The sequence below is a fragment of the Maylandia zebra genome, linkage group LG17 (genome assembly GCF_041146795.1).
Source record: "Maylandia zebra isolate NMK-2024a linkage group LG17, Mzebra_GT3a, whole genome shotgun sequence".
In the NCBI taxonomy this organism is placed as follows: domain Eukaryota; kingdom Metazoa; phylum Chordata; class Actinopteri; order Cichliformes; family Cichlidae; genus Maylandia; species Maylandia zebra.
Genome location: NC_135183.1, coordinates 22,164,924 through 22,309,102, shown reverse-complemented (window position 1 = coordinate 22,309,102; position 144,179 = coordinate 22,164,924). Strand labels below are relative to the sequence as shown.

Below are 144,179 nucleotides of genomic sequence, written 5' to 3'. Positions count from 1 at the left end.
CTGATGTGTTAAGGAACTACCAGGAGTTCACTCTGGTCAACATCATCTACCTGGCCCTGAGAGAGTCGTCCACCAGCGAGCAGAGCGCCAGGATGACTGCTATGGACAGCGCCAGCAACAACGCCTGTAAGAATCTGAACTTCCTGCCAAACGTGCAGTCTTTTATTGTTTTCTTCTAGAAGTCAGAGTGCTGCTGATACTATTTCTCATTTTAAAAGATGCACTGATGTTAGAATATTTCTTTAACAGTTATCATCCAACAGCTATGTCGCCTTTGGAAACAACATCTAAATATATAAGCAGTAGCTAGCATAGCAGCTAATATGAGATGTTTCATAACACTGTCATGAGAAAGCTTAAGTGTTTAAAGACCGATAAGGTGGTCATAGCAGTTTATGGAAAGTTACTTATAGCATAAGTGCTGAGTATTTCTGGGTTTAGCATTTCAAATGGGTTTAATTCAAATTAACTTAAAATTATTGGGAAATAGCCTTCATTTACAGTATAACACCAGCATTATCTATAGATGCAAGTAATTAAAGATGCATAACAAAAAGGAACCCAAATAAAATGACAAATTGCATAAGAGGTTCGAAGGGAAATTAAAAATGGTTCATCCATGGTTCATCCAAGCTCAAGCAGGCTTGAGGGACTTCCTTGGTTGCTCTTCCAGTTTCAGCCTGCTAACAAGGGCACTTTTAGGTCTTTAGATTCATGTCATTGCTAAAGGAGTTGTTTTTGTCAAATCAATTAAGTTGACACCTCTTGGATCTTGGTAGACATTGAAATGGGGCATGTTATAGACAAATGTAAGCAGATTTGGTATGTTAATAATTATTAATGGTAACAGAATCCAAAGTCATGATGACTGGGTTTTTATCCCTCAGTTGTAAAAGGCTGATGGGGTATTATCGCAACCCTGCCGGGTGGGTGGGTGGATGGTATAGACACGAAAGTTTGTGAATACGATGACTCAAGAAGGAAGTCGCCTTAGATTTTAAAATTCTTGCATCTACATCAACTAAGGGGTGATGGCTTTTCAAATTGATACCATAGGTGCATCTAATAGGAGGCTGACGGGCAGCAGTGGTGGCTGCCAGTGTTTCTTCTTTAAAATGCTCTTAAAGGCTTCAAACAATGACGAATAGAAAACAAGTTGAGAGGAGTTGGAGGCGATGGGTTTCTATAACTGTAACGTGTTATGATTTAGTTTGTGCTGAGTCATGCTTTTAATCCTTCCACCATAAAGATTTAAATTTGACCGTGACTGATTTTTCTCTCCCTTCGCTTCAGCTGAGATGATTGACAAGCTGACCCTCACCTTCAACCGTACCAGACAGGCCGTCATTACCAAGGAGCTCATTGAGATCATCTCTGGAGCCGCTGCTTTGTAAGTTTTAACCACGTCTTCAATTTTCTCTCCCACTTTTCTATCTTCCTCCATCCATTTACAATTTTTCCTGTGACTCATCCCTTCATTATGATCCTCATTCACTCTAACTTCCCTTCACTCTTAACTTTCTGACCTCGGAAACCCCCCCCCCCCCCCCCCTTTTTTTTTTTTCTCCTCCCAAAAGATTCCCACTTAGCTATGCATGTCTTTAAATTCCCAAAAGCTGTCAGATTCTTTCATGACTAATTCTCCTCTCCGACCTAATCTACTCCTCCTCAACCTCTGCTGAACTCAGGAACTGAGGCTGGTCTTAACAGAGGAGGTAACAGTGGTAGACTGTAATGTAAAGAGCCCCACTGGGCTAGTGTAATGAAAACTAGCTGTGGAAGGGTCCTAAGTTCTAGTAAAGTAGACTAGAAATTTGACCGAGTAGTTTTCAGAGTTGTGGATTTCATTTTTAAATGTTTGAAACTTGTTCCTAACCTTTGCTTTTCTTTTTGCAGATAAACTGGTGGGATCTTCATTTCCATTATCTCTTCAAAGTACTTCAGACATGTTATTGTCCAGAGTCTAATGAACATTTGCGCTTGTATTTGTAAAATATATGGAGAAAATAAAGCTCTTACACAGAACGTCACCCTTTCATCACTTCCTGTATCTGTTTTTCCTCCAAATAAACTCTGATAGATGAGATGAATGTCGACGTGATACTCCAGTGAGATTTATTAAGTGGTTTTATAATGGCTTTGCTGTTTTCATGGAAATGCATTTGCTCAGTGGCTCCAGCTTGGCGTGCTTGTAATTCTTGAGATATTTCTGTACGAATATGCATTTGACCTCAATGCTTCTCTTATTATACCTTATCTTTATCAGCCATGATACGCTATATTGCCAAAAATCACTTGCATGGAAACTGGTGTATAAAAGGCAAGCAGCTAGACATGCAGACTACCACTAAATATTCCACAGTCAATTGTTAGTGAAAAGTGGAAGCAACTTGGCCATGAAGTGGTAGGACCCATAAAGCAGGGTCAGCAGATGCCAAGGCACATGGTGAACTCTGTGCACTAACTTTCTGCAGAAGCAATCGCTGCAGGCCTCCAGACTTCATGTGGCAATCACATTAGCTCAGAAGAACAGAGCTTCATGGAATGGGTTTCCATGACCAAGTAGCTGCATCCAAGCCTTGCATCACTAAGCGCAATGAAATCTGTTTGATGCCACCTCTGGACATGTTCTCTTAATGTTTTAGCATGCTAAGACATTTTGGACATTTTCATGCTCCTAACTTTGTGGGAACAGTTTGAGGTTGGACCCTTTCTGTTCCAACGTAACTGCAACAGTGCACAAAGCAGGTCCCTAAAGAAATGTATGGGTGAGTTTAGTGTCGAAGAGCTTGACTGGTCTGCACAGAGTCCCGACTTTAACTCGATACAACACCTTTTGGCTGAATTGTAGTGGAGACTGTGACCTCGGACTTCTCATCCAACATCACCGTCTGACCTCACAAATGTGTTTCTGGAAGAATGGTCAGAAATTCCCATAAACACTCCTAAACCTTCTGAAATGCCTTCCCAGAAGAGTTGAAGCTGTTATAACTTTAAATCGTGGGCAGACATTAAACCCTATCGATTAAGAATGGGATGTCAGTCATGTTCATAAGTGTGTGTGAAGGCAGATGAGCGAGTTAGTGTCTGAAAGAGTGTTTGAGGTGTTGAGTGGATTCATTCATTCCTCACTCCACTTCACAGTTTGGTGCTTTATGGGAACCAGGCTACGTTTAAAAAGTTGTTGCAACTGAGCTTTAATGAAACAAAGTAAATGTTAAGGGTATATTTCAGCTCTCAAAGCTGTCAGTCTGTCAGTGCCTTTAATTTTGCAGTTGATCAGTGAACATTACAGTTTTTTTTCTTCTTCGTACATGGTCAATAGTGCAAACTTTGCACTAACCAATAAAGTGTACTTATTTCACACAGTGATTTTGTTTGGTGGGCACTCTCATTTAAAAAAAATCTCAACAAACTAACAAAAGTATAAATGACAAACAAATGCCCCGACCTTATCATATGCATAGGTTATTGCTTAGATGGTCCTCAGCCTGTGGATAATCACAGTGTAAATTGGTCGCTTGCTGTTCCTTTAGAGACCACCAGGTGTTGCTCTGTGATCAGAAATGTGAGGTCTTCGAGCCCAACGCAACAACCTGCATTTACTTGTAAAGTGGTGCTTTTGTATGTGTAACAGCAAAATGACATGTAACACCTCCGGTTAGTTCTGCTTAATTAATCCACTGCATTCAGATTTAACCTGTGATGTGAGTCCAGCTGTGTAGGCTAGGTCTTCTGGTTTCTCATGTTAATGTGGGCTAAAGTTAGAGGGCAATAGCTTCTTCCAAATATAGACAGAAAACAGAAGACTCTTGTGGTTTACATTTATTGTTTATGGTTCTGTGGATGCCTGTGTGTGTGTGTGTGTGTGTGTGCTTATATGTCCTGCAGACCTTGTTTGTCTATTGTATTTGTGCTTGTTATTGTTTACTCCTGAGGGTAGCAGGGAGCGATTGCATCTGAACACTGAAATTACAGCGATGCCAGACTCTGATAATCGCAGTCAGAGAGCAGCAGCCTTCTCATCTCCCCCCTCACCGCTGAGGCCCAGTACTCCCACATTACATGGACGTGAGTGACGGTGGGTAAGGGGAACACTGGGAAGTGGGGTTTTTTTTGTGATTTTTTTTTTTTTTTTGCTGGGAAATGTGAGAGTTTTGGATAAATGCTCGATAGTGAAAACAGAGCAGACTGTGTGTGTCTTGTAAAAAAGTAAAAAAATAAATAAAAATTGTGTAGTTGAAAAGTCACTGCAGAAATAGGACGTCCACTATAAAGGGCTTACTGACAGAGATAGTGCACTGAGGTTTGTTTTCCTTTCCGGCAGCAAAGTGTGAAGCCTGAGAAGTTATCTCTGCAGAAATAATTTTCTTTTTTGTCTTGATGATTGCAAGGAAGAGAGTACATCTACCATAATGCAAGCCAAACACTGCGAGGTATTCGACATATCAGTCGTTGGAAGGCTTTAGTCAAAGTAAAAAGTAGGATGTCTTTAAGGTCTCAGTGCTGAGAATTCAAATGATGGAGAAAATGTGTGAAAGAATATTAACTTTAAATATATTACCTTACATGGACGACATGTCAAGCTGAAAAAAAAGTATTTTTTTTCCTCATGTTTTAAAGAGTTTTTTTCCCTTTCACACTATAAGTGTGAATGGCCTATGAATAGCCGTCTATACTTGTGTTAATTTCTGGCACTCACTATCTCATTGTTGTCAAAAGAAAGCTAATGATTTAATTAAAATCTGACACGGTTCCTGTTTTTGATTTTAATTTTTTTTCTTGCCTGCCAAATCGTCATTTATGCATTTTTTCATTTAATAAGATGATAACAATTGTAAGGCTTCTGTTACTTGAGCTCTGAGAATGTGGCCAAGCGTCGGGCTGTGGTGGCAGCGGCCATGTGTGGCCACTTGTTGGCTCAGTCCCTGTATTCAGTCTGTCATCTCCTACTTAGCTGGCTAATCTGTGTCTGATTTGTTCCCATTACTGCTGCGACAAGGTAACACGAGTAGACAGCAAAAATTCAGAATTTCCTAACTTGAAAATGTAGCAGTGCCTCGGTTTTTGGTCCCTCCTTGACACGAGCCAGGCGGGATTTAGTTAAGTTCAGGGTATTCTGATGAAAATCCCTCACTGCCACAGACTGTATATAAAAGATGACCATTAATGAAGTCATGTTCTGGATCCTCGAGCTCAGCTTTTTGGCTTTGAAGCTCTGTTTAGTGACTGAAAGAATGATGTTGCAGATACAACAGGTAGTAATAGGTTTCCTTTGGAGCATGGCTGGGCTCTCCCTTGGAGATAGGGTGAGGAGCTTGGCCATTTGAGGGGCACTCAGAGTAAAGCTGCTCCTCCTTCATATCAACCTGTTCATGTCAACCAGTTCAGATTCAGGCATCTGACTAGGACGCCTTCTGGAGGCCTCCTAGGTAAGGTTTTTCTGTCATGTCCTGCCGGGAGGAGGATGGGGCAGACCCCAGAAAGATTTTATCTCTCAGCTAGCTTTGGAATGACTGGATTTTTCCCTGGATGGGAATGGCAAGAGGGAAATCTGGGCTTCTCTGCTCAGGCAGTTGCCAAATAAGAGAAGGAGAATGGATGGATGGATGGTGTGTTGTATTAAATAAGATTTGAAAGTAGTGTTTGCACATTCTAAAAGTCTTCCTCAACATTCTTCTCACTTGATTTATTTTTTAAATGATTTTCTACTGACTTTATGAGCTCGTTTTTTGTTTTTTTTGGGGGGGGGGGGGGGGTGTCTTTTTTTTGCAAACAGATCAGTCGCTGCCTGCTGGACTTCAGAAAGAAGGCAAGAATCTATTCTTTCTAGATCTGGAGGATATGTCCATTGTCTACTTATTGCACAGGAAAACTAGGTGGACGTGGCTATGGTAAGTACACCCAGTCAACACTGAATCACGTTTTTGTGTTTATTTTATAGCTCAGGTCTTTGACAGGAATGACATATTTACAGTTCACATGTGCGGAAAAGGTGATGCCCAAAACAGCAAAAGTAAGACCCAAGCTACGGCAAATTTTGACACAAAAAATGCTGCCAATCACTAATAAACTCTAATGCTGGAGAACTTCTATCAAAGTACAAAACAACTTCCTGCACTTTCATTCTTCAGTTATTATTTTGCTTAATGAGGGAACTGGCAAAGTGAGTTAATAGGAGGCTGATTCGAGGCTGACGCCATAATGAAGAGGCTCAAGCATCAGTGAAGAAAAAAGAAAATGTGCGTGTCAGCACCTGCATGTATTTCAGCATTAAGGAGTGTGTAAAGGTGTGCGTGTGGAAATGAGTGAAGACATTTGAACATTGTGTTCAGGGGCCTTGCCGCGGCTCTGTATTAGCTTCACCTCGTTATCGTTATCGCCCTCCTCCATTGTGGCATGAGGGGCGGAAAATGATTAGAGGAACAGGTGACAATGGAAGCAGAGATTTCTGCCTTTACCCGGGGCAGTGCCACTGTCAGGTACAGCAGCATTACACTCAAAAGAAAAGAAGAGGGGCGCCGCACAAAAGAGCTCCTTTCTTAGTTTAAAACACTCATGTCTTCTTCAAGAGTGCAGAATGGCTGTTCTGTGGGAGCCAATTGACTTCCTCCATCCCTCCATCCTTCTCACAGGTAAGAGGGATGAGAGCTTTGAAAAGGAAAGACTTTCCACTCCTCCTCCTTTCTTCTTCACTCTCAACTTCTCTTATTATGATCGGAAAGGAAAAGTAAGAGAGATGAAGACAGGAAGCGAGGCTGTTTCCCACGACGTGTGTGTGTGTGTGAGCGACAGATTCTGATGTAGTAACGCCAGGGCATTATCTCATTCACCCCCCTTCTTATCTCAGTACGTTTTCCTCCTTCTTTTTCCCCCCTCTCCCCCCCAGCCTTACACAAAGCTATCTGCTCTGTGGACTTTTCTGACTATTTATGTCGGACAAGGTCAGGATCGTTTAAACCGCTCTGCCTCTCTCAGCCCCTGCAGATGAGATAGCGCAGGAAGGGAGGGAGAAGCGATCGATTCCTGCCGCCACGCAGATTTATTCCCTGTTCCTCCTCCTTCTACTCTCCCCATTCTCCCAATGGGATTCTGTACCAAAAGCCAGGAGGGAGGGTCACCACTGCTGCTTCTCCCGTCCCCAGCCTCATCAGTCTCTTTAACACCAGTGGCATTTAAAATACAGTAGCAGCCGTTAAACTGGCCACTTTTCTCCAGGTCCAAATGAGAGCCTTCCACCCATCAATCTGACTGGATCCGATTTCTGAGGGGGTGTGAATGGTGAGGGCTGTTGGGAGAGAGAGAGAAAGGAAGAGATTTAGACAGGGGAAGTGTCTGTGTGTATCATTCACAGGGGTGTTTTACAAATGAAATGGGGCACTTAGTCCTGTGTGGACGAGGAAACTGGATGCAAATAGTCAGAGGAGTTAGTGTGTGCTCGGGAATGCCGCTGAACATTTAGTTTTAATCAAGGGGTGGATTGCTGTAATTCCAAGCTGGCACATGTCAATCAAATAAGATGTTAAAGTTTCACTCCTAGACCTCAGACTTTAAATATCTCGGGATTCAATACATTTTTGGCATTGATGCAATTTTTTCTCTGTTTTAGTGCAACATATTAATTTTGATTGTTTTGATGGTGAGTTACCCAGTTATCAGCAGTTGAAATGTCTGTTTTTTCTTAGATATAATGGAACTAAGTTGAAGCTACAGTAAATGGTGCTCAGTGAAAGAAACAGAGTCACAGTGGAAGATTATACACAGTAGAAAAGATGGATGTGGGTTCTGCATCTGAAAAGTAAAACTAATGCAAGGCTGCCTTAAACCTGCATTCTTTTTAATAACCTGTGTTGACAAAAAAAGACTTCCAGTCTTTGGAGAAACCTCCCTCTGCCCTCTCCTCAGTAAACACTTTCCTGATGAGTTTATGATCCACATTTATAATGAACAAAATATTGAGTGCATTTTGTAAATTTTAGTCATTATAAGAGTCAGAAGGTGGGTTATCTGCCGATTACTGGTATGAATGTCTGAAAAAAACAATAAGAAACAGACTTCATGAGGGTGGCCCTGTGCCCGCTGACCAGCACTGTGGAGCCTGATTTACATTTACCATAGAATACCAGAATTGGCAGGTCCACCACTGGTGCCCTGTGCCTTTCACAGATGAGAGCAGGTTGACCCTGAGCACATATGATAGATGTGAAAGGGTCTGGAGAAGTCGTGGAGAATGTTATGCTTCCTCTAATATCATTCAGCATGACCGGTTTAGTGTTGGGTCAGTGATGGTCTGGGGAGGCACAAACCTCTACAGGCTGACTGCCATGAGGCGTTGGGATAAAATCCTTAGACCGCTTATCAGTTCCTACGCTGGTGAAGGTCCTTGGTTCCTCCTGGTGCTCGACATCGCCTGGCCTCTTGCAGGAATATGTGAAATATGCAGGCAGTGTCTGTATGATGAAAGAATTGACACTACTGATTGGCTAACCTGAACTAAATCTAATAAATCACTGCTGGGACATTATGTTTAGATCCCCTAGGAAACCATTCATTGTCTCATTAGGAACACAGTCCAACATCACCCAAGCCCGTGGGGGCTGTACAAACTGTTGAGTACCATTCTGAGTTGCTGCAATGAAATTCTGGCAAAATGGACTAGCTTGGCGCATAACTTTTTCACTTTAGTTTCAACTTTACTGGCTTTAGCCAATAGGTTACCTTTCCACCCTTTTGTCTACAAATGGTTAATTCTGGCTCCAAAGAAGCCACCTTGGCACAGGCGAAATGCTAACTTTGAGGCTCAAAATGTGCCACCCCCAAAAAGTCGATGTCATTGTGGGTTTTATATCCAGTCTATGGTGTTGATCACTCTTTTTTTCTTTCACTAAACTAGAGAAGCAGGCTAACATTATAGCTCAACGAAGAGGGTAAGTTACATCCTGCCATGGGTACACAAATGTTTTATTCTGCAGTTTATTTGGGTAGGTAGGTGGAATTTTACTAGACAGAAAAGTTCTAACATTAAAAAGATGCTGGCTTAGATTAATGCGCGATCTGGCCTTTAAAAAAAACAACAACAATGAAGAGATTAAATGGTTTAGCTCTAATTCATTCAAACATTTTGCAGAAACGTTAAAAGTTTTCATGCAAATGTTGGAAAAATTCCAATAATTGCAAGGATTACGTTTTCTTTTTATCTTGTTTGAGCAGAAACTGTCATAATCACTTACACCGCAGGACACAAAACTCTCCTTTGAAAGCCAGGATGACACCGATATCTAACAGTAAAACCTATTCACGAAACTGATCATATCATCTCATTAGATTCAGTTCATGTTGAGGTTTTCTCAAAGACAGCCAGCGTAGCGTGAAGCTATGTGTCGTCGGCTTTGTCTGAGCGAGCGTTTTGTTTGTGAGAACACTTACATATGTCTTCTACATTGTGGGTGTGTATGCGTGTGTGTGTCTGCCACTCATGTCTTGGGTTACTGTGTTTCTGGCTGTATGATAGATGGCTCAGCCCAGCCTCAGAGCCCCCAGCCTGAGCTGCCGGACAGCATGTCACTGCCAGTTTCCGCCAACTGTGTGTGCGTGCATGTGTGTTTGAATATGATGATGTCTACGATTCTGCGTGTGTGTCTGGCCAGTTCCGACCCCCTACTGCAACAGGATAGGTGGGTAAGGATGCCCTGGCAGTGTGTTTGAATCAGTGTGTGTGTAGTGTGAAATGCCCGAGGTCCACATCCTGCTGAGCGTGGCGGCCCCAGCCCTTTCCTGTCCAGACCACACGTCTAACCAAAACCCAATGTGTCCTTATGTGTATCTCAGTGTGTACCAGTCTGTGTGTGTGAGTGTGTTCAGTAAGCTCTTTATTTAGGGTCACAACTACAAAGGATTTCCTTATGACATAAATATTTAATCTGTGAATATGTGACGAATATGTGACGAATGTGTGACGAATGTGTGAAAAAGACATTTTCTTAAGCAAAACTACAACCAACAGTTCAAAACGCCCAATATATCCATTGACTATTTTATGAGGATGATTTAAAAATAAACATAGCTGGGTTAAATATTTGGACATAGACAATTTCTTTTATAACACTGGATAAGCACATTGTCATGATAGATGAATTCTTAAGTGTACAGATACTTTATACTCAGATTCAGCTAAAAGGAGCAAAGGTGGCTCAACAGGATTTAAAGGTAAATAAGTGAAATATTCTGTCTGCAGCGTTTGAGCTGGATTTCATTTGATGAAGACAAAAATATGAAAGGAAGATTCCTATAAAGTTGTCCCCCATATTGAATGTTATACAATAAATGGTCATGACTGGTTGGTATCTGGTTCCTGGAGGCTCAGAAAAAACTAACATTATTAGACAATAAAGCCAAAAATATATATTTAACAATGTAATCATGATGTAAATAATCTTTAATATGGGCCAATGTGATTGGATAGTTTTTTCCTTCTTTTTTTATGTATCCTTTAAGTTTTCTGAACTCTGTTGCTTTTATTTTGAAAGGGGGAAAGTGGTAGGTTAAAAGAAGAGGAAAGACAACAAGGTGAAAAAGTATCTTCTTAGATTTGGTCTCATTAGCACATGTGGCCTTATGTGGGTTGTGTATGTTTAGTGTAAGTGTGTAACCTGGCAAACCTGCTAGCACAGCACATGGTGCATTCCGGTGGTTGTGTTAATCTCATACTTGTGAAGGAAAGCAGTACTGTTAAAGTGTGTTTTGCAGGAAATGAAGCATATATAAGTTCAGTCATGCTTAAATTCAGTGAGTTAAAACTACATTTCACATGTGATTATATCCTGATTATTTTGCTATAAGAGCAACTGTGTGTACCCTCTTGATAATGTAAACTCTCATAGCAGAATTGCCATCTGGTCAGGATGTTAATGTGTGGTAATTTGTTGGTTTTGTTTACTTTCATTGGTGTTATCGTTTGATCTGATCATGTTATCGTTTGATCAGTGTGTTAAGCTTATTTTGTTGAACTATGATTAGAAATTCCACCATCACTCTGCTTCTCTAGCTTTTCATAACTGGCTTACTTCCCAGTGATGTAAATTAAAAAAAATGCCCATGTTTGAGTCACTATTATAACTTTTACATTTAGCAAATACAAACAAAGGAATTCATCCTATGTTATATAGTAGGAACATTTAGTTTTGCATTGTTGAAGCCTGATTCCTGGTTATTACAAATATAATATCACACATTTAATAAACTACCACACATTTCCAGGTAATCATGGCACTTCTTCGAGTTTACTTTTATATGTTATTCATATGGAATTAGATAGAAACAACATACTATTTACACTGTTTCCTTCAAACAAAAACCGCTGGGGGCATAAGCTATGATTAAGTCCAGCAAAAAATGGTAAGAGTATCCTAATATTTATGATATTAATATTATATTATAGTTAGGCAATTGCTTCCACATGTAAGTATATGAACATATTACCTTGTTATTGCTAGCAGGTTATCATATTGTTACCAAAATATACTGTTAGTAGTTCATTTCTGTATTATTACCCCCATTTTTTTATCTCTTATTATCCAGTTACATAAGGTTTAGTGTAATATTGCTCAGCTATAACCACTGTTGATACAGAAACACAAAGCATTTACACGGCACTGCTTTCTGAACACAGACAGAAAAATCACTTAGATGTTACCATGTGCCGCATAACCATAACTGCTCAACCATTTTTGGCGCGACAGTGAACCTGAAAGATAAGAATGATTTTGTACTGGGCGTCCAGTCTTCCTATATGATACGTTTTTTTTTTTTAGCTTGCTGCTTTATGTTTTTATCTGGTGTATGTGTTAGCAGTGTTAGCTAACAGTTTCAACCACTTGCTAAACTTTCAGCTAATAATGCACAACTTGTCTTCTTAACTTTTTTCTAGTATATTTATTTAACAATTTAATTTGTTTATCTAACTTGTGAGGTAATTTTTAAAGGCTAATGGATACTTTTGGCAAACATTTTTGCTACTATTAATTATTAATTATTAACTGTTAGATTAGGCCTAGCTTGGTGAGCTTCCGCAGCATTGTAGTTATGATTATGGTCATTTGTACAGTCTCTATGTATAAAAATGTCGCTGCCTTCTCAATTTTTGACTCAAACCCTTGAATTCAAGCTGAAAGTCTATAATAGAAGTGCATCTCAGCTGATTCAGTTTAAATGTATTGTAGCTAATGCTAAACAAAGACAGAAAAAAGATGTCCAAAGATTTCTGGACCTATATGCAAATCAGCATTTACCATTTCAGCTGGATAACCTCTGTTATTAACAGATCATCAGATTTGTAGTAGAATTATTTTGTGACTTGAATAGTGAAATGTTCCTTGTCCTTTTTCACATCTGCATTAATTCTCAAATGTTTTTTAGGACACTGGAAGAACCAGTTAATGAATGATATGTGTTTATCATTCCAGAATTACATTGTGTGATTGTCTAAAGCTCCAGAACAAGGATTAATGAACTTTGTAGTGATATTTTTTATATTTAAATTCCAGTTCCCAGCTGTAATATTTATGAATCATTGAGAAGTTTCTTTCTTTTAAAGTAATTCCGCAAGACAAGAATAGCTTCTTCCAGGTCTTCTTCTATTTTTGCGCTCCAATGTCTCTTCCTAGTTGTTGATTTCTTTCTTAGAATAGGTTCAGAGATTTCCGCCGATAGCACACAAACAAACGGCACCTAGAGGAGAAGGAAAAACATGTAGTCAAATCCTGCCCCCCTCCTCTTCTCTCCTCTTCTTCCCTATTCTTCCTTCCTCTCTCCAGTGCTGCCAGCAGACAGTGTGTTTCTCAGCGTAGTGGAGATTATAGCTGGGAATGACAAGCACGCTGTCTGATACCATATCCGCTCTGAATTACAGATCAGCCCTTTTTAAATGATAGTTTAAATACTTGCTGCAGGCTGCGAGTTTTCACAGGGTCTTATTTCATTGTTATTATACTAGTACCATATTTTTGTTAGAAAATCAGTGTTGGCGCTTATTTAAATGAGGGAAAGTGGAAGCCGATATACACTCCAGTGTGTTATTTTACTGTGCCACTTTGGAAAATCCCTGCCTATACCCACCCCACTACCCCCCCTCATACTTCTCAGATACACTCGCCACCCTCCCTATTTTATGTGTTCTTGGTGGGAATTAAAAGGGAGCACAGTGAAAAGGACAAAAGAGAAAGGACAAATTGTAATTAGTTTGATTTTTGTGTGTGCGTTTGTGCTTGGCTTGGAGGTTTGTGGAGCCCATTAAGGGTTAGATTGTTAGACTGTTGCTTTGATTAGCTTTCATATAGCGTTAAATGCCAGTGTGTGTGTGTGTGTGTGTGTGTGTGTGTGTGTCGGGGATGCAGGTTGAATTGTTTCACTGTCTTTCATTTTGATCACTGAATTAATGTGTAATAGTGAAAAACTGTCCCCTTATTTTCTTTTTTTTTAATGGAGACAGGCAGGTCAGACTGTAGAGGGAGAGGAGGTGCAGTACTCCTCATGGTGTGCTGGGTGGCGCTCTTGCCCCAGTGTTGCTCCCGCTTCTGGATAAAAGGTCCCTTGGTTTCAGTCGCAGGCTCTGAGCTCTTTGTGCTTTGGCGTTTCATGATGGGATTCTCTGGAGAGCAAAGGATGGAGAACGACACTCCTTCCCCCTCTAACCCTCTCTCTCTCTCCCTCTCTCTCTGTTGGAATACACCCCAACCTTGACATATTGAGAATGAAAACGACGGTTCCACATCCCATGCTCGCTTGTTGACAGCGTTAACGCTCTTTTCATGTGTGTTTTGATAGCTGAAAATGTACCATATTAGAGTGTTAGGAAAAATTATGTTTAGTATGCGTGTTTGTATGTGTTTACCAGGATGTGCGTTGCCTTCACATAACAATTTTTATTTTTAAAACAGAAAAATCTTTTGTTTTGGTGGGCTTCCATGCACTACACTCCCACAAACACACTAATTGAGCTCCTTGTTTGTTTATGGGGTCTGAGAGAAAAGTATGTTAAATAGGCCCAGGGGATAGAAATATAGCCAGTGGGGCTAAAGCAACAACTGTAGCCCTTCCAACCCTTTTCTCACCACTGTAACTGTTCTAACTAGTGCACCAGTTGTCTTTCCTTTTAGCCTCTCGTTCGTGTAAACCTGCAGCCCCTGTGCACGTACACCCTCTGACACTGATTTTGCATTTCAGTCTCATGGTCAGAGTTGTTAAACACATCTGGATTGCCTGATCTGGGTCTGTGAGAGCTAATATAATAAAAATTGTACATGATTAATTTTGGGACCTTTGTACCAAATAAATAAAACAAATGTTATCCAGTGTATCCATTGTAAAAAGAATACAGTGTATTTTACCCTCACACAGTGATACCAAATGAGCTGCAGTTATCAGAGAAATATTTTAGATACTTGTGGGATCCCACGCGCTTGATGTAATGCTTTCACTTTCACTAAGCCAAGAAACTTCAGTTTGTTGTACACGTCCTTAAACTTAGCAAAATAAGTTGTTGTGGCAAAGTAGTTGGACCAACATAATCTAATCTACATTTTAACCCTTAACCTAAATCTTAGCTGCTGCAGCTGCAGCTCAAACCCACCAGTAAAACCACAAAGCTTGCACTGGTCTCTAGTCTTTAGTCACTCAAAACATAAAAAAATAAAAGTATAATCAGCCCACACAAGCTAACACATGAGAATAGCCTCATATTTTTGCTAACATCCTAAAACAAGCGGATATTAATAGCAACAATGCTAATGGATATAGTAACAATGCAGCCATTGAAGCACTATTGCGTGCATTAAAGAGAATTATTACTATGATAACAACGTGCGGTATGCTAACGTGTATAATTGAAAGCATAACATTAACATACATAATTTTAATGAAAACTGCATTATGTAAAGCTTGCACTGGCTGCAAAAACAATTTATATTAGAATGAGTCTTTCACATGGCATCTTTCACTGCATTGTCACATAATATCTGAGGGGTTCGACTCTGACTCAACCAAGTCTGTTTTGAAACCCCTCAGTCTGAGTAGCACAGTGAGCAAGTACCAACAGTGGAAACAAACCCTAACCCTGGCTCCAGCGAAGTCCTGCTCTAATGATGCTCACTTCCCCCTTATTTGTGTGTGTTTGTTTAAATGTTGCTCTGTGCGTTTTCCCAGCACTGTTTATACCATAATTGAAGCTGTGGCTCCTTCCTCCCCTTATGAGAGCGATTACACAGTGTTTGCAAAGGTATTGGAAAATATTTTTTGAGTATCTTCGCTGTATACTTCTGCATGTGTTGACCTAGATTCGTTCAGAGCTAATAATGCGTCATGTGGTCAATGCTTCATTTGTTGAGTGGTTTAATGGTTTCAAAACTGTGGCATGCCTCTTCAAAATGGAATGAGTTCATGAAATTTTCTCAAAGTGCAAGACAGAGTTGAGTGTTGTTTTTTTCCGCGGTAGTAGGCTGCCTGTGTGGGTGAATATATGTGCAGTATGTTAATTTTTGAGTAAAAATGTGCTGATATCTTTACAGTTCAGCCCAAACAAGACAAGGTGGTAAAGTTAAATAGGTGGAAAAACATCAAACGGGTCAAAATTAGTGACCAATATGTGATATTTAACGCCCTTATATGAGTGTGTGTGTACAGCAGTGACTCATCCATTGATTCCATAATACTATGTGACTTGACTTGTGTGAATGCTGAACATCAGCAAACACATTATGGCATCAAATAAGGCAGACTAGCCTTTCCCCTCCGTCTCCTCTCAATCTCATCACACCATTTCAATTTTCCCTTTCCTCCTTCCTGCTCCTCTTATACTCCATCTATCTGCCGCCGTCCTCTCACCTCTCCCTCAACTCCTGCTCTGAGGTTTCATTTCCTTCTCCTAGACTTCATTTTCTCTCCTGTTTCCCTATTTTCCTTTTTTTCTTCCCCCCACCTCTTACACAGATAACAGACGACCCCACATCCACATGCACAAAACACACGCATGCATGAAAATGATTAAAAGCGAGATGTATACAGTACATGAACCGATACTTGGTTTGAACCAGCACATACATGCTGTATTTTTCTGCTGAAGTATGGATCGCCTCGGGGCCTGAAATGAAAACCCATTAAATCGGACATTTTTCACTTTCCCTTGCATATTGTCACAGCTTGGTGAGAGCCTTGAATTTTCTAAAAAAATGTTGTGTTTTTAAGCCCTTTAAGGCAAAAACCCCAAAAACAACCTGTTTTAAGATTTAATAAAATGTTGTTGTTTTTTTCTTTTTTCGGGTTAATCCTGAATATTCCGAGATGTTACCTCCATGCTGAGAAACACAGAAGATCTGTGATCCCTGGCTCCTATAAATGGCTTTGGATAAGACACAGTTGCTGTGCAGATTATGCTTTCCGTGTGTTTTTACCAACTAACTTTAAATAGGTGCTGTAGCTTGAAAATAACCATAAAGATTGAATTCATGTGGTCACAAATGGAAAATAAAAACATACAGAACATAGTATTACCTTTTAGGAGTTTGGCTACCCTCCCAAGGAATATAGGAAAAAAATAAAAGTTTATTTTGAAAGGGCAACAGGAGGAAAAGGACAACGGTTTTTTGCTGGTAGCATCGAGCTAAGGCTAACAATGTGCGTTCATTGGCTAGTTGGTCCACACAGACAGTTAAATGGAGGGATGTCCCCGAATATTTCCAGACACCTGTGGTCACTGACGGATGAAACCAACTTCCTTTGATTGTCTACCACTTGAGGTTTTGTGTGAAATGTCAGACATCTCTCATTTCCTGGGCATCAAATACTGCTGTTTTTTTTTTGTTTTTGTTTTTTTTACCAAAACACCTGATGTCTAGAGATGCATGCAAGGAGGTCTTTGTGGTGTTAAACTGAGTGTGAGAATATTGGGCAAATGCCACCTTTTCAAAGTGTGAAGGAGGCAGGAAGGAAATTAAACACCAGACATTCAAACAGTAGTCTTCTGTTTGTGCACCAATTTAGAGTTTTGCATTTTTACTCAGTGTTGGGTTGGTTACGATTAGCCTTGGCTGTGAGAGCCACGAATGCCAAAAGGCACCTCGAGCGCCTCTCCAGGATGCCCGCAGCTGCATCAAAGTGGCAGTGCCGCATTGTGTCGTAACAGGAACAGGTCAAGGATGGCCATAAAATTAGACTTTCGCATCTTCTTTGTCAGCTTCAGGGAGACACTTTGCTGTCTGTGTAGTTTCTGTAGAGAGGTTACTCATTTCAGTTTTTATGATTTATTTAAATTAAATTTCAGTTTTAGTTACCATTCATAAATTGTAGGTGTATACGTCTGGTTCAAGATGTAAAACCTTTAGAGTGGGAAACAGTCATGTGTCCCCGGTCTCAATGAAAGTGAAACACTTTTACTCTTTTAATTTATTTGATTTATTTACTAATTCATTCTAGTTTTATTTCCCTGGGAGATCTCATTTACAAGAGAGGCCTGGCAATTTTAACAACCTTAAAATGCACTAAATACAACACAAAATCATGTAGAAATACTCAAAACACAACATCTAGGCTAATAAAATCAAAAGCAGTTGTATGTTGACTGTTGTAGATTTCCCACATATGCACTGTTACAATTCGGTGTTGTCAGTGTTTTGTTTTAGGCGTGACGGTTGTGTTTCCTGCTTTACTTTGAAAGTCTGTCTTATCTCAGTGTGTTCAGTTTACGCTTCCTTGTCTCGTCAGTTCTGATGTGCCCCAGCTGTGTTTCCCTCCTGTTGTCCATTCCCTGATTGCTCCCTCTATGTATTTAAGCCCTGTGTTTCAGTTTGTCAGGTTCGCGATCTTCCCCCGGTTGTAAATAGTTTGGTGTTTTGATGTAAATAAATGTCTTATTTTGCTTTGATGTAAATAGTTGTCGATCCTTTCGTTTTGGGATTTTTTTTGTGGAGACCCGTAGTAGTTTTTTTTGTTTTGTTTTGTTTTTCCCTTATTTTTATTTTTTCTGTGTTGCACGCCGGTTGCCTAGGCCGTGGTGTAACATAATGGGGGCTCGTCCGGGATCCGCTGGAGGGTCCGAGGGACCGCTCCAGCCTTCGTCGTCTTCGCTGGAGGGTCCGAGGGACCGCTCCAGCCTTCGTCTACCTTCGCTGGAGGGTCCGAGGGACCGCTCCAGCCTTCGTCCGCCTTCGCTGGAGGGTCCGAGGGACCGCTCGAGCCTTCGTCTGTCTTCGCTGGAGGGTCCGAGGACCGCTTCAGCCGTCCGTCTGTCTTCGCTGGGGGGTCCGAGGACCGCTCCAGCCTCCATCTGTCTTCGCTGGAGGGTCCGAGGGACCGCTCCAGCCTTCGTCCGCCTTCGCTGGAGGGTCCGAGGGACCGCTCCAGCCTTCGTCTGTCTTCGCTGGAGGGTCCGAGGGACCGCTCCAGCCTTCGTCCGCCTTCGCTGGGGGGTCCGAGGGACCGCTCCAGCCTTCGTCAGTCTTCGCTGGGGGGTCCGAGGGACAGCTCCAGCCTTCGTCTGTCTTCGCTGGAGGGTCCGAGGGACCGCTCCAGCCTTCGTCTGTCTTCGATGGAGGGTCTGAGGACCGCTTCAGCCGTCCGTCTGTCTTCGCTGGAGGGTCCGAGGACCGCTCCAGCCTCCGTCTGTCTTCGCTGGAGGGTCCGAGGGACCGCTCCAGCCTTCGTCCGCCTTCGCTGGAGGGTCCGAGGGACCGCTCCAGCCTTCCGTTTCCACTGGAGGATCCAAGGGGCCCGTCCAGCCATCAGCGTCGCCTGCAGAACAGCAGCCGGTGCCATATGCGCTGGTCATGAATCAAACATTTTCTTTGGGGTTACATGTTTTAAATGTTTGATTTTTGGGTGGGGGGAACTGTTACGATTCGGTGTTGTCAGTGTTTTGTTTTAGGCGTGACGGTTGTGTTTCCTGCTTTACTTTGAAAGTCTGTCTTATCTCAGTGTGTTCAGTTCACGCTTCCTTGTCTCGTCAGTTCTGATTTGCCCCAGCTGTGTTTCCCTCCTGTTGTCCATTCCCTGATTGCTCCCTCTATGTATTTAAGCCCTGTGTTTCAGTTTGTCAGGTTCGCGATCTTCCCCCCGGTTGTAAATAGTTTGGTGTTTTGATGTAAATAAATGTCTTATTTTGCTTTGATGTAAATAGTTGTCGATCCTTTCGTTTTGGGATTTTTTTTGTGGAGACCCGTAGTAGTTTTTTTTGTTTTGTTTTGTTTTTCCCTTATTTTTATTTTTTCTGTGTTGCACGCCGGTTGCCTAGGCCGTGGTGTAACATAATGGGGGCTCGTCCGGGATCCGCTGGAGGGTCCGAGGGACCGCTCCAGCCTTCGTCCGCCTTCGCTGGAGGGTCCGAGGGACCGCTCCAGCCTTCGTCTGCCGTCGCTGGAGGGTCCGAGGGACCGCTCCAGCCTTCGTCTGCCTTCGCTGGGGGGTCCGAGGGACCGCTCCAGCCTCCGTCTGTCTTCGCTGGAGGGTCCGAGGGACCGCTCCAGCCTTCGTCCGCCTTCGCTGGAGGGTCCGAGGGACCGCTCCAGCCTTCGTCTGTCTTCGCTGGAGGGTCCGAGGGACCGCTCCAGCCTTCGTTCGCCTTCGCTGGGGGGTCCGAGGGACCGCTCCAGCCTTCGTCAGTCTTCGCTGGGGGGTCCGAGGGACAGCTCCAGCCTTCGTCTGTCTTCGCTGGAGGGTCCGAGGGACCGCTCCAGCCTTCGTCTGTCTTCGCTGGAGGGTCCGAGGACCGCTTCAGCCGTCCGTCTGTCTTCGCTGGAGGGTCCGAGGACCGCTCCAGCCTCCGTCTGTCTTCGCTGGAGGATCCGAGGGACCGCTCCAGCCTTCGTCCGCCTTCGCTGGGGGGTCCGAGGGACCGCTCCAGCCTTCGTCAGTCTTCGCTGGGGGGTCCGAGGGACAGCTCCAGCCTTCGTCTGTCTTCGCTGGAGGGTCCGAGGGACCGCTCCAGCCTTCGTCTGTCTTCGCTGGAGGGTCCGAGGACCGCTTCAGCCGTCCGTCTGTCTTCGCTGGAGGGTCCGAGGACCGCTCCAGCCTCCGTCTGTCTTCGCTGGAGGGTCCGAGGGACCGCTCCAGCCTTCGTCCGCCTTCGCTGGGGGGTCCGAGGGACCGCTCCAGCCTTCGTCAGTCTTCGCTGGGGGGTCCGAGGGACAGCTCCAGCCTTCGTCTGTCTTCGCTGGAGGGTCCGAGGGACCGCTCCAGCCTTCGTCTGTCTTCGATGGAGGGTCTGAGGACCGCTTCAGCCGTCCGTCTGTCTTCGCTGGAGGGTCCGAGGACCGCTCCAGCCTCCGTCTGTCTTCGCTGGAGGGTCCGAGGGACCGCTCCAGCCTTCGTCCGCCTTCGCTGGAGGGTCCGAGGGACCGCTCCAGCCTTCCGTTTCCACTGGAGGATCCAAGGGGCCCGTCCAGCCATCAGCGTTGCCTGCAGAACAGCAGCCGGTGCTGTATGCGCTGGTCATGAATCAAACATTTTCTTTGGGGTTACATGTTTTAAATGTTTGATTTTTGGGTGGGGGGAACTGTTACGATTCGGTGTTGTCAGTGTTTTGTTTTAGGCGTGACGGTTGTGTTTCCTGCTTTACTTTGAAAGTCTGTCTTATCTCAGTGTGTTCAGTTTACGCTTCCTTGTCTCGTCAGTTCTGATTTGCCCCAGCTGTGTTTCCCTCCTGTTGTCCATTCCCTGATTGCTCCCTCTATGTATTTAAGCCCTGTGTTTCAGTTTGTCAGGTTCGCGATCTTCCCCCGGTTGTAAATAGTTTGGTGTTTTGATGTAAATAAATGTCTTAATTAGCTTTGATGTAAATAGTTGTCGATCCTTTCGTTTTGGGATTTTTTTTGTGGAGACCCGTAGTAGTTTTTTTTGTTGTTTTGTTTTTCCCTTATTTTTTCTGTGTTGCACGCCGGTTGCCTAGGCCGTGGTGTAACAGCACACTGTTGTATTAATCAGATAAACATCACACAAAATGACACAAAATCACTGTTTTTGTCTCATTTGTAAGAACACAAGCCTGTATTTTAGCTCCGCAGAACTTCTAGGAAGGTGAATATTCAGAGTGCGTGGCTGCTGATTCCCACACTCATTCACCTTTTCCCACCACCTCCGTGTGTGAAGCCCAAATGAAACAGAGATATTCATGGCTCCTCTCCACGAGCATAAAGACCTGGACCTCCTGCCCTGGTCATTCAATTAGCCACAGTGGCCAGTGTGAGTGTGATTCTGTGTGTGTGTGTGTGAGAGTGCAAACTATTGCCCTGTCTGAGCAGCCAACCTCAACTAAGGGCCAGGCTCAAACACCGGCTTAAAGCTAACCAGGTCACAGCTGATGGTGTGAGAATCAGGGCTGTGCACAGTTTACTGTGTGTGTGTGTGTGTGTGTGTGTGTGTGTGTGTGTGTGTGTGTGTGTGTGAAGGAGAGAATGAGCTGAAATCACCTTTCTATATGTCGGTGAGCATGCAGGTGTGCTTTCTGAAAACAAAACCTGCTACCTGACAGTTTTCCCATGATGTCACTGACAGTTTGCAAGGTGTTAAATGTGTAGTACAACTGGAGAGTGTGTGTGTTTAGTTTATTTTTAATCCGGTTTTATTTTTTCACCTTTTGCTGCGAGCGTACGTGCTGACCCTGCCGACACCATCATGTCTGTCAGCGGTGTGCGCGTCTGTTTTCAGAGGCCGTCAGGCTACGCTGACTCTCTGCTGTATGGTGGTTGAGTAATGAAAGCCCAATAATGTTGTATCACTCTCTCCTAAGGCTGCAACATAAAGGCAAGTTATGACTGTTTAAGCTTCAGCTGCATGGCAGTGTTAATAAGGCATTCACAGGTAGAGTGGAAGTTTATGTTTTTCTGTCGCAATACCTGCTAAGCCCTCGCCGTGATGGCTGTTTGTTTTAGTTCAGCACCAGCCTCTTCGTTGGCATTAGAGTGTAATTTACAGGAAATGTAGGTGTAAGAGGAGGCTGAAATGTGGTGACAAGTCGCTGAACTGCAGTTCCCAAACATTAGACTGGTTTCAAATAGGTCAATAATGAAACAGCTGAATGTGATTTGCCTAATTAAATGCATTATTAATTACTAAATTATCATTAAGGGTTAATTTATGGTAGGATTTTCATCATTACCTAAAAATACCAACAATTTTCCCATTAAAACCTGTAATCAAGAGCCTTTTGTCTTTTTATTATCCAAATTACTTTACTCTGCCAACTTTAATCCTTTAAATTTGTTTCTTTAATGCGCAAAGTTTCCAAGCACCCTTCAGAGACACTTCAGAATGTTACTGTACCCCTGCAACCACACTCAGTTACACTTTGCTTTAACTGGCTGGTAGAAATAACACCTCAGCCCTAAGCTGTGTACGAAATGTTGCACTCAGGTACGTCTCTCATGCCACGTGGATGTTTTAGCACTTTAGAACTCTGCTCATGAACATTTACAAAATTTACAGTGCTCACAGGCTCCATAAGATAGAGACACTGATTCTAACACACAGTAATTGCACCTCAGGCACGTCCCTCGTGAACTGCCACAGTTTCAGCACAACACACGTTGTGGTGATTATGAAACGTTGGATCACACACAATATAAACCCTATTACACCCAGCCAAGAAATAGTACCAGAAATGTTTTTCTGACTCTAGTAGATTTTTTCAATTATTGTGAATTTTTAGAGGTGTAGTGATCATCTACAATAGCACAATCACACATTATCACATCATTGGTTTTTTTTTTTGGTAATTTAAACAGAAATATGAGTAAAAATGCTGACAGGTGGCTTTTCTGACATTTTGACAGAGCCCAGCTGGTATTTCCTCTTGTCTTTACACTAAGCTGAGCTAGCGAAACGGCTGCTGGTAGTGACTTTTTGTACTACAGATATGAGAGTGGTGTGAATTTTCTTATGCAGCACTAATTTTCATAGCGAAACCGCAAATGTTGAACTGTTTAATGATCACTTTTTTTCTTGTGTGATTACTAGTATTTTTCCATTCTTCACATGATTACTTCTGCTGCTTCCTGTGGCTGAGTTAACAGCATGAATGTGAATTAACTATATTATAAAATTAATTATTAATTATGAAACTATGGCCTTGTGTGGAATCCACCTGCCAGAATATAAGTTGGTACATCCAACTTATATTCTAACAACTTAAAATATCGTTAATTACTGTTACTTACTGTTACTTACTGTTACTTACTGTCTTAGAGCAACTGTGACCACATCATTTTCTGTAGGATTAATAAATTATTCTGATTCTTACTCTGATTCAGCATCATTTTAAGTGAGAACAATTTTTGTCTGTAACAAACAATTTGCACGTTTATCAAGTGCTCTTTTTTTTAAAATCCCCGTATAGCCAGAATATCCCAAAGTGGAGGTCACAGATCCATGGTGGACAGCAAAGTTACTGCTGGTTAAATAAGTTGATGGGATTGTTGCAAAGCAAACAAACCCTGCTTTTTAAAAAATTTAAAAACGTTATGATTAAATAGTCACATCTTGCATTTAATTCTTCGTTATCTGAGCTGGAACCTCTATGTAGCAATGCAGAGGCAAAGGTTAAAGGCAGCAGTGGCAAAAGGAAAGCTGTTAATGAAGGATCGACATTAGGTGCGAATGGAAAAACAAAAAACGAGTACTTCATCATGGCCTGCAAAAGATTTCAGAATTGAAACCATAGTATACTTTAATTTGGAAGTCACTATTTCAGATAACCAAATAAAAACGTGATTTAGAGTTTGGAAATTAATTGCACTTGAGTGGCGAAAACTTTGTCAAATGATAACACTTTTATTCATTTTGTATGATATTGTGGTATAAAATTTAAATAATCTAAAGAGTACTTTTAACTACTTTAGCAGGGGAAATACTCTAGTTTAAATTAGGAAAGTATGACTCCCTAATGAAGATGAAGGTACTTTCTCAATATCAGTAAGATTTAAAAATACGTCAAACAAAAGCATGACTCTGTTACGGCGGGGTGCGCCGATGTGAATGGAAACAGGACCCAAAAGCAGATGCTGAAAGGCGGAGTTGCTGGCTGAACAGAAGACGATCCTTTATTTGGATGTTGGCACACGAAAAAGCATGAAGCTATGAAAACTAAGAAAACTGTGAACACTCAGAAAACTAAAGGACTAAGAAACTCAGTGAAAATGCGATGACAAACTATGAACACTGAGTAAACTATGACGAAACACTATGGGGATGCAAACAGACGACCTGACAATGACATGCAAAAAACAGAAGGCTTAAATACACACATGAGGTGATCAGGGGAAGTGGAGACACACATGGGAACACAGCTGAACTTAACGACAGGACAGAAAGGAGTGAAACTGAATACACTGACCGTGAATACAGACTTTCAAAGTAAAACAGGAAACATGGAGATTAAACAAGACACATGAACCGGGGAGACGTAGTACAGGGGAGATGACATAACTGACAGCATGGACTTGACAATATAAGACACGCAGACATAAACACACGAAGGGCAAGGGAGACTTAATACACGGGTAATATGTACAAATGGCTGGACTGCCTTAGTGACCCTAAACAAAGAATAAACATCAAAATAGGCTAAAACACAAAACACTGGGTCGCACGACCCAGGACCATGACAGACTCAGTGCCAATCTGTGGTGACATGCTCTGCTGTGCTTCTGGGCTTCATTTCCCAGACAATATCAAAGAATGTGCCATCGCGTTCATTGGAATTCCTGTTCCTGATGTTTGAGTTTGTCTTTTCACTGTCATCACCCTCATGTTTTTCAGTATATTCCAGAGAAACTGAAAGAAAAATCATAGCTTCATGTGTGGTTTTCCACGTAAAGGGCCCTGTAGAAACACATTATTTCAGTATGAATCTCAACATGTTACAGAGAACTTTGATAAAGAGCATGTATTCATAGTGAAAATTACACCACCCTGTTACTTTTAATGCCCTGATCGAAGTTGTGCGAACTTGAACCCACAAACCAGCTTCCTCTTCCTCAGTGACAGGCATTTCCTACCATCAGAGACCATATAGTGTGTGTTTCTATAGTTTGCCATTTCCAAAGTTGGCGGAGTGTGAAGACATATAATTGCTTCATGAAACCTAACTAGGTGATATGAATAATCTGTCAGTGGAGGAGGCGACCGAGCCTCCATGCCAATCACTGAGGTGTCCCGGAGTAGCGGAGCGTGGCCAAAACCATACCTGTCCATCCGGAAAAAAAATATCTGTCCTTCAGCTTCCTCCTTTTCCCCCAAACCCGTTGTTATCAGACCAAAGGGCTGAGTGAGTGTGAATTCATTGGAGACCCTCTATATGCCACCATGATCAACTCCATATCAGATAGAGGACTAGCCACTGATTGGTGTGTGTTTGTGTGTGTGTTTTCATCACTCTGATACAGAATACAAAATTTTTCACATGACAGCAAAAGGAGAGACAAAACGAGAAGAGGAAGCTGAGAGGAAACAGTTTTGATAAATGCACTGATAAAACACACACTCTCTAAGTGGTGTAACTTGTGGGCAGTTGCTGGGAGAAGAGTAGTGTGGATTTCGGACCAGAAGACTGAAATAAAATGAGAAGTAAAAAGCTATATTTAAATATTATCTGCTAAATAATTAATGCAATCTATTGCAGGCTGGTGGTGGTGCTTTTCTACAATAAATACTTCACTTTGTGTGATGTTTATCTGATTAGTACAACAGTGCGTATACGTGGGAAATCTACAGCAGTCAACACACAATTGCTTTTCATGGCTGTTCAGTTCCTCTAGTAAAGTCGTGAAAAACAAATTTCAAGCTTGTAGAACCACCTCAGCAGGAATAACGTGAAGCAATCATTTCTGAATGACTTTATCACTCTTTCACACCGTTGTAGATTAAGTTTTGTTTAACTCTTCTTTACAAATTAATTCATGCACACCTCTCTTAAGGTCCTGTTGTGTGACCCAGCCTCGCATCTGACTCCAGAAAGTGTGGAATACAGAGGAATTCATGGTCTACTCAGTGACTGCACAGTGCCCAGGTCCTGTGGCTGCAAAACAAGTCAAAATCATTACCCCTCCACCACCGTGCTTGACAGCTGATATGGGACGCTTGTGCTAATAAGCTGTGCCTGGTTTTGACCAAACATGGCACTATGAGTTGCAGAGAAACACCTCCACTTTGGTCTCGTCTGTCCTAATGACATTGTTCCAGGAGTCTTGTGGTTTGTTCAGATGCTATTGTGCATTAAAGACACACTTTGCTGACCTTCAGACATATATGTAAATATAGCAATTGTGAAATTGCTCACTATTTAGCCAACCTCATTGTGAAACTGGATGCCATATTGTTTTTCAGAGGTGAACATGTCTGAAAACCAAGAACATTGTTCAGTCATATGGTAGTAAGTTATTAGTTACAAGGTAGACCTGTTGTAAAGCATAGTCTGCTGTATTGTAAGTTTTTCTTAGCAGGACTTAAAACTAGAGATTGAGAGCATAAATTCAGTAGGAATGTATTTGTAGAAGTCGCAGATCAACATAGCTGAATACAGGTTTAGACACTTGCATGCTGGCTTCAGCTTTCGTAACTGTGGAAGCTGCGTCTGTCAGTCTCTGTGTTAACCAAACTAATTAGCCAGCTCCTGTATTAGCTTAGTGCCAAACCCTAACTCCAATCTCAGGCAAACCAATTTTTTCTTTTTTTCTTTTTTTTAAAAGTTAAACCGCTCTCCCAGTCTTTGCACTCAGGAACAAAGAAAACATTGTACCACCTATGATCCCTGTGGAGGGTTATATCAAAGCTACAACTAGCTTTACCTGAAGCCAGTTGTAGGCTGAGGTATGCCAAATTACACAATAACTAGAGGAGGTCCGGAGAGAGGTATAATAGTGAGTGCCTACATCGCTTTAAAAACACGGTGAAGCCTTAGTCATGGTTAGGGATTACACTTCAGCTTGTGGTTTGGACGATGTTATCAAAATTTATGCAAATGCAAAAAACCCCCAATACCATCAGATGATTTTGATGCACCATGCAATACCATATGGAAAGCATCTGACTTGCAACAGCTTAATTTTTTCACCATGACAATGATCCCAAACACACTGTCAGTGCAGTAAAAGCATACCTGAATAGAAAAACACACAATGGAGCACTATCAGTCATGGATTGGTCTCCCCAGAGCCTGGACCTCAACATAATTGAAGGAATGTTGGATCATCTAAAGGCAGCCAGCATCCAAAGAAGAGCTTTGAATGTCATTCAAGAAGTCCAGAGAACTATTTCTGAACACTACTTAACCCTTTAAGACCTACCATAGAACCAAGTTCGCCAGAGCTTATATTATATTTTTACATGCTGTGGAGCCATTTTTGGGGGCATTTCAAGTTGCTATACATCAATACAACCATTATAGCCCAAACTTTAATAATATGTCTGCATTAGGTGCATAGTAATTACATAAATTGCAAAAAAGTGCAATAAACTACAAAAAAATTGAAAATCGTTTTTGTTTTTTTAACATATATTTCTAGTTAGAGAAATTTAAGAGGCTTATCCCTCAAAACTGTAAATACAAAAAAGTTACACAAACTAGTTTCCCACCACAGGAAGTTTATTTTGAGTGTCTTCATAGTTTTATTTTTGAAATACACCAATTTTTATATACTGCAGGAAAAACGAAAATAAATATTATAGTGCAAATTTGCAAAATAACAGCATATGCATCAAAATAAACTATTTCCAGCAGTGCAATATGAGTCCTAAGCATCCCAGAAACGACACAGAAAGTCATAAACTCAAACATAACTTTTTAAAACACATAACAAGTAAAACACAAGCTCATAAGGCCCCGATCGTAAAAAACTTCATTTCCGCAAAATGACGTCACTTCCGGTTTCCGGCAGGTCATGCGGTCATGTGATAGTTCGCGCTGATGGACATAGGAAGTGTTACAAACAGCTGATGGATCGGCGAAGCCTGTTTCTGGAATATCATGTTTTTGTTGCTGCAAGTGATTTTTATGCAGTTTTTGCAAAGCTATATGTGGAAGGAAACTGTGACCTAGGACAAGCTGATGGCATAAGATGTAAGTACAACTCCTCCAGTTTCATATGCAAAAAAAATTATTGTGCTAGCTTAAGTGGTTGCAGAGCTACCGGGATTTAAAAATAGTTACGCAAAACAGAGCGTGCCCGCTCCGATCGGCTGTAAAGGGTTAAAAGATTACAAGAAAGCTTGTACAAGAGAGGCCGTGTGGCTCAAGACTTTTCCACATTACTGAGTAGTTTGAACTCAAAATAACAAATATTATGCAGAAATAAATGATCAAAACACAATATTGCTCTGTGCTTTAGCAAACACAGATATTTTAATATAAGATATGTTGTATAATATGTATAATATGTTGTGCAATATTGAAGCTTTATACACCACATTTTGTGGTGGACCTTCGGCAGCAGCAAACCTCCATGTCTTTCCCCCTCCGCCCACCACATAAACCCCAGTCCATCTCCATGATATTATCAGGTCTATTTCATTTACTAGGCCGAACTGGCCACCATGTTTCATTACACACACACAGACACACACGTTTGCTCACATATTCTCACATCCACATGCAGAATTACATGCATAAAATCACAAATACAGGAGTAAATTTGCTTTTCTGTCCACAGTGAATAAGTGTGCCATTTGCTCCACAGCTTGTGCACACTTATCTGTTGAAATAAATGTATGCCTCCTGTGTGTACACATGTATTGAGATGTGTATGTGATTCTGCCCATGTGTGCGAGTGTAGATCCAGTATATAGCGTGTTTGTTTTATCAGAGATCTTTAAGCTGGGTCATGTGTTGTTGCTTCACATTTCATCATCCTGCTCTCTTATCTGCTGTTTTCATACACAACTGCTGTAATACTGTTATAACACACACGCACACAATATACCAGACTCCCACCATATAGCGGTAAGCCGGTATAGTTTGTAGGTGGGAGAATGAAGGAGTAACGAAGAAAACGGAGGCAAAGGCAAAGGGAGGGAAGCTTGGAGGGAGGGATAAGAAGGAAGAGAGAGGCAGCTTCTCTCTAACGTCGTTGTTGTTGTTGTTTTCGTTGTTGTTGATGCTGGCGACTGATGTGGAGACAGACAGAGGCTGGAACCCGTCAACGATGTGAGGAATGAAGTCCTTGCGATCATTTCTGCAGATTAGTTTGTGCTCGGACACATACATATTTCATCCTGCACGCTCCACATAGTGTTGTTTTGTCTGTAGTGTCGTATAAATATGAAGGTTTAAATGGCTTTGTGTTCACTCGAAGGGTTATTGCTGGGTCACAACGGCTGATGTTTATCCGGATACATGAAGTTTGATGGTGATAGTTAGATATTTTCGAGCAATTTCTGTCTTTGAGGCTGAAATCTAGCAATTATGAGGTAATTACAAAATTATGAAATTATTCTTGAACTGCAACAATGATGGATGAACATCCACAACTGCTTTAGTGATGCTGTGTCATGTATGGCTGGATTACTAGCTGAACAAAGCAGGCAACTGCACCTAACCCCCTCAGGGGCCCCAAGATCAATTATGTCTATTTAATTTAATCTACTGCAAATAAGTTTGTTAATAACCAGCACTACAGCGCGGGGCTTTTAGCATAGCATCAACTTACCCTTGCCTAATTTTAAGGCTCTCCTACAGGCCAACCATATATTTATATATATATTCAGCACTTTTAATATTTCAGTTGATAGCATTATAGCTTATATGTCTGCGTTTGTTTGTATTTGCTTGGATGAAAACATTATCCAGTTCTTGCACTTTGATTTGAATGATTGTAACTGCCGCCACAGTTTGATTAATCTGACTTTACAAGGAGTGACACAGGTTTACTGCTTCTTTTAATGGTAAATGTAGCTTCTTAGTTAGCTTGTCTAATTAAAAATAATTTAGCATTGATTCTGATCATTTCCATGTCCACAAACTAACAGCTATCAACACTTTCCCGTACTTTCAGTACTATTTGCAGGTGTATCTTTACAGGTGGAAAAGTATGTAGGTGTTATCCTGAGGTGAGTGTTGTTTCTGGCATAAGGAGAATTTCTGTATGGTGTCTTTTATTTTGAAAATCGATCGTGTTTTCAATGGCAACGCAATGTCTGTGGTGCTTCGTAATGCTCTGGTAAAAGTAGACCTAATGCTGGTTTTAGTAATGCGTAGCCAAGAGCCGCTGAATTTTGCAGAATTGCAAGCGTGTGCATCATCAACTGTGACATCACAGAAACCTAATAAGTATTAAGCAAATGTAATATTTCATATCTATAACCAACATACAAAAACCACAGTGTGGGATTGGCATCAAAATGGCTTGTGATGCTCTTTAATCTGAGCTCTTGTTGTGTTAATACAGAGGAAGACAATTCTACACCTCCTTGGGATTTCTAGTGAGACTTGCCCCACAGGAAATATCCTTTTCTTAAACTTCCTGTCTGAGCATCTCAGACCCCACGAGTAGTTTCTCTGTCCGTTACTGTCCAGCTGCCCCAGCTTGACTCATGGGAGCCTTTCCCGTTTGCAACGTGCAGCTCAGAAGCTGATTGGGTGATGACCCTAATTGTCGTCGTTGGAGGGGAGGGGAAGCAGAATGTGGGGGCGCATAATGGCTTCCGATTTTGGGGAGGAAACGAGATGTAAATGAGGCAATTATGTGTCTTAACGAGGGCAAACAGCGTTGACATTCTAGCCCTGGAAACTAGCATATTTATAGCCCATAATAACCTTAAGTGGGACTGGCTGGAAGGCTGTCAAGGGAATTAGAGCCGTCTGAACAGCGCTGCTTTTGTTTTTATTAGGCTTGTGTGTTTGAAACAGCAAGGTTTGACTTGGACTCCTCCATCAAACTGGAAAGAATGATATTGACAGGCGTAGCTCTAAGTTTGATAGTTTTGATAGAGAAAGAGCAGGATGAAACTTTACCTCCCCTGTGGAGAAAGCTGGAGAGGTCTTCCATCCCAGGGGGCCTTTTATGCAAAGCATATATGATCAGGCAAAAATATTTTCCCTCCAAAATTGTAATATTTGTCTAACTAGTTAGTGCATAAAAAGTGTTTAAGAATCAGATGTGAGTCAATGAAAACAAAGAGTGTTCCATAACCAGATTGAGTTTCAGTGATTTTTGGCTCCTTTAACACATCTCCCCCCTGCCTCCTCGCTCAGATTGAACTTGGCCAGTTATGGTTCCTTTGTTTTTAAAACACGACACACAAAGGTTTCGATTTAAAAATGAATGAAGTGGAGTGGAACCTGGTTGGGAGAGGCCAGCAGGCCTGTGGGTAAATGTTTTGGCATTGGGATTGTGCCGAGCACAGCAAAATGTATTTCTGACGGAGTAAGCACAGGGGCTTTGGAGTTCACCCCATTTTCATATTCTCTCGTACATCCATTTCCCCCTTTCTGCAGATTAAAATGAGAATTTAGACAGCATTTCTGCACTGGCATTACACTGAAGGATTATCATGTGCCACTGAAGGCTTGTTCCAATGTAGAAACGTGGAGAATTTACTTCAGCGTGCTGGTTGTTTAATTGTAGATGATCAAAGATTTTTGTTTGTGTCTGAGAGCGGTATTTACAGGAAGTCTCTCTTTCGGGGGAATTTATTTGTGACTGAATAAACTTTGCCTGTGCTCAGTGACTAACAGGCATTTAACATGGCAGTCAGGCTGAGTCACACTCTTTCAAATATTTCACTGCCCTGCTGGCGAGGACAAAACAGCGTCACCCGCCTCACCTGTAAACCTGACTGCCACGGTACACACATTTAGCAACCCCCACCCTCTCCTCCCATTGGTCTCTCTTTCCAATTGCACTCAGCCGTTACGTTCTCAAGGGAAGGGCAGACTCCTGGCGCCGCACTGTTTGGGCTCTCGCTGTATCTCGATACACACATGAGAACAGACAGACACACACACACACACATCCGCAGGTACACAGGTATTCACGCAGCAAATTAAGTGGATTGTTGCGTTGCCTCCAACGTAGATGGGTTAAAAAGTCACTCTGGGCTTTTGTTCTTGCACCACATGAGGGTTCATGCCATTCAGAGTTTTCTCTTTGTACAGAGCTGGAGGTTTCGACAAGTTCACCCATGTAGTTGAACTGATGCTGGAGTTACATTGTAACTCTGTTACAGCGCTATTATATAATTATTAACTTTCTATACCTAAGTTAATGTTTGCCGACATGTAACACTAGAAATGTGAGCAACACCTTTTAGTATTTCTCAGTCTAACATTTCTTATGTTATTGTGTAATTTCTGTAAGTTCTATAATATAATCGTAACACTGCTTTTTAAATCTAAATATCTAAATGAGAGGACAGGTCTTTTTAACGATTTAATCATAAACTCTAATGGTAGAAAGGAGCTTTAAATACGTTCTTAAGAAAAGCTTTGATATTTTTGCAATTAATTTTAAATTCTTTATTTAATCGTTTTCAATTGAATTTTTCTATTTTTTTTTTTATTCCTTTTTTAATTATTTTATGGTTACTTACAGTTAATTTGCATTCTTTTATTTTCTGCATTTTTACTAAGTATCTGAGACATTTTTTTTAATCCAATCACTTGAGCCTTTAAAGTTTTGCTATCAAATTAAAAATAAAATAAATGTTGCAGTGTAACAAGAGAAGAATTTTCCTAAATCAGTGTTTTCTCTATTCTGTTGCAGCAGCGACACCTTATTTTTTTCTTTTTAGATGAAAAAAACATTTTCACAGAATGCTTTAATAACCATATAAAGTCTATGTGATCAGCAATCCACACATGTATTGTCCAAAGGTCTGGTTATGTTACGGCTTAAACAAAAGTATTTTTTAATTAGTCGCTGTGCACTCACAGTGCTGTTGGCAAATAAAAAGTGAAATTAAAATGATCGGTTTGACTGAACCCCAGCACTGTTACCAATACTATGTTGCTGTTGTACGTTTGATCATCCATTACAGAAATAACTGAATTACCTGCATCACTTTTCGTTTGAACATTCAGCTAATGAAAAATTGATCAGCCGCTGACACAGGTAAATTTAATCTTACTTGTCAGTCAACAAGGCCAGTATTGACTATCAACAACACTGCTATCAATCATTTTATCATTGGCAAATACACAATACATTGTGTAATGCATCTTTAGTAATCCTTTAAGACTTTGTCTCTGCTTTTGCTTATAATCAGGTGTTTTGTGTTATTAAGTCCAAGATCTTTTGTTTTTAACTGTTCAGTGAAATGACATATAAAAACATTGTTGAAGCACCTTTCCTCACATCACATACAAAAATAGAAAAGCACTTATTTTTAACTGAGCCATAAGATGTGCTTCGGGGGCTCTGTGGGTTCATGCAGTCCAAATCATCAAACCCACATAAAAATACAAAAATAAGTTTAATATTCTGCCCAGCTAGTCTGCCCGTGAGCTTTATTTTCATTGAGAGCATAAGATCAAATCAGTGTTTATGAATTGGACACTTGTCTGCTCCTCTGTGTGTAAGTGGTTTAGCAGAGGGAACGAGAGAGAAAATAGAAAAGTGGTTTGAAAGGAGAAAATATTCACGACACTCGGAGTGACCTTCATGTGAATCACAGCCTTCCTGGTCCGAGAGTGTTTTTGTGGTTTGTAAAGCTTATTTGACTTTGGACAATAAGTTTAAAGTATGATGTTTGGTTGAGGTAACGCAGGATTATTTTTCCAGCCTAATTTGAAGCAGTAGGCTCTCTCTTCCTCAATTTTCTCCCTGTCTCACTTTCTCTCCTCTTCTTATGGTAATCTGCAGCCATCTTGATCAGAGGCAGACACAGAAAATTAAACAAATAAACTCTGATGCTTCGGATAACATTCCCCTCTGACTGACCTGACCCCCTGACCTCTGAGACACTCTGGCTGGGGTCGTGACCCCCATCGTGGCGTTGGCTCTCAGCATCACAAGAGCCTCAGTGTATTGGGTTGGACTCCGTGTCCTGACCTGCAGAAAAATTCAGCTATGCAGAAACGATCATCCAGTTCACGTTAGGCAACGTTACCCTGACGTGCAAAACACACGTAGAAAAAGAAAAAATAATATTTTGTAAAACAAAAAAACCCCAAAAACTGAAAACCTGAAGCTTTTGTTTTTTTGTTTTTTTACACAGATTTATTTTGTGTTAACTGTTGTTTTGTTCTTGTGCGCTGAGAAATGTTATTTACACCATGTCACCCTGAAACATTTCAAATATTTTTGTATTCAAATGAGACTTTGCTAAAAAAAATTGTTAATAATAAAAATAGTTTTATTATTATTATTGATTTTAGGTACCTTTTAAAATATTGAAAGTCACCTTACATGGGAGAGTGAAAAACAATAATAAACAATAATACAATAAACCAAAAATATATATTAATCAAATTAATAAAACTAATTTGCAGAATATGAAATGATCAAGAACAGAGGATGGGTGCGACAGATGTATGACGACCAGTTTAATGAGGTGCGTTCTGATGCGTTATGCATGTGTGGTTTGATTTGATGTGTTTATCCACACAAAGTTGTGCATATTCAGCCAGATGTCCCTTTAGCTACTAAAATTTTACCTTTAAATTAATGCAATATTAAAACACAACAGTTCTATTTTTAATAAACACAAAATGCACTGTTCTTATTACCTCTTGATGACATCGTGGATACATTTTGTGAGCATTTTAGTTAGTTTGTACATAGAAACATTTGAATAAATCTATGTATGAAGAGAACATTAACAAATCACCATGTTAGCAAAAACACAGACATAAGAAACATTTATTTATTTATTTGAAATTTACATTTATGTATTCTTTATTGATAAACTGGCTGATTGTTTCAAAGATTAATATGCTTAAAAGTCGGGAAATCCTAGGAGGAAATACGTGGTGTGAAGATATGTAGCATGCTGGCTATACTACACTATCAACTAACTGACAGTATCTGTTGGAATAAGTCCATCCAGGAAGTTTAAGTGAAATTGACTATGTCTAAAGTGCAAACGCAGGTGTTTCAGGGAACTTTGCATTGCGAGGGAAACTCCTTACACACCAAAAACCCCAGTGATTCCTCTATGAAAAAGCATTATGGGGCTTTTGTGACAGTTGGGGGGGTTCTGCTTTTACAGTAAACACCAGCAGTCTGACCAGTTGTATTTCAGGAATTAGGATGTCTCTTGTGATACCGGACAGGTACAGGTCATGACCTGGATGGAGATAAAGCACTAGATGTGAACCTCTGATAATGCTCCTATGATGCATGAAGAAAAACTGACAGGAATGAAAACGCATGCATGTTCCTGCCTTGGTGTCTGCACAGATAATGAAAACCATTATCTTGACACATCACTCCCTTTGTCTGACACACAACTGCTTATTCAGCAATTACAGAGCGTTATTTGTTGCTAAATACTTTGCTATGTGCTAATTATATGAAAGAGTTTGTTCTGGGAATGCTTCTTCATTGTAAGGTACTGATTTAGTCATTTGCAGGTGTGAGGCTGTTTCAGTATCAACATTAAAATAGGGTTAACTGTAGATTAAAAATGTAATTCATTTGCAGACATTATACACCAACAGTTTATACTGTATTTGAATCACTGGTTCCTAATGTAGGGGTTGTGGTTTCTCAATGGTGTCCTGAGAAAATCTGAGGATTTATAAAAAGACAAAAGTATTTTCATACGAAAGAGGAAATTTTACTAACAACAGAATGTAATAATAATCAAAGAAGTATCAGATTTTATTTATTTAAAAATAGTTTTGGGCAATAGAGTAGACAAGAAATTATTTAATGTTAAAAAACACCTAGTGTAAAATCTCACAGCCTCTGACGAGTTATAGTGAGCTCATAGTTGATCATTTTATGACAGTTGATGGGCTGCACCACAGACGGTGTGGAGGCAACATCAGGGTCTGAAGTTGCATCTGAGAGCACAGAAAAGACTTCTGGCTGTATAGAAAGAGCCCTGGGTTTCCTTTTTCTGTGACCTCAGTGTACACTTTACTGATGGGTTCATGGATTCGGCCGCTAATTGTAGATAACGCTGAATAGAAAACTCAATTTTTGAAAATTACAATCAGCTAACGAAACTTCACAATCCACTGGGTAACATCGTAGTGGCCATATCAATTCTTACTCCTGTAGCTTCATGAAGCTCTTAAAGGCAAGCAACTTGCCACATTTACTTTGTCAGTATCTCTTTAGCTTGTTGCTGGCTAAGAAGAGATTCTACATGTTTGCCCATGTGACACAGCTGTTTGGCATGAAAATGCAGAAGTTGCAGGCTAAAACAGGAGCATCATCTTAATAGTTAGGACCTGCCTGACATTTTTCCATCTTAACAAAACTACAAACTTAAGTTTGAACCCAATAGCCAAGACAACTGTGGATTTCTGCATTGTGTCTTTATGATTTCATTCTGAATGTGGTTACATTTAAGGCAGTATGTATAACATTCCCAGTATCAGTGATTTTACTTGGTATTTTATGCCTGCTGTCAGCTTTTGAAAACACATACAGGCTGATATATCCTGTTACTGTTGTGGTCATCTTGTTGTTTTCTGTTTCCTTGGCTGTAGACCAACACCATGCGGTGTATCCGTAACAGAGGAATCAAGGACATTAGCTGTCCAAAAAAACCTGCTTCAGAGTCACTTATCCCTCCAAGAACAAAGCGGAGGTTGGATGCGATAGGCAGCACGCATACGTGTTCTCCCGCTTATCTTGTTTATGTGATGGAGTTTTTCAAACGCAAACATTTTCTTTAGATGGCACAGTGGACCTCTGCTCTGAGATAAGTATCGAATGCAGACTTAATTGCCTGAGATAGAAGCTTATTATTCCCATTAAAACAGGCGTTCGAGGCCTCGCTCCCCGGGTCTCTCCACCGCCAGACTCCCTCTCTCTCTCCCTCCCCGTCTTTCATCCCTCCTCCTCCTTTTCTTTCAGCTTGTCTCTGTTGTCCGTTTGATGTGGAGATGAAGGGGAAAAAGGGCAAACAAGAACAGTTTGGTGCTGAAAAGTTGGAAAATCTGGTAACAATTGAAATGTAATAGAAGTGTTTGGAGGTCTTGTCTCCTGATGTGCTTAGCTAATGATTTTGCCGCCCTGAGTGCACCCCACCTCATAAAACCTTCATTTCATTTGACTTTTTTTTTCTTTAAGTTTTATTTTATATCTCAATCTTTCTCTTCATCCCTTTGGCTTCCTGGTTGTCTTAAAACTTTGTGTAGCTTCTTTTTAAACTTTGTGATATGCAGGTACGAGCTGCCCAACTCTTTCTTTTTCTGTCTTTCTTGCCTTTCCTGCTTCTCCACCCTCAGGTTTCTGCAGTGCCTGCACGGCCGTTGCCTTTCTGGGATTTGTGCGTCTCTGGCGGCGCTTTCCCCCGTCGTTCGGCACTGAGCCGGCATTCCTTCACGGGTTCACTGGCAATGCTCAAGTGGCTCCCTCTTAACAGCCCCCCTAATCACTCAGGGACATAATCACAGGCCACTTTGAAGTAATAGTCAATTTGCTACGAGTCCACCGTTTAACAGAACTGCTTCGACACAGGCTGGGGCTGCGAGCTGGCCATGGAAGATGTAAAGATAGGAAGGCCGAGACAGTGGAAAGGACGCTTTTTTAACACTAGATTCAACAAAAGGTAGCATATGCATGCTTGTTAAAAGGACTCAGGTCGCGCAGACAAAGGGCAGGTGAAGTCGATAAGCCGCGGCAAAGCAAAACTTAGCCGAGGCCACCTGTGTGTGTGCATGTGTTTGGTTGATGACAAGTTCACAGGAAGTGCATGAACTTATAGCTGTCAGTCAGTCTGCACGCTCTGACTCTGAATGCAATTGTTCACAATGAGACACTGTACCTGTGATGATGTGTGCGTGTTCCCCTGGAGTGAATCAGCTAGAGAAAAACGTGGAGGACGGCCTCGCGTTGGCCCGTGTTTATTGTTTACGGTACTCCGGGTGGCGCCAGGTCCTGAAAAAAACAGAAGCTGAAAAACACTTTGTTTTGGTGGGGAGGCTGCTCCTGTGGTTTTGTAATCACCATCACTATCAGAGGCCCCGATCGCTTTACAGAGAGGGAGGGAATGATGGTGGGAGGGGGTAAAAGGTATGTTATTCCACACGGTACACAAAAGGGAGTAGAGAGAAAGAGATGTGGGTGCCTGGCAGTGTGTCTGTCTGCCCTCTTTCCTGCCTCCTCATCCAGGCAGCTGACTCAGGCCAGGAGTCACTGAGACCGTCTGAGTGGTCACGCAGGGTGGTCGACCTTCTGCCAGGGGCGAGATAATATTGTGTGACCAATAGGAACCTTTTGTTAAAATATTTGCTATCATATGGGTAATGTTGCATGAGTCATATATAATAGACCTTTAGAGAGTTTTTTCCCTCCCTGTCTTTACTCTTTTCATTTTAGCTTCTTGAGCTCTCAGCTTTCTGCTCCTTTGTGGCCTTTCCCCTGGACAGTTTGGACTACTCAGAAGTGCAATTGGTTGCCAATAAATGTTATTTTGTAGTAGTTTTATTTTTTTTCAGACAGTTATGCTCAAAGTAACACAACTCCAGGAATGTGCTTCTCGATGCTAGTGCAGGTTTTCTCTGTTGCCTATCTTGGTCCGAGGATCTCTAACAAAACAGTTTCACTTCCTGGTTAAAAGAATAGTTGGATAAAATGCTTGTTTTGTCTTCTGTCTCTAGTGAGAGGAGATTATTAATAGTGTCGTCCTCCACTCACCATCCAAGCTGCCATTGTAAAGTTTTTCTTGTTGATGCAGTAGTTTGGTATCGGCCCGCATCTTCTCCCTCATCTTCCCTGCTGGCTTTGTAGTAGTAGTTTTCACTGTCAGATAGCAAATTGAAATGTTTGTGATAATATTTCTTCCATTTTCTGTTCCCAAAATGACATTGAAACAACTTCAGATGTGGAAACTCCTGAAAATAAAGTACAGCGACTCAGGAGGGACATGTGAATATGGCGCGTGCTGGACTTCCTCTTCTTTTCTCGTTCCACGTAAATGTCGAAGAAATGTGATGCCAAGGATTCGTCTTGAAATTGTTTCTCATGACCTAAAGTCATAAATGTGTTACACACCAATAAACTGCATGTGGTTGATGTTTCTTTGATTGGCTTGATTGAAATGTCTGCAATGCTGCATTTGTGTGCAGTTTTAGTAGCTCAGAAAAGTGACCACGAACCTCAGTGTGTGATGCAAGATTTCAATAATCTTAGGCATGCCAATCACCAGATTCACACAACAATAGACTGTACTTCCTACAGACACTACAGTATATCTAACAAAATCAAATTGATGTTAGGATTGGTAATGTGGAAATCTAGTGTCACTGTGTCATTGTGAATATAATGTTATATTGAAAAAATGTTAAAGTTTGAAAGAGCTCAAACAAAGGAAGCGCTTTTGTTCCCCACTGACTTATACTCCTTTAAGAGATTATCCAATGGGAACTGCAGCTTTTTCCTAATTTGTATGACTCTGACTTTGACTTTGACCTTGACTCTTTAGCCAGCAGCTTCACTGAAGGCCTTGAAGCGTTACATGCTCATACCCATATGATTGGTGCAGTATTGGTTGAAATCTTTGGTTTTTAGAAGCTGTAAAAACCTGACATTTTATGACATTTTTCTGTATGGTGTCATTGTCAAATTGTAGGGCATCATATTGAAAAAATGAAAATTGTCTCTCCATGCCTTTTCATACGACATATTACTTAATATGGTTTCTTTAATTTTTTTTCAAAGTCGACTCTGACTTTGATCACGAACGAAGGTCGTGGTCAAATGGTTAGCTAGCATAAGTACTCATGTCCCTGGAGGCGTTGTTCAAAATAAACTGTGGGAAATGTAACGTTTTCACATTTAGTGTGACCTTGACCTTGACCAGATTTTCATCAAAAACAAATCAGCTCGAGTCGTTATTGGTATCCACCGTCACAAAAACTTTGAAAATGATAACTTGAAAACCATGGACGCCAGACTGTTAACGAATAAACAGACAAACAAATGGAACGATTACATTCTCCTTTCTTTTGACAGAGAAACGAAGGAGAAAACAAGTCTCATTTTACAGCATGATGAGTCAGTGACTTCTCCCTTTGAATGTTGCAATGCTGTTTTCTACTTAGGAGTCTTCTTTGGAAAAAATTAAGTCAAATTTTGGGAAAGTAAAGTAATAATGGTATTGAATGGCACAACACTAAAACAAAACTTAATGACACATCATCACATCTTGATGAATGAAGTATTAAAGATGAAAAACCTTACTGACAGACATTCTGTAATTTGTTGAGAACAAAATGATGTACCAGCAAAACCAAACTCATGAGCCACCAGAGGTCTAGAATCACATGTTTTTTTGTTTTTTGGTATACATTAATTGCAAAAATAACAAAAGAAGAGGGTTTGAGGAAGGTGGAAACTAAAGCATGAGAGCTCTCGTTTTTTTTTTTGTTTTTTTTTTGTTTTTTACCAGAGTGGTCAAAGTGCCACTCCAGTCTTGAGACTTCTAATTGAAAGAACTTTGAAAGTCTACATAAAGACTGATTTCAATATCATATTTCATATTTCTGCTTATGTATTTAGTTATGTAGAGGCAACTGATCAGTGTTTTAACTCATTTGAGAACTGAAAACTGATGAGGATTATGGATTTGAACTGAGCGATATACCCTCAAAATTACATGTGTATATATATATGTATATGTGTATATATATATATATATATATATATATATATGTGCGTGTGTGTGTGTGTGTAGAGAGAGAGAGAGCTATTTGGAATAGATTATTAGATGTTTGTGATGATATACAATAAAAATACTGAGCAGCTTTTTATTAATGCTTGCAGCTTGCAGGAAACAGTATTTATATAAGTGTAAATAAATGAATCACATTCTCCATCATTCTTTTCCAGTGAGCTACTGTCACTGCTGACACACTAACTAATCTGTTATGTGAATCTACTGAAACAATATACCTGCAGCAGCGTTACAGTGCAATAGGCAATAGTGGTGACAAATGCAAGCACAGAAGCAGCCTAAGGAGTGCTTGCATTGTACATTTCAAGTAAACTACTCAATACTTAACAGTTTAAGAATAAGTAAACTCTACTCCAGCTTCACAATATTGTTACTAGGGATTGGTCCGGTGATGCTGTATGAGCCATTTTACGTTTGGTTAGTATGTTATCCTGCCTAGCCTGGTTGTGCTCGACAGTGTGTTTTTGCTCCCAAATTAAAGAAGTTTGTTGTTTGCAACTTTAGTGGGAGCGGTTTTCTTGCATATTTTGTAAAGCACTGTGCTTTGGTTGAGTTAGAGGAAGCGAGAGAGACAACAGAGAGACGAAGCTGAGATGGTTTGATGAATATTGAGAGGTTCATGGATGTAGATTCATGGAGGAGGATGCTAGGGACAGGGTGAGATGGTGGCAGATGATCTCATGTTGTGACCCGTAAGTGGAGCTGCTAAAGGTTTGTCATCCAAGGCTTGTCTCATTGTGGGCACTAGGGAACATAAATGCATGCGCTGTGACTTTAGCTGGAGTAGCCAGAGTTTCTCAGACTTTTTGGGGTGAAGGATCCCTCAGAGGGAAGAAAATTTCCCAAGGGCTGCAGCAAAATCTGAACGCAGATTTGGCTGGTTTTGTCTTGGGTGCAACTTAATGATGTATACTGACTCAAATATATCTCCTTGCTGGGCAACGAGCTAGCTGGCTAATATGCTCGTTGTTAAATTTGTCCTGTGTAGGAAAGGCTAATGTGGTGTGTCACATGGTAGGGCCAATATTAATTCCTACTGACAAAAAGTATTGGACACAATGATTGAAATAGTACATGACAACCTGCTAAATATTTAAGTCTTGGGCTATGAATTCTAAATTATGTGCACAGCTAAATACCTCTGAGTTTAGCATGAAAACATACTATCTCATTCTTGTGCGCACTCTTTAGCCAGCAGCTTCACTGAAGGCCAAGCAAAGAGGAATGACTCACTGAAAGTTCAGGCCTCTGACTTTCACGGGAAGCGATGCGCCGATACAGATGTCATGAACAATACTCGGAGAAAAGCGTCACACTTCGCAGCTCGTCTGCTTTACCTGTCCATGAACAAAGAGCACATCGAGGCGAGGAGGGCTGCGCTCAGCCTATTTTCAGAACCATTAGTGCGAGGAGTGTGTAATTCAGAGGGCACGAGCTGTCTTTATTCATGTAACGACATTAGGACGTAATGAATCATGAAGAAGGCGTATTGTTCCATGCTACTCTCCCTAACACTTCTCACTTAGAGCACACACACACACACACACTCGCAGGTGTAGAACATCATTATCGCCCAGTTCCAATTGATGAAGAGTATTATACTGCCAAATTGATTTTCTTTACTCTGCGATCACGATGGCACAAGAAAGGAGAAGACGAAGAAAAGACGCAATCATCAACAACTTTATATTCCAATCAGCATATCTGTGTAGGACGAATAAAAAAAGAATTGCAGAGAAAAATGGAGCCGGGGCTCAAATCGCTTTAAATTGCTTTGCTTTTTTTTTTCTATCTAGAAATGTTACCGATTATCATGAAACGCGTAAATTGAATTCTTTTTTTTTCCTTTTTTTTCATTTAAGTGATAATTGATTTGACATTTCCAAGCACTTCAAAGGCTGTTTGGCCTGAAGGCTCTGCAGTAAATTACAGTATAAAGCTGAGGATTTACCATTAGCTGAGTGTCAAGTGTACGCTCGGCTTCCCCCGACTCCCCCACTTCCTCTACTTCCCCCTTTTCTCTCTATCGTCCCCTTCCCCACCGCCCAACCAAAAAAAAAAGAAAATAAAAGCTTCTGAAATTCTAGTCAAACTTTATACAACTTGTCTTCACCGCCCTGTTTGTGTGCGTTTGTGTGCCTGTGTCCTGGTGTGCCATTTTATTGTAACACTATAAAGGCCCAGTGTGTTTATCAGTAAACGGAGCTCCACACAGTTTGCCTGCCTTCATTATAACTCTTTTCACTTCCTTGTTTAGTTTATATTTTTTTCCCCCGAAGAAATTCCCGTCTTTTCTGTCTGCGTCTTCCATGCGGGGAGCAACAACAGGCGGGAGGGTGTTTGATATGTAAATAGTCTTTTCAACAAAGGCCAGGTGCTATCTGTGGTTACAGAGGCTGATACTTCGGCAGCCGATGGCTTCTGAAACACGCAGAAACACAACTGCACACAAAGACCGAGATTCAACCAGCATGTCCGGCTGACATATATTTGTTTTTTTTTTTTAATCAAAAATCTGATTCTCATCTGGCCAGTATCACCATTCTCTTATACAAACTGAAGAGTGCACATAGCTTATAACTGGTTATCTATGACATATTAAGCTAACTGATACGCCTTAAATAAACAGTCCCTGACCAAACCACCATGTTTAGCTTGTAGGGATCAGTGAAAGGAAACATGTTCGGTCATGTCCTATTTTAAATGTAACTTATCCACATTAAGATTTTTATTATAACAAACTCAGTTTTATTTTTGTTGTTATTCTATGAATAAACTGCTGTATTCACTGAAGCGCTGAACTTAACTTTAGTTTTGACATCCTCTACAGTTTTTCACTAAACTACATTTATTTTATAGTTACTAGGAAGATTTGGTTTTATATAGAAATATCATCGGCTTATAAAATGTTGTATTTTTTACAAGTTATCAAGTACAAAGCTACAGATATTATAATCTTTAAAATGCTTTTATTTTTGCATCATTAAGAACATGTTGTAACTTTTGTGTACTATCAGTAATGACTACTTTTACTTTACGGGAAGATTTTATGATTTGTGTCGGGTCATGGAGTAATCTTCAAAACACACTTAAAACCAAATTTTTAATAACTGTAGTAAATAAGTTTGTATTATGTTCCTGTTTATTTAAAAGTGTCTCTTAATCTGATTTTGCAATGCTTCATCTTTTTCATTTTTGCTTAAAATGTGAATGTAAAGCCTTTTCCTAAAGAAAAAGGAACTTTTGATCATTTAGTACTATGTCGTTTCCTGATAATTTCGCTTTAAACTGCTACTTAGTGGTATAATGAATGCAAAATTGTGATATAAACCTTCAAATTTGGCATTAACACTTGTGTTTGAGTGATGAACCTCAGTTGTTCTTGATTATTTTTAAAGTTATCATGTATGTGAAAATCTTTCCCACATTGCTAAAGTAAACACTTACCTTTGGCATCAATTTAAAGAAAGTGAACTTCCATCATGGCAGCAAAACTGTAAACCCTCACTACGATCATCTTAAAGCAATAGCCACAGTTTTTGATCATTTTTAGAAATTCTTAAAAACAGTTTGGTTACATTTATAGATGTGTTATGTCCTTCATTTCTAATCATTTTATTTAAATGAAAGCAATGATTGACTATTTTTTTTTATTGCTTTTGGATAACGACATGCACGGTGACATTTAGGCATAAAATTACACATATGGCCAGTTCCATCATGAAAAAGCATGCATAGACAAATAGTTTTAGGATTTTTACTTAGTCAAACCTCAACTTACGTGCATGTGCGGGACCTTAGACACACATTACACAAGCCTACGCACACACACGCTTACCTACTGATTGTCACCTGAATCCCAAGTTAGCTGGAGGTGACAAGTATTGTCTTTTGGCCTTGAATTAATGTGCCTGTAAATACGTTTTTTTTTCTTTCCCACCCTCATTCCTATTTGTTAAGTTATTCATAGAACTGCTGATTGCAGGCAGCCATCGTCAGAGCTAAATGAGGGCCTTTGTTATTGTTGAGTAATTAGGACAGCCATCATCGTGCTCCGAGATGACAGGGTCAGTTAAATAGTTTCTCTCTCTCAGTAGTCCGGGCTGATTATGGGAGCTCAGGCAGGCAGGCAGGCAGGCAGGCCAGGGAGCTGGAGTTGGGGAGGGTTGGGAGGCGGGCGGGGGTAGTACAGATGGAGAGGAGTGGGGAGGAAAGCAGACCTTATCTCAAGCAATTAATCAGAGACACTCATATTGCAGGACAATTATTCAAAGCTCACTCCTGCATAACTCAGCCCAAGGTTCCAGTGGGCTCGCTGTCTCTTTCCATCCCCCCTGGACTGGAAGGTCAGGAAAGTGAGAGGAAGGTGGAGTTGAGAGAAAGAGAGGGACGCTGTTGAGTGTGTGTGTGAGTGTGTGCCGGAGTCAGCTGAGGCTACGTAGGGTCAAAGTCACTCAAAGTCTCGTCTTCTCTGGAGGCTTTTTTTTGTTCTTCATCGAGTTTATTCCCCATCATGTTTACATGTATTAAGTTTTTTGCCGCTGGTGGAATAACATGGGCGTTCACTGTTACTGTCTGTGTGTAGTGATGTGTATAAATGTGTGTGCGTGCGTGCATTTAGTGCCCAGGGCAAGCATTATCAACATTCCTCGGTGGCAGCAGGGTGTCTCGCCTGGCACCACACAAACAGGAAAAGGAAATAGCTTGACTTCACTATAGTTATCTCCCAAAGAGCCCTCACAGTGTGCGTGAGTGTGTGTGTGAGAGAACATGATAGCCTGTTTAAGTATGGAACAGTAGAAGACTCGATTATATTGAGGCTCCTTGTTAATATTGAGACCATGTTAATGATATTTAAAGGGAATTTAAAGGGTGTAGTTCAACCCTTTTCACCTGATGCACCTGCACCATCCTGTCTGAAGGACTCATGAACCCCGTTGACAACAACACGTCTTAAACTGGATCACCTCCTACTGGTTTTATTCAGATTACCTGTATTAGCTAAGGTTAACAAACTTTCTCAACCATTCACGACTGTTTCCTGCTGAAAGCGCTATTCTTGACGTAAAATACTAAATCACATTTTATTTGATATTTTCATCACTTTTTCTCTGGTGTCAACTCTTAACATGACTTGTTCCTAAACATCACTGGCTGACAGTCATTGTTAGAAAATAGTTCACGGATATGACCTCAATTTTGGCTCGAGGTACCTCTTGAACGTCGCCTGGATGTCCCTGTTAGACCTTCTAGCTAAACAAAGGTTATGTTGATGAACTGAGAAGAAAAAAAATGCACTTCAGGAGTCACTCAAAATCCTATGTTTTTTAGCACTTTTTGAGCCCTGGAAATGTCTTGAAAGTGTTGCTGATTATTTTAAAAAACATGCAGTAGTAATTAGGGAGCACATGTGGAAAAGACGTTCTGCGGCTCTCTGTTTAAGTGCTAACGAAAAACACAAAGACAGATGCATTTAATTTCATTCTGTCTCTGAAGACAGAGCAACCCTGTTGGTCTGTTTAGGAACTTGTGAGCAGATCAGAAAATATGTTGTGTGAATGCTTGTTTGCTCAGTTTACATAATCACATAAATAATGCAGTGAAAACAATGCAGAAAAAGCTAAGATAGGACCATCGGACCAACAGATACTAAAAAACATGACATGCGAATCATTTTGACTTCAACGTTCAAGTGGAACAAAGTTTATCTACATAAACAATAACGTGTTAAACCTGATCTGTTAACTTTCATTTGCTTTGTTCAGCGCTGACCTGTCACACCTATGAAGACAGCCTGTTCTCACTCTCCGAGGCATAACATCCTGACGATTTCTCACGTCCCGTGGCGTTCCTGAGGAACGCGAAAGGCGACCTTCCGCGTTCTTATGCTACGCGGGTTATGGCTGAAATTCAGTAGAATGACGGTCCCACTGCAATACACGCTCCAGGCATGTATTCCAGCCCTAACCCTAACCTAACCAGCACTTTGATGATGTTAAATCATGTTTTCCAAAGCGATTTAAGTAAAGCGTAATATGTTGACGAATCATCACCTGGTGTAAAATATTACTCTTTGTGAGTGAGAACATTTCGCTGAAGATGTTCATTTTTCATAACCATCAACAAGCAAACCAAACCAGTCATTTTTATTTTGCTCAGCCAAATAAGAGGATTAGAGTGTGCGTCTGCTGCTGGGTTTGTTTAATGTGTCTATTTATTTTTAATAGTCCATGCAGGACTTTTGAACTGAATGTCAACAACAAATCACTTTCAGCAAACTTCAAACACACAAAAACATTGTGAAAAAAAAGTGTGAATGCAGGACTACCTGTGAAAGAAACTTCATACTTGCTGAATATTCCTCCTAGAACAAATACTTAATTTATCGCAGATTTGGGGAAAAAGAATGGATGTTGTATATTTTCTGTCATTCTAGTTGTGCCATCCTTCTCTGCTCTTTGGCAGAGTGAGGGTGGCTTCAGTCTTGTGTGTCAAAAGAAAGAAGAACAAGGTTTAAATGTTACTCTGGGGAGATGGTGATAGACAAAAGCTGGTACCTTTATTAAGGATTAGCACTAACTAGCCTGCTGTTAAACATGGAGTTTAGTGTATTTATTCCTGGGATCTTTTGTAAGAGATTTAACTTGTGACTGCTACACGTTTACAAAACAACCAATAGGAATTCAATATTTAATATAATATAACACTTCAATATTAGAACCATTAAAACTTAAGCAAATTAAATCAGACATGCAGCCAAGATGATGGTCTGCTCCAGCTATGGCAGCAGAAACTTTGGTATTAATATAACGTCCACCTGTTATCCTCACTGCACCAACCAGCGTGGAGAAGGATGTAGCATTGGAAAAAAAACTGTGGAAGAACAGATAAGTGGTTTCAGTAGGTATTATCAGTATTACCATCTATATACATGAAACTTCTTCTGCAAGCCTATTAAATCCTGTCACATAGTACGGCATAGTACGGAAATATCACGGTGTGAAGGCCGTCCATTCTGCCTGATGTAAGAAGGCGGAAGAGATGGCTCCATCCTGTTTTGTCTCTACTGGAAGGAGGTTGACGGTGAGATAGAAACAGTCTTTGGAATTCACTTTACTGAAGTTTCAATGAATAGAGCATAGAGCTATTGCACATAATTCTCTAAAAATTAGCTCATTTGGAGCTACAGCTCTGATCTTGTACATTAAAAACTCACCAAACTCCACCCAAACCTTCCTCCCCACATCAAGTAATCATTGGCATCCTAATATCTAGTTATCAGTATAATCTTGAAGAAAATATCGATACCGTTAGGATAAGAGAAACCTCGTTCTGCATTGTTATATAAATCAACCAACGTTGCTATTTTTAGTTCACTTGGTTGGCCCGGACACTTGCTAGAGCAAAATAACAGCATCCTGATAAAACAAGTAAACTTTGGCCGCCATTCAGCAGCATTCACCGCCTTTTCCCTTTCCTTTGCTCTCGTTCCAGCCCCAACCTGATCCACAAATGTCACCTCCACTCTATGTATAAAAGGAGAGGAAGACATCGAGGAGGAGGGAAGAGAGATAGATCAGCGTGAGGGAGAGAGAACGAGAGAGGGAGAAAGAGGAAGAGTGTGTCATAAAATGCAAATGCAGCCTGCGTCCGCTTTTACAAATTAAATGTCAGGACATAAAATATTGTCAGTTTCATTTTGCAGCCAGAAGGATGACAAATCCATATTCTCCTTTAAATAAAACTCTTATTGCGGTGGAGGGGTAATCATGGCAGAACAAAGCGCTGTGATTAACGATAGCAATTTATTGTATCTGGCGGCTGGCGAGGCACCGGTTAGGGAGAGGAACAGAGAGACATCATGGTTATCATAATTCATATCGTAAATAACAGGGCCCAGCCAATCACAAGGAGCCGCCGATGTCATCCCAAATAACCTTTGATAACAATTACCATAGAAGGCAGTACAAACCCTGAAGTCACAATGTTATCTTATCCCTATTCTCTGCTTGTAGAATACAACACTATTACCATATAGATTAGACTATTTATAATGGTGCGTGTCATTCTGGGTGCAGCTTTAAGTCGTCACCGTGTATGTGTGTAGGTGTAGCACGGTGAGGACACGGTGAGGCTGTGTGTTCGTGGAGGTGTGTGTATGTGGACCGGGTAGGTGGACCTGTCTTTGGGAGGAGATTATAGCCTGGTCTTTATGAGGAGCTGAATTGCCCTCTCTCAGTATCACACAGGAGCACATTGCCAGGGCGGCCGGCTCTCACAATGGCGTGGTGGGAGAGGAGTCGGGCGACGTGTGTGAGCGCGCGCGCGTCAAAGTGTGTGTTCGGGGAGGGGTCGTGTGGGTGGGGACTCAGTGGAGTGGAGGTGGGGAGTAACACAGGGAAAACTGGAGGAGGCGATATTAGTGGGGGGAACGCTGATAAGTGTGGGAGATTAGCGAAGGCGTATCTTGTCCGAGGTGTTGTTCCTTCTTGTTTTATCTGCTGATAGAAAATTTTCTGATGGGAAGCAGTGATATGTGGATACACGGCTTCCCACCTTCACCCATGCCGCCCACCCACCATCATAGCCACCCGCCCATGAGACGCACAGTGTCTTTCTTTGTGTTACTACCGTAAAACTTTAACATGGCAAAGAAAATCAGCAACTATCAATCACAGCAATTAACCCACTGACAGGTGACGTGAATAACACTGATTATCTCATTACGGTGCAATGCTCTACTGGGAAACCTTAGCTCCTGGCACTCATGTGGATGTTATTTTGACATGTACCACCCATATTCACATTATGGCCCACTAAGCACATCCTGTGCTAAAAGCACTCCCCAATGGCAGTGGTCTCCCCCAGCAGGAGAATGTGCCCTGTCACCCTGCAAAAACTGTCATGGTTTTGGCTCAAGGGCACAATAAAGAACTGATGGTGTTGCCCTGGCCTCCATACTCCAAATTTCAATCTGATCCAGCATCTGTGGGATGTGCCTTAACAATCCCTGGAGGATCAAAGGATCCACTGACAATGTCCTAATGCCAGACATCACAGGACATTCCCAGAGGTATAATGTCCAAGTCAGAGGTAGTTGGCAGCATGTGGATGACCTACAATATATCAGACAGGTAGATATAATGCTGTGATTGACTAGTGTGTACTTGACTGTATGCATGCACTGCATGGAAAATAGTATCAGGTCACACCACTTTATCTTTGAATTAGTCATGGTCACAGGTTCACACAGTTCTTCTCTTCTAGATCACCTCCACAATACACAATCAACTCTAAGTGGTATTACAGCAAAGAGGAAGCCTCTAGGAATCACAGCAACGCAGCCATGAAGTGGAAGACCATGTAAAGTTACAGAGCGGGGAATAGTGGGTAAAAGTCGGCAACACTCATATGACTCAGTAACTACAGCTTTATGAGCTTCATGACATGGTTTTCATGGCTTCACATTTTTATTTATGTAGCGTTTAAGTTTGGACATAGATTTGGTTTCAACCTGTGGATAATCTGACCTCTTGCAATGGGTAGGAAACAATAATTTAATGAGCAGGTTCCAGTTTTTCTTGCATCTTATTCCAAATGTTTTGCATGTATTTTTGGGGAAAACACATAATAAAGTTTAAATAATATTTCTTTTATATATATACGCCTTTTTTTTTTTTTTTTTACTGTTTCAATGACTGTAGCAGAAGACGTGCTGCTTGTGACCAGCCAGCCACTTGGCAACAGCTGACAAGCTTTAAGTACAGAAGTGGAAAAAACAATAGGTTTGCAATGACTGTAGGAGAGCGCTGATCTCCCTAAGAGGAACCACCTGACTTCTTTCACTCCTGTTGCAAGTGGCAAGTGTGACTCTTTCAAACCCAATGAAAACAATGAAACCCAGTCAGTGAAAATTAAGGGAAACTATCTGTCTGGAAGTGAGAAAAATGGATAAGGAGAGCAAAAAGCTTGAGGAATAATAAATATTATAATAAATAAATATTATAATGATAAATATTAAATATAATGTCAAATAGGATTTTTAGTAGCATACTGAGGGTTCAAAATATAATTAGAAAAACACTTTATAATTTCCAGTGCTTTCCTATAAAACTTGCATTCTGATTCTGTGTGATAAAATGCTCTGTTAGATTTTAAGCTTAAGTAGCTATAAATATGATAAATTTTTACTCCCTGAATGAAAACATGCGAACTGCATATGAAATTCGTACAGGTTAATGAACAGCAAGCAAGAGCACTGGAATGGCAGATAATCAGTTTAATGATCATGTAAAGAATAGCGCACATATGGAACATACATCTACAAAAATAGATTTTGCATGTATTTGTCGCCTCCAAAGTGAGAAGAAAAAAAGCAAAATAGCTTCAAAGGATACTCGATTCTTTAGTTGAAGGAGGAAGATGAGGGGAGAGGACAAGCACAAGGACAAGATAAAGCAGAGCAGGGAGTGAGAGGGAACCGAAGGGACCAAAGTGAGGACGAGGTGAAGGAGAAAGAAAATGTCGCATTTTTATGCTTAACTTCAGAGAGGAGAAATTCTCCTCTCTTGAGCAATCCAATCCCGGACTCCAGATCAAGAAACATGCACTGGGAAGACAGCCTACAAGCTTGAGGTAGATTAGGAGCAGATAGAAAAAAAAAAGCAGAGAAAGTAACATTTAAAAAAGTCATGCTCAAGAGCAGGACAGAGAGGAAGACCTCAGAGGAAATGATGTAGAAGCGCTAGGCAGTGGTATATCTGTAGTTTCTGGCATGATGTCCCTGTGTGGGCTTGTGAACAGTTAATCTCTCTTGACAGGATCTTTATTTAAATAAAGATCCTGTCAGTGCTGTGTGCTTTCGGTTGCTTAAGAGGAGGACCTACAGTAGCTCCTGCAAGACTCCAAATTGCTTTGACAAATCATGGCTGATGAGAGAAAGGAGCCTTCCTACCTGCGCATAGCTAAACATGCCTGATGGAAACACCTCAGCAGAACTTTAACAAATCTGAAGGCATCTAAGGAGAACGAGGCGAGGCATGTTCTCAGATATCAGAGCAGCTTAAAAATAAGATTATGCATTTAATAAAAATGCAGACTGTCCTTGTTATTTTTACATCTCGCGCACTTGAGCTGTTCGTCAGTGAAATCCTATTTCTGCAAACTGTTCTTAACCACAAACTGTATAAAACAGATGGACAGAGCCAACATGATGCAACACATTGATTAATGAATCCACAAGCCAGACTCACAAGAGGGCGGAGGGCTAAGCTATCCACTGAGGCACAGACAGTGTGGGCACATTGCAGAGCATACCTGCTAATTCATTAATAACAAATAAGATGCTCAAGTCCTGGGCAGTTATCCACTGTAAGTTATAGTATTTATTAGAAAACTGGATAAAAATGCAAATGGTTAGAGTGTCCAAAGTAATACATAGCTTTAATTGTTAATAAAATTTAATAAGGTCATTTTAAAAAATAAAATCACCACTTTACAGGGGTTGGAAGGAGTGAAGTGGATAGAGCGGACAAAACCCTTTGTTTACATGTTGTAAAGTTGACAGAGGTCTACAGGGATTGACTCACCAGCCTCAAGTGGCCATTAGACAAACTGCAGGTACGTTTATACTTAAATGTTTCATTCTTCAGACCTTTTAATCTACCAAAAGACAAAAAAGGAGATAAATAGAATCCAAAAAAAAAAGAATCACAGGGCCAGTGGTGAATTTACAACGCTAAAATCAATCAGCTGTGTATGGCCTGTGTTGCTCCATAATAGTACATGATGCAGAAGCTGATTTACTCCAAGTTCAAAAATCCCACTGCCTCTCTTTTCTCTGCCACTCTCCCTTCTTCCCCCAACGTTTCTCATCTCCTCTCGTAGATGGAATTCACAAAGTGATTTTCTCCTCGTCCTTCTAAATCTCTTGATCACTTTAATTTTTTGCTAGGCTGCTTCATCGGTGTCCTGGGAAAGAAAAAAAGAGGAGGAAGAGAAAAAAGCCAAGGGGCGAGAGACTGCAAACGATGCTGGGCGAGTAGTGAGGGAGTGAGAGAAAAAGAGGGAGAGTAGTATAGAGTTAAAGCTTTATCAGTGAGTGCCCTGAGGTATGTGGGGACGCTGCTGAATCCAGAGAGATTAGGGGAAAAATGCAGCACATGGCAGTAAGGGGCTTACGCCACAGCTTGTATTAGTTCAGGTGAAAAGAGTATTGCTTTTACATAAAACTGGACAAATCCAGCCACAATGCATTTCCCGTTGGACCACAATGGGGTCCTCTATCTGCGGACCTCACCTCCTGTCCCCTGGGTTCCCCCAAAGCTCCTCTATCTAAACAGGAGACTGAACGAAGGAGGAGAAAACACAGATGGACATGGGCGGGAGGAGGAGATATGGCACCACACCAGACTTCATTTTCAGAGTTTACCAGAGAGGAGGTTGTCAAGAGATGGCAAGGACGTACTTCAGGGACAGGGGGTTGTGTCCATCTCAGTTATTCTTTAGCTGATTAGCTCACAGACTACAAAATGTTTTGATTACTGTTCTGATGCCACATCAAGATAATTAAAGCTCACAAGCAATAACAGTTCTCACAGAAATGATAAAATGCAAAGTTAAGCAGGTTGCTGATGTACCATGATGCTCACACAGCAAATCTGATGCATTTCAGCAACACTGATTCCTTTGATGCAGAAATCTTTCCACATTAGTATGACTTTCAATCTACTGTCAATAAAAGTAGGTATCTCTGCAGCTGTTTCACACTTCAAATGACTCAGCGCTAAGTAAAGTGTGTCCTTGGAGCCAGATGCTTTTAATGTGAAACGCATGCACGAGTCGTTGGGTTTTCTTGAAGCTTAAAAAAGCCCAAACAGGAAGCAAATGATACTAACAAGAATTAATACTGTGAGGCCTAAGTCATCATCAGTGATGACCCCAAACCTACCCCCAACCGTAACCCTATGATTTACAGCAAAGTTAAAAAAAAAAACGGGGGGGGGGGGGGGTTGGTGTGACAGAGTAGGACATTCAAGATGGGGTGAGGTGGAGGCAGATGAGCCACTGTGGTGACACATAAAGTTATATTGTTGGTCATGCTACACCTCAGCCTCCTAGTGGATGCACCTATGTTACAAATTTGAAAATCCTAGCTGACTTCCTTTTTGAGTTTTTGCAATCATTTTGAAGAACATGACCTTTGATCTTGACCTTGAGGTCAAGGTCACTGAAATTTAAAATTGTATGAGAGTTCTAGTAGCTGCACCTAAGGTCTTAATTTGAAAATCCTACATCTCGAGTTACCATGTTCACAAAGTGTCCTTGCTGCCCGGCCAGGTGATAAAAATACCCCATCAACCTTTTATGGCCGAGAAAGAAAATTGACTCACCATGACTGAAACACAGACCTCTTGGACATTTTTGCACCACACAGCAAGAGCAGCAACTGTTTGAGCATTAAAAATGCTCCAAAAGCCACCAACAGTGCAAACCTGGTGGAGAGGTTGATGTCAGTGACTCTAAATAGAGTAGGTGAGGCCTAACAGACAGTAGCTGGGTAAAGCTGTTATGAAAGTTACTGTAATTTGACCGGATTTTATCAAGGCTATAACTACACTATAAATCTGGACATTTTAACATTGAAGTCTTTGGAAGTTGACTCATTTTTGAGCCAGCCTCAAGTGGCCATTTGAGGAACTTTTGACCACAGAGGTAGCTGCTTAGTTAAAAACAACAAACTGGTTAAAAGTAAGCAGATGGATTTGTCTGTTTGATCAGAAATCAGATTCCTGAGCCCATCACTGCTCTGGAAAAGTCAGTAAATCACTTAAATAACTTCTGTTTTTTCTTTAAATGAAGATTTAATTGTATCCCCCCTCACACAGTTCTGATCCCACACTGCACTGGCAGATATAGTGAGGAAGTTTCACGGGAAATAAGTTTTACTGAAATCATCAGAGGGAGGGTGAGATGAATATAAATCAGTTTGAAAAAGACTGAAAGCCTGTGTAGAGCAAGAGGAAAGATTCGAGATGAACGCACTAAGTGATTGAGCAAAAAGGTCTCATCCTTCTCTTTTGGTGGCGCGTAAATGCTTCACTGAGACACTGAAGTCTCCCATTAGTTTCGCAGAGACTTTTATCTAAATCTTCTGTTCCTGAGGTGCATTTATCAGCCAGGTTTTTCATCTTGAAATATAGGTTGAGAGGAGCTTGGCCTGCACACTTCTTTATCTTTCACCTGTCATGTACAGTAAGCCCAGGTAACAATGGCGCCTTACATTAAATTACACACTCGCTCTGTATTCACGCCATCGAGCCAGACATCGGAAGCGGCTCCGACAACCCCTCCCATCCTCGCCATTATTGGCAGAACAATACCCTCAAAAAGCCAAGTTGGTCAAAAAAAAGAGAGAAGGGCCGTATCTGCGACAGCGCTTAACATCAATTTGTGACACGATTAATCAATTTGGACCGTTTCTCTCTCTCTCTGTGCCTTGTCACTGTCGTCACTCGTTAAATAAAGAGAGGCGGCTGTTTGAATGAGCTGGGGCTCATCACGATATGGCGCAGGTTAAGTAGGAGGCGCATGTTTTAGGATAGCGCCCTGCCGCTCCCTCTCGTCCTGAAACACTTAGCTGGTGATTAGCATAAGCTGATAGCGCTATCAGGAGCGTGCCATTGTGGTGACCCTGAAGCCCCTCTCCTTCTCCACCATCACCACCCATTCTACCCCCCTCCACCACCTCCTCTTTTCTCCCTCTGAGAAGGTCTTATCTGGGATGTACAGGGCCTCTGGAGCCTCCTGGGGAGATGATGGAAGGAGGAGGCAGAGGTGGAAACCGTAGAGAAAGGATGGGATGGTTGGGTGAGAAGAGGGAGGGCAAGGGGGTGGGGTTGATCCCATTGTTAAACACTCAGTTTCTTTGCATGTGTCCTCTAAAGTTTTAAATGATTGGATAAGAAACTTCAGGGACTCTTTTCAGATTGCGGTTAGAAAACGTTTTACATGCAAATTTAAACAAAATATCAAAAGAAGAAAAATACATACATATTTCATCTAATTTTGGACAGGAAAATAATAAAATGTGATCCACTGAATTATATGATGTCATATTTATCAGTTCAGAAGCTTTTGTTTGTTTATGACCATATATACGAGTAGGAGCGTGCACAACTAACAAACTAGATGTTTAAATGTTTGCTCGGTCTATTTATACTTCTTTTATTAATATAAAACAACAGATAACTGCTGGGTCTAAGATGTTATTCTATGTTATGTTTCAAGTTGACTGGAAGGGACTGACTCAGAGAGAGAAACCTCTTCACCGACTAGTGCTTTGGCAGAGGAATTGTGGAGCATGCCAAACATAAATATAAATACTAACAGTGGCATCAGGGCGCCAGGGTTGCCGCCCGTGTAAAAATATTGCGAGGAAAGAATCCATCATGAAAAATGAATTACAAAAAAATATAACAAAGAAATGTACCATAAAGTACATTTTGCTCATAAAATGTGTGTGTTTGCATGCACGTGCCTTCCAGAATCCATTTTGAGGTCAAAATTGAACATTATTTATCTACACGTCCCTATGGGAGTATAGATAAATAGCAAGCTAAAGACAAACCTAATGGTTTTCAGTTACGAGGGTCTGAGGCTAAGTTTCGAATGTGTGCTATATGCTATATAAATAAGATTGAATTGTAATGAAAAATATTGAATTGATTGGACCATCCTACATCCTTTTACACATTCACACATCGTCACAGCACAGGCACTGTTGTCTTGAAGAAGAACAGGAACTCACTTGTTAGCTATCTCTCGACGATGGTGGCTTCAAGTGCCGCTGAAACAGTGAAGTTAAATTCCTTACAACAACATCCATGGTTTTCCAGAATTAAATGTTCAGCAGCAGTCCTCGGATTGTGGGAGAGGATATACACAGACCTTTGCTAGCACGCTATATGAGAAACAGCGCTGGCTAACCGGATGTGGGGTGAGCAAAGTCATGCTTTCCGTCTGACCCAATTGTGTCATTCCTGTTACACTTCTTTGAGGTCAACTTGAAGTCAGCTTGAAGTTGCTTGCATAGTTGGTGCATTATAATGTACATTTAAACTCTCAAGATCTCTCTTTTTGCAGCATTACCCTTGCACGACTGACCTAGGGGGTCATGTTCGAGTCTTTATTTTGTTTGTTGGTTTGTTGGACGGCCCGTCACGGGTTTCTTTGTAGATTTACAGCCATAAATGTTGTTACAAACCAAGTGCAATTCTCTAAAATCAAATTTATAAATGTCTTTTGAAAATATTTCAAGGCAGAAGTATCTGGTAGGACCTGCGTCTTAAAATTCAGGGTCAAGCATAAGAGTCCTGAAGACAAAAGTAGTATTTTTTACCTTAAGAGAGTATTCACGGTATCAGTTAATCTCTCTGTCTGTTTTCCGTGCTAAAGGTTTCAGTGTTTATTTGACACTTGAAAGTAACAAACCTAGAATGAAAAGCTGATTCATATTCATGCTGCTAATTTGAGAAAGCAGTAATACCTCAGTGAGACTTTTCTGTGTGTGTGTGTCGTGAGGAAAAAGTATGATGAAACCGCAAAACAATACCCGCACATAAACACGAAAGTGGCGACACATTTCTTGAAGGTAAGCAATTTTCATGCACGTTAAGAGCTTAGCATCGGCGCTATTCATATCAGTTTACCATTATGATGCAAATGATAACAGTGGTGCCTGGCTTCCTCTTCTCCCTTTTCTTATGCACTTTTACTATGAGCAACATGGCACACCATAGTATAGATGCACACCTACATTACAGTGAACACACAGACGTGCGCACACACACACACACGATAAAATTCACCCAGCTCCATTGCTTATCCCCTTTGTTTGAGCTGATTGGATCTGTGGCGATCACATGTTTACCCAGAGCTCTATCTCTTTGAGAAACCTCCGTCACGGGTAGCGGAGAGTAACGTTTGCCTCTTTTTGTGTTTTCCTTTTATTTTGGAGACGGGCACGCACACACGGTCTTTATGTATATATGCTAATAGGCTGGCTAACACCGTTTCACACTGTTTGTTTCTGAAAATGATGCAACTTGCCAGACATCCATTTTTTGCTGATGTTCACATTTTCTTTTTTTTTCTTGCCTTTCTCAGGGCGGGCATTTTGGAGAGAGAAAATCAGAGAGAGAGAGAGAGACAGAGAGAGAGGAAAAGGAAGAAGAAGAAGAGAGTGGTGGAGGGTGAGAGGAGGAGGAGGAGGAGAAGAGGCGAAAGAGGCTCGTGTTCAAAATCCACAAAGGTTTTGTAATAAATGCATCGACGACAATAAAAACAAAAACATTAAAGGGAGAAAAGACGTGTTTCTGTGTTAAACAATTAGTGCTGCAGCATTAGAGCCGATCAGGAAGAGACAAAAGCTCGGCAGCAGCAGGGGTTTACCCCAGACACAAAGACACAAAGACAGATGCTCTGCAGCCCAGCCAAGCTACAGTACCATACTAGCTTTCTCTGGAGCTGCACAGAACCACGTCCACAATCCAACTGTCTGTGGGTCTGTCAGCGAGACAAAGAGTGCCGCAATTTAAATAGAATTTCTACGTAACCTGCCCCTAAAGGTGTGATGTTATCTGTAATTTCAACTTACAGTGTATGTGCTTTTTTTCCCTTTTTGCAGGCAATGAATCATATCTGTTTCCAGCACTGGATGTGCAAGCCGCTACATATGTGGTAAATGATTGACAGGTGCTTTCCCTCCCCTACAGCCTCCTACAGCCTCACAAACAGTACCTGACTGGGCTGATCTTTTTGCCTGATTTCAAAATGAAACCAACATGGCTGCCCGTTTGCAAACTTTCTTCTAAGTTCTAATAACAGCCCAGCGTGACATGTTTCTGGAAACGTGAGGCAAGACATAAGGCCTGCAGGTGCTGCATCAATCTTCATTTTAGCTCAACAACGGCCGCTTTCGAAGTTTTTCAACGTTTCCACGTTTCTAGAGGTTTCACACCAAGGAGGTTGTGCAAATGAGGAGTGAGTGACATGTTCCCCCATTCCACGAAACACAACGGCACGCTACCAGAATGCACTGTAAGGCTGGATACATGGACAATGAAAGGTAAGGTAAGTCCAGACAAATAAATTAACGATAATCCTCAAAGCCAGCTCAAATTTAAGACTACTACTATTAGCGTTACACCAGTATACAGGCTACACCAGCGTTTCAGTTTCTTTGTATATGCCAGCATTATTGTACCAAACAGCAAAACACCAAACAGACTATTAAAATATAGAGAAACAAGAAGCACTCCAAGAACACAAACCTCTGCCAAGGCAGCCCACCCTGTTATTTTTTTAATTGTATTTTATTTATGTGGATATAATAAATTTGTAGCATTTATTTAAATATTTAGTTATAAATATCAAGTTAAAAAAGGTTTTTGATGACAATTTCATTTTGTTTTCCAAAATAATAACAAAACCTGTTCAGGGACATTGTCCATGTTTTCAAATTGTAAAATAATGTGATATTTAGAACCCCCATACATCATCACCAATCGTTACACTGTACTTTCTATATGTTGATAACACACATCACAGTAAGAATCATATTTTCTAAAGTTCTAAAGCATTTTGTCTATTTTCAACCAATAAATCATTACGCTGACATTGAAGACATTTCAGATTTTAATGGATTGTTAACACTGTTAAGCCCACTCTACACTCGACAAAATTTTATCAGAATTCATTCAAAACTTTTTCAGCTATGTCTGTGCTGCTTTCTTCTACGCTACACTGTTAACTTTGATCCTTTTAAGATCTTTATTTATAGAGCACTTTTCTAAACCCACAATCCAAAAATGTTTCATGCAGGACAAGAATGTAATAAACCTGTTAAAATAAAAACAACACATTATTTGTAGCAGTAATTTATATGCTCTGTTTCTTTGCGTGTCACTTTAAAGGATTTTTTCCTTCCTTTATTAAAGATAGTCCAGTGTATGGTTTGCTAAAGGACATGAGAAGGGGAACAATGAAGGACTTTTCCTTTCCTTTTAATCAATAATTGAACCAGCTGCCACTCTGACGCTTGATTTGATTTCACTCAGCCTAAACCTAACCAAACGCTGACTGAAAACAAAAGAAATCAGCAAATGGAAAAACAACTGCGTGAACAGGAAATTGCTAGCAAAGAAAGTGTAAAAGGAAAACACTGATGCTACGTCAATACTATAACATTTCATCAACTACCTTCAGAGACAGTGGCAGGTGTTGCCGTTGTGCACGTACATGAACAACGTACATCAACGTGAGTCAGTAGAAACCTGTTTACTGGTTTTTCCTTGGATAGTAGCATCTGCCTGCATGAGTAGATATTTACCATACACACTGTGTAATATGATAAGATCTTGACACATCTGAGATTTCTGCATGGATAGATACAGCTAAACGTAAATAAAAACAATGTTTGTTTTATCATTTAGGGGAGGTAACCTGCTTCTCACTGGAGAATTCACCATTGTTCTAATTACTCCAGTGCAGTGTGTACAATAGCTCCAAATTACGCAGAAATCAAAGGATGTCGGTCATAAATCTCCTGCAGCCTGTGTGGTCACTCTCTCCTTTCAGCTCCCGTTTTATCATGCGTGTGTGTAAGAGTGTCTGCGTGTTTGTGCGCGTGTGTGAGACAGAAGGAGAGTGAGAGAGAGAGGAACCCCCTCCAGTGGCGTCTACTCTGTACATTCGACTCAATGGCTCCAGTGTTCGTGTGTGTGTGTCTGCATTTGGGTGTATGACTATGGCACTTAACCCTGTGACCGGTTGTGGAATGAGCTTCACAGAAATCACCGCTGAGCCGGCCACCCCCTCCCGCATCACCATGGTGTGTGTTACCACCCCAAGAGAGGCCAACAAGCTAGCGCACACACCCCCTTGCACACATGCAGACACAAGCTTCCTCTGTCTCCTCCAAGTCAGAGGTGGTGATGGTGTAAAGCCTCGTGTTTAGACTCTGCGTCTTTGTTCCTCCCTGATGGTGCCTCCTCTACCTGCATATGAGGGAGGAAGTCTCCGCTGTTTCCACTTTAAAGCCAGGAAGTGTTTGATTCCCTCAGTTTCCTCGACTACTAAAAGCTCATTTCATCTTTTTTTCTGCAAACCACGGAGTGACACAACACTATTATCCCCTCAGTCTACACCCTCTTATGCTCTTTGATTCCGCTGGCCGCCGTTTGAGTTTAGCCTCACGGTCACACACTTGCTGCACGTATACAACAGAAACACCTGCTGCAGCGTCGTCATGTGTAACAAATGAAGTCAAATAGGGGCGGCATGTGCATAAATGGTTGCGCAGGTGTAGGGCAATATTTTAAAGGATGCATGCAAGCCCACTGCTGTTTTCTTCAAACATTTTCTCAAATGGTAATGACTTGTTTTTCATTCAAATACTTAGTGTATCCTAAAAATTTATTATCATCAGGTTACCAAGAAGGCCATTTGCCTTTAGGTCTGATGTTTTGCAGAAAAAAAAAGGCATTATATGATCAGTAAAATGCTACATAATTGTGTAAAGTTGTTGGGTATTTGTTGACAATGCAAATTAACAGCTCACTACTCAGAACACCGAGTTCCCTTCTGGTATCAGCCAGCAGGAACCCAGACTGACCAAAGATACACACATGGGTGACAAATTAAGGCGTCTTATGCGTCCGTCACACATGCCTGGAGTCCAGTTGATGGTCCTCCGAAGAAATGCTTAGTTGCTTACAAGTTGCTGCAGTCCAACATAATTACATAGAAGATACTGATATGTCTGCAAACACTTGTTAATCGCTGGTTCCTGGTAGTGAAACTTGAGAGTTCAATGAATGCTGGAAATGGAGACCTCAAAGTAAAAGTGTTGCCTTTTCAAACATGTTGGTTGCAGCGGTAGAGCGCAACATTTACTCTGAATGGTCGTGCTTTTCATAGTTTCACTATTGCTTAGTGAGTAGGTGGTGAGATTTCACAGACAAACTGGTATTTCCCTGCAAACTATGGGTGGCTGCAGAAACCTGTTGATTACCAAAGTAATCTCAGAAGAAGCTTTTTAGTGGAATATTAACATCTTTGCAATACAGCAACCCTAAGTCACCTGGTTGTGGAATACATATTTTACTCTAGCAACTAAAGGTTATGATGAAATCACTGACCGGTCTCTAAGCCTGTGTGACCAGGGCCTTACTAAGGTGTTGGTCCACCGTATGTTGACAGCACAGCTTCAACGCATTGCTTCTACCAAACTGTGACACATTCTTCAAAGAGATATGGCTTCATTTGCTGTAATGATGGTAGTGGAAGGCCCTCTGTGAAGGGGCATACACACAGGAAGAGACTGGCAGCGATGTGTGTTGGCAAAGCAAAATGGCTGGCTTCCAGATTAAACAAATGTTATCTTTGAGGCGAATCAATGAAGCAACTATAAATGGAATCAAAGAATACAACACATGATATACAAGAAGGTCACATACACAACCAGAGACTGGAATGTCAAAATATTTTCAGCACAGAGTGTCAAATATTGCTGTTCTGTCAAATACCACTGATGTTGCAGAGACACGCACAAGGTTTCCTGTGATGTTGATACCTTGATGCACTGGTTGCACCAGTATTAGATGCTAACAGATAGCAGGCCTCTTTCACAAAGAGACCAAGTCCAGACTTGGAGGGTGAAGGGCTGGCAGTAAAGCAAGTGACACAAGGTTTGGACCTTTGTGTTCAGCATTTTAGTTTCATCTGCACTGCCTTTTCTTTCCACTTTCTCTTACTGGCTAAAAATTAGACCTCAAAACTACTTTGGATTTAGACACCAAAAACAACTTGGATAGGCTTTGGAAAAGAAAATATATCCTTTCTCCAACAGGTGTTCATTTTAATTGAGTTGTAGTGACTGTGAACACCGTATAACATGAGTCAGAGTATTTTGATAATCATTCAGTGACCCTTCTGCCCATTGAACGGGGGCATACTCGCTCTACAAGATGAAGTGGTTCAGATTTCTCTTTTAATTTGTCACCTGTGTAGATTCCTGCCTCTGTAAAGGTGAGGTAAGTGGGTATCAGGCTTCCTGACACTTTAAAACAGCACTCCACTGATGCAATATTAACAGGGAGCAGCTGAGGGAGACCCGGTGTTAACCCCACCATCTAACCTACAGCTTCATGAGGTCAGCGGCTCAGCACCGTGCTAGGCAGACTCCACACTTCTTCTCTGAAGATGGGTGCTTATGTGCCTGAGTGGGTCAAAGAGCTGCCAAACGCATTAAGCTGAGTTTAAGTGAGAGTTCTACTTATGTATGTGTGTAAATTGATAGATGTGTTTGTGAAAAAGGACAAAAAAGAAAAGAAAAGAAAAAAGAGTCAGCCATCTGAGACCAGTCAGTGAGAGGAGGGGTCATGTAGGGTCAGTGCTAAAGCAACAGTGGCAGTCTGCCACATATTCGGTCCATGTTTTGACTGCTATAGTCTGTATATAAGAATGATTTAACGTTTGGATAACGGTTAATGCTGATGTTTAATAATGGGCCTGTAACAATCAGCTATTCTTGATCTTTTTCAGGAGTACTGTGTGGTTTTCATTTGACTTGACTGCAAACATCTGTTACGCAGGAAGTTTCCAAGATGTGTTTTCAAGATCTCTCAGTGGAGAAGTCCTGGGCCTTTAATTAGCAACATAACACTGATGCTGTAACCCCCTCAGCCTCACAAATAATAGAGTCAAGTTATTTTTAATGAGGGAAAGGGCTTTTAGGAATTCTTACACCTCAGTAGTCAGATCACAAACTTGTTTGACTCCTCAGTAATGAAATCAAATAATATTACCTGATTTAAATTTGGCTGATATCCCTTCAACATCACCCCCTCGTGCACCTCTGCAGTTCTTCCATATAGTTAGAGCACTTGGTTGAAGCCTCATTCACCATGAAGTTGATATACCGTGTTTGCAGACAGCAAATAACTTCAATATCACAAAACGGCAGGTTTCAGTGGAAGCGACCAATGTGTCCAAACCTAACGGCGGTGCATTTGGTCAGGAGAATGACAAGAAGCATGCTCACTAGTTTTTTTGGCATTCACAGAATCCTGAACCATAAATTCATGCCCCAGGGTCAGCCTATCAATGCCAAGTTCTACTGTAACATCCTAAAAGCAACTTGTCCTCTCCTAAGAGCCACAATTTTGCCCACTGAAGGATGCAGCACACATTGCAAATGCATCAGGGCGAGTGGTTGAAATGGGTCTTCCAGGAAAGATCTAAAAATAGCATCACCACTTGAGCTGCCTAAGAGCGCGAAGATAAAGATAGGGTAGATTAACCAAACTAAAATCAGGTGTTTTTTCTTTCTTTTCCTTTTTATGGTGGGAACTTTATGACAGCACTTAGATTAAATTCTGGAAGTAGCAGCAAACAATCACAACATCTGAATAATAGTTTCTTTATCTTAGAGATGCAATGCACAGGAAACAGCTATTATCCCTCCACTACTAATTACAAGGTGAAGCACACCATCCCTAATACTGCCCTTACTATATCATATTCTACTACATTAAGGGGCTGGGTATATGCTCTACACTTAGGACCTAACTTGCAGCACTCACCATAAACACTGTAACTGTGTGTGTGTCTCTTCAACCTAAGTTTTTAACCATAAATTAGGCTCACTTTGATCTTTTAAGTAGATTTTAACACACTTCATAATGATTTGAGATCATCTCCTCAGATTTTTCGGGCTACTCCTCCTCCTGGTCTGTGAACCGTGGATCGTTTGCATCTTTTTTCCCATGTATGGCCATTATATTACTTTGTTACTGGATTCTGCATGAGTGGATTTGTTTTAGTCTTGTGTGTGATATTTCTGATTGACCAGGGCAGCTGCAGAGTGCAACCATCAAGCCAAATTCCGCTGTATCTCTTGTTTATTACTGTTTTCCTAGAAGCTTGGAGACATTTTGCCATTCGTGCGGATGAATTTCCTCTTCCAGTTTGTCCAGAAATATTATTAAGATCCTCTGAACTTGCTGTGCGCAGATGACACTATTATTGCGCTGATATTACTCAGCCTAATGAAATCTGCTCTGCCTCGCACCGATGGAACACTGTTAACTTTGATCTCACAATTAAGTCTCCATGAACAGCTAATAAAGCATAATCTGCTCTGTATCTGCTTGTCTGCGCCAGAAGCACAGAAAACCTTTTAGCATATCTTCACTGCAGTTTCTGACTGACACTTTGTTGCTCTCGGCTGAAACACTGACTTATTTTATCACGCCCGAGATAATACAATCAAGTATTAAGGAGTTAAAAATCACACTGGATCTGCATCGGTTGAGTGGCAGATGAGTGGCAGATGCCTGCGGGGGCTTCTAGTCATTCCGGTCTCCTTTTCCCATCCCTCTGCCTCGACTTAGAAGTAGATGTGTTGACATCCCTGAAAACAGAAAAGGCAGTGGTTGTTCCCTTATTGTTGCTGGGGCTTTTTGGATATATCTGTTCCCAATCTTTTATTCATTAAATGCATGACGTCACTTCTTCTTTTGATAGCTCTCATAACCTTTTCATACATTTGCCTGTAATATCCCTGCACTCTGATCAGACTTAATAACAGGCCAAACAGGTTGAGATTTCTGCTCTATGATAAGGGCAATCAAAGGAAAATTGCAGCCTTTTATTTTTGGGATCTGCTCCTTTTTCTTCCTCGGAAAAGACAGACGGTAGCAGTTTGGCGATGGATGTCGGACAATCGATAAGGAATGTTTTCCACATGACTTAAGGACTGATTGGAGCAGTATTTTCCTCTCATCTTATGCTCACATTTGTTGTGTGGGCATAAGCCAGATCTGTTAAACATATACATTTGTGAGCTGATGTATAAGTTTGATACACACGACTGTTTGGTTCACACACAGTTTACGCTCGAGTTCTTAAATGTGCTTCCTTTTTTCTTTTCAGATCATCAAACAGTTTTGAAAAGGCATCCCTTGTTAGAGAGAAAGAGACAGACAGACAATCTACCAGGTTTTACCACACGAACGCCACAGAGTCTCGCTGATGAGGTTAAAAGGTAACACTTCAATCGAGCTCTTAATGTACACTTCAGCCACAGAAACAACACCACTTTCTCTGCCGTGGCACCTCACACTTTTCATCTCCCACCTGTTGTTTTCATTGGAGGAAACCCTTTAAGATCAGAGCGACCCAACAAAAACATCATCTGTTTTCATGGATAACAGTTAGCGCTGGTTTTGAAAGAAGCAGATAAGATTATAGTGTCTAATGAGCAATGGCCTGAGTACATCTACCGGGATATACGTGTTAGAAGAAGCAGTTCGTCTTCGTGATTTTGTGTTGGATCTCTTCCACGAGATCCTATTATATCCTATTATTAATTTTCTATAATCACAGTGGCTCCTGACCGCTATGTATAATGTCTTAATGTGTTTTACTTAGCTTCGTGTTTTCAAGTATCATTGTTTTAACACTATCTTTGATTATGAATAATCTTCTGATGGGTTTGTGATGGAAAATGCGCCATAAGAAACATTGGGAAATTGTACTTTGAAAGCCATTTAATACCTAGTTATGTATTTTAAATAAAAAACAGTATTAAAAATAAGTACTGTTCCTGTGTATTGTTTTGGTCTAATTTCCTTTTGAATTACATCCACATTGGATGATTAAGATGGAGTGCTGTTTTTTTTTTTTTCAGTAATCTTATTATTTTTCTAACAGTAGCAGCACTGACTTAAACAATATAACGAAACTGTCAGTGATGGATTGAATACACTGTTTTGCAGAATCATGAAGGAGTGTTCTCTTATTTCCCAGTCTTTCAGTTAAAAAAGAGATTTAAAGCACAAAACTCTTATTCGTGGTCTCTATCGCCATACCTTGGTAATTTGCTAAGCCTAAAGATGAATCTGGGACCCCATCAGCCATTATCTGAGTCTAAAGTCATTCACTACAGTGAACTACATGGTAAAATTGCCTCTTTGTACCCCTTTTTAGTGGAACCAGAGTATCCCATAGTACTTCAGTAGAGTAGGCAGTTACTAGGCGGGAATTGTGTATCATCATGCATTGCCAAAGAAAAAAAAATAGTTAAGATGAGAAGTATTTATTTATCCTAAAGTTTGACTTTTTTTGCTACAGCATTTAAAATTAAGTTAAATTAATTAGGATGAATAAGGAAAAGGATGAAAAAAGAAATGCACACATTTTAATCTTCCTAGTTGATATTTAAAAAAAACATGTTTGTGGGTTTTAGAGTCTAGTTTAGAGTCTTTTGTGTCTACAGAGTGAGTGTCCTTCCTTAACAGGTACCTGAGTGATTTCCGACACAGCCTCTGAGGCCATGGCCAGTATTACATATAATACATCAGGAACAAGACTTCCTGTTCTGTACACTGCCTTAAAAATTCTAATAACAAGCAAACTTCTTGCTAGACAACAGAAGATAGTTTCAAGCCTACATTTTTTACCAGTGCATCAGTGCCAAATCTTTTGCACTCAGCCCTCACTGGTCAATCTGACTCAGATTCAAAACAGGAACGAGGCTTCCACAGGTACCACAGATTCTGTCCATTTATTCACATCATGGCTGCTCTGTTTCTGGTTTCTGTATTTACATATTTAAGACATATAATAAGTGTGTGTGTATTCTTGCTAAGTTTCAAAAGGTCAAAGAGAGCTGATCCCCTTCAAAGTTTCAACTCCTTAAAAGACACGTTTTCCTTACAGAATCTGTATTCTCACTTTTATTCTTCTTATCCCTGAAACAATATTCTGACCTTTCATCAGATGTGTTGACTGCGTCAGAAAGTGTTTAGCCTGAAAGCAGCTCTTCTATCTCCTCTGCCTGTGGATCTTCGCTCTCCTTTATCAATTCTTTTTTGAACATCAGCTTTTCAAAAGCTGTTAGGGATGTGATGTGAAAAGAGGGCAGTTTGAATATTCGGAAAGGTTTTTTTTTTTTTTTTTTTTAAGACAGGCCTAAAGCATCATCTCCAATTACACTACTCAAACGTGTTTGCATATTCAGTATATTGAAAAAATAGACCTGCTGGATGTGGCTTAATATAAGCAGCCTCATAGGCGACATGCAAACTCTTTAACAATGTGCTGGAGAGAGATACCTTATTAGCCTTTTTATCATTATTCCTCCTGATCAGTCTCCTCTACCAGATTGTTGTCCTTCACCTAACTTTCCTCTTTATCATGTAGACACAGACCGAACACACTCTGCAGATGCCTGTGGCTCTCCGCTTAGAAAGAAAGTTGGTCGGTTGTGAAAATAAAATTGAGACCACTGATGCCAGGACTGACTGAGAGAGTGGGCTATGTTCTGACAGATGTGGTGTCATGTCAACCGAAAGGCAAAGATGTGTTGAATTAATGAGGCCAGGTGATGGAGAAAAGGAGCAGAGCTGGAGCCAACAACTCTTGCCTGCAGTTTACTGGAGACCTGGTGTGCTTATTTAAATAACTGCCTTGATCTCACTGATCACTAGGCTAAAGGCTACTTAATTAAAACTAACAAGCAGTGCATTAACACCCTGTCGGCACGCTGACACTGTCAACCTGGCTGTACGCAAGCAGCACCCCCGGGGAGAAGTGTGCACTATTCCAGATCCAGGTGAAGCAGACATTTGATTTAAAATGCCACAAAGTAAGATGGCAGGTTGGCTTTTTTTTCCTTTTTTTTTTTTTTGCAACCTGATTGAAAGGAAAGGCATTTTTCACTGTCGGGGTGGGTTAGGAAAGAGCGTACGTGTGTGTCTGCGATGTGTATGTGTGCAGAATAAAAGCGACATACCCACCGAGGAAGGCCAGCCTTGAGCTTTATAGACGGGTGCTTTGATCAGAAAGGCTGGCTCACCTTCATCTCCTCATGGACGTCGTCACTGGATGCTGATGATGCTGAGCGCCCGTTTCTCTGAGGAGGCTGAATGGAAGAAGGAAAAGGTTCAGGGAAAAGTGGAATAGGAAGCGTGTGTGTGTGTGTGTGTGTGTGTGTGTGTTACTTTTTGGGTTTCCCCCTTCTAATTTTTTTTCCTCAAAGAGAGAGAGATGTGCTGATACACAATTTTTTTGATAGTGAGACACATTCCCTTTGATTTTTTTAAAATAACAAACACTTTTGAATGACAAAAATTGGGGTGTAAAATTTCACCATGATAAATATAATGGTAAAATGCTAGCTTCAGTTGTTACCTCAGCTATATTATTTTTTGGCCAACTTATACTTTCCCCCCAAAACCGCCTCATAAAATCATTTGGGCATTTTCCTCAATCTATGTATAATATGTAAAAAATAAAACTGTTGATGTAGATGTAGAAATTTATGGGGTATAAGACAGTAAAAGGATCACTTCCAGCTTTTTAAATTTTTAATCTTATTGGTAAAGTTAGCAAAGTTCTCAAGTTTTTCTTTTCCTTTTCTTTAAAGCTGACTGGTAGGTCTACACCTGCACTTTTTATTTCACTCTAACCACTGAAATTGAAAGTCACTGAAAGTCAGTTTATTCAGTGCTTCAAAAATAAGTCCCCAAATAAGTGCCCCAGTGCGTTTCAAGTTGCAAGACCTCGTCCCCGGAGGCTTTTACCCATGTCTCTGTTATTTCCTCTAAAGTAACAAATGTCCCTGCATAATGAGCAAAACAGTCCTGCGGAGCAGGCAATGAGTAGCCTGTCCGCTTCCGGTTAACGGTCCTCTCCGCTGTTTGTGAATGACTTTGTGACGACCTCTGAGGCAAACGCGCCCCACACCACCCAACCTTCTCTCTCGTTCGCAGGAAATGGAAATGGCTTAGGACTATCGGCGTTGCCCCGGCAACCATCTGAGTCCCCCATCTCGCGGTGGAGAAATGAGTTCTGAACAGGCTCGAGAGAGGCAGGGATTAAACATGATCCCGCGGACGGACTGTCAATCACAGCCCTCCAGCAGCCTTCCCGTGTTCACTCAAACATCTACGCTCAAACATAAAAAAGGTGCATTTAAAAAAAAACCAAAACATGTATACATATATTATTATTTATCGATAACCACAAGTTCATAAATAAAATGAACTGATAATGAATTCGGCCTGTGCTGTGTTCTTTTTTGTTGTAAGCTATTAAAAGCAAGAAACTCTTTTCTATTAAAAAAAAAAACCAAATTCGTTATCCAGCAGCGGATTTAGTGGTGGTCGTTATATTCCAGTGCCAAGAGGCGATGGATTAATTTAATTAGCCTGGCGAAGATTAATGACGATGCATAGGCCTTTTGTAGATAAGGCTGTTAAAGAGGGTGTGTTGTTTTCAAACACCACTGTGTGTCCAATTTGGGGAACTTTGGAGTGTGGCTGAAGGTAATCAGAAAAGGGGGGAAAAGTATAGCCCTAAAGATTTTATAGGCTTCAGCTGGGGTTTATCTTTGCAGGCTCAGATAAATCTGAGTGTATAATAGCTTCACACACATATTATTTTAATTATTTATTTAGTCTTTGAAGCCATAAAGATGCTTATTTTGTGTGGGTGATTTCTATAAACCGCTGGCACACTGTAAACCAGCGAAGAATGGGGTAGGCCTACTGGAGATGTTTGCTGTGATTAACGCACATTGTGACACCTTTCCAGGTGTCTTTATAATTCCCTTTCGTGCTGCATTGTGAGTGCGCGTGGCGAAAATGCGTGGCACTACTATAAAAGCAGCTTTGTATTAAATGTGCGTGCTCTTCCTTTAACAGTACAGCAGGTATAATAGATCCTTACTGTTCCTGGCTTCTGCCCACTTAACACAAAAGTTTTACTTTTCTTTCCATGTTAATTTATTTGGCGTCTAGAGTGACAAATCATCTATTAACTCCCAATCAAAATAAAGAAATAAATTATATGTCCTGCACAAACGTGCTCATATTAATTGCATGTATAATTCTGATGTGATTCTGAACTATTCCAGTTACCCGCATACGGAGGCAAAGTGTCCAAGTGATTTCTATCCCCATGCTTTAATAAAACTGTCAGAAAAAACAGGCTAACTGGTGTGCATGTAAAAAATAATACTTTCTTTCTCAGAGCTCTATTCATGATGGCGTTACTGTCCTTTTTAGAAGTCTGCCATCTTGAAACGTCTTTGGGCACACATTTGGACAGTTGTTTTAAAGGATTTCCTAACCTCAGTGGCCACAGGGACATATAACTGCACGTATAGAATCACAAGTCAAATCTGATCATAAAAACGCTTAAAATGTTTACCGACTTTGCCCCAAAATAAAGTTTTAGTCACCACTAAAACAGGAAATAACACTAGAATAAACACATCAGGTCACGTCCTATTAATGCAATAATTTGTACTTTAATATTTCTAAAGTTTGACCAGATGAATTAAGTTTACTCTTTGTATTTATTTTACTACCTTATCACTTTCTTTACACATGTAAAAGTGAACAATTCCTTGAACTTTTTCGATGTATCAGTAAATGACCAGATAAAGATCATTTCGAGAAAACACCTTCAAAAGTGTTTGTATTTCCTACTAAATCTCTCGATTAATAAATGTCTGATTTATTTGTTATTTTATTCCAGTCATGGTGACACAAACTACATTTACACACAGCGGCAAATAAAGAATGAATTCCCTGGAAATCCCTGCCTGCTCCTGGAGAAGTAGCTAATCACGTTACAGTAACGCATTATTGGTGCCAGGCTGGCAGGGAAGGCTGGGAGAGCGAGAGAGGGCGGGGAGAGTGAGACCCCGTGCAATTCGATATTTGCCTCTTTTGACAGTCATTTAAAGGGGATCTGGAGAACCCGATAGCCCGGGACTTACACCCCTCCAAAGGCTTTCGGGACACTTTAGCCCGACTCGGCTCGGCCCCGCAGCGCCAGTGAGTCGCCAGGCAGGGTGTAAACGTTAAATGTTAGCTATTTGTTCCGTGGATTGCGAGGAAAATCAAGCCAGTCTTTCATTCACCCCCCCCCCCCCCCCCCTCTCTCACACACACACAGAACTCCGCTCCCCCCCATCTCCCCTCCCAAGCTTTCTTTCTTTTCCAGACTCCACAAACAGTCATTGACTAAAGAGGCTTAGAGAGACTCCTAATAATGCTTTAACGAATTAAAAGCAACGGAGAAGTTTTAGGAGGAAAAAAAGAGGGGGAGGGAGGGAAATGTTTAGTAATTGCTGAGACTGTACAGACAAAGAGTCCTGACGCAGTGGCACTGGAGGTTATCTGCCATCGTAGTGGTTCCTTATCAGCGGATAAATATTTGTATATCATGGCCAAACTGGAGGGGAAGGAGGAGGGTGGGGTGGGGGTCTGCAAAGCCCCCTTGTGATTGTTGCAGCTCAGGTAAGCTAGATGGATATAATCACTGTATCCACCGCTGCATCCTCTGCAGTGGAGCAGAGCTGCTGCAGTGTGGGGGGTCGAGCCGCTCCAGAAAAGCCTCTTTTTTTCAATTATGGGGTTAAAAGAGTGAGAGAGTGTTTAATAAACGACTGCTCATTAAAGCGAGAGAGAAAGCGAGAGCGAGGGAGTGCATTCCCTTGCAGATAACGGGCAGGTCGCATTGTGCAGATGTCTCCTGGGAAGACTCCTGCACTGGATGTTTGCCCCCAACCCCACCCACAGCCTTGCATCTCATTAAGCTCATCTCCACATCTCTATCTGCAGTATATCTGGGGCGCACCATCAGCCTCCCATCAGTGCGGATGTGGCCCTTTTCTGCACGGACAAAAAGAGTAAGATTTCAGGGGAGGTGAATTAAATCGAGCTCTTTTTATTTATTTTATATTTGGAGAACCCTTTAATCAGCAACCATTAATAATGATCTCCTTGCTTTCTCCCACCCCCTTACCCCGTTTCATATGAAACCGTCACTGGACTACCAGTGGCCACCCAGTACAGGATTATGCACAGCCAGGAAAAGAGGAGGAGGAGGTGGTGGTAGGGGAGAGAGGGAGAGAGGAAGGGAGGGGGCTTGCCTGGATACCCAACCGCCTGCAAGTGTCCATCCTCGGTCTGTTTGACATGGCAGCGTCCCTGGGTATAAAAGCGATAAACATCTGGTGGCGCTGCCAGGACATTGGAAAATGAGGGATTGGGGAGAGGCGGTGAAAGAGGCGGCGAAAATACAAAATCATAATGAGAAGAAAGATGGGCAGAGAGGGAGTGAGAGAGGGGGGCAGAGAGATGCTGATCAGCTAATTACAGCTGCAAATAAAATGCAAATTTATCCTGGCACAGTGAGCATGCCCAAGTTTAAACATAGCGCCATCCAAAAAATCCAGAGCTGCGCTGGCGCTGCGCCAGTGACGACTTCCAAACAAAGGCTGATTATCCAATAATAATAAATTATTATTATTACTATTAGTATTAACCTTATAAGGAGGTGCATCTTCGTTCGGTGTTACACCAGGGTACACCCGCCATCCCTTTGAATAAAAGAATAATCGTTTCCCAACAACAGTGACACCACCATTCAGTCTACCAGTTACACACACTGTGTGTAACTGTGTAACCCCCCCCCCCCCATCTCGTGTAGTGATTAATGATACATCGCCACCCAAAGATTAATCATGGGAAATTAAAAAATAAAAATAAAATAAAAGTGCTGGAGGTAACTGCAGCTGGATCAGGTGGGCTCGGGATGGCGGTGGAGGGTGGAGGAGGTGAAAGCCAATGAGCTCCATCGAATCTTTTTAGATGCAAATATTTTGTTATCTCTACTTTGCTGCACTGTGTGTTTTTTCCTTCTCCCGTGTTTATGATTAATTATCTCTTCTTGGTGAAAAATAAATCATGCGAAATTAGGATCTAGCTGACTCCACCGGCGTAAGCAGAGATGGCAGGTCGATGTTGTTAATTTCAGGTTGAAATTGACACACTAATTATAGTGCAGAGTGCTGCTGGAACACTAGCAGGCAAGATTATACCTCTGTGCTTCTATTTTTTCTTTCTTTCTCTCTCTCTTTTTTTTTTTTTATCAGATCCCCACCCCCCTTATATTTTACCAATTAAAAATCGTAAAGGCATTTCATTGCCCCGGGATAAAAAAAAGACAGCCTCTCTCCTAACATGGCCATCACTTTCCCCCATCAGATTCATTGTGATGTATTAGATGCAATAAATTATCCCATGTAACAAAACATGGCGAGCTGAAAGGCTGATAATCTGCAGAGGGGAGATAAGGATTCATTATTCCAAATCATTATGAATCCAGCGTTGGCTGTGACTTCTTTCTTAATCAGCTTCTGTGATCCTGGATACGTGAAGGGAGCAGATAAGAGCAGAGTCGTTTATAATTCTCCCCACCTCGGCCTAATATTTTAAAATAAAATCGCAGGGAGAAGCCGCCGTAAAACACACACACACACACACACACACACACACACACACACACACACACACACACACACACACACACACACTGGGGCTTAACGTTTGGAGGGTGAACAGGACGAGAATAATAAAACACATTGAGGAAATAAATAAGTAAATAGATAATACGTGGCCCATACATTTTTGGCGCTGTTTTGTCTCAAATTAAGGTCATCTTATTCGACATTTACAGCGAAGAATCATGTAGGCAGAGAAAGAAAGAGAGCGAGAGAGAGAAAGAGGGAGAAGGGGGGTGGGAAAAAAGGAGGAGATATATACTGCACCGTTTATTTCACATTTGGAGTGGGAAGGGGCTAATAAAATTTAGGCTACACCGGGAGTCTATAAAAGCGGGTGACCGTAAATGATTTACTCCATTTATGCACTAACAGGGGCTGAAAAAGCGCCACGGTACACGGGAGGGGGGGGGGGGGGTTCGCTACTGCTGCTGCAACCTCAATCTGCAAAATTAAGAAACTAGGAAAAGAGGGGTGATTTAATCCGGATGTAATGGTGAGATGATGACACCTCATCCAAACTGCTGTGTGTCAATAAATATCAGATGGCTGTGAGACTAATAATAATAATAATAATAATAATAATAATAATAATAATAATAATAATAAAAGGCTGGTGTGCACAGACTCTTGCTTTTTATTACGACCAGTGTACCAATAGAGTGAAGGGGGGTGGGGGGTGCTTAGCTGTTGTCAGCTGTCACGCGGGAGCTCGCGTCAAATTCTACATTAATCACGCGATTTCACGGCAGGAAAAAAAAAAAGAAGAAGAGCAGGAGGAAGAAGAAGAGAGGCGAGTGACTTTGGACTCGGGCTCCATGCCGCATGCGCTCTCGTTAAATCCCTGTTAGAGGAAGTGCAAAACACTACACAGCCTCATACCTCTAATGTGACACTGTGGGGCCTGTACTAAACTCTAAACCCGTTTACAGTCTCTATTTAAAATTAATTAAGACTCGATTCCACCCCCCCCCCCCCCTCAAAAAAAATGCATCCCCCCTCTTTAAAAACAAAACTGCTTTTCACATCCGCCGCCTAAAATTAAACGTTATTTCCCGCCTTTATTTAATTGTACCCACAGTGAACAGGACCGAATTGATTCTGGTTATTTTCCTCGTAATTAATCTTTTTATTACACCTATAATGTGCTTTAATCGCGAGCGCGCATGAATGCCGCTTTAATCATCGTTTCTCATCAGCGCGCTCATTTATCGCATCCGCATATTAACTTCATCTTTACATTGAAATCAAATAATTCCCCTGATCAAAAATAAAATAGAACATAATTTAAAAAACGCTTTATTTACCTCAAAAGCAGATTAATAAATCATTAAAATTTGACGCTGTCGTTATTCTGTAATTCTATTTAGACACTGGGTGGGATTCCATAAATGAAAAGCTCGGCTCGTCCCTGTGTGGAAGAAGGCTGCTGAATAATTCATTGATTTTTTTAAAAAAGACGCATTTGGCTGTAGTCGCGTTCGTAAGTTTATACAACGAGGTTTGCGCCAATTATCTTTAATTTATTACCTTAATTGAATTTCTCCCCCAAAGATAGATTTGGGTGTGATCAGTTTACATTCTCCTTCAAAGAGTCAATGCGCATCATGAGAGATACCAAGCCTCCAGCATCCTCTCCTCTCCTCTCCTCTCCTCTCCTCTCCTCTCTTTTTCCTCGGTGCATTTCACAGAGAGAAGGATCGGATTTGCTTGGTGCTCCTTTCAATCAACCATGGTGTCAATAAGCAGGCTGGCCGGCCTCTATATGCTCAGTGTGTGTCTCTGTGTGTGTATTGGTGTGAAGCTTTTGCTGTTCGTAGCCTCGATCAGATTTTCAGATTTATTGCCTACATATGTATATTTTTCTCTCCTCTTTCTGAAATGTTTTTCTGTAATTGCTGAGTAGTTTGTGAATCTTTTTTTTGGGGTGTTGATTAGACACCGAGCAGCTATGGCTTCATCTGTCCTTTGTGGCAGGGGAGAGAAAGGGGCTCCTCTCCTAACACAAAGGGACGTGCAACGTGTTTCTGCCACTGTGAGGGCTTGTGCTCTGCAGATATTTCACCACAGAACACAAGCCCTCACAGTGACAGAAACTGTACAGGCACCACATAAAAGCCTATATAGATAATAGCCAGTTACAGTTACACAATATACAGTTGTGCATTGCTCAATCAGAAAAAAATCACGTGCAAATGCCCACAATCGCCTTTTTCTTACATATAATATAATATAATCTTACTTTCGTTCGGCTTGTGTGCCAATATTGGGCGTCTCCTGAATTAACATGATCACCTGGATACAACAAAATGGGGTTAAACACAAAAATAGTATTTTTAAAAAATAAGAAATCTCATTTTAAATCGCATCGAAATCATAATAAATGACTGTCTATTATAGATCACTTCTATTTTAACCCTACAATAGATTCCCATTGGTTTCTACTGCCGTTCTATTCCCATAACTTGCTGTGCTTTCAGACCCGGAAGAGCTGGCGTGTTCTGTACAGTAAGTACGGTAAAGAGGCCGCCTTTGGTTGGCCCGTGTGCTCGTGCAGCCTGCCCGGTACAGCCTATGTGCGCGCGTGTTTCCTCCTCGCGTTGAGTTGTGACGCTGTGACTCCGGGACCGAGGGCGCGCGCGCACCATCACCGCCGCCGCCACCACTACTCCTAGCGCTGTGCTGAGAGTGTGTGTGTGAGTGTTTGTGTGTGTGTGTCTGCGTGTGTGTTTTTCCCCTCCCCGTCCACAGCTCCTCGCCCTCTCGTTCTTTTTTCCTCTGCCTCTCTCTAAATGCCATCGGCGCCTCCATCTCTATGTCACTCTTCCTTCACGTCTGCGGAAAAAAAAGCCTCCACCCGTCCAGCGTCCACTGCAGGTCAGTAAATATTTAGATTTGCTCTGAAGCCGCCGCATCCTAAATGCCCCATCCAATGAGCTGCCGCTTCCCTCGGTGGCTTTGTAGCCTGTCTGTGAGCTCACTGACGGTCTGAGAATGATGGGAAACTTTTGTGAATGTGCTTTTTTTGGGTGCTAGATTAAATGACTATAAACGAAAATTATGAGTAAAGCGGTAACATTCTTTTAATCTTTTTTTTTTGACTGGACTTCAGTGAAGCCGGAGATGAAGCTACCCGTTACACCTTCATCTCTCCCCCTCAACATCGCTCTGTGTGCACTTGGTGGAATTAAAAAAAAAAAAGAAAAAAAAAAAGGGGGGGGGGGGGGGGTATTGTTGACAATACTGGCTACAACATCCATAACGAGCGCCATTGTTGCGTTTAATGCTAACTGCTTTCTCTATCCTTTTATTTATTAGCAGCGCAAGCGAAATTTGCTTTGGTTGGCCGGGCTGATAATTAAGCTAGCATTTCTTTTTCTTTGGCTCGCCTGAGTCAACGGATTGATATGTAAAAAGGCTAAACGACAGCCGGTTTCACTTCTTAGATTATTTAACCTACACCTAAAATAGCACAGATGAGTGTTTTTAGCGACCCATTACCTCTCGCATTACCTGGTGGTGCAGGCGAGAATCCCATACAAGCCGTGAAATTGATCTGATTACCTTTGCCGGCGGGTCATAAGAAGGAGCTGGGCTTGCTGAGGCTGCTTTGCACCCCCACACGCACACACACACCCAGCCCGTTATTAGTTTCCTCCATCTCGTCTTTGGTCCTTGTGTCTCGAGATGGCGGTGTGTTTGTGTGAGTGCGAGAGAGGGAGAGAGCCGCTGTTTAGAATGAATAGGAAGCTAAATCAGGGGCATCACACGCGCACAGTCCCGGGCCAAAAAGCTCCAACGGTTATTTGCACGCGGGGAGCAGAACACGAGAGAAACCCTCGGACACCTTGATGTTTTTTTTCTTCCCTTCATTTTTTCGCTTCTTAGAAAAGAGGATAGGATTCGATAGGATAAAAAAAGGATAAAAGGATAAAAAATACGGTGTTATTATTAAAATAATATAAACTCGGATTAAAAACGTAGAAGAAGAGCAGCGGACCGCTCGAGCGGATAGCACTTTCACTCCAATTTCCCGTCACAATCGAAATTTCGTTATTGCATGAGGTGTCAGAGAGGCTGCTAGCACTCCGAGCTCCACTTTAAACGCATTTAAATCACAAAGATTAATAACATAAATAAAATAAAATAAAAAAAAATCAGCCAAACAATTTAGTGCCTGAATGATGAATGACTTCTGTTTGGAGATGCACAAGACAAGAGGTGAAAAGGCCCTGCACCTCAAATGAAAGATTACATCAGTGCGTCTGGCGAGACGTGATATAAAGATAAGAATCACAACTCAGTCAATTGGCAGCCCCCTTTTTTTTCTTTGCTCTTTTTTTTCTTCTTCGTTGGGAAGAATGACACAAAATCTGATGTGCTAGTTTTCTTTTCTTTTTCTTTTTAAACACACTCGAAGAAAATGTGATCAATCCTTCAGCTCTTGCTCATTTAAATCGTTCTAGGAAAGCCAGTTCTGTTTTTAAGTTTCACGCGCCCAACAAGCAGAATTTTACGCCCTAGTTTTGTTCTAAGAACCAGACTTGGTTCCCATGCTGACAGAAAAGCAGCCCCACTTTTTTCTTGAAAAGACTAGAAAGGTGACAAATGACTCACTGAGTAAGAAACAAATAGGTTACCTGCGGTAATATACGGGTTTCAAAATGTATAAATGAGCGCTTAACCAGTAAAAAATATCACAATTTACAGCATGACTATAGCCCGTAGCATTTTTAATCACTGGCTGGGCATCTCTTTTTTTTCCCACAGAAGCTCTTTGGATTATGTTCTTATATCGTGTGTTTTCTTGCGCCAAAGTGCTTTTTGATTTAAAAAAATATTTAAAAAATTTATATTTCACAAAAATTAAGTCTAATTCTGGCTGGGTATCTTAGCTCTGTGCGTGCCAGAATAAATAAAGATACGTGACACATTACGACCCAAGATAACAGGCCGTAAATGCGCACACACGCATGCGCACAGGCGATTTCTTTTCAATATTATTTTACAATAGAGCTTCTTGCTTCTTCGTGGCTCTAAATGTACCTCACACGAGCTGCTACTCATATCATTTGAATTTCTTTTCCTTTTCAAAAAAGTATTGATATTACTGTAGTGGTAGCAGTGGGTGAACACTCACTGGTGGTGGCATAACTGTTACACCATGTATTAATATAGTATGATTTTTATCTCGCTGACCTTTGATTAATCAGCTGGCGGAAGGAAACTTTTATTTATGAGGGAAAACAATGATTGTAATTTTGTGAACACGGGACGCTGAGGAACAAAGTAAACACACACACGCACAGACACAGACACACACACGCACGCACATGCACGCAAGCATTAGACGTTATCTAAAACATTTGATCCCCCTAAACACACACACAAACACACACACACACAGGCAATGGAATAATCCGTTCTTGTGTTAACTGCAGTGAAGAGAACAAAAAAAAAAAGTGGCTCGATTTTAATCAAAGCTGGCTAACATAATCTCGCAGAAATTATCTAAGCCATCAAGAAAAGGACTGGACCCTCGCCCGCGTTTATGAATAAACCTTTAACAAATCTTTGCGCACAGCATCGGTGCTAGTTGTAGGCCATTAACTACAAAAATAGACTAATGTGGGCTCGTTTTAGCCCCTCTCGCTTTTTCGTCCTCACACACACACAGAGAGAAAAAAGAGCCAAAGCCACCATTTCTCCCTTCGTGACGACAGTTTAGGATTAAAAATGACTTCCCCCCCCCCCCTTTTTTTTTTTTTTAAGAAAGGGAGAGGCAGTCTTATATCCCGCGCTGAATAAGCCCCGGCGTTATTGACACCGAGGCTTGGGGACTCAAGTGATGGGATGGCTTCCATGTCCCATTCTCTAAGCTTCGATGCATCCAGTCAAGAAACAAAAACACATAATCGGGATTTTAGGCCACATTTTACCGTCGTGTGTTGCCTTCGAGCACCTATAACGGCTACTTTGTGGATAACGCTCCGCGATACTTTTTTCAAGAGGATAATTACACGAGTCGGCTGACAGCCTGACAATGGCAGCTACAGCAGTTTGCGTCCAAGTTCAGTTTCGGGCTTTGCCTGTGTGAGAAACGCTCGCTCTCCCTCTCCCTCTCCCCAGGTAGGGCTATCCTGGAGAGAGGGAAAAATAGCACGCTTTGCCAAGTCCTCCTCTGCCCGTGCTCCCAAGCGCTCGGTTAAGAGCAAGCTTAATAATTTCAGACGGGATTGAATGAATGAGCCATCACCTGTGCGCATGCAACTGAGGACTCACCTGCTAAATAATCTGTCTGATGGCGTCTTCATTGATCACCTTAATGCTTTTATTTATTTATTTATTTGGTACCAACCCCCCACTCTAAGGAAGTGACCCCCACCTATTATTACACCCACAGCAAATTCATGCCAATACCTACGTGGTGCGAGGGCGTGCGCGCTCCCGCAGCCGCCGAGAGAGGATTCATTTCCTGACTGTTTACACCGCGGTGACGTCACTTCCAGTGGCTGCCCCCAACACACACACACTGCTACTATTACACACCGCCAGTCTGACAGTATACGCAGATCAAACCGGGATTTAGACATAAAAAACCTCCCCCCTCCCACACACACCTGCCCACGGGGAGGGATACAGGGGGACTGTTTCTCAGGTGGAAGACGTAGGGCATCATGGCCGTGTCACGGCGCACACATCCTTTTAAATTCCAGTTTGTTTATTTAAAAAGAAAAACTGGTCAAAGCGAGGCGGGCTACGGTCACTCGCAGTGCGAGTTATCAATGCGCGTTATTCACTGTTGTGAATAAATCTTGACATCGCTCGTTGTTGCTCGTCTGTCTGAGCTGCAGTGAACAGGTTGCAGCTACCGCACAGATACCGACTGAGTTAAGTAACAGCCAGTAATAGCTTACATTATAACTATTTTTTTTAACTTTTCTTTTTTTTTTTTTAACTGGAGGCTTAGTCACCCAGGCGTCCCTTCGCGGTGAGGAAATCGGCTCAGTTTGGATCTGCCATTAGAATAATGTGGCTGTCACCGCGAGAGGACGCACTGTCACAATTTTAAGAGCATAAATGTCCCGCAACATGCCGTTGGCCCAGAGCAACAGGCTCTGCAGCGGCTTCTGCTCTTCTCTTCTTGCAAACTGTAGCAGGAAAAAGCGCAGACTTTAGTGGCTGTTGTAATAAAAGTTTTTTTTTCTTAGAAAAGGAGTTTAAAACTTTTATTTTTGGTTATCATTTTTATACTTGTCAACTTTAATGACGCTGAAGGTGAATTTATAAGTTTTCCCTTTTAAGTTTATAAACGTAGGTATCATATTTTATAGATTAATTCAAAATAAAATAACTTCCTACAACACGAGTTTTGCACACCTAGCACGCTTGCATGCATAAGACAGCTGTTAAGTGTATAAGGCCTTACTACAGTACAATTTTCATATTTAAAACAAATATACCTCTTTTGATGAGTTCAGAGAAAAAAAACAAACAAACAAACATTAAAAAGGTAATAAATTCTTGCAGCTCTTCTATATCTTCCTTGGCCAAATGTTGTATTCAATTAGAGCAGGCCCCTCCCCTTAACTGATGACACTGACAGACCCTCCTTAAGTTGCGTCGCGCCACAGCTGTCTGCAAGCATTGAGCTGCCTGGCGCCATCCTGAAAGAATGCCTTCACTGTAAAAAAAAAAAAAAAAAAAAAAAAAAAAAAAAAAAGAGAGAGAGAGAGAGAGAGAGAGAGAGAGAAAAGGAAAAAAAGAAGGGGGACTGGAAGGAGCAAGAGAGAAAGAGAGAGAGAGCGAGAGAGGTAGGGCAAGGGTGAGTAAGCAAGAGACTCACAGACCTAGAGGGAAAGAGAGAGAGAGGAGCGGAGTTAATGGAGAGGGCTTCAACTGCGCACAAACAGAGATTTGATCAGTGAGTCTAACTTGCTGGTGCTGGTCAGTGCGCAGTGAGGCCATCCACTGCAAACAAGCCCTGCCTGCGCCCCGTGCGAGCCTCCGCTACTTGTTGAGCTGAAACACTGACTTTTTTTTTCTCGCTGTTTGTTTGCTAAGAGGAAGAAGTTCAGGAGCTCTGCGTGGGACCGGATTCCATTTTGGACGTATTTCTGTGACAGCACCTCAGTTGCATTTGTAATGTTGGGTATGTTCCCTGTTTAATTTCTGTCTTTGTTAAAAAAAAATTTTTAAAAAAAAATTGCGTGTGAATTTGCTTAAGCGTGAGCGTCCTGCCAAGTTTTAGAAGCGTTGCATGTAAACAAATGTTAGAACGTAAGACAATAAATTCTCCCCTCTGTCTCCAGGTGATCGGAAGCAAGCGCGGAACCTGTGGATTTAACAAACACGCGGATTTGGGACAGTTTATTTCTTATCTTTTGACTTGTACCAGTTTGCTTCAGCGTGCATGAACATTTGCTAAAGCAACGAAAAAATATATCTAAAGAAATCAAGCGATGGAAGTAAGTGCGGACCAGCCACGATGGATAAGCCATCATCCCGCGGTGATGAACGAACAGCATCCTGGCTCACATCACCCGGGCCTCGGCCACTCATACATGGACCCTTCGCAGTATCCCCTCGCTGAAGATGTGGATGTACTCTTTAATATCGATGGACAGGGGAACCACGTCTCTCCATACTATGGAAACTCTGTCCGAGCCGTCCAGAGGTACCCTCCTCCTCCACACAGTAAGTAAACGGCCTGTTAAGGCCTTTTATTTAATCATTTGCTCCCTTTATTTGTTTGGATGCCCGTGCGTAATTGCAGGCAGGCTCCATTACAGCTCGGAATTATTTTCTCACTGTGACCCAGACAAAAGAAAAAAGGAAAAAAAGAAAAAAAAGAAACGAGTTTCGATTTTAGCCCGGGTTGATTCGACTTATAAAACTCAAGTGTTGTGAAACCACGGCGTGAATATGTGTAGTTTACGCGTATGGTTTCTGAGTATGGCTCGTACTGAAGTCAATTCCCGTTTAAAGTTCACAAACATGAGCTGACTCATATGCTGGTGAAGTTTTTTTTCCTTTTTTAAAAGCTCGTGCCCAATTTGTTTTCTGGATCGATCGAGTGTTTAGTTACGGATTTAAACAAATAGACGTGTTGGCACAGAAACCAGAGATACACCTGGAACACTTTGGTATTTATGTTTTTTGGCTTCTGCTCTCACACTCCAACTGTCTATTTTCTAATGTGCCAGTCACTGACGCGTAGTCATTTATGAAGTTTCCTATGATGTAGGCTTTAACTTCCTCAACAGTCGAGTTACTTTTGAATTACATGCATGCATATGTTGCATTTAGGCCCGCTCAATAGGAAGGTTAAAGGGTAAATTTACGCACGTGCGTGGCCACATGAAACTCTCAGATTTCTACACACTAGAGGGGTTCAAATAATTTCTACGTGTAAACAAACTGTCAGGATTTTTTAAATGTAGAACTGGATGTTGGTCACAGTGAATGATTGCTTCTGTGTGTGGAATAATTAAAAATAATAATAATAAAAAAGAAATAAAGAAATGTCACCTGATTTGTTTGCTTAATTTGTGTGTAAAGCTTAAATCCTGCTTTTTCAGGCCTGAAGCCCGACAACTCTAAATGGCAATGTGTATTTGTTTTTACTGCAGAGTGAAGTCAGGTTGTGATCTTTTCTGTTGTTTTTCTGTGCTGCCTCAGGTAGCCAGGTGTGCCGTCCCTCATTACTGCACGGCTCTCTGCCCTGGCTGGAGGGGAGCAAAGGAATCCCCCCGCACCACAGCACTTCTCCCTGGAACCTGAGCCCCTTTCCCAAGAACCTGCACCATGGCTCCCCGGCCAGCCTGTCCGTCTACCCCCCAGCCTCATCCTCCTCCTCCCTGTCTACCGGTCACTCCAGTCCACACCTCTTCACGTTTCCCCCGACCCCTCCCAAAGACGTATCCCCGGATCCGGGCATATCTACCCCCGGCTCCAGCAGCTCCGGGCGGCAGGAGGATAAAGAGTGCATAAAGTACCAAGTGACCCTGGCCGAGAGTATGAAACTGGAGTCAGCTCACAGCCGGAGCGTGGCATCAATCGGAGCAGGGTCATCCTCTGCCCACCACCCCATCGCCACATACCCACCCTATGTCCCTGAATACGGCCCAGGCCTCTTCCCACCAAGTAGCCTGATAGGTGGGTCATCTTCTAGTTATGGTTCCAAAACAAGACCAAAAACAAGGTCCACTTCAGGTAGGCGTGCGCTTTATTACATTCCCTTTTGATCTAACAGCATTCCCCAGAATTGCAGCCTTTAATGATCAGCCGTGTTTAATATCACATAGATTTCTAAAATAAATGCCCATAATCAGCACGTTCATCCCTCACATGGAGGTTTAAGGCCGCAGGAGTCAGTTTAACCCAGACAGTCGCAAAAATACCTCACAGATTTCCCTTAATGGTCTGATTTAAAATTTTTTTTATAATAATATGAAATATAATATAACACCAATAAAACAAATATAAAATACGTTATATTTATTTTTAAAAATAAATTAAAAATAAAAAATGGGGGGAAAAGATTAACACCATTGACAACTGAAATAAAAAAAAAATGAATTTAACTTTTTTTTATATTGAGGTAAAAAGGAAAAAATCATGACGCAAATGATTTCCGAGTTGAACCATAAATAAGGTCATTTTTTCATCTTCCTCTGCACTAACAGAGAGTGGGAGAGAGACAGAGGGGAAGCCAACTCTCTGGGCTGTGTCGCCCCGTTTATATGTTTAAGATAATCCCATTATTGTCGGACCAGTGCACGCCACAGTTGCATTGTTTACCCAGCGGTAGAGCACCGGATACTGCTCGTTCATTCACAGGGAAAAAGCGGCTGAACCGTCGCCGTGGCAGAGTGCACGAACCACCGAGGGGAGGGAAAAAAGAAGACAGACAGACAGAGAGGAGGGAGATATTTACAAATTGTGAAGAGGGTGGGTAATTATTTTAAAGGTTATTTCAGCGCCGCTGAAAACCAGTTTTCTGTAATGAGATTAATATCAGCGTCTTTGATGGGGTGTATAGAAAACAGAGGATTAGTTGATGCATATCATCGGGATTATTCAGCAGTATACACTGGGCCATTAATGCAAATAAAGATGTGAATTCCGGGATCATGTGAGATAATGTGCAGTTAAAGATATTTGGCGATCTGAAGAGTTTCATTTGGATGTTTTAATCGGGTCTTCAGTGCGGCAGTGTAAACTCAGCGCAGCGCTGAAAGCTTTTCTCCCGGAGCACCAAGCACACTGTGCAAAACGGTGCATTGCAGAGGCCTGCTTTTCTTAAGTCACATGCATTGGATCAGTTCCTGTTTGATTTCTGCAACATATTATCAAGCCAAAAAAAAAGAAGAAAAAAAAAAACAGAGAGAGAAATAGCAACACACACTTTCCCAGGTGCTTGCATGTCTGTCACATCTAAACGACGCGGCACGACCCGGACCGACGCATCTCTTTTAGTCTTTGTGAAGAAGTCGAGCTGTGTGTGTGTGCGTGTGTGTTTGCAGCTCGAAAAAAGGGGAAGTGTGGCTGCATGCCTGAGAATGCAAAAGGCTCTCGGCGTTGCACAAAAGCCCTGTGTGAGTGAGTCTCTGCTTTCAAATAATCTGACTATGTGTGCAGCGAGCTCCCTTGTTTCAGTTTCAGGCCCCCGTATACCATAATCCAACTGTTAGTGCGCGTCTCACCTGTCGGTGTCACTAGAGAAGTGCCAGTCAAACCTGCCCCCCCCCCCCCATTTCAAAATAAAAGATTATTATTATTATTATTATTATTATTATTATTATTATTATTATTATTATTATTATTATAATATAAATTTTCAATAAAGGGAAATTTAATGGCTCGGACGAAGGCGGATTTGATTAGATTTATTTTAAAAAATTGTCACGCTCCAAAGTGGATTTTGCTCAGTCTGAAAATCCTGCTCAGAGACTCGCAGTGTGAAAAGTTTTGTGGTTTACTGAAATAATTTATGCTTTATGGACCTTAACACAACTGCTGTATTCGACACCAACACTAACCACATGTGTTTAATGTGTGCGTGCGTGGTGTGTGTGTGTGACAAATAAATCTACTACAAACCTTTCTACTTTCTAGTTATTGTTATCAATATCATTATTGTTAATTACTGGTACTAGTTTGTCTAGTTATTATTATTAGTCGATGTCATTATTAATCGTTCTGTGCTTTATATATATATATATATATATATATATATATATATATATATATATATATATATATATATATATACTTTTCTCTAACCTCTTTTTATTCTCAGCATTGATTGCATGAACCAGTTATTGCTGGTTATTTTAAGGACCAACTGACCTGGACACTCTCTCCATCTTCTGTTTGTGTCTCTGTGTGTGTGTGTGTGTGTCCGTGTCCGTGTGCGCGTTGGCTCTTGCAGAAGGTAGAGAGTGTGTGAACTGCGGGGCCACGTCGACTCCGCTGTGGAGGCGGGACGGTACGGGTCACTATCTGTGTAACGCCTGCGGACTCTATCACAAGATGAACGGGCAGAATCGCCCTCTCATCAAACCCAAGCGACGGCTGGTACGTTTCCACCATGTTTCTCTGTTGATGACATTTCCGTCTCTCTCTCTGTTTTTCCCCTATCCAGGAAGAAGTAGGCCTATTAGCTGCAGGAAATTGACTCGACAAGTGCAGGTCTCTGCTTTAAGATATTACCACAGAAAAAAAGTGCAGTTTTTTTTAATGCAATGACAGTGCTACTTTTTATTTGCTAAAATTGTCATTGATTCACACAGTAGGCCCCATGTATATCATAGAACGCTACCTGTGGCCATCAAAGCTTTACAGCTATTGTACGACATCTGGACTATTTCCACTTGTAGTACCTTATTTACGTCCTGCACAGTGTTATTTAACTTTTAAATATTTAATTTAAAATTGCACTGCGAGCGCCTTAGGTTTACTTTTTTAAAAAGAGAGATTACATTTTCTATCTTTCATATTTAATTGAGCAAATAAAACAACCCCCCGGGATAAAACAAACAAAAAACAAACAAACAAAACAAAAGACCCCCCACTCTGATTCTAATTAAAGGAACTGAGCATGGCTGCAGTTCTGCACTCTTTACAGCATCCTTTTTTTTTTAATTTCATCTTGTAGGTGAGCCTATATTGTAGCTATAAGCAGACCTTTTTGCTTTCCAAGTGCAGCTATTTTTACAGTTATTTTGGGGAAAGCCCCTCTCATCAGAGCTTACATCTCTTATGAGCTTCACAGGAGTTCCCCACTCTTTGAAAAAAAAAAAATCTTTCGAGGCAAAAATGGCCGTCCAGACCTCTTCTGCTCTGGACTTCTTCTCTTTGCCTCTGTAATGTGAAAACCCGACTACTCAGGAAAGAGCTGCCGGATATCTGAGCAGCGCAGATAAGTCGCTTTCAACAACACAAGCCCCGCTTCCCCAGTCAAAACATAAAGGCTGAGGCAGCCCGAGCCAGGCCAGACAGAGAGCCACGACGAGAAATTGTTTAGCGTTGTAATCACCGCTTAAATACACGAGGATGCTCAGGTATGGGTAACAACCAGGTCAGTTTGACCTTGAACCTCTTTCTCGCGGAGGTGAAAAGGGTCAGGAAAAAACTGTACAGGCCAGAAAGTGAAATTTAGCACGAAGATAAGATCTGCGAGCCGAATCATTTCTCTATGAAATCACCACAACGTGTAAATACCAATCCTGTTGACCTTTCATTGCTGATATTTAAAGTGTTGGCTGCGAAGAAAAAAACAAAATGTTGGAAAAATAAGAAAACCGGTTAAACTATGATGATAGGTTAAGTGAATAAAAATAGAGATTTCAAAAGGTGTGTTCCCTCACTGTGATTGGGTATTCACAGCGATCAGCAGCAGGGGTTATTGGGCCACCACGTGTGTATAATTGGAAATTCCTCCCTGAGATAATGTAGTCCTTTACGTTAGCGTGTCCTCTGCGGTCACCTGTCTATTGATTGTTTTTAGAGATTATAACATCAATGTCAAGCCACTGCAGCAAACTGGCCTGTGAGGCAGGCAGCTGAAATCCATCGGAAGACATGACTTTCACTGTGGCAGGATGGAGCGAGGGTTTTACTCTCCTAGTAGCCTGCAGCGAAGCCAAAAATACCCACTTCTTTCTTTCTTTCTTTCTTTCTTTCTTTCTTTCTTTCTTTCTTTCTTTCTTTCTTTCTTTCTTTCTTTCTTTCTTTCTTTCTTTCGTTCTTTCTTTCTTTCTTTCTTTCTTTCTTTCTTTCTCCAAACTGTGTGCTTTTAACTGGCGTGCAATTATTGCCATGTGGTTCATTTCACCGCATCATGTATTCATATTTTGTGCGCATATTGGAAGAATCCAAAGCATACATTCCAGACGAGGCCTTTTACGTTTAATAGATGCCAAATCTATACGTTTCATCTCCTTCCTTTTCCTTTCCATTGTCTGACGTCACGTGTTGGCTTTTTTTTAAGGAGGGGGTTAATTTAATCACATTTAATAGCTCTCCCATTTCAAGGCCCTGCTTTTATGTGTTCTGTAAATATTTATTCTCCAGGAGGTATGAGCTCTACGTGGCTATTTTTAGCCCCGGGTGAAAGCAACCCTGTTTTCCTTTTTTAAATTTATTTCTTTCCTCATTGAAAAAAAATTTCAGCTTGCACTAAATGCAAAAGAAAATGCACTGGGTAGAGATATACAATGTATATACTGTCAAAATAAAAGCTTCCTGAATGTTTCAAGCAGCTTTGCGCAATGCTGGAGTGAAAAATTAAAGACTGTATTTAAGCAGGTATAATAGAAAATGCATGTGTTGTTTCTTTGTTAAATCAATCGAGGATACCATGGATACAGGGCTGCTGAATTTACACCAATTTATCCCGATGACTTAAAAATTCCACAGATATCCTTGCAAATCCCTCTTAATGAGTGCCACATGGCTATTTCGCGTAAGGAAAGTTAACTAGTGTGTGTATTTTTTAAGCCATATTTAAGTGTTAAAACGAGCCCTGAATGATGGTATTAAAGCTGTTAGAATAAACCTCAGTGATGATTGGGTCATTGAGTGGTCATGTGATGTTTTTTTCTTTCCCCTTTCCCTTTTTTTGGCCTGTCTGCGTCGTGCAGTCGGCAGCCAGGCGGGCAGGGACGTCGTGCGCAAACTGTCAGACGACAACGACGACGCTGTGGCGGAGAAATGCCAACGGGGACCCGGTGTGCAACGCCTGCGGCCTGTACTTTAAACTGCACAATGTGAGTAATAAACCTTCACTGGATATCTCTCATAACTATCGAGGCTTGCCTCCAATATTTATTCGTCCAGCTCCCATCTATGTCCCCCTTCTCCTCAGATCTGCCTTCTTTATTTCTCTCCCATCACGTCCTGCTGGGCACCTTCCCCTCTCTCCCTTTGAATATTTTATCTGACTTGTCCCTGCAGAGAATTTCCGGGGCACGGCGATAACAAATACTGTAGAATTAATATGATTTATTGGCAGTAAGTGCGAATCTAAAATGTATAAGACCTAAGTGAACTAAGCCCGCAGCCGCCTTGCTTTTGAATATTAAAGAAGGGGCTTAATTAAAATTCGATTAATTTTTTTAGACCGTTTTTTCCCCCCTTCTTCTTCTTCTATTTCTAGCCTTTTGGTTCCATGCGCGCCAGGGACTCTGAGTCCCCCCTCTGACCACCAATCCGTCTGATTCGTTTTGGGTTGGTTAGTGCCTCGCCACATCATTTCACATCCTCAATCTGAAAACCCCAGGGACGCGTTTATCTCTCCCTCTCTCTCCTCTCCTGTGCACAAAGCTGTCACTTTTAATCAAACTGCCATTGTGGCTGAAACTAATAATAATAATAAGCAGGATAACTGCTCTGAGGCCACATGTAGGTAATTTTCTTCCCCCTTGTACAGACAACAGATAGAGGTTGCCTATACCCTTGTGCATAAGGGGAAGAGTATCCTGCTCTGCTGGCCAGCTTGTCACGCAAGCGCTCTCTGTTAAATCATTTTCCCATGTTACTTTTGGCACATTGTGAGGCGGTGCAGAAGCAGATTCAGACCAAGGTTAAAAGGAGAGTAGAATAATATTTCCCCGTTACATATTAGCATCTGAACTGACCCCGACCTTGGTGTAATTATGAAATTAGTTTCTTTTGGTAAATCCAGACTTCTGTTGGGGTTTGCTCCCTTTGAAACAAATTCCACATTCTTCATGGAGAATTTAGTGGAGTCCCCGCTGGCCTGCATGGGCTCCTAATGTGTGTAAGTGTGAGCGTACAAAACACCTGATGGTAGCAGTCTGTTGTCCTGTAAGCTCAGATAAGAAGCTTGTGAAAACAGAAAAGTTGCCACAAACACAAGGTTGTGTTAACACCCAAAACATAGATGGCCTTCTCCGAGTAATCAGGGGTTTTCTCACTGTGCCTGTAAGGTGTCTTTCTCATCTTTATATTTCTGAGAGGTGTACAGTCCTCACACTTCTGTACGGACGCTGAGGTTTCAGGTGGTTAGCTGCTGGTTTTTGGAGGGAGGATGTGAGAGCTTGCACTGTGCATTCTGTGGGGGCCATTGACTCAAATGCTTTTTTTTTGATATGCTCGGGTATTGGTGGCCGAGCACACGCTGGAGGCCCAAGAATTGTTTCGCGAGACGGTAGACATCTCAGCATCAAAGAGCGGAGGCTAGACTGGCTTTCGGTGGGTGTAGCATGCCCTAGAACTGGAATCAGGGCACGCAAGGCAGAGAAGGTCACCCAGTATGGAGTCAAAGCTTAGCGAGTGAAACCCACATCACTGGGGGGAAAACAGATCTGTGCCCTCCACTAATCATCGAAGCCGCTGTTTAAAGAGTCAGCGAAAAATGCCAATGTCTCAGACAGCTCGAGAAATCCCTGTTCCCATTTCCCCGGGAAGAACCACTGAGAAAGATCAGGAAGCCAGTCGGCCTCATCCACCTCCCTCATAATCCTGCCCACAGTCGGAATTCCATCATCCAGCTCTCATTCCTCGCTAAAACCTATGCTGGAATATGGCAGCTGGGGCCATTTTGGCCAAGAGTCGGCCACGCGGTTGAGAAGGAGGGTGGAGAGAAGGACTTGGCCGACGCTGACAGTCGTCATGGCCATGTGTCTCTGTGGTTGACCGGCTGCACATTAGCTGCCAGACTCTTCTCCGTCTGTGTTCTGCACACGCTCTCTCCATCTTCCCTGCACCCCCCTCCTCCCCTTCATCTGTCCTTTTTCTCTCTTTTCTCTTCCTGGCATAGCTACAGCCTTAGATACAGTCCAGCTTATAGGAATCAACATTCATATCCGACCCAACACACACACACACAAACACACATTCTCACAGTATAGATAAACAATCTTGTGTTTCGGGATGGGACAGCCTGATTCGCCTCGTAATGGGACTCCATTACATATCATTATGTCTGTCCAAAACCCCAAAATCTGCCTCTAAGAGAACTAAAAAGCTCTTTGTGCACCACATTTTTCTTATTTACTCTGAAACTCTGTGACACCCCTCACTTACGGTTTGTTTTGCTTTAATATAAATCTCATACTGGAATCTTAAATTTTAAGATTCGTATCTCATGTGAAATGTTCACGAGGACCAAATACTCATCTGCCATCTTTTTCTTTCTCCTTTCGAGAGCAGATCAACCGACCTCTGACCATGAAGAAGGAAGGCATCCAGACCAGGAACAGGAAGATGTCCAGCAAGTCAAAGAAGAGCAAAAAGGCCCAAGATAACATGGACGACTTCTCCAAGAGCCTGATGGACAAGACCAGCTCATTCAGCCCGGCCGCTCTGTCCCGCCACATGTCATCCTTCCCCCCCTTTTCGCACTCTGGCCACATGCTGACCACCCCCACACCCATGCACCCCTCCTCGAGCCTCCCCTTCACCCCGCACCACCCTTCCAGTATGGTCACAGCCATGGGTTAGAGCTCCCCGCGGTGCACCACTTCTGAATCCTCAGCCTCGCCACCACCGCACCTTTCGGTACCTCTGCTGCCCTGCTTCCATATCCTAAACAACAAACTGCTTCTCGGTCCGATCTAAGCTCCCCAGTCTCACCGCCGAGCCACGGTGTGTGAGTGCGACAGGCTTTAGGCTCCTGTTCTCCTCAGTTGTATCTTATTTTTTATAAAAATCGAAGTGTACCTCTGCGATGTGAATGCTTTGCAGACTTGACTTGACTGTGGCGCACCGACCTCCAGGGGGACGTTTTTTTGTTTTCCCTCCTCCCCGAGCTGCCACCACCACATTGAGGCTGTCCTCCCAGCTGATCCACACGATAAGGAGCTCCATTTGTGTACAAAAAGCCATTTTTCCACACTTGACATCACAAAAAACTGACATTAAAAGAACTTTTGTGATGCCCTCTTCCTCAATGTCCAAACCCGACTCTCTTCACCTTGCACCTGTGTAACAGGAACCCCCCCCACCCCCCAACACCCCCACCACCACCCCCTTCCCGCTCCCTTGCTTCCTCTCCCTCTTCTCCTCCTTCTGCTGAAGATGAGGAGAGACAGACGTTGAATATATTTGTACAAATTGTATGAAATACAGTACATTTAATGAAGACTTTTTAATTAAGTAAGAAAAAAAGGAAACATGCCCCTGGGCAGCTAACAACAAGAAGGGTACGAGTCGCGGCAGGTGGAGAGACTTGCCACCGGAGGAGTGAGGAGAGGCTGCCTCCGAGTCCCGGAGGAAAGAAAAAAAAAAGGGAGGAGGAGGTGAGGGAAAGACTTTTGAGAAAGGGCAGGCCTCGGTTTTTGCCTGCATGAATTGTGTTGCATTAAGTTTGCAGAGAGTCAGCGGCTCCGGCTGCAGGCATCTCTCTTCTTCTTCTTCTTCTTCTTCTTTTTTTTTTTTTTTTTTTGGATGTGCTATAGGTCTCGGGCAATTGGTTTGTGTTGAAGCGCGCACGTACAAGCACACACATACACGCACACACTTACACGCACACACTCGCACACACTCGATCACCTGAAAGACTTTCTTCCTGCCCACAGATTATATGCATTGTGAAAAAAGTTCCTGTATTTGTTATTTGTATGTATAAATCAGAGTACCAAAAATACGAAAGAAACAAAGATGTAGAATTATTTCTTTATGTTATGCAGACTGAATGGTTGTAAAAAATTTAATAATAATCACTAGTGTAAAATATGACTGCTTTTTTGTTTCGTAATTTTTTTTTTTTCCTCTTTGAAAATAATAAACTAGTTTAATCTCTGTTGACATGTTAGCTGTGGTTGAGAGCTGTCTTTTCTGTCTGCCTCTGTGCTGTGTGATCTTTGACACATGCTCACACACCCCCACCCACTCACCTACCCACCACAACCACATCTAGTAACGCCCACCTTTTTTTTTTTTTTTTTTTCACCCAGCATTCACAGGAACAGCTCTTAGGTCAGTTGAGCACAAACAGGAAGTGAAGGAATAAACAGCAGCAATGGAGGAACAAATCAAATGGCAGGGTCAGACAGGCCACTATGCGCGGGGCACCATGGGCTCAAGTGGCTTTTGTGTCATCCGACAAATACATAAACACATCGCGACCGACATGCAACAAAAAAACATCTGTCGTACACTGAGCGAGAAGGACCCAACAGGAAGAAGCATCGTTTCAGGCATTTTTCTTGCATCCTAATAATGACTAATAATTAAGTCAGATAACAAATACAGGCTGATATTAATTTAAGCTGAGAAATACTGTATATTCCAATCATATACATATAACAATACCACATAATAATATATATAAAATAGCCACATGGCTGTGTACAACACCCTTTAAAGAAAAAAAGTTAATGAACACTTCTAAACATTGAGTTAACCTCACTGAATGTATCACCTCTAGTAGTGAGAAATGATTAAAGCGTTAAGCAGGAGTGGAAAAGAGGAACTACTGTATGTGTTTGTTTCAACCTCTGAACCGCAGAGTGGATAAAGTTCCCTTCATCTTTAATATCATTTTGCCCGTCAGTTTATTAAGTGATCAGTTTTGCTCGTGACATTTCCACAGCTCGCACTCAAAGTAGAGTTTTAGGGCTGTTAGTGCGACTGCATGACAGTGGCCTGTGTAAGGAAGCAGGAAGGAGAGAAAAGAAGATAACGAGCTGATATTAATATGAAAGATTGCAATGCAGGGCTGCAGAGCTCAGTAATACACTGTAGTGGGTGATTAGTGTTGTTAAAGCTGGGAAGTTATCACCATATGCTCTGTACATGCAATCCAAGACATGATGCATATATGATTTATTCCATTCATCCAATGAGTATGACTTTGGACGCCATCAAGTTCTCAATTGAAGAATTTCCTGCATGTTATCCCCCTTCATTTTTCTTTACCATCATTAACCTTCCAGTAATCTACAAGCGGCATCTTCTTCACATCAACGCAGCTACAGTGGTTAGAGTCACGTCAGTTCTCTTTGCTTGCATGATGTTTTATTCTGTGTATGCAGAGCAGTTCGTGACACGTTGGCTTTAATGAAATCCGCAATGAAAAAGTACATCTGCCGTATCTTCCATCTCAGAATGCACATCAATTTTTTTTTAAATAAGTACGTAAACGCAGCAGAACAGGCAAAAGATTAAAAAGAATGTTAAGTATTTGTTTTTTATTTTTTTAGCTACAATGATCCCATTTAAAAACTGATAATCATGAAAACGATGGGAATATGGAAAAAAAAGCAGTAAGTTCTAAAGGATCACATTTGAATCAAGAATTTAGGAAAGACTTGTGAAGAAACTCTGGTGAAAATGGTGAAAGTGACGTGTTTCCACAGTGAGCCTGGACAGCCGTGTTTATAGTACCTGACTTACACATTTAAGCAGAAAAAAATACTAAATGTAAATGTGGTAAAACAAGGAGAATCTTTGCCTTTCAGCATCATTTTTACCCTTTAAAGCCCTCCAAAAACGTACAAGAAAACAAAGCAAAAGAGATCGCGCTGATGCTAATTTGTTACAATCTGCGATAATAACAGGATGCAGGAGTTTAAAAAAAAAAGACACCCACATCAAGCTCAGATGAGAGAAAAAAAGAAATTAATTTATTTTTAGTTTTATTATGCCACAAGTTAACCAGATAGTCTTACAGCGAACTTCTGCACGTAATCGGCCTCTCAAGGTTTGATCCTTTCGCATGCAAAGCACTGAAATGTCGTCTTTGGCTCGAAACCTCTAAACAACTCTAAAGATCTAACTACCCCTAAACTGTGCACTGTTGCAAACCATTTCCAGTATCGAAATATATTTGCACAAGTGGAATGCCTGCTTCCCGGCAGAAAAGGCCATACAGGAGTCAGGTATTTGGCATCATTTGTTTCTGAGCTGCTGTGACCAATCAGGAGATTTGCTCCTGTGTTTTAATAGTGAGGTCAAGGGGGCATGTGGAATGAGAACAGAAATAGTGAGTGTATGCGTGTGTGTATAGAGGGATTGAGGAGAGCTTTGCCTTGTGGTGGGACCTCATGGCCTCTGGCTGACCTTTTCCCCGCTGGTGTCTGGCTGTGGACGTCTGCCAAGGGTGACTGGAGGTGCTGCAACTGGCTCAGGTGAGGATGAGGCACTCTCTGTGATCCCGTGTCCTCTTCCCTCCGTCATCATCGTCATCCCCGTCACAAACCACTTATTTCTGTCCGTCTCTCCTTCTGTCTGTCTCTCTTCCTGCATCTGCCTCTCGTCTTTCAGGTGAGGATGATGACAGATTTGTGGGTGTAATTGGCTCTTAGGAATAGTCCATCTTCATCCACGCTGCACCGCTGTCACCCTCAGCAGAGGTCAGGTCAAATTTGGGGTCGCTAAGAATTTGATGGCTTTGAAAACCACTCTTCTTCCAAAAAGATGCAACATTTCCTGCTTGGAATTAATATGTGAAAAGGCAATACCCATTCAATAGCAGGGGGTATTCAAATAAACTCTGAATATTTTAAGTAAAGACTGAATGAGAGAAAAAAAACATCAGAATTTCCCCCCAATGCTAAAAATGATCACACAACAGGAAGCAGAAACCTATTTATACAGGATGTGTTGATTGTTCCCTCACACCTTTCTTTACATTACATATGGTTTATGTGCAAAACGTTTCATGTCTTGGTTTAGGTGTGTTCTAGTTTCTCAGCACATACAAACGCAGTGTTGTATTAGTAATACTGGTTTGAAAGTGGGACCAATCTGTGTCAGTGTGGTCTCATGTGGGGGAACAGGTTGTGTATTGTGGGCTAATGGTTCTGTTACTGTCTCACAGCTCAAACCAATACCTGTTTAACAGTGTATAGTATTTTTTTCTTAGCTACATATTTTGAGGCCTGGATGAAGAACACCCCCCCCCCCCCCAAAAAAAAAGAAAAAAGAAAAAAAGAAAACAACAAAAATAAGCGTGGGTTCGGCTTAATGGTTATCCACATCCCATACCACACGCTCTACAGTGTGTCATATAACATTAAAATTTGGCACTGGTACGAAGAGACAGACAACACTGTCTAATGACAAGTCGATTAGAATGTGATACACTCAACTTTGTGAAAATTGTTCTACTGCTATTTGTTGTCTGTGCAACTCTTTTTCCTAAGAGTGATACTGAAATGCTTTATAGCAGGGTAATCAATGCAAACTCTCTCTCTGTGTAGCCAAAATGTTCAAAACCACTCAAATCTAGAGACGTTCTCTAGATTTTAGAGAACCATGCTTGTGACTATACCTTGTGGCCATCTGGCTTTGATAAAAGTTTTGAACAAGCTGACCAAATCTGCGATGTGTATGCTATCATATAATGTAGAATGACATGACTTTGCCCTCAATTAAACTAGCAGCAAGAGACTACCTTCAATCAAACACTAAAGTCAGCTCCATTAGGCACATGTTCCTCCTTTAGCTATCTCACTATCAAAGGGTTTGTTACACAGTCAGAAACCTTTCTGACACCACTATGACTAAGAAAACAGTCATTGGTTTCTACAGTCATTGGACACAACAGATACAACTATCATCTACATACCCCCAGTATGAACTCACAGCAGTTGCTTAGCTTATGAGCACCTCTGAAAGCCTAGAGTTAGCATGCTATAGTTTATTTACTGCAAAAAAAATTGAAGTCTCTTGGTACTTTCTGGCAGTTTTGGTGTACCACTAGGCTAGCTACCCAAGCTATGCTACCCAAACACTAGCTATAGCTTCATCTTCTTGGACAGACTCTCAGCGATGAAGCAAGTGTTCCCTACTTTGTGCAACAAATCGAAAACAAACAACATAAACACAGAATACAGTTAGTACCATTTCTAGCTAACAGTGTATACGATCTAGTGTGTGGATTTAGCTGGTGTAGTGTCTGAAATTAAACACTGCAAGCTTTACGTGTAAAAAAAATGACACCTCGAGGTATACTAAACAATTCATATACAGTGAAGACGTAAGCGTAACGCACATAAACAGCAAAGAATACCATCTAACACAGAACAATGCCTGATAAAATATACCTATGCTACAAATATACCTATGCTAACACTGACAGTGCGGATGATGATGCTCCTTCTTTTGCTATACTGTCAAGATGGTGGCTAGGGTTGCCAACTCCCTGAAAAATAAATAAGGGACACCTCGTGGCCAGGGCCGGGCAACCCAGTTGTCTTCACCCTTCCCAGTGTGGTAGCTCTTTTTGTGTGTGTGTGAAATTATTTTTTAACCATTTGACTTGAATTTGATTTAAGCAGATGCATATTCTTTGTGATATGACCATATGGGAAACAAATGATCATTTAGCCATTTATTTTTAGCTCAAAATGACAACATTAACACAGTAAAACAGGTCTCTTTCTTACACAGAAGCCTGTCATGCTTAACTTTTGAGAATATAAGTAAATCTTTCTTTAAAAGAACTCTGTCCTGCTTAACTTAAAATTATATAAATTAATAGAAAGCAATAGAACGAAAAATATTCTTGTAACAGTGCACATATAGTGCATTTAGTACAACTGGCTTCAGTTGAGGTATTATTTCAGTTTTTCTAAAGCTAATCAGCTGCTCCTGTTTGTAAACCCGCTTGTTCCCATGATTACGCACCTTAACTCATCATCATTATTCATCTATGTATTACTTTTATGTATTATTCATCTATTTGTTGTAATCATCCATCCTTGCAGTTGTTTATTACACAAAATAAATTATATTATCACACTTCTGGCCACATAGCGCTGATATTCACCGCACATGCCCATATTAACCTTAACCAGAGGGTTTAAACAACAAACCAGTGTTTACATACCATATCTGCTTCTGCCGTGGCCTGGTGGACAAAAAATTGGTTAAGGGTTCCCCGAGCTTTCACGCCCCTCATGTTCTTCTTGTGCCCACCACTAGAAGCATGCCTATGGAAAAAGTGCGCCGGCACACAGTGCAGTGCGCTTTATAGGTGTTATCGTGCACTTTCCCAGCCAGGTGTTTTCCTTTTCCCAGTCCTCCCTGTACTTTTGCAGCCTTTTTTCTTTTCTTTCTCTGAGGGGAACAAACATTGCTGCTCTAACGCTGGGCTTACACTGTGCGATTTTTGGCCCATTTTGAGCCGATTTTTGAGTCGTGCGACCGATTTGGTGATCGGCCCGATTTTGGCCTTCATCGTGCGTCGTGTAGTATACGTGGGGTAACGAGAAGCGATTAACACCTCACGACCAGCTCCCGATCATCAATCGCTCGTGAGGGTGTCACCACAGCCGCTCACACTGCTCGCGCGCAAACACGTAAACATCGGTGAAAAAGACGGCGCAGCACGGCTGTGCAGCGTGTGATCTGGACACAAGTGATGGAGGCACTTGTAGAACTTTGGAAAGCTCATCCGAGCCTTTTCGATGTGGCATCACAAAATGATCACGACCACAACAACCGTGAAAATAGTTGGATTTACACTGCTGCTCAATCACAGCTGCCTGATCATGTTTTTCATTAGCAATTTAGCAAAGTTGATGGTAGTGGTGTGTCTGTGTGAGTGAAAGACAGAGAGAGCGAGCGACAGATTTTCTGTTATAACCTTCATGTTATGGAGGCACAGTGTGAGCACTCAGGTCGCATCAGAGCATCGGGCGGTATAGTGTGAGACCTGCATCGTGACCTACCAACTTCTAATCCCTGCGAGTCAATCGTGCAGTTTGAGCAGGAGCTGAATAACGTGACTGAAAAAAATCGCAGTGTCTGCCCAGCTTTAGGTGTACTGTCATCCGAGACGTGCACCGCAGTGTCGGCGTTTGTTTCCCTGTTGGCCATGCTTGTTGTTGTGGTCATCTGTTGTCTTCCGGTATTTTCTCCGCAAGCGACCTTTCCTCGACCAATGAGATAATCTGAATTGTCATACTCGAATTGTCATAAGTGTGCTGTCAGCTCATTGGTCACAAAGCAGGAGAGGGGCTGGGAATTATGTTTTCAAACAAAGCGTTAATTCCATTAACATTTATAGGCTACTTTTGATTCTCACTGTATTACGGGACAAAGTGCGTCCCTTATTAGCTCAATACGTGACGTGTACTTTTGTTTCGAAATACGGGACGATTCCGTTTTTTAAGGGACGGTTGGCAACCCTAATGGTGGCATAGATGGTTAGTGCCAAGTATTAATGTTCCTGTCTGGCTGTCACCTACCACCTCCTAGATGACTACTCTAGTAGAGGTTAAACACTTGGGACCCCTCAAAGAAACCCAGTTATCTTAATCTCAAGAACTTCAGATGAAACTTTTGTTATTGAGGTTTTGTTGTGAATCACTGGAAAATAAGAACTACCCTGAGCCCAGATAAAAATGTTTCGACTTCATTTTTTTAATAACAACTGACAACTCTAATTTTAGGCCCCACAATGAGCTTATGGTGACACTGAGCTCATTTATTGTAGTCTGTTGTATCTGTGATCTCCTGCGATAGCACTTTGATATGACATACAATATAGAATGTCATCTAAAAATTATGATAGGATTTGTGTAAGTCATTTTTCTCATAGTAAATGGCACCGGTTCTTATCCCCTTTCTTTGTTTTCGAAAGACCTCAAGCCCAAAACATGAGGGATGAGCTTCTGGAGCATTGTGGGAGTTCTCCCACTTGTTCGAGACCCACTCGCCACTTTCAAAAGAGCAGCCTCGTGCTGTATTGTCTCCTTAACAATCGTAAATTTGAACCATAATCTCCCGTCACAACATGGCAGATAAAAGATAATTATCTCTTTTACTGAGGTACCCTGGGGCTTCTTGGACGGCCTAGCAGACAACATGCCTAAACCCCCATCCCCCACACACACCCACAGACAAACAGAGGCACTCACTCTCTCTTGCGTTTGCAACAGGCTATGGAGGCTGCTGCTATGTAGAGATACTTAAACAGATGAGAGTAAATCACTTTTTCCTTGAATGTGCGCACAAAAGCAGACAAACATAAAAAAATCACCCAAACCTTCCCTTTACCTCTGCATAAATTGACTTTGTGTAGCACAGATGTGAAAACGCGAGGTTTTTCCCCGGGGAGGCGGGGGGGCACAAAGTTCACAGGTTCACTTAGGGAGCACCTTTGAGGTAAAGGGGCACTCAGCCTGTGACAGACAAGAGTAAGAGGGAATGAGTGATGACTTGAGAGGGCTGAGAAAAACCTGAGGTGAAGTGTTTCAGCGAAATACTGAGGGATGTATGGCGGAGAGGGAAATGTTCAGTTATTTAAGAATAGTGTAAGGATGCATAAGTGAAATATGGAGGTGGAAAGATGAGCAAATTTGTCTTACAGCTGTGAAATGCACTATTTATTAGTAACCCTATGTGTAAGAAATCCTTTGGGACATAGTATAAATTCAAATAACCTGACCTGCCATTCACTGAAAGCATTGGATGAAATGAACTGTAATACTAGAAATCTTAACAGAAATCCCAAACAATCCTTTTGGTTTCAAAACTAATGCAGTTAGCCTCGTCACTTCTCACATGTCTAAAGGCTAAAAAGTTGAGCTAAAGCAACAGTGGTGAAGGTGTCCCTATCCCCATCTTCTTTGGAGGAGTTTCAAATATGCAAGGTAAACCTGTGGGTAAATATTGTGTAGGTTTTGTGTTTGAAAGGAAAATTAAAATAGAAATGAAGCTTAAGTTTTAAGTCAACAAGTTCCTATCAACATCAAACCGATTCAGATTAAAAACAGAGGAAACTACATGAGGTTGGGCTGTCAAACAAATAAAAAAATTAATTGTGCAGTCAAATTTTTTTCGCTTTATTTGTCATAGACTTTAACTCATCTCAGGGAAAACATCCTCTTTCTGTATTCCAGCACAAAAGGAACTGGTTTTGATGCATCATTTTTTTTTTGCTTTCATGCCAAGAGATGGGTCACAACAATGAGTCTCTATTGTCATGACAGTTAACTTAGCTCAGCGTAAAGGTTAGAAACGAAGCGCAACGGCTCATAAGCTCCATCTCTGAGGCTCACGCACTGGGGGGGAAAAAAAAACTGTGTCCTCTCGAGATGCTGACATAGAGGATTTTGTTTCTCAAGCAAGGCTCGACACTTTATTTATTTCACACTTTGGAGAAAGTGTAACCGTAAATTAAACAAAAAAGAAAGGTTAAAGTCTTTAATCCTTGCATGTTTAAATGCTTAATGAACAAAGAACAAGCATTAAAAGATTTTTCCCTCTGGAATATTAACTTTATTTCCATGATGTCAGCCTTTTCCATGAGGTCTCCTGCTGCAGCATTTCTAATGTGTTTCCAAGTATTCTGTATTCCTTCTACTTCATGGCTCTGAGGACATGTTTAACAGCTCCTGGTTGTCCCTGTATAACAGACCGCCTTTGCTCCCAGCCCCTAGGCCAAACTGAACATCACCTGTCACAAAAAAAACCCCCCTCTGTGGTAGGAGCACATTTGCATGGGCCTGCATCCACAAACTGTCACTGGGGTTTACCCAACCCTGTATGAAGCCTTCACTGCTCTTCACAGAGTACAAACACACAGCCAAATCACCTGAGCTGCGCAGCAACAGACTGATAGCTGACTGGCACCTCTTAGCCGCATCACAAATCCACAGAAAAGTAGAGCAGACAGGTGTTTGTATTCTGTTCATCTGGCTGCAGTGCCAGAGGACGTGCATTAGCTAAGCTGTGTTTGATGACACGATCTTGGCACCGTGTGCACAGGTCTGTTTGAAGAGTGCGCGTTGAATAGCACTCCGTTTATATCTGGGCCAAGTCACGCATTAATCACCTTTTAATAAACTGGGTAAGAACTTGATATCTTAGGACAGATGCTGCTGAGTTATATCTGGAGTTACTGTTTTGGGGATTACATTTACTATTAATTTATTCTAATTTAAGAGTTTTTAGAGTTTCAAGAGATTATATATTTCTCTATGATTACAAACACATGAATAAAACTTCACTAGAGTACAATACAATTTAGAAAAAGACTTCATCTTGCCAAGGAACATATCCTACACACAAGAGAATTTCTGTACTCTGCACATTTGTGTTGCATACAGTACTTTTTGCATAGTGTGTTTTTATCTGACTTGCTAATGTAGCACACAAGAGGCCCCACTGTTAACTAGAGAAATTAGTAGAGAAAGATTTTGAAGTTCTGGATGAGAAATGGGTTCACAAGTGACTGAAAAACCAGACATTCTGTGGACTGACTCAGGAAATGCTTCAGCCAAGCACGACCCACTACCAAACAAAGTACTTTCAATATTGAGAACATATCTGAAGGTCACATCTCCTTCTGTGGCCTACATGTCAGCAAACATGTAGGGCACGTTGTAAGGTAAAGACAATACAGACACAGCCCCAACAATCAGATGGACTCCTGTGCACAGGCACTGTGGAAAGGAAAAACTCCCTTTTAACAGGAAGAAGCCTCCAACAGAACCAGGCTCATGGAGGGGCAGCCATCTGCCACAACTGACTGTTGGTGAGGAGAGTGAGACAGGATAAAAACACACTGTGGAAGAGAGCAAGAGATTAACAATAAACAACAATTAAATGCAGGGTGATATAAACACAATGTAAGTGAAACAATCAAAAAGGAAAGTGTGAAGCCTAATCTTAAAAGCAGAGAGAGTGGCTGCATCCTGAATCCAAACCGGGACCTGGTTCCACAGAAGAGGAACCTGAAAGCTGAAGGCTAAGCCCACTACTACTGAACCAGCAGTCTAGGTTAGAGACGAAGCATAATGGCTCATAGGCGCCACCTCTGAAGCTAGCACACTCTAATATGCTAGCTTAGCCAAAATACTCATTTTTGACAGCATCAGTTAAGCCAGTCCATAAAGTCAAACTCAGCTGATACTCATCGATGCCCCTTGTTGGTAAATCTCATGTCGGGACTTGCATTTAAGCTTCTTTAACTACTTTGCAACCCAACTCTTCACCGCTGTGTCTCATCTAATCAGTGTCATATCTGTCGGCATTGGGGTCCTGCTGTTCTGTTCTGGCTTTCCATGTGGGCACGTAGAAAGCCAGATGCAGGGAGCTCCCATATTAGAGCTTTACTGCCAAATATAGATTACCGCAGGAAGTTTCTAAAAGTGCAGTGGCCCTGACTGAAATGCTATAATATCCCAAGGGGAGTACAAATGTATGTACAAATTTTCATAGCATTCCATCTGATTTAAGAAATATACTGGTAACCACATATATAAGCCTCAGAGAACTCAGTTTGTTGGGTCCTCTGGGCACCAGTAATTTACAGAGTAAAAGATAGTGGAGACCAGAATAACTAAAGGCCTCTGTTACTGTGGTGACAGTGGACACCTTCCAAATTTCAGGAGCCAGTTTGAACTCTTTAGCCAGATAAACCTGTGTTTTTTTTACTCAGGGTTCTGCCTCAGGACCCCTGCTGCGTCAATGAAGTGGTCTGACTGAAATGAATGTATGGTAGTACCCTGCAATCCAGTGCTTCCAGTGAACTCTTTAAAGTGCTCATATTTAAAGATGCTGCATACTGGTACAGGTGACTGGCTACTGGCAGATTTAGCACAAAATCCCAGTTTCACAGTTAACCTTAAAACCCATCGCAAGTCCAACTCTAACTACAACCAGGGAGTGTGTGTGTGTGATCATGCATGTCTGCACCGACAACAGTTAGAGTAACAAAGAGACTGCTGTGTCGGTCAACTGTCCAGAGCCCAGGGCTGTTTACACATGCCATTGTCTCCCGTGGGCCAATCAGACAAGCCTTATTAGGTAAATAATTCTGCTGTGGCCAATCGCTGGCAAGCATACTGGGATCTGGGCTGGTTATCTGCAGCACCCCAGGAAGTGGGAAAAGTGATGAGGGAAATGACAAAACACATTAGTGCAACCTCATATCTCCTCCCCTCTGACTATCTACCTCATATCTCATTAGAGGCTTAATTCATGTGGCCGCCTCTGTTCTGATTGGGTAGTCGATATCTCCCTGCTCGCTCATTGTCTGTGGCCGATGGATTTCATAGAGAGGTTTGAGCATCACTGATAATAAATTAAACTATCTGGAGTAGTGTGAACATCCCCAGTTTTGCAGAAGTCCAGACCAACATAGAGGAATGTTTAGCTTGGGGATTTTTTTAGTTTAGCACAATGCACCCAAAGTGCCAAACTTTGTATTTGCATAAAGTATTTGCATGTGTTGTAGGAAACTTCCAATATGTGGATTTTCCAAGTTGGCTGATAAACATCGCTGCACTTACAAGCTTTTTTTTTCTCCTTTTTTGGTCAGAAAACTAAAATCTAAACGACAACAGATAAACAAATGCTTGTCCTGCAGCTTAACACACCAATTTAATCTTCATCATGCTGCTTAGTCCTGGTGCAAACGTGTAATTAAAGTGTGTATTTGACTGATTTCTTCTACTGATCAACCTGAAACTTGATTTTGAGCTCGGTTATAAGAGAAATGGCTTTAAATGCAAAACTACTTAAAATATATCAGATTTATCAGGTAATATTGGTGCTTATAAGCAACTGAAAACTAGAAAATGTGTATTTCTCAATAGAATCTAAACTGAATCAATTATTTATTAAAATAAAATGTTATTAAGGTTTTTCTGATGGACAAAACTACTTTTTATAAACAGTATCTCGTGCACAAGTGGCAAAGCGCACAGCTGGAAAAATAAGCCCCTCGCCGATATGCCAAAGACTGTGCTTCCTCTAATGGTCACTTCAGACAGTTTTGACCTCTTCAGCTAATTTTACCTCTCAGGACAGCTGCTGAATATTTTGAACCTGATTGTAAAAAATCATGTAGTCATCTATTATTAGGACTTTGGCCTGCTGAAGTAAGAGCTGGTGCTAACTAGGTCACGGGATGTGTGTTAGGCTTCAGGTCTGTTAATTTAAGTCTCTGCTGTATCTGTGGTGTTGATGCCTTTTGTCTTCAATCGTGTGAGGTTTGCTGTGAGCCTAGGGGTACAAACAGCCTCTCCCAAAGGTCAGTGAAATTTGAACATTTTATTAGTTTGTTACTTACTCACTTTTAACAGCAATCTCTGTCTGTCAAACAGGTGACTGCTAAAACTGTTGATAAACCGTAGCAATACAGTCTGTTGATGCAGTGTGCTAACCAAACTAGCCAGGGCCAGTTGATAAATCAGTACTCCATCATCTCATGCAAATGTGACAACTCATCATTCCAAAATAACCAAGACAAGAACGACTACAATGCTAATGTTTAGCCTTTACAATAGGAGCCCGATAAAGAGTAACGTTCTGACACATAGGCCTTTCTACCGTCATTAACTGCAAAACGACAAAACCAAAGCTCTCAGTTCATCATACTTGATAAACCACTGTGACACAATAAGGAAATTTGTTTTATTTCCTGCTGATCAACCAAGCAGATCTGTCATGGTTAGGATGATCAGATACCAGAAGTTACTAAAGCTCTTCAGAGTTTGCTGCCTTATTTACTTACCAATATGCTGAAGAAAAACCATTCTGCATAGCAAGTGCAAAAAGTCTGCTCAGAAGAATGAAATGGGGAAAGAACTACATAATATGTATTAGACCTATCCACAACGATGTCTGAGCCAGCTTGGTGTCTCACACTGCTCTTGTATCAAAGATTTGATACGCTGCATAGTGCGCTGTGTAAGCAGCATTTTTCAATATGCTGAGTTAGTGCAAAGAGGAGCATCTGAAACTAAAACTGTGATCTCCAATAAATTATTGGTGTTAAAACCCCCAAATTAATAAACAACTGACAAAAGTGCAAACACAAAGTTTCCGGTGGGATTTGATTTGAGATCTTTCTCAGCAAATATTCTCAAAATGGACAAGAATGCAATAAAGCAAGAACTTTTCCCCCCTTTATTTCATCTGCTGTGCATGGATTGCAGTGCTCAAAGAATGGTACCAAGTCACTCTATAATTAGATGGTACTCAACTCACACTGGCACTACAATTGGGCATTAGTTACATTTTAACTATCAGATTTGTGCACCAGTTAGTGGTTAATGCAGAGTTGTATTTATGAGCTGATGTAATACTTAGAGGCAATGCCAAAGCAGCAAAAAAAAGGGGAAAAAAAGATAACATGTGCCTGTCTGAAACTTGCAGCTGCAGATCATCTCACTGATGCAATCTGAGCCTCTTACACAGCCACAATCGTGCGGTGAGCAACCATGTTTCTTGTAATGCTCGATGCAAGAGGGAGGAGTTTCAGCTTCCTTGCCTGAACTTGTCTCCCTGCCCTTTCCAGTGTCCCGTGTTCCCCAATCCTTCCAGGCCCCTCTCTGCTCCCACTGCCACCCCACCTCCCTCCGGGAGCCCTGGGAGTGTTTGTACTGGAGGCAGCCAGCGGAGACGGCTGGTGTTTTCATAGCAAAATCTCTTTCCTGAGGTAATGTTGGCCTAAGTTGACCAATGCAGCACACAGCCCGGTGGCAGCTCTGGTAAGAGGTCATGGATTGTCTGTGATCACATAACCGTGGAGCTTTGCAGTTTAATGTTTTGCCCGATATATTTGCGCTATGACTTGATTTTACAAGCACAGCGGCTCAAGAGTATTCACTGTCTGGGAGTGCATGCCAAGACGAAGCTAATATGGGCCCACAACAGATCAGGAGCGGGAATGAAAACAATTACAGAAAGCTTAGTTAAATATAGTTTTTTTTTTTTTTTTTTTTTTTTGCATTGTCTCATTTCATTATGAGAAAGAAAAGATTAATTAGGTCTCTAATGTTGATTCCAATATAATTCATATATAATATATGACCAATTTGCCAATATTAAGAAACCTTGACAAAATAATTTATGGATAAATACTTGAGCAGATTCTTTGGCCTCCCAAAGTGCATTGTTGCCTGAAGCAGCCTCTGCTGTTTCAGTCAGGACGTGTCAGACCCACCTTTAACTTTGGCAAGCACAGCAGGTTGTGCTAGCATTATAAACTTTAAAAGCTCGCGGGTGCTGATGAGAAGACTCAGAAACAGCAAGACAGAGGGCAAAGAGAGAAAGATTTTATTCACAAAAAGAGGTTTCAGCTTTCAGAACTTTTGTTTGACACAAGAAATTTTACATCTTATGAGATAAAACAGTGTACCTGTCCTATGTCATATATGACAGAGCAGGTTCTCATTCTATAGATTCAAACACAGCTGTTCTGCTTGGGCTGATATCACAGAGATATGCACAAATGCGTCATTTGGCACTGTTTTCATGATGCACCAGTAATATTGGAAGCCAAGTGAAAAAGTCTGCATTTGCCGGTTGGGAGGGTAGTGGTGGAGGATGTCACAAGTTTATCAGCAAGCACCCAGTGGTTTGTGTTCTGTTTGGAAATTTGTTTCAGTTTGTCTCCACTTGTGAATCTTTTTTTTTTTTTTTTTTTTTTTTATCTCCATTTGCTTTTTATACTCCTTGGTTAGGCGTTAGCATGAAAAACCACTCAGTTAAGTTAAAGGAAACCTTGTGGTTATGGGTTAATATATGCTTGTTTGCAATGTTGAGTCAGAACTGTTTAACACCCTCAGTAGGAGAAGGGACTGTTTACATAGCCGTTATTATTATAAAGATCCAAATGGACTGTAATGCTTTAACAACACCATATTTTAACATAAATATGTCAGTGCATTGGTCTGATGAGGGTACTCTTGAAGTAATGCAAATATGGGCTATATAAATAAAAAAAGCAACAAAGGATTATAAAGGCATAAGGAAACATCTTTGTTTTACAAAACATTTTTGAAGAGTTCAACCTCCAGCTGTCAGAAATTAGCTGTATAATATATATATAATATATATTTATACATATTCACTTATATATAAATATTTGATAACATTGGAGTTTTTCAAGACAAAATGAAACAGAAATTCTATGTGTCACCAGACAGAGTAACCTGCAGTAGCAACACATCAATGTTAGGCTTCAGTTGGGACTTAAAACTCACTCACACCTGCCATCTTCAAGTCAGAAGAGAAAAATATACATTCCCCGATCCTTTGTAGAGTCGTTGCTGGGTAAGATCTGTCTCAGTGGAGGTGCTGCCTCAACCATTAGACGACCCCTTATGAGCAAGCACTTGGTGACAGTGGGAAGAAAAAAAAACTCCCTTTGAACAGAAAGAAACCTTCAGCAGAACCAGGCTCTGCAGCCAAGGCTGCTGGTGAATTCGGGGTCACCTGATTTAGTCCCAACTATATGCTTTATTAAAAAGGAAAGTTTTAAGGCTGATTTTAAAAGTAGAGATAGTGTCTGTCTCCCAATTTCAAACTGGGACCTGGTTCAACAGAAGAGGGGCCTGAAAGCTGAAGGCTCTGCCTCCCGTTCTACTGTTAAAAACTCTAGGAACCACAAGTAAGCCTGCAGTCTGAGAGTGACGTGCTCTTTTGGGATGATGCGGTACTATAAGGTCATTAAGATAAGATGGGGCCTGATTATTTAAGACCTTGTATGTGAGGAGAAGCAGTTTAAAATAAATTGTGGATTTAACAGGGACACTCAGTACTCAGTACTTTTGCTGCAGCATTCTGGATCAACTGAAGGCTTTTCAGGAAACTTTTGGAACAAGTGGATAATAATAAATTGCAGTAGTCCAGCCTAAAAGTACAAAAATGCATGAACAAGTTTTTCAGCATCACTCTGAGACAAAATGTTTCTAATTTTAGAGATACTCTGTAAACCCAAGAATGCAATTCTACATATTTGTTTAATATGCTCGTTGAAGGGCATAACCTGGTCAAAAATACTACCAGATTCCAAGGTAATGCCATTTACTTTGGCTTTGTAAAACACTTTGATCTGCTTCTGCGTAAAGTCCAGTTCACCATTAACTTTTTATAATTATTTGAACAGTACGTATCTGGTTAGACACCATGTTTCTAACCACTGCTGGTTACTAGTGAATTACTGACGGGACTCCAGATCTGCGTCACTGGGACCTTAGAAGTAAATTTGGAAGCATTTGGAAAATACACCAACACATGTACACATTTCCCCCATGTTACACACACTTAAATACACACTCACATACCAATGCTGGTGGACCTGAGATTGGTGAAAATTGCGCACTCAAACTGCTTACTCAAAGAGCACATGTGGAAAAACAAAAACTCAGTTTTAGCATAAATGACCTGGCATCTTGTGAGCTGCAAATGACCAAATCAATGATTTAAATCAGTGATGTGAATGCATGCTACATACATTCACACAGCAGCAAGACTGAGTCACCAATTACGGCTTGTACAGCTCAATCTGCTGCAAGACTTTCATTTCAAAACAAACTTTTTTTGTCCATAATCTCACGTTTGAAGAGCCTGGGATAGTGAAGAAATGTAGGGAAGGATGGATTGTGACTGTGTAGTTGTGTTCATTGTGGACTCTAATTTTCTTAAGTGCCGTCTAAACGGTGGAGAAGAGATAAGAATGCCGTTAATAGAGCTTGACCTCTAGTGACAGTCTCACAAAGCAGGCAGACAAAGAGACAACCATAACTTCTTGTGCCCTGAATGTATCTCCTCAAGTTTAAACAGAACTGAAAGCGTGATCTCACTTGGAGTTACTAAAAACACACACACACACACACACACACACACACACACACACACACACACACACACACACACACACACACACACACACACACACACACACACAAACCCTTTTGAAGTCATTAGGAAATTAGATTGTAGGTGACTTGATGCCCTCAGGTTCTCATGCCTTTGATGATTCACCGAGTTACCTTGGTGTTGCTTACTGAGTTTAGAGAAACGTTTCCATCAGGGCCTTACTCACCTACTTACCTAATATTATACGGGTGGGTGTGGTTTATACTGTAATAGAAAGATAAACATTTCATCTCGCTTGTGCTCCAGGCGAGACTCTGGAGCGCTGCACTTAATGGTGCCTGCGCAAGCAATTTGTAAGCTGCAGAATAAGCAAAGTAAAGGCACACAAGGACAGGCGCACGTAGACGCAAAGTAAATATGCTTAAAGTAGGCAAGGAAGGCCGATATGCCCCCCCCAAAAAAGCACAGCAGAGCGCCAGTGCAGTGCCGAGTTGCGTAAGAGCAGATGAAAACTGGGAATGCGTCGAGAGAGTTTGTTTATCTGAACGCCTCCCGATCACCAGCCATGAACCAGGAAGCAGCAGGTGCCTCGCTCCAACGGCAGGCCCTGTATTGTTGACAGTGGATAAACAGGTTGGGGATGGGATGAGGTAGTATGAGAGAAAAAAGGAAGGGGTTAGTGGGGGTTGGTGTTTTCCCCTAAACATTGGAGGAGGGAATTAGCCCTGACTAGTTCAGTGTAAAATTTGAAAGTGTAAGCTATTTGTTGTTCTCCCCCCCCCCCCAGCTGGCGTTTATTAGTGTTGTCTTATTGCGGCTCTGCTGAACAAGCCTGGCCCGCGCTGTCGTCTGGCAGGGGCGACAGTGGGATAAAACCGCCAGCGAGGGGAGATGGCTGGCATTGGGGGAAGGAGAGTCTCCATTGTGTTTCCATTGTAGCTCTGTCACTCTCTGCTGCCCTGGCTTGCTGTCCCCTTTAAGCAGCCCGTCCATGTCAGCAGAAATGAGCTTTTTCTCTCCCCCACCCCTTTCATCCCTTCTCTTTTCTTTTCTTCCTCACTATTCACTCGGCTGTTTCTTGAAATGCTTTTTTTTTTTTTTTTTTTTAAAAAACAAACAAAAAAAACAAAACAATCACACAGTCTTAGCACATTAACACATCTGCAGCTTAACCTTGAGAGCTGGACTGTTGTCACCAAGCGTCGAGAGCAACGAGACAAACAAAAGTTTGGATTGTCAAATGCACACATGGGTTCATTTTGGAACAATGCTGCTGTAAATCAACTGAGGGGGAAAAACTTATTTCATACAAAACTTTGGCTCAACAGTGGTGGCATTGTTTTATGTAATGCTTCATCGGTGCAGAATGCCGCGCAGCACTCTGGCGGTTTCTCCTGTTCTTACTCATGGTGCCAGATTTGGGGGGGGGGGGCAGGTGAGCTAAAGGGGAGATGGAGGTGGGGTAAGATGAAGGGGAGGACTCGGGTGACCAGTTTTACCTGGGACTGACTCAAGCCCGTCCGGACATGCAAGGCTGAGATCAGCCCGAGGGAAAAGAGAGAAAGAGAGGAAAGAGGAGGACAGCGAGAGAGTCCCGAGAAAAAGAAAACAACCCCTCATCAATCTTTCTTTTCCTCTCTTACTCACCTTTATCATCTCCATCTCCATCACTCCATGAATTTTCTGTTCCACCCATTCCTCCCCCTTCTGAACTCCTCTTCTCTCCGAGCTACGTCTTTTCCAACATGTCAGGGAGATGAAAATGTTCCTGTAATTGTTGGCTCATGAGAAAGAAAAAGAAAAACTCCTACATACCAAGAGATGTGGATAAATAGAGCTTGGACAATTCAGATATTTTTAAAAGCATTTTCCTTTCATTGCTTTGTCTTGTTGCGATGTCGGGCTGCTTGTTATCATCTGTATTTATCACGTGTGGCGATTAATCAGGTGTTAGAGCTGAGATTTGTGATAATATCAGTGATTCGAAACTAAATTATAACCCAATGTGAGCAGATTTTGTTTTGGGGTTTTTTTTAGACGTGAACTGCTCCTCAAAATCCATCCAAGGAGAGCCGACTGATCACCATTGTGCTTGTGCTGTTTTGCACGTTCGCACCACTCAACTTCACTTAAACAGTAACAATGTGAATGGTAAAAACCATCAAACTTCAAGAGGAAGTTGCAAATAGGATGTTAGGGTATGTTTTTTTGTCTCCCATAATACAAATATCAAAACAAAGCATAAAACCCACTTAAATAATCACGTGTTTTTTTTTAAACCATCATGTTATCAGTGTTTATTGATCTCTAATGCTAAATTTAGAGCAGCATCCACTATATTTACAAGCACTTTAATACTTCAGTTGTAGTTTATTGCCTCTTTTCTGATAATGAATACCATCAAATATTCATGTTTCTGAAATATGAAACAACTGGCAAGCACTGGGTTAAATGCTTCTTTTGTTCCTGTTTGTTTGTGTAAAGCAACAGTGTGCAGCTCTTGCCTAAAGAGAAATTCCCCTCCATTGACGATACTCTTTCCACAGCTTTTCATGTAAGTTTACACGACAAGTTACGATTTACTGTAACTTCAAGTCATGACTTCCGAGTTAGAAAACTCTTCAGTGCAATAAAGGAAGTGAATAAGTAATCCTGGCTATCATGCCCGTAGGTACTACCTCAAAAAGTCCTATTTGTGGTTCTCACATAATGCCATTAAAGAAACATCCACCAGAAGGGAAAAAAAAGACTTTCTTCCAATGCCATCATTTGTGCACAGTGGCCAGATTGCATCATTCCCCTGGGTTGGCAATTACTGTTAACTTAAAGCAATTCTCCAAATATGACAGGATTAATTTGGGAATATGTTTTTATTAACCTAACCACAGTATTACTGACATATTCCTACTTCCCTAGAATTCCAAAGTCATCAAGGGTAAGGTTTTCATCCTGGGTAGGGTGAGGATTCACCATGAGATATATACACTGTATAGAAACTAGTATTGGATTACAACTCTTAACCTTTGTATTCTGGCATTTTCAGTCCCAATGCCTTTAGCAGTAACATCGACACAAAAAATGTGTGCCAGGAGCTTCATGGCAAAGGTTTCCATGGCTAAGGTGTAATGTGGACCTAGTATTTTTGCCTCTGTAACTGAAGGCTGTCAAAGGTTATTATAATTATAGGAGTGATAACTGAAACTGGAGTGTGTTTACATCCTGTATACCCACTCTCCTCTGCTATGTCCTTGGTGATACATAGCTTTGCTGATGATAGAGTTTTTTTAAGACTGGGTTCAAACCAAGCAGCAACTTCCTGGCTGAAAAATGAAGCTCTAAACTCGAATAAATCCCCTTACACTGCTATGCTAAAATGCTCGAAAGGGGCCTGACCACTTTGATATACAGGTGTTCTGACACAGGCAGCTGTAAGTCAGAAAGTGTCTGAAAGGCCTTACATCCAGTAACTGGATTTACTGAACTTCTCCACTATGACTGTGATGTTGACATCGTTCAGAAAATTTGTGATAAAATTATCAGACAAATACTATAGTTCATTATGAGATCCAAGAAGGATTTCTTAGCAATGTGCAGATTGTGTAGAAACATTAGAAAGAAGCATTTTTTAAAAAGCCAACTAGATTTTGTCCAGTATGTACCACATCCAGAGGTGGGAAGCAATGATGTACAAATGCTGGTGCATCTATCATCAATGGTTACTGCACATGACTAACTGACATGAAAGAGGAAGAGAGGAAGGGAAATCAATCAATGGCTGTTAATTTGAAATGCAACTAACAACTCCACAAATATCAGCAAACACACAAACTGTTTCTTTCTACAGTGTGTCTGCTAATGGTAAAGTGCTCGTATTTCCCAGGGAGAGACAAGAAAGTGAGATAAGTTCACTCAGACATGAAGAAAGCAGCAAGGATAGAAGAGGAAGAGGAGAGATTACTTTTAAAGATGCCGTCTGCTCTGTGACATTTGATAAACTAGAAATATAAAGCTTATATGACAGAGCGGCAGACAGTGGATCTATGTGTCATGTGTTGCTAAAGTTAAGTTTCCACATTGTAAAATGTGCTTAAAAACATTTGGCAGTTTACTGAAAGTGATGTGGTGCAGAGCGGCTGTAGCGTTCATGGACAGTGTGAGGTTACATCAAGGAGGAGACACCCAGTCACTCACTCACCAAATTCTACTTTTTTAAATGGCATCAGGCTCATATTACATCTACGTATACCTTGTTGAATTCAGGTCTGCAGATCCGCATATTATCCACTTTGTAATATATTCAGAGCGTTCTCACTCCCGAGGCGTAACATGTCGACGTTTTGTCACATCCCGCGGCGTTCCTGAGGAACGCGAAAGGAGACCTTCGGCGTTCTTATGGTACGCGGCGGGTTATGGCTGGAATCCAGTGCAATGACGCTCCCGCGGTAATAGACGTTCCAGCCCTGTATTCCAGCCCTAAACCTAACCTTATCCCTAGCCCTGACCATAACCTTATTCCTGACCTTAACCAGGACTTTAATGATGTTAAATAGCGTGTTTCTAAGCGATTTGAAGAAAAAGAGCGAACATGTGCAGATTCAGTCCAGATGGTTCTCATATTTCCTCTTTTTTCCGAGGTCGTCATTTAGGAACGTGGTGGGTAGCCGAAAACGTAATATGGTGACGATTTGTCACGTAGCGTAAAATGTTACGCTTTGGGAGTGAGAACGTGTTGAATATATTATATTTATTTCGGCACCGCTCCGACCTGGCAGCCAGTATCAGCAGCTCCGACCTGACTACCAAATTTCCCCTTGTGGGACAATTTAAGGATTATTCTATTCTATTCACAAAGAGCATCAGCACAGATCATGTGATCACAGACTGTACACAAAGAAAATCTACTGTAGCTCTTAACAGAAGTTATTGACTTATTTCTAAGGGATTATTTCCCCACAGCTTCACCACTAGAGTCAAGGCTTCCCACATCTACCAAAATCCCACTTTAACCACTATACTAAGTTTTCTGTGTGGAGGTAAAGTCTTCAATATGAGAATATTTATTAGAATTCAAGTTAAAATAAAGTGTATCTTCCTGTGTTTTAATATTATTTTATTATCCAATCCAATCCAACTTTATTTATAAAGCACTTTAAAATACCCAGCACGGGACCAAAGTGCTGTACAGTAAATAAGTTAAGAACAATAGAATAAAACAAAACAGCATAAAAATTAAAACAGCCCTATATTAGAAAATGAGATAAAACAGCATAGAGTCAACTAAAAAACTACAATGAAAATAAACTAAAACCAATATCTCACAAGGTGTCAAAGGCCAACAACCCACTAAAATCAACATCCCATAGCATATTGGTATGTCATGAGGTTCAGTTAGTTTGGCAAAAAAAAAAAAGGGGGGGGGGGTGGTGGTAGAAAAACTCTCTAAGGAGCTAGCTTTTAGTTTGAGACTAAATACATACAGTGGGGCAAAAAAGTATTTAGTCAGCCACCGATTGTGCAAGTTCCCCCACCTAAAATGATGACAGAGGTCAGTAATTTGCACCAGAGGTACACTTCAACTGTGAGAGACAGAATGTGAAAAAAAATCCATGAATCCACATGGTAGGATTTGAAAAGAATCTATTCGTAAATCAGGGTGGAAAATAAGTATTTGGTCAATAACAAAAATACAACTCAATACTTTGTAACATAACCTTTGTTGGCAATAACAGAGGTCAAACGTTTACTATAGGTCTTTACCAGGTTTGCACACACTGTAGCTGGTATTTTGGCCCATTCCTCCATGCAGATCTTCTCGAGAGCAGTGATGTTTTGGGGCTGTCGCCGAGCAACACGGACTTTCAACTCCCGCCACAGATTTTCTATGGGGTTGAGGTCTGGAGACTGGCTAGGCCACTCCAGGACTTTCAAATGCTTCTTACGGAGCCACTCCTTTGTTGCCCGGGCGGTGTGTTTTGGATCATTGTCATGTTGGAAGACCCAGCCTCGTTTCATCTTCAAAGTTCTCACTGATGGAAGGAGGTTTTGGCTCAAAATCTCACGATACATGGCCCCATTCATTCTGTCCTTAACACGGATCAGTCGTCCTGTCCCCTTGGCAGAAAAACAGCCCCATAGCATGATGTTTCCACCCCCATGCTTCACAGTAGGTATGGTGTTCTTGGGATGCAACTCAGTATTCTTCTTCCTCCAAACACGACGAGTTGAGTTTATACCAAAAAGTTCTACTTTGGTTTCATCTGACCACATGACATTCTCCCAATCCTCTGCTGTATCATCCATGTGCTCTCTGACAAACTTCAGACGGGCCTGGACATGCACTGGCTTCAGCAGCGGAACACGTCTGGCACTGCGGGATTTGATTCCCTGCCGTTGTAGTGTGTTACTGATGGTGACCTTTGTTACTTTGGTCCCAGCTCTCTGCAGGTCATTCACCAGGTCCCCCCGTGTGGTTCTGGGATCTTTGCTCACCGTTCTCATGATCATTTTGACCCCACGGGATGAGATCTTGCGTGGAGCCCCAGATCGAGGGAGATTATCAGTGGTCTTGTATGTCTTCCATTTTCTGATGATTGCTCCCACAGTAGATTTTTTCACACCAAGCTGCTTGCCTATTGTAGATTCACTCTTCCCAGTCTGGTGCAGGTCTACAATACTTTTCCTAGTGTCCTTCGAAAGCTCTTTGGTCTTGGCCATGGCGGAGTTTGGAGTCTGACTGTTTGAGGCTGTGGACAGGTGTCTTTTATACAGATGATGAGTTCAAACAGGTGCCATTCATACAGGTAACGAGTGGGGGACAGAAAAGCTTCTCACAGAAGACGTTACAGGTCTGTGTGAGCCAGAGATTTTCCTTGTTTGAGGTGACCAAATACTTATTTTCCACCCTGATTTACGAATAATTTTTTTACAAATCCTACCATGTGGATTCATGGATTTTTTTTCACATTCTGTCTCTCACAGTTGAAGTGTACCTCTGGTGCAAATTACTGACCTCTGTCATCATTTTAGGTGGGGGAACTTGCACAATCGGTGGCTGACTAAATACTTTTTTGCCCCACTGTATCAGAGCTTTTACATTTTCACTTTTACTCGAGTAAAGAAGCTGAATCAGTACTTGAAGTTTTACAAGAGGACTTTTTTTTTAACACGAGTATCTGTACTTCTACTTGGGTGATGAATGTGACCACTTTAGCCGCCTCGGACCACATGTCTTTTAACGTATACACATAATGTGTATAAGATCTGCATTCCCCGTGCTGTGTGTGTTCTTCACACAGTTTTTCAGGCAGAGAAAATGATCCTATCTGAACTTTCCTTCACCCGGACGTTGATGCCTCGTGGCAAGTCTTCTGGTGTAGAGTGAGAAGTTGGAATAAATGAAATATGTGTTAATAACACGTGTCATACAGATACAGTACAAGCAGTTTTCTCACTGGGAAACCCAGGCAGACTTTTTCTATTGGGGTATTTTACTTATATTTTCTCCTTCCAATAGCCATTTCTCATTGGCCCGTCTATCTGGTTTCTTGCTTTAAAGCAGGCTAAGACATTCACCACTACTAAGTCACAGTTTAACTGAAAGCTGTCAAAGGTTATTATAAATATAGGTGTGGCAACTGAAACTCTGGAGAACATGATTCCTGTACTTTCAGAGTATAACCCACTACATTCCTCACTCCTACACAAACTAAAACACAAAACTAAAACTAGATAGTAACGTATAAATACACATCTTAGTCAGGTGCAGAAGTCAGGTGACTTTGTATGATATGATATACAGTAGCAATACGTAGCAAAACGTCACATAGTCGGCTGTATTTTTCAGGAAATGGATTGCCTTCAAATTGCAAATGTCCCCTTTTACGCTGTACTGTAAATGCTCCTGTACTCCCAATTTGCTTACAATTTATCGATACTGCACGTTCTTTTTGTTTTTGTTTGGGGGGCGGGGGGGGGGGGGGGGGGGGGGGGGGGGGGGGGTGTTGTTGCAGGTTTAAATAAAAATGTTCCTCTTTTGCTTTCAGTTTTATGTCAGCTTCTGCGCCCTCAGGTGAAAGCCAAAGAAGCTGTCAAACTGTGCCTTTCTGTGGAAGTGTTACTCAATCTTGTCCTAACACCTAAAGTATGTTTAGTTACGAACTTCTTTCTCCATGAGTGGGCACAACCATGACAACCTCATGGGCTGTTAAGAAAGTGACACGTGGGTATTCATCTTTTTTTTTTTTTGTTGAGAAACTTTAGTGGGGAGAACAATTTTAGTTAGGCTTTAAATGTTTTTGAATTGAAAACTTTTTAGGCATTTACCCCGTGAGGCTCTAGCCTCCCTTGCACGCACACACACACTTGTAAAACATATGAGGCTTCTATGACCATAAGGGGACGATAATGGCCTCTCAAATCAATGTCAGCGCCTGTTTAGATTTAATTAGCGGCCTTAGAACAGGTTCTCTGTACAAGTGCATCCACTTAGAGGCCCCTCATTGGATTTTCATGTTCACAATAGGAAGAATGAAGCGTCGGTTCAAGTAATCCTATATCTGCACTTGTTGGCCTGTCCCTTGAGGGCAATGCAGTGTAGAGCTCTGTGTGCACGCATGTTTTTCATTCATGTTTTTCATTCATGTTTTTCATTCATTTGTCATAAAACATATTTGCCGCATTTAAATGTGTCTTAAGTGCGCGTGAGAGCGAGCGTGCGTGTCGGCTCGCACAGCGGTTAGATTGATTGAGCAGTGAATTGTGAGTCCCCTGGGTGTTTTTTGAGCGGCTTGTTGTTTCTGTTTTGTGGCTTCACAACGGGCCTGTGTGTATTGGGGTGGGATTTGTATGCATGTGGGTGGGAAGTGTGCGAGTTTGTGAATGTATGTTTGCCTGAGCGGTAAAGGTTTGGAACAAGAACGTAGCATACGCTATACTTGCCAAGCTCTTGAGCAACGCAGGATAAAAAAAATTGAATTTTTTTTCCCAGCTCTGCTTCGGGTAATTCCAGTCCTTGGATAATCAAAGAGAAGAGGAATGAATGTTTGAGATGATGTATCAAGTCTTGCTTCACATTGACATGTTGACAGACTGAAAATTCTGAAACATCTCTGACTTTGTTGCAGATTCCTTACAAGACTTTTCTCTGAATTCTGTTGAACTCGCTGCAGGGTTATTTTTTTTCATAGGCAGCCCCAACTTGAACTGATGACTTTCCGTTAGCATGACAGAGAGCTTTAAATCTTGTTTAAATCTAAAGACACTGAAACATCTTGTGGTCCAACGCTCTTCTTCCTGCTCTTCTCTATGCTTGACTAGCCCAGTGTGACCACCAGGTCTGTGCCGATGGAGGGTTGAGGTGAATCGGGGATGAAAGGTGGGATTGTTGTGGGGTGGGACAGGTTCCTCTGTAGCACCTGGCCATCTGGACATTACATCCCCCAGAGCCGTAATGGATGCCCTCCTTCCCCTCTACCTCCTGGCTGAGGACCCATAATGGACACCCCTGCTAGCCCTTAAGGGGAGCCCCTTTGGGACTTCAGTTTGGGAGGTTGTGCAACTGGATAATGGGCTTCATTTAAAGCTCAATTCACAGAGAGGCCAGATCCAGCTCCGAAAAGCCATGAACTGCAGTAGAAGGCAGGGGGTCACTGAAGGTCACGCCAAGGTTCACACAACGCTGACCACCGGCCGGTAGTTAAAACTCGATCACTGCTGCCAAGTCATACCAATACCTGGGTTCTGCCACTGTATAGACAGTCGTAAAGAGGACAGATTTGAGGCACAGGTGTGTGAGCCTGATTCAGGTTACCTACAAACCATAGTAGTGACCACCTATGTCCAACTCCAAAGCTGAACGAACGTGATTAAATCTAAGGGACACGTTGCATTGATCCGAACAAGAAAACGAAAGAAGCTCTTTTGCAGAGCCAACACAGGAACACCTGGGAAAGCTAAAGACAGGTGTGTGTATGTACAAACATGTGTTGTGTGTGTGTGTGAGTTTGTGCTGGAGAGTGAAAGAAAGAATGCTTAAATGCAACTGTTCATTAACAGAGGGAACTCACTGGTTGGTTTCACTCCCTTTGCTGGAGGGCTACTCGCAGCATTAACATTCTTGATTTCCATTTTGAACCTCAGAGCTGCACTGCGACATACACATGTGCGCGCAGGTCTGTAGACACTCACTAAACTTGCAACTGAACACACGTGTTTGGAGTATCTTGAAGGTGAATCAACATCACTATAATTCATAGCGAGAGGTGAAGTAAAGTGCAGGTTGACAGGTTTATTGCATGTACAGCTCAATAGAGTCTGTGCATTACAATCAGGGATTTTTACATATCAAAACTTATCTGGCATCGTGGGGCAAAGATGACTTAATATGATCTCAAGTGGACTAAATAAGTCAAACCAGTTTTAGCTAACTGCCGACAGTACCAGTACGAGTTTTACCTTGAGGATCTGAAAGTTGGACAGTTTCTCCCACTCGTCACATTCCTCAAGTGGTGCAACAGATGAGGCAAGATTTAACATGAATAACAGCAAGGCCAAGACAGAGCCTCATCCCGGAGCGGTTGAACTTTCATCTCATGCACTCTCTCAAACACAGATGTGGATAACCCTTTCAAGTCTCTCGGTTGCTCAGTTCTCTTCTCTGCCACTGGGAAAGGGGCAGGTAAAGACTTAGAGCGGTTCTCTGTACCCCCAAGGGGCCTCTTCGCTTCATCACTCCAATACTTCTCCACAACATGTCAGGTGAAACAGAGATATTCCAATTAGCCGGAGCTGCTGCATTACAGTGCGCTGCTCCCGTGTCACGCTGACAGGAGGGCAGCTGGATGGAAGACTACTACTTTATTTAATGGAGCCTCGGTTAAGATGATGGAATGCAGCGCGGTGCAGCCTGCAGTGAAGTTGAAGCCTTTCAGAGAATCCATTCAGCATTCGTCACTTTCAAGCTGACCGACCTCTTTAAAATCTCATTATCTCAAGATTTAAATGCATGCTCACTGAGCAGTTAAAGGTTGAAATAATGTGCTTTTTAACATGTACTTCACTTATTCACTTCACTTACATTGGCATGGAGTTACAGCGAGATTCTTCCTACAGCTTTTCTGGGAACGATATGCAACCCTGTAAGAGTTGGTACACTATGCAGAACACGCATAAATACAATTTATTCATAATAGAAAACAGAAAACACATATTTAAATTGAGAAAATGTCCCATATTCTCAGCTTAAGGAGAAATATTAGAACATTTTAAAGCAGCTTATTTAAAAAAAAATCATTTGCTTCCTCCATTTGAAGTCTCTGGTTGGCACGAATGAACACATTCATTATGATCCTTTTGTGCAGCTGCAGAAAAAATCCATTAGGCCACTTCCCTCACACGCTCTTATATGACATGTCGGCATGCTTTAAAAACTCCCAGCATGTGCTTTGATAGTTTTTCCCAACACATTTTCTCGACCTTTTCTAGGGCAAGGTGACGCTATCAGCTCACGGGATCTTATCAGCTGTGTAATGTGTAATAAGTGGTAATGTAGCCGAGGTGTGTGTCTGTCTGTCTGTGTGCTGGGTAGGGCAAATGTGAGGCAGGGTGATGGTGATGTGATAAGTGTGATAAAATGTGCCGATGTGCCAGTCATTTCTGATACGCCCGGCAGCCTGAGGGAGGGAAGAGGGAAGAAGCGATAGACCGTGATTGATAAATATGGGAGAGATTCCATCTGCAAACAAGGGAAACGTTAGATTTTTGATTAGGTCTACATGTCTGAAGGCTGCTCTAGCTTTGGAGGACTGAGATTCATGATTTGTGCTTAGTGACAGGATGTTGGTTTAATAACTGGTATTAGTGAGTGGGCACTAAGAGGAAGATCTGGTGCGCGTGATAAACTACGCTGGGATTCAGAAGCACAGATGTAGTAGCAGATCTTTACTCCATGGCATGTACTGTAAAGCATGCCTGTCTTCCTCTCACTCTCTGCTTTCTGTGAGTGTATCTGTGGGTGTGAATGTGTAAGGGGCCAAATGGAATGTTTCTCTGCCTGCATCAACAGGTTGTGCAGCTCTCGCTCTTTACTGGTCAAACCCGCAGGACTAGCTCAGAGCTCACATTTTGTGTCTCCAAGCAAAGGGTCTCAGTGTTTATTGTATATACAGCTCAAAGAACAACAACCTAACCTATGGGAACACGTCTGCTTGTCTGCTTTGTGTGAACTGCTTTTGTCAGTTACTGAGAGTTGCCACTGAGCAAACGCAAGCCAAAATGTTTCTAATTATGTTTGTTCAGTGTGTTGCATTAAAGATCCGAACTCACACTTTTCTAAACATAGGATGGTTCAGAAATTCAAAGTGCTCTACTCAATGGCTGTTTCCCTCTTCAGAGAAACAAAAAGGTCACTGCTGTGTGGTTTTAGTAGCTCTAATATTAGTGTGGCACTGCCACACAGATAGTGACATCATGGAGTAAAGATAGTAAAAAGTTACACTCCTACTCATTCATTACTTGAACTGCACGCACTCACTATATGATCAGACTAGAAAATTTTAAATTTGTAGTTTGTGGTTATCAGTCACAAAGGATTAGAGACTGGTTGGTGACCTACCTGGCAATCACCAGGTGCTAGGGAAAACTGTATATGCCTCGATGACTTGGCGCTGGCAGTTGTCGGGTAAAATTCCTTGCAAAATGCTGCTGCATCAAAATACCCCCCACAATTGCTGTAAATCCCTAGCGGATTGTGGTGATCACCCATGGTTTGCATGGAAGATGCCGACTTATGTGCAAACAAGAGCTTCCTGATAGCTAAGTTTGCTAACCTGTATTTAAGTAGCTGCTCTTTAGCTATATTAGCTAGGTTTAGGTAACAGAGCAATAAATAGTCACTGTTTTTCTTAATACCACTGATGATTTTTGTCAATTATGACTGTAAAAAATATATGTATAAGCAGTAATACCATAACAGCTTGATAGTGAATGTGACAGGTTTGCACAAAATACAATTATAAATAGTAAGAGAACACAACAACATTAACGTGACTTGAAAACCAAAGAAAAATAAACTTTAATAAGACTACTCCAAATATCAGATTAGCACAGAATCCAAATGTTTATTTATCATCTGGTTTCTTTTTTGCTATTGTGTTCCTTATTACACATACACACACATATACATGATTATACAGGAAACTGAGTAGGTGATGTTTAAAATTAAATCATAAAATGGGAGGGTGCAGCTTAAAAATAACAAACCGTGCCATGATTCCTACTCTGTGGAAAATAATATTGTTGGCTTTGAATGGAGTAACAGGTAGAGAGTAAGTGGTGGTGGGGTTGAAATTAGCTTACTATTGCTGTTTCAACTGCCCTGAGTTTTGGAGTGTTTCGCTTTCAGGGATACTGTGTCGCTCGCTCTATAGAGGGCCTTGTTCCTCGGCCTGTATTGTTTTACCGGATTGCCCATTGTGCTCACAGAGAGTGGGGAGAGGGATGGGGGGGTGGCCCACTGCCAACTGTGGCTACACCGACCGCCAGCCTCCTGCCAGGACACACACACACACACACACACACACACACACACACACACACACACACACACACACACACACACACACACACACACACACATATAGACAGACAGACAGACAGACAGACAGACAGACAGAGAGGAATCAAGAAGCCTTGGATATGAATGGTGACCCATGGATGGATCAGAACCAGGAAGACCCAACCATGGCTCTGTTACACTGACATGCAGAGACACATGCATCTGTGCACACCCATTCGCACTGCAGTGCAGCACTGGTATAAGCTTACTGAAGTAATTGTTGGCACTTAGCCATTCACACAGACATAGAGATGATACTTAAATGTAGACATGAAAATAGTTTTCCCACACACATTCAAGCAAAAAGCAACACATGCAGATAGGACCAATAACGGTATAGTAGCATAATGCATTCTACTGCATAGACTAAAAATGAAGTCATGCATTTGCGTATTTACAGCCTCTTTCTTTAAGTAAGTTTAAATAGTGCAATGCAAATTTATAATGTTGCAAAAAGACTCAAAAGGAGAAGATCTGAGCATGGGGTAAATATTGTAAAGATAAAAATCAAAGAACATGATATGATTATGCATATAATTGAAGCCTCCAAGTCAAGACTCTAAAAGGGGAAGTTGCTACTTTGTTTTACACTGTTTTTTCTTTGCACCCTAAATTATCACCCCATTAGCTGTCATTTGTTATCTGCACTGTTTATTCAGTGTGCATGTCTAAAAGTAAGTGTAATGACCATGTCTCTTCTTCATTTAGTTTTCCTGGATTCCAAAAAAACAAAATCTCTTATTGTTTTCACTGCCTCTGCTTCTTGATTGTGGAAACTGTTACTCACGGTAGAATAAACATGCTGGAGCTCACAGTTGTTGAAGGGTATTTGTGGATTGTGGTTAATGAAGATAGCTTTCCAACTGACACCTTTATTGAGTGTAGCACACAGTTTAACGTGAGAGGCCTGTAAAGAGAGGTGACAAAATTAGACGGAGAGGCAACGAAAGGAAGTCGACCAACAGCACAGTCATTGTGACTAATATGACCAGCAGCCAGTCGTTAGAAACTTAGTGTAGGTCATTTTTGTCCCCTTGCATGCTGTCAAAGCTGGGATGAATATATCTTTTAAAGGACTCATTTGAAAAAAATGCATTGTATTTTTGAAAATAAGTAATTTCACCAGGACTCTGTGACTCTGTACCTCATCTGACGTGACGTTTTTCTAACAAATCATAAAATCAGAGTGGCAATGTGTTTCAAACATCAAAAATTAAAAATGATCAAAATAGTGATCATAGCAACAACATTTTGTTTGACACTTGGCATGCTGCACTCTGATGGACTTAATACAAACTTAATGTTCAGAAGATGATTTCCATTATTTTTTTAATATTTCCATTTGAAGGTTTATCAAAGACCAAGAGCATGTTTGAGGCTCTTACCTATCCTGTTTGGAAGTTGTGAAAAAGTTTCAATATTTTAAACAGCTGATGTTTTTTTTCCATCTCATCACACTAGCACAGATGATCTCAAAAAGGTACCAGGAGTGAAGCTCAGTATAATGGGTGGTTTGTGTACTTAGAGCGTTAGATGATGTTTTTTCATCACAACATACAGGCTCGATAACCTAAACCATCATTTGTGGGTTAGAACAAGAAGCTGTTGTCAAAGTCCTTTGCTGAGTCTCTCTTTATTTCCCTGTTGTGCATGACTGTCAAATGAATGATTTTTGTAAAGAAGAGATAAACATTCACAGAGCATGCACTGTACTGTATAAACTAAAACTTTTAAATGAACAAATTATTACAAGCACATATCTTACATCACCTAACGGCATACATTTGAAATATACTAGCTCATGCACGGCAACAAACATGCAGGTTGAGCAATCAACCTTAAAAGAGTTGCACTATGTCTACTATCACTGACTTCTACAAGAAAAAATAACAGAATGTGTGTCTGAGAGCTCTGACTCATCCGATCACACTTGCCAGGTTTCATTAGAATTAATAAAGATATAATGACAGTCCTCCTGTGATTGTAAAATACCCAGACTTGGCAACTCTCCAGAAGGAATTGCTTCCTCTGACAAATTATTGTTGGATTACAAGCAGCAATCTGTCTGTCTTTGCTCATTTTCTACAAACTCTCTTTCCCCCCAGATGACTTTGATCTGTCTGTCATTTCTTTCTTCTAGATTGCTGTCTCGTAATGACGGCACCATCTTCAGTGAACTGGGTGGGTAATTAGATTCTGCTAAAACTTGAAGGCATGAAAATACCCCGTATATCATTTTCACCCTTTCCTTCATGACATTTGCTCTCTTTTCTCTTTCTGTTCTGAGCCACAAAGAACTGGCTAACAGTTTTTAGAGTCAACAGTCTCATTTTAGCACACTTGCAGGTTAAGCCGTGACACTGAGTGTAGCTCTAATCATGTTCCAAGCAAATAAATGCATTTCAGTAGAGAAAAATGAATCCTTCAGGACAGAGCAGAAAATGACTGCAGAAACATGTGATGACAAAAAAAAAAAAAATCTGATCTTGTAGATTTATCAGTCCTCACTGAAAATTGCTAGTGAAGAAGAGAAACCACAGGTATGACTGAAGGCAGTGTTGGGGAAGCTACTTTGACACTACTGAATCAACGGAAACACTAGACCCTTTTCACAAGAAGATGTGCCTAACTTACAATAAAACACAGAGCCTATGTGTCACACTCTATATATAAACTTTTCCTGTTCAGGATGATCTCATCAGTTGCATGGAAAAGGCCACATTTGTTTATGAAAACAGTATCTTTTTTAACCGTATGAAAGAAAAAAAAATCCTACTTAAAAATGTGCACTTAGCCACACCCGACACACTCTGTGTTAACTGACACGCTACAATCAGGACACAGTTAAAGTTAGGCATAAACACTCACCTCCTCCTTTCCATTGCATCTCACGTTGACTGAAACATCTCAAGATGACAGTTTTAGCACAATATGTACAATAAAAATAATAATTAAATTGTAATTAATTGTAATTAAAACGCGTCCCTACTGCTGTTAAATGCAGAGATTGCCTCTGTGCATGTATCATATGTCTTGAAAAAAGCATCTAATATCAATTTAGCAGGTTTACCTTTTGGTATATTACAGCACTCCTATTTCACATCAAGTCTTTGTTTTGAATGTAATTTGGGCAGCGTGCTGTTATTTGCTTATGTAGGTCATGCTATAAGTTTTACTGCAGTTCTGGGTGTAAAAATATCTCCTCTGTTTCATATCTGCCATTTGCAATAAACAAAACAAACAAACAAAAAACAAACAAAAAATAAAAGATTTTCAGTGTGTCAAATGTTAATTTTGAATATGTTCCAAATAAATTTGTTTTCTCAACTCGATGTGATATTATCTCAAATATCACTTCACATGTACTGTATGAGTACAGTGTATGGGTTCATATGACAAAGCTTGTACATAATTACAGGAAAGGAAGGGGACTGCCTGACACAGTAATAACCTTTTCAGGTAAACAAGTTACAGGCCTGCGATTTGAGATCCTGTAGATAACGTTTCACATTTAACCTGAATTTGGACGGCTCAGTTTGGCAATTCTCAAAAAAAGTTCAATTGTGGTGATGATATTAGCTTTTATTTATTTCTCTATTATCCATTTGTTTCTTTATTTCGAGCATATAAGTGACAAACTTTCTTCTTGTTTTTTGAGGTGTCTCTCTTTCCGTCTCCCTGGGTGGTATAAACTACAGTGGTAATGAAGAAATCTGTTGACTAATGCACAGAACCGAGCGAATGGCTTCTGAGTGGGACAATAAACATGTGGAACGCATACACAATACCGGCCGTCTAAATCTGCGCTTGGGGGCAATGAGGAGGTGCAAGAAGCTTGGCACACTCTTCTTATGACTCATCTTTCTCACTTCTATCCTCTTCCTCTCTCTTCTCACCGCAGTCTGGGTGATAGATGAGCCTGAACTGAGAACAAAACCTTACAGTAGAAGGACAATGGGAGATTCACCCTGGAAAAGTTTGTAGTGCAGTCATTTTGCATGACTTGTTCTTTTTACCCTATTTACATTTTGTTGACTTGACATGAGCCATACCAACCTGTCATTCAAACCCTATGAAGTGTTGGAGGTCAATAATCCAGTGCATTATTTGATGGAAGTTCCCTGGCCAATATACACTTCGATTCAGAGCTGCTAAAATAACCGGTGTTGGTTTCTTTGCTCATGAGTGCGAGCAGCTTTCTTAGTGCATTTAATTGCATTCAGTGGCGAGATAGCACCACTAATAGAGAAATATGCGGTTGGAATAATCTGAATAAACAGTTTTTGACATTATTCAGGAAACACACCCTCCTGCTGGAGCAACAGCTCTGTAAGTGTTGCTGATTTACTGATATTGTACAGGCATAAAAATGGTGAGCAACAGTCGATGATTAGCTGATAATAAGACTCTTTTCCTCAGTGGTGTCTTATCATTTCTTTGCTTCTGTACAGTGGCATTATGTTTTAGCCATTGCTTGTTGAGTATATGTATAATATAATCTAACAGTACATGTTTGAATACTTTAGTGAATAAAATATAACACATTTTATTAACATCTATGCTGTTTTGACATTCTGTGTAAAAAAAATGTGGAAACGCTAAATTAAAACATCCCCATTTAGAAACTGGAGCATGTGAATGCATAATAAATTATAACAAAAAAAAACCATTCGAAATTTCAACCAACAAAATTGCCAACTTCAAAATGTTCCTGTTTAAATAATTGTCGCGTACAGGCTTGGAGGATAAGCTAGCCAGTAAGCTTGCTAGTAAGCTAACCAACTAGTTATTATTGCGCTTGAAGCTTTTTGTAATCCATTCGAAATTCCAATGTATAAATTCAACCATCAGTGTGGTTTTATGAACGTTATACACATAAGCTGCAACTACAAAATGTGACCAATTTTAATAGACAGATATGAACATGGTCTACTGGAAGAAAACATTTGGAACAAGCTAGGCTAGCTGGTGTTTGTGCTAATCTAAGCTAAACACAAGTTGGACAACTAGAAAAAAAAGTTACCATCTAGTTCTGGTAAATAAGCAAAATTTACATAAAATTTATAATTTATATTATGCTAATTCATAATATCAGTTATCTCAGGACAGCTTACAATAGATAATAAAACCAGATATTGTTGGTGGAAAATCCGGGATTTTTCTCCTGGGCTCCAGTAGACCTTTAGATTTGTGTAATCGGTTTATCAAACATTTTTATATGCTTATTAAATTGGCTTTTTATATGTATGGACACATGCAGACTATGTGGTTCATGGCATTTGCTGCCTGATTCCCTAATAGTTAAGTGTAGGTGTGGGTGCTTAAGTGCTTGTTTGCAAAAGGGCTCAGGTTGACACTTAAGCCCTATTGTTACCTTTCACCTACACTCTGTGATTATCTTGCAGGACCTCTTGATAAATAGTAATACTCAGTTACTGTCAGATACTTTCAGGCATTCCTATTGTCCCAAGTTAAGTTTGCTCAAACTCAGTCAAATCTGGCAAAAGATCTTGACAAGCTGAAGCTCCTGGTGTGCCAGACCCTGTACCCACACCACTGAGACAACACAAGTAATTATTAAATGTTCCTACAGCATACTTACACCTCTGCAGTTCAATCTTCTGATTGGCATAAATGGAAAAGGTCATGTTTGAGTCATGAATCAGTCAGCATCAAACCTCTCTTCTGGAAATTTTCTTTAGCATAGCCTGTGGTGTCGGATTCCATAATACCTCAAAGTAAGTATCAAGCTGGCTTTCCACATTGTAACAAAACACATCCTAGTCATACTAGCCTCTACCGGTTCTAATAATATGGATCATTAATTTAGACCCTGGATATAATTTATTAACAGGCCCAGACTAAAGAAGGCCTCAGCCCTTGTGTATGATGGAGAGAAGAGAGAAAGGTCTCCTCTCAGATGACTGTTTGTTTATGCTGGCTAATCTCAAAGGTGGATTTTTTAACCATTGTGAGACGGTCTTTGTGTTCACGTTAGAAAAAAAAAGACTACTCAATGTAAATGAATGGGGTATCAGGGTTAACCCCTCTAGGGAAAGCGAGGGAGTGTGTTGTGTTTTTTTTTTGTGTGTGTGTGTGTGTGTGTGTGTGTGTGTGTGTGTGTGTGTGTGTGTGTGTGTGTGTGTGTGAATCTAGTTCAGCCATCTTAATCCAGCACCCAGACTCTTGGCTCCTTGGTTCATCAAAGTGAGAGGCCAGCGCAGATTAAATCTTTGTATGTTTGTTTCTCCCTCTCTCTCTTTTTCCCTGTGTAAGTGTGAGAGTGAGCAAGTTGTTATGCGTCATAGCCCCTTAGTACGCCCAAGGGCTTTAATGGTATGATAGCAGAGCCGAGCCTACGCTTGCATCATTCCTATCTTTTGGTCTACAGTGAACCGAGAGAGCACCGTTGTTGCATTCATTCTGTACGGGCTGCGTGATGGAGCGGATTGCTGTCAGCTGCAGATAAACTGACACAGGTCTGAGTTTGCACCTCTCAGCGGGAGCGAAAACACCAGAGTTTGCACTGGATAAGTGTAGAAGGAAATTGGCGAGTTTCTTTTTGCCAAGTTTCACGAGCAAAGTTAACTGCTGTGAAAGGTCGAGAGGTGTACGGTTAGAAACGGCTCACGGGTTGAACCACTACGTTCATTTATTTATTCTGTACGTGCAGCATTACTTTTGCATGGCTTTGCATGGTTACATTTTACTTGCAAAACTGAAAACAGTCTTATAACATATGTAGTGTGATGCACCTTAACACAATGGTGACTATTTTTCATATACGTGCAACTGCCCTTGGGTATGAATAACAACTGCGGGCCCGTCTCTGACAAAAAAATGTTCACACCTACAAAAGGAAAGCATTTTTTTTATGAAGTTATATTTGTTCACATGTGCCTTCAGGTTGTTTGAATCGTTTGGGCAGCAAAATTAGTATGAACGGTCACAAAAAAAATGTTATCTTAAAATGTGTACTTGTAGTGCAGCTTTCATACACTGTTGCAAAAGTGGCGAGTGGATAAAATCACCAATGTCCAATCACAATCCACGTAGTAAAAGACCTGTCCAGATCAATATGTACAATAAGAAGAACATTGACTGTCTTTATTTAACTTTGGAGAGCAGTGAGTTTGCATTAAAGCCTGCTAATCGGTTTTAAACATTCTTATTTCGTAAGCAAACTGATCCCATCTGTGTTAATAGTTTTTCTTTCTTTAGGATAATGTCTGCAAATCAGAAGACCGTCTTGTGCTGGGGTACATGCCTGTGCAAGTGTCCTGCTCTGGACTGATGAATATTGAGCTTGTGAAGAGAAAATGCAAATACATTTGATGTTGCTTTGGTCTTAAGTTACTGCTCACATTACAAATCAGCTTCCTTCTATCTGAAAGACTAAAAACTTTTGGCACCAGCTTCTGTTTACGCTAGAAAAATACCCAAACTTTGTAGCGTCAGTACAATGGATATTTTTTCGCGGTATGAGCTGTGATGCAGGAATGGAAATCTACCTGCTCATATCGAGCCTTTCGTCATACCACAGTGTTGCCAAGATACATAGATCACTTTATATTAAATTCTTTCAACTAAACTGACACCTAGCAGTAAATCAGAGCATGAAAGGAAAGTTAATCTGTTGCTCTCTCTCTCCGAGTCGCCATCTCATTTTCTTTCTACCATAACTTTAATGTCTTCTAGCAAATATGCCAAATATTCCTGGACTTTTTTGCATCTCCCGACAGCAGAGTCACTGAAGGTCAAACCACTTAACAGTCTCCATTCTGCCTTTTTAATAGTTTTGTTTTAGGCTTGATTACGGGTGGGTTCCCTCTCTGACAGATCCTTTCATCCTTTTTCTGTGTATAATTATGTATAAATGATTCAGGCTGAAATGTGCTCTGTTAATTTCCCAGCTTTCCCTAAGGTGTTATTTACCCATGTGTCTGAGGTCTGATCAGCAAGGCTTTTTGCCTCATTAAGACACAGGCTAAATGGGTTAAGGCCTGATGAGAATGTTTCCAGGGAGGCGAGTCCATGTTTCCTCAAAGCTGTATCTGCAGCTCACAGTTTTTCCTGGTTTGACACTTTCTCTGATAATGCTACAAATGGGAAAATACTTAAGTAATGTTCTCTTTCACAACACAATGATCCACTGTTTGGTGGAATTATGCATAATTACAGGCTGTGGTTAGTAGTGGGTTTAAGAAAGAATCATCACTGCATGGTGGTTTTTTAGATTTGGATAATAGAGTGGGAAAAAAGAGGATGATACTTTTTTAAATAAAGTATCAGATAGGTGGTCTATCAAGTAGTCCTTCTAAGCAAGCCACCCAGCAGCAATGTTAGTAACACCTCAACACAGTCAACAGTGGTTTTCTCCTTGGACTCTCCCATGGATACCATTTTGCACAGTCTCTTTTTGTTATTCTTGAATCATGAACTCTGACTTTAACTAAGACAAGTGAAGCCTGCAGTTCTTTAGATGTTATTCTGGGTTCTCTTGTGACCATATGAGTCGTTGATGGACTCTTAATTTTGGTAGTCTGGACACTTCCTGCAAGGCCCACTGCTGTTCTCCATCTATGAGAGAACAGCAGTGGTATAGTCATAAAAGTCATAAAAATGGTTTTGTAAGGCTTTCCAGACTGACAGATGTCAGTGACTACATTATGTGTTGCTTTTTGAAATCTTTTAGTTTAGCTTTACTTTCCAGACATGTTCTTTGTAAGTGATTTATTTATTTAACAGCTCCGGCAGTACTCAGGTCCGGGTGTGGCTGGTGAAACTGAAAGCTTTCCAACAAATGTGGTTAATCACAGTTGATTCTTGGTTTAACAAGTAGGCGTAATTACTTTTTAGGTGGGTTTGGATGATCTTTTCCTATCGGTGAACAAAATAATTATTTAAAAACTGTATTTTGTATTTACTCGGGTTATCTTTGCCTAATGTAAAAATTTTGTTTGATGACCTCAAACATGTTAGTGTGACAAATATGGAACAAACTAAGAAATCAGGAAGGGGGCCAATGCTTTTCCCCAGTTGTGTAAGCAGAATGGCGCCACGGTGTCTATGTTGGCCATTTGCTATACCTGAATCCTGTTCACATTGTGTAGTTGTTTGCATTTTGATGCACCGTGAAAAGTCACGGTGTGTTACATGAGGGACAGTTCCTGTTTGCACTGTTACTATGGCTGCACAGAACACAATCGGCTGTAATAAAGTCTGTTTGTTTGACTGAGTTGAAGAGGCGAAACTGCAAATACTGAAGGAAATTTCATCTAGGTTTATGTCTGTGTCTTAAATACTACTTTAGGTTTTGCTTCAGCATCTGTTTTAACAGATTCTATTATGAAACTATAAATATAGTTTTCACTTGCTACCATCCTCTGGGATCTGCAGCCCTGTTGAGCAATCAATATCTCCATCCTGGAACAGCAGCATGAAGAAACTGCTGTCCTCTTTACTTGTCAGATAATTCCCACGGTCCGTCCCCTCTGTTCTTTTGTTTTTGCTCATTTTCTTCCCTCCATATCTGAGATTGATGACACTCATGCCATCCTTATCATCAGGTCCAGGTTGTTTTTTATTCTAATTAGGGGAGTCTGTGACTCAAAGGGTATAGTTGCTATCTGCGATGCCAACCTCCCTGCATTCAATATCTTTTTAAGGGTCATTCCCTTCATCATCAAACCTGTTGTCTCACTCTCTCCTCTTTCTCCAGAGAACCGTTTGGGGGTCCTCGTTCCCAGCGTCCTGAGCTCTCTCAGGAGACCAATATGGACTGATGGGCAGACAGCGTCACTAGCCTGTGCAGAGGAGGGGAAGGTCACAGGAGGAGGGGAGGGAGGACTGGCGAGTTAATGAGACTAAATGAGAGCCAGAAAGGGTGTGAAAAGAGTTACGTGAGATGGTTAACTGTTTTTTTCCCCTTTTTTTAGGGGTGGGAAGGCCTTATTACTTTTATCAGTAGCTGTTGTTTACACACACAGGCTACAGAGGGCTCAACTTTTGACCCCTTCTAAATAACCTTGACACGGGATCAGTAAAAAAAAAAAGGCGAAAATCACCAGGGATCATAATCTACTTCTTGGGTCCAAATTTTATTTATTTTTTGAGCGTGTGCAAATTTAAAGCTTTAATGGACCTGTTGCCGAGAAGGAAACTCAGCACTGTATAAAAAAGACAAAACAAATTAGGTTATGATAAGCAGAAAACCATCAGGCGCCTTTGATAGATAAATGATGCTTGGAAATCCCCATTTTGACCTGTCATTTCCTCTCTAAACGTGAAGGCTAATGTATGATAAAGTACTCCTGCGACGTGTTGGTTTTCATTGACTTGAGTTACTGACCACTGTTAGCGTAGCTGAGATGTGCTGCAGTAAATGTGTGGTCACAGCGGAATGACTTTGAAATTACGGTTCAGGAGCTGTAGCGTGTTGGCCGTCTGTGGAGGGTCTGTCTGTCATTAATGGAGCTAGTGTGCAAAGCATGTGGTACAATCGGTCTGGGGGCTATTCTTGCCTGTATTGTTGTGGGTCCATCAGCCAGCCATGGAGAAGAGCTAAAATATAATATGCAAAGATGCTGAAGTGAAGGCGACTGCTAAAAAATATGGAAAGTGTCCACTGCAGCCAGTGGACACTGATCCTGATGAACTCCCTATTTCATCCCACATATCAATTAACATTCCATCAACACACGGCATCATCCATGTACAGAACCACGCAGTTGGGATTTTGGAGGACTACACAGGAGCGTGTTCGTGTTGGGTTTAAATCCCTCTCCGTACACAGACACACTCAATTCCAGTACCAAATGTCTTACATGACTCATAACAAAATGTCAACAATGGGTGGAGTTTTTGTTTCACATTTATGTGATTTCAACTTGAAAGAATGGCAGATGTAAAATGTAAAAGTGAGGTCAGAGGTCAAATATGACACAACATTTGAATGCAAACTATAATGTGATACTTAGAATCCACATACATCAGGGTCATTTCATAAATTCAGTCAATACAAACAAAAGCAGGGGAATTTTAAGCAAAGTTTTAAAGTTTAAAGACATTTTATGAAATCTGGTGACAAGAAAGTTTGATCTTATTTGACCTGCAAGGCCCACTGTTCTCCATATATCACTCCCTATATGCCTATTTGTTGTCAATACAAACAATGGCAGTAAGAAACAGTTTTAAATGGCTCTATATAGCATTATTACTTTGACCTCCCAATCTGTTGACTAAGGTCAAATATGACATGATATTTTAAATCCTTTTACAGTATACTTTCTATATGTTGACATCACACACCACATTCGTCATACAGCTTTTTGTCGATTTTCAAATTTTTGTTTTAATGCATTGTCAACATGACCCCAAGTCTACACCCCTATAAATTTTTATCAGAATAGATTGAAAACCTTCCAAGACAGAATGACAGGCGCACACAAAAATGCTACCAAACACATGACCTCCTTGGTGGAGGTAATGTAATAATCATGATAACACGTATTTATATCCACAAGAGTCTATTTGCTACATTGCAACAGTAGTTTATAACCAAAAACAAACATGTTAGGTGAATGCTGTCATTCAAGAGGTTTTTCTTTTTAAGGGTTTAGCTTCCTAAAATAAGGCCGATTCCACGTGATTTTGTGCAGATGAGTTATGGGAGGACTCAAGCTCAAGTAAAACTTGACTTCTAATTGCTGTTTGTTAATATTTGTTTACCTCAAATTTAAAGTGATTCCCTGTATTCACAAAGAACAGTACATTTATAGTGATTAATGTCAAACTGCTATCCCTTTTCAGTTCAGATACATATAGACTTTTTGAGATTTTTTTTTCCTTGTCATGTGTCCGAGTACTAAAAGAGTTGGAAGGGGAAAGGTCACATTGTTGTGTCCTCTGCAGGCCGAGTCATAACTCAGAGATAAAAGAGCATAAATTAGATCCAAAAGACACTGTCAGTCAGATGATAGCCTCTCTTGGGATATCAAAAGCATTGCTTGTACATAAATAATCTGAGATTTGTCTTATGTGTGACAGATGAAAGTCTCAGATCCCCATTTCCTCGGTGTAAATAAGTAGGTCACCTCTACAAGTCATTAGTCTCATCAGTCTCCATTACATATTCATGGAGGAAAATGAGTTTACATGTGGATTGCCCCCACCTCACCCTCATCAGCGCACATGAAAGCTTGGGCATAAACGGGCATTCTTGTTGTGCATCTCCCCCGTGGTTTGTATCAGAGAGCATTCAGAGGTCCCAGAGGACTGCCTCCTTTGTCAGAGCTCCGAAGAGTTAAATTGTAAATAAAACAAATTAATTGCCCCTGTTAGATCACTCAAGCGCTCACCCAGGGGAACATGTGCTTATCACACACCCAAGGCCACATGCATGCGCACACACACACACTCTCTCTCTCTCACACACACACACACACTCTGCTTTTAGCGTTCCTGTGCTTGCCAGCCTCAGTCCTCTGTGGAGTTGGAATCGGGTGGTTGGGGGGTAACTCCTTTCCATCTGTTGGCCTCCTCAGAGCCCGGACTCCTGCTTTAATTACGTACTTCCGTGCCTACCTACACCATCACTGCACTCCATCTGTCCCACCCAGCTTCAGTGCGTCTGATAGGGACCCCTCATGTTGTTTATAGGGCCAATCCACGAGGCTCTTTAGTGCAGAGTACAGTGATGAAGGACTTTACAGCCCCTTCATTCAGGTTGATTCTGTACTGTAGAGGTCACTGTGATTAGAACCTTTAGGGCAGACAGCACAGCAGGCCTGCCGACTGCTGTTTATGGCCTTAAGTGTGTGTTTGTGTTTGGGGTGCCTGTTGAGGCATTTACTACCTCGTAAGAGTGTGTGTTTAATAGGATTAAAGAGGCGTATTGTGTGCTGACATGTGGGCCAACAGAAGTAGTTTTATTCTACTACCATCTCAAGATATTTGCATTTAACTTTTCATTTGTATTCTATACATTAATTATGGACTTTTGCTTACTTTAAGTTTTCATTAAAACATCACCAGATTTGCTCACAGCTCCTTAAAGCAGACAAAAAGAATCACTACAACAAATGAGACAAGATTTATTTATTAGCGAAAATGACCTAATCCTATTTTAGTGGCAAAAATCTGGGGATATTTCAGATTACATTTATGCAGAAATATAAACAGTTCACAGTGTGTTTACCATTTTCTCTACTGCACTTGTTTGCAGATATTATGCAGATAAAGATCTGCAAAGAATGTTGGTGTCAGATGACAGCTGGCGGCAAAACAGCATTTTTGGAGTTCTGCTTTACAAATAAAATTCAGCAAAATAAAATGCAATTAAGTAGCATCAGATAATATCATTATGTATTATAATAATAATAAGGGACCATCCTTACTGATGCCCCTAACACGTAGGCAACATTTTAAGGATGCAGCTGATAAAAATAGAGCTGAAATTAACTTTTGAAATTAACGTTTGGGCCACTTGTTTTGCTCCATGTTATATCCTGATTTTCAGCTTACGTACAAAATTCACATGTATCTCTAACAATTGATTAAAAGCAATGTTTTTAATTCTTGTCACCTACTTTTAATATAATGTTTGAGGCCTGCATGATTTGAAATTTATGTTAGTTGTGTAACTTTCTTTGCTTTGATGCACTTAAAAAAGATTTGATAGTCAAATAATTTTCTTAAATTGAAGTTTTATTTCTACATAATGAAAAAGACAAACATCACATTTTCATCTTAAGATACTAATCATAAGTACATCTTAAGATAAATACACATATTTGTATTTATTAGAGCTTTTTTGTAATATTTTGTAATTTTTTAAATATATTTTAGTGTTTATTGGAACTTCAACTTGTTAGCTCCTGTTTTTACTGTCATGGAGTAACTGTGACCACATGATCTCCTCTGGGATTAACAAAATATTCTCATTCTGACATTATTGATGTCATTTATCTTATCCCCTCCTTTAGTGTTTAACAGACTGTATATCAAAGAAGGCCTCTCTGAGTGGGCCTGTTTTTGTCATCTGTCTCTGGGGTTGAGTGGACCTCCAGGAGCACAATAAAACCAAATTGGCTATTTGTTTTCTGTGGTTAACACACACACACACACACACACACACACACACACACACACACACACACACACACACACACACACACACACACACACATGCACATGCACATGCACATAATGTCAAATTAGTCCCTGTACCTTTATTCCAGCTCTGTTGTTTGTACGAGCGACTTGGTGACCTGTTGCATCAGTCCAGTGTACTAAGACACAAACAGGTCCTTAACGCTTATTTATGGATGTTTAGAGAAACTCTGGGTTAGTTTTTGGCAGCAAGGTGTATATAAAATGGAAGTAAATGGTGACTTGACAAAACTAAATAAGAGGGTTAACTATTATATAAATCCAGGGTTCATTAATTCAAAATAATCTCTGATCTGCAAATTAAAAGTTTTCATGATAAACTATATTTATATTTTTTTAAATATTAGATATTTTAGGCATTATATTATATTAAGTGTAATATAATATACATTAGGCATTTCAATGTATTTTCTTTGCTGGGTTTCTTCCTCCATTTTTGTTATTATTCAGCCTCCAGTCTTGTATCGGTTACTATTAAGGACTATTTTCAGTTTTGTGGATGATAAGATTTAATTGCAATTTTGGAATTCAATGAATATTTGCAGGACTGTCATAATTGCCTTACATTGTAAAAGGTTAAAAAGCTGTTAAGTGAAAGAAAGAAAACAAGAAAGAAAAAAGAAAGGCTGGGTATCAGGTATAACTGTCATGCAACGCCCACAAGCACATTGACACCTCAGGCTGAGACATGCTCAGTCAGCTCTTCAGGGGACATTGTAAGCACTGCTGGCCCCAGCAGGACTAAGCAAACTCCTCAGTCAGAGCTTTAGCAATTTAAATGGATGCAAATACCATAAACATGTGTGCTAACCCTACACTGAATGGACTAGCCCCAGGGGGCTAACATACCCCTGTAATCAGCTGACCCCAGCCTCAATGTGTGTGTGTGTGTGTGTTCTTGGTTGCCTAATAAGCTCATTTACCCCAAGGGCCATGAGTGTGTTTATCAAAGACATTCTTCTGTCTCAATCATCCATCTCGCTACTCTTTGAGTCTTTGAATTAAATTACAATTAACAAACAAAATGCAAACTCAGTACCTGCACTGCAGCCGTCAAGGAGACAGGAGTCAAGGAGTCCCTGCATTTCTCTACCTGCATTTCAACAGCAGGAACCTGGCACCAGTGCTGGTGTCCAGATGATATCATGATTGTTCTCTCCACAAAGTCCGTAATGGTAAGGTGGAGCTGTAGGTGTGGCACTGGCCAATGATTTCAGTAGGTTCTGATGATCTGATATTCAGCTGTGTAAATGCCATATTACCGTTATTTTTCAAATATACCCTTTCATATCTTTAATGATTACTTTTATTGGTTATAATTAATCTACTCTTTACACCACATTATAATGTAAGGGATGTGAGGATGAATGCTGGTTGAATGCGATTAATCACTGTAGGCCAATGTGGTCCATTGTTATCTAACGCTCAGTCTGGCAACACACCAACCACCAACCACAACATTTGGAAAAGCCCGAAAAACCATCTCAGCACTTCTAAATTCACGGCTTCAACTTAAACATTTCCATTCCAATGAGAAAAGAATACAGCAGCTTGCTCTTATGAAATAAATTTCCTAGAAGGAATCGCCGTCTAGTGTTCGTTTTAAACTGTACTCATAAAGAAAACTACTAAATTACTGTACAAAGGATCCTGTATTTTCTCATCGGTTTCTTCAAGTGAAAGCATGAAGAGTGGCATCTCTTGTTTGACTCATTTTTTTCCTTCCCACCTCTGCATGCCTGTGTCTCACTTCTTCAGAAATGATAACTGATTATTTTTTAAAAACTAGTGTTTAAATCATTATTAAATCTTATTTGATGTTTAGCTCTCCTCACGGTAGCTTTTGTGCTACTGTCAATACAGAAAGGGCCATTAGGATGGGACACAATTTGGAAACAATGTGAACAGTAGCAGGTCTCAGGATGAGACACAAGGTCAAAAGTTAATTTCTCCTTTTTGTCGTTTTAAGGCACGTGGAGGTTTTGTGTGTGTGTTTATAACTGGGTAGCCTAGCTTCCCTGGGACTGGGGTTAAGAGGTCACGCATACATAGAAGTGGAACAGAAAGCAAAGCACTTTTTCTCCATGTAAAAACTAAACTGAAACTACACCTTGCCATCAAAAGTAAAAACTAATTGTAAATGTCTTTAATATGGAGATGCTGCGATAACTATCAGGGGTAATGTGTAAAGAAGAAGAGAAAGTTGTAATGCTCCAAAATGGGGTTTTAAAGATTAGTTACATACAAATAAAAGTGTAATCAAGTGACACTTCTCTAATTATAGTTTGCAAGCTTCTACAATCTCTATCATAACAGAATGCCTCCAGTAAATTATATTTATCCCGGAGCAATTTTATCTCCTCGCAGTAGAAAACAGTCTCATTGTTTAAAAGATGTGGTTGCATGTAGATATTATAGGCATGTAACTGATAAACAGGTGTGATAGGTGGACTGTCCCCTCTTTGTGCTAGACTGTTTTTTGCCCTGAAGCAAAAGTAAAGTTGGCACGGCAAGTAAAAATTCCAGTTTTAGTTTGTAAGCTCTGCGTGTTGCCCTGTTATTGTTTTATGCCTTCTCACCATGGTTTCATTTTTACGACTTATTTTTTAATTGTTTGTCAGTTTTGTTTTCCATTCGTTTCCCTGAGTATCAGCTTTCACTGATTCCAGATATAGAGAGAAATTTCCAAACCCATTTTTTCCACCTGTCTACAACAGTTTTTGTGATCCGAATCATTTAACAGTTAAAAAAACGAGTTAAATATAAGCTAAATAAAATTACAAATTTATTTTAAAAAGTTGATGTAAAAAAGGAAATTATTTAAAACCTCTATGTGATTTTAAATTTATGGCATTAACATGCAAAAAGTTAAAGTTAAAGTTTCAGTGAGAAACTTAATAAGAGGCTAAATTCATTTTCAGTACCTTTCATTTGTTACAACTTAGACAATTTTGTATTCCACCTTAAAGGAATACTCCCTTAAAGGAATAGTTTCATTACTTTCAAGTCTGTATACAAAACATGAAGCTACAGCAAGAAATTGATTAGCTTAGTGTGCCCAAGGAATAGTCTGGCCCTCAACCCACAATGTAAAACTCCATCCACTCATTTGTTACATTTTAATTTTCGTGTGTATTAAACAGATTAAATGTAACATTTGAGTGGTGGTTAACGGGTTTTGTCATAACTAACATCCAGTTAAACATATTGAAGCATCAAGAAGTGGCAGTGGCACAGTGGTTAGCACAGTCGCCTCACGGGAAGAAGGTCCTGGATTTAAATCCACCGGCCAGGTGAAGATAGTGTGCATGTTGATATTCCGTCACTCCGAGTACTCCGACTCCTTCCCACAGTCTAAAGATATGCATAGCTTAATTGGTGATTCTGAATTGGCCTTGGGGTGTACTCTGAGTCTTGCCCTGTGATCATAAGCTGCACAAAGGACGTAAAGTCACCCATTATTTTGTTAAGTTCCATTTTCGAGTGTTGAGATGAGCGTTTTCTCTGCCGCCATCTTGGTTGCAAACCAAACCATTACTATATGTTAGTCACGATCTTGTGGTTTCACAACACAGATAATCCTCCATTTTGATACATAATATGACCAAGATTTACAAAATTTAGTGAATTTTTATTTACAATTTGACACAAAAGGAGTGACTGAGCTCATAAACACATTAGGAATTTGTTTACAGAGGTCAAGACAGAAAGCCATTTTCCTATAGACTTCTAAAGGACTGGAAATCTTTTTGCAACCCCAGCTATCACCATCTGGTGGTCTTCAGGTAGAATACAGGTTTAAGGAACTCCCACACTGGGTTCAATGGTTTTTCCAGCAAGTTATATCCATGTTTTACACTGTCTACGGACAGTGTAAAACATGGAAAATATTAAGAAGAGCATCAGTAAGAGTACCTATAAGTACTGATTGGTGGTATTCAGTATCAGCATTGACATCAGTGTTGAAAAAATCCTATGTTTAGACATCCAGCCTAGCATACTGCTGGAACGCTATGCTAAGCTGTTGGATAAAGCTTGATATTTACAGTGAGAGTACATTCTGGAGGATGTTCATGTTTTCAGATGAGAGGAATGAAAGAAGTATAAATTGACCTATAACTACAGCTGTCATGTACACGTAGAGGATTTAAAAAATAAAGTATTTACACTATGTGAATATCTCTTCCCTCTGGTTTATTTCATTCTCTCTAGCGGACTGAGTGCTGTCCTACCCTGACCCCTAGCTTGTGTTAATCGCTGTTCTCCCTGGAAGCACCAGCCCAGATAATTACTCTGAGAAACCCAGATCAAATGAAAACCCTCTGAACAAACAAGCTTTCCCATGCACCCAAGCGGTTACACACATCCCTCTGGACCTCTTCGTTCCCTCCCATCACCCCATCTGTCAGACCTCCACGGAACAAACCCTGGACTCAAACAAGTCGCCTTAAAGGTTCCGACTTCCTTCCTTTTCCTCCCATCTCTCTGTAATGAGCGTGATTATCAATCCAAACAATAGTTACAATAATTACAGCATTAAAGGCTAGCCATCTCCAGGCACTTCCCGTCTGGAGATGACTGACATGCGAGCAGCTTCCTGCTTCCTCTCAGAGTGAGTGGGAGTACAGGAAAGGGCGGGGCCTTCCATGTCTAATCACTTTGGGCGCTAGAAGGTAATGGGCTAACAAGGTTTAGTAATGTACCATGACATAATGACATTATGTTTATAATTATATAGTGTGAACTTTACAGAGGTTTGATGGTCTTGATGTAGAGAAACAGAGTGACGCCTTATCAGTTGCTTTCGGGGACTTTAGTGCATGTTTTTTTTCTTCTAATTTTCCTGAATGCCACTCTAATATTTCAGCTGTAAAGTGCATAATCTTTATCTCATTTAAGTAGCATTTCAGTCTAATGTTGGAAAATGTGAAATTCAATTTAGAGAGATTTTTAGTGAGCGTCTGCAGAGAAAAATATCTCTGCCAGTTGTTTTTTCTTAGTGGCAGTAAGAATAGACTACGTAAATATCCTTATAGTTTTTCTCACACTGGCAACGGCCCAACCTGTTTTGCCGCTGCCCTGCCATCGAGGCCTGTCTGTAACCACCTGCATGCCCGCAATTCGACTAAAGTTAACCTGTCTCATCATCAGCTATTATTACCCTGAGAACCAAAACAAAGGAGTCCATCATCGTCATGCACAGAGGCTTTCTCACACTTTCTGACATGTTTACAATTCAAACAGAGCCTGGCAGGAGCTGCTGAGAAAGGTTCTCGTCAGCACCCTGCCCTCATCACTGAGCTGTCTCTCACACACACACACACAAACTGACACTGTTTGTTCCCCATCTCTTCATTCTCACTGTGCCGAGGTTCAGGACAGACTATGTGCAAACACGTTGCGCATGTTGCGGGTTCGTCAGCCATGTCTGCAATCCTGAGCCCTTACAATGCTGCGTTGAGGTCAGGTCATTTCTGCATCGCATGTCACACATCAGTCCTTACTACTGTCATGATGTCATTGTGAGAGTATGGGGACATTAATCACTCTATTTCTGCATAGCACTTGGAACAGCCTCAAGGAAGTGGTTGTGTTTTGTGTTTTGACTTTGAAAAAATTAACTAACTGCGGGAACTAGATGTAAGAAAATAACAACACAAGGATGACATATGCTCACAGGAGAGAAATCTCCAACTCTAAAGTTTGGTTAGAATTCCAATCTGGCTTATAGTTGGCCATGATCATATGATTTTAACTTCTTGCAATATTAGACATATTCTTTGTGAACCATCCTTGAGAAAAAGTATTTGGCGATATATACCACTGCTCATCTGTCCATCAAGGCCTATCCCAGCTCCCATAGAGTGGGAGAAAAGATAAGTGAATATCACTGGCAAATTCAACCTAAGGTCTGGCTATACAATGTTCAGAGAAACAGCAAAAAATCCAAATGTTACGTCTCAGACTCGACATGAGTGAAAAACAGAACAAACATGGCTTCTTTGTAAGAGTTAATAGGAAAGAGCCTCTTCTCTAAAAAGAACATTCACCACAGCTTTGGTTTGCAGCGTTGCATCAAACCAAACTACAAGACTTCTGGAACAA

At 41.1% G+C, this 144,179-nt stretch overlaps 2 protein-coding genes and 2 long non-coding RNA genes across 15 annotated transcripts in view; 3 read left to right on the top strand and 1 right to left on the bottom strand.

Annotated features, from left to right (window-relative positions):
• Window positions 1-2,025, top strand: part of atp5f1c (ATP synthase F1 subunit gamma) — a 4,967-nt gene extending 2,942 nt beyond the window's left edge. Inside the window, exons 7-10 of one of the 3 annotated variants that reach the window (XM_004569983.5) lie at window positions 1-126; window positions 1,294-1,390; window positions 1,689-1,715; window positions 1,897-2,025. The exon at window positions 1-126 is cut by the window's left edge and continues 30 nt beyond it. In XM_004569983.5, coding sequence (XP_004570040.3) covers window positions 1-126; window positions 1,294-1,390; window positions 1,689-1,695 — 230 coding nt within the window. In that variant the 3' untranslated portion in view covers window positions 1,696-1,715; window positions 1,897-2,025. Of the gene's footprint in view, window positions 127-1,293; window positions 1,395-1,688; window positions 1,716-1,896 lie in introns of those variants that run through there. The other 2 variants (XM_004569984.6, XM_004569985.5) reach the window with 2 other exon arrangements.
• A 25,863-nt stretch (window positions 2,026-27,888) lies between these two features.
• LOC143413161 (uncharacterized) lies at window positions 27,889-66,464 on the top strand. Its single transcript, XR_013093759.1, has 3 exons — window positions 27,889-28,093; window positions 57,991-58,956; window positions 65,821-66,464. It is a non-coding gene; the product is annotated as an uncharacterized LOC143413161 (long non-coding RNA).
• Window positions 38,565-78,001, bottom strand: LOC105941372 (uncharacterized). Of its 3 annotated transcripts, none has more exons than XR_001167973.3 (4): window positions 77,813-78,001; window positions 68,684-68,812; window positions 38,787-38,891; window positions 38,565-38,677 (listed from the first exon to the last, which is right to left on the bottom strand). It is a non-coding gene; the product is annotated as an uncharacterized LOC105941372 (long non-coding RNA). The 3 variants fall into 3 exon arrangements; XR_013093756.1 differs by having other exon boundaries at window positions 68,688-68,812; XR_013093757.1 differs by having other exon boundaries at window positions 38,567-38,698; window positions 68,688-68,812.
• gata3 (GATA binding protein 3) lies at window positions 76,919-93,533 on the top strand. 8 transcript variants are annotated; one of them, XM_012924334.4, is made up of 7 exons: window positions 76,919-77,125; window positions 82,313-82,400; window positions 82,561-82,945; window positions 83,930-84,463; window positions 86,685-86,830; window positions 89,398-89,523; window positions 91,931-93,533. In XM_012924334.4, the coding sequence occupies exons 3-7, from the start codon at window positions 82,711-82,713 to the stop codon at window positions 92,219-92,221; spliced, it is 1,332 nt and encodes a 443-aa protein (XP_012779788.1). In that variant the 5' UTR covers window positions 76,919-77,125; window positions 82,313-82,400; window positions 82,561-82,710; the 3' UTR covers window positions 92,222-93,533. The 8 variants fall into 8 exon arrangements, with proteins under 8 accessions (XP_012779788.1, XP_076731874.1, XP_004570037.1 ...); XM_004569980.5 differs by lacking the exon at window positions 76,919-77,125 and adding an exon at window positions 86,898-86,944 and having other exon boundaries at window positions 81,893-82,400; window positions 83,930-84,406; window positions 86,685-86,741; XM_004569977.5 differs by lacking the exon at window positions 76,919-77,125 and adding an exon at window positions 86,898-86,944 and having other exon boundaries at window positions 81,895-82,400; window positions 86,685-86,741.
• The last annotated feature ends 50,646 nt before the right edge of the window (window positions 93,534-144,179 follow it).

What these genes read in the sequence shown, in the direction of transcription:
- gata3 (XM_012924334.4), top strand. Translation starts at nt 82,711, where the DNA reads ATGGAAGTAAGTGCGGACCAGCCACGATGGATAAGCCATCATCCCGCG. An exon ending in GTACCCTCCTCCTCCACACA is followed by an intron (nt 82,946 to 83,929) that starts GTAAGTAAACGG and finishes GTGCTGCCTCAG; the next exon opens with GTAGCCAGGTGTGCCGTCCC. An exon ending in AAAAACAAGGTCCACTTCAG is followed by an intron (nt 84,464 to 86,684) that starts GTAGGCGTGCGC and finishes TGGCTCTTGCAG; the next exon opens with AAGGTAGAGAGTGTGTGAAC.